Raw genomic sequence first — 132,835 nt, 5'->3', positions numbered from 1 at the left:
AGACGCCGCCCCCTCCCGGTGAAAAGCGCAAGGGAGCTGAGACAGAGAGAGAGGGAGAGGGAATATGTGAGCAGGGACTGCATGGTTCCCTTTGCTCCAGCGAGGAGGGACGGGGCTCTTAGCCCGGGAATCTGGAGGGAAGGTCCGGAATGGGGACGGAGTTCAGGCAGATCCCGCTCGAACATTCTCTCTTAAAAGCTTTTAGCAAACTGGAAGGGCAGGGTGGGTCGTACCGCGGGCCTAGCGGGCGATTCACTTTTTAGGGTGTGTTTAATGTTCGCGTGTATTTATGTATGATATGTGTATACACCCACACGCCTGCCTGCTGTCCGTAGTAGTCAAGCCTGCTTAGCAGGATGGGCAAACAGACAGAAACGCAAAAGGTTTTTGTAGGCATGTGCCGAGTATGGCAATAATGCTAAGGAATCTCAATTAGAGACTACAGGTGGTCCTCGACTTACAAGAGTTCATTTAGGGACCATTCAAAGTTACAACGGCACTAAAAAAAGTGGCTCATCACCGGTTTTCACAGTTACCACCTTTGCAGCTTTCCCATGATCATGTGATCAAAATTAAGATATTTGGCAATTGGTTCACACTTATGACCGTTGCTGTGTCCCAAGGTCATGTGATCACCTTATGTGGACCTTCTGACAAGCAAAGTCAATGGGGAAGCCAGATTCACCTAACAAGTGGGTTGCTAATCAACTGCAGTGATTCACTTAACAACTGTTGCAAGAAAGGTTGTAAAATGGGGCAAAACTCACTTAACAAATGTCTCACTTAACAACAGAAATGTTGGGCTCAATTGTGGTCATAAGTCGAGGACTACCTGTAAGGAAGTATGATTTATAGTATCACAAGACTTTTTCTGATGCTTCAGCCGGGAAATAGGCCATGAGTGGATGCCCCAACCAAGTTTCCTAACAATGTTCAAATTCACACATCTTAAATCCTAATGTAGATTGCGGACTTGGAATTTAGCATGATGTGTTATTTCAACTGACTTTCCTCCACAGGCTGAAAAGTGATTGGTTAAATTGCGGTTCAGTTTCATGCAAACCTATCCATTCTAGTATGTCACTGATTCCAATAAGTTATGGTTCATTCTATAAAGGCTCATTCTATAAAGCCTGGTGGTTGTGTGAACATTGTCATTGTGGCTCAGGATTAAATGTGAATTAAGAGCCTTCAAGAAATCAATTAAGAATTCTGGCTACAAGTGGTGTGTGAATTGCCCTACTAAGGTCGTGTTTAGTAGTATAATATCAATTTTAATTACAAATTACTGCAGAGACTTCTTAAATATCTGCTGCCTTATTAAGGGATAATTTTTTTAACTGATCATGATTGTCACTTGACTAAACTTAGCAAATGTTTAAATATTGCAGGATACATTATTTGTATTGTTGTTACTAACATCATCTAAATGCTTTACTCTTTCTCTACATAGACAAATGTAGATCCAGCTACCAATTTATAATCTATACCAGGGATGTCATTCACCTTCTGATACTAAACAACTCCCAGCAGCCCTGCCAAAATGCTCAATGATAAAATGATAAGTGCTTGGTGTTGTATTCAGCAACATATGGAAAACAGCAGGTTCCCTAGTCTAAATATAAAGAGTGAAGAAAAGTGGAAAAGATGAGGTAAATGGATATGTAAAATTACAATTATTTGGTATAACTACCTAAATGAATTTTCAGGACGTCAACTTTTTAAAAGTCTCTTTAAAATTAAAAATAAAAATAGCCTCTTCCTAATGCAGAGAAGAGTAAGGTTTACCATGAGACTGTAAATATATCCTATTCTTGCCTTCTCTTTAGTTGGAGAGATCTCTGATAATAGATGGCAGCAAAAAGCAGGGTTTTTTTTCCCTCCAGCTATTGCTGCCATCTACTGGTCTTCTGGGTACATGCAATCAAGATACTAAAAACCTTCAGCTGCCTATAAACAAGCACCCTGTCGCTTTACACTTTCTCCCTCATCAACCATCAGTTGATAGGAGAGGACTGATGATGAACAAAATAGGAATATTGTCTGCATTTATAGTGTAAGCTAAGCCATAATACTGTTTCTCTGTGGCTTTTTGTGTTCTGTGAATTCAGCTGTTGGTGTTTAATGTATTGCATTGGCTGAACTGTAATTTTTAAATAAATCATGGTTAAACTAAATGTTTGTGTAACACAGCTTATTGCTTTCTTATAGTTTTCCTTACCAGTTTAACTAATCAATCTTGGGATTTCTAGATCATCTCCCATCCAAGTACTAACTAGGTCTCACCCTGTTTAATTTCTTTCTCTTTTCGTTTACTTAAAAATATTAATGGTTCTGCTTAGTTTCCAAGCCCAGAGAGAGTCAGCCAGATGCCACTAAACAATTACTAGCTTGAGTCAGGGCAGCTAGTAGCAAATCAGTGTCTGAGCCTTGGATCCAGGCTGATTAAAAAATTTGTTGGATGTAAAATTGCTCCTGAAGTTGCATATCATTTAGTTAGAGCAGTTACAGAATACCTACAGTACAGGGGTGAAATCTAAAAAGTTTTGCTACTGGTTCTGAGGGCATGGCTTAATTAGTGGGCAGGGCTTGATGGTAAGGTGACTGGGAGGGTGTGGCTTGTTGGTCAGGTGGGCGTGGCCAAGTCAATGTCACTTCTTTGCCCTTTTTTAACCTACAAAACACAACACAACACAACTGGCTCACCCACAATGTAAAAGCAGCTGTGCTAGACCCAAAATGGCCCCTGCAAGAAGCAGGAACCTCACACAGCCACAAAAAGCCCAAAAAACCAACTTTCACACTTTACACACACAAAATTCCACATACAGCTTTGTGAGATTTTGTGTGTTTGTGTAGTTAGAGTGAAACACTACAGAAACACACTAAATCTCAGAAAGCTGCACAAATATTATTTTATTTTAATTTATTTTTATTTTTATATAAAAGCAGCTAAATTTAAAACTTCCTAAACTTTAAATGGCTAGGTCTAAAAAAAGAAAAACTAAAAAAAAACCCAATTAACTATTTTTTTAAAGTTCCCAAAGGGGAAAAAAACTTACCCAATAAAACAGGGGTCTCCAACCTTGGCAATTTGAAGACTTGTGGACTTCAACTCCCAGAATTCCTCAGCCAGCTTTGTTGCTGGCTGAGGAATTCTGGGAGTTGAAGTCCACAACTCCCTGCCTGCTTGATTGCAGGCAGGGAGATTCAATTGCTTGCTGATGCAATGGATTTGCAATGGGATTACAGCAAGGCGTTGCGACCAGCAGCTAAGGTAAGCAAGCTGAGGGGGGGAGTGGGAGGGATTTTTGCTACGAGCCATTTTAAAGGAAAAAAGTTTTTTTCTTTTACATGGCTCTGGCGATCCAAGCTGAGTTGCCTGATTAGCAAGCAACTCAGCTGGGATCGTCAGAGCTTGGCTCGTCAGAGCCATTTAAAAGAAAAAAAGGCTCTGATGATCGCGCGGCTCAGCTGGGCATGGCGGGCGGGGGCAGGGATTTTTGCTACCGGTTCTCTGAACTGCCCGCCGCCATCGCTACCTACTTGCCCGAGCCGGTCCGAACCGGGAGCATTTCACCCCTGCTACAGTATATATAACCATTGCATACACACACACACACACATACACATACACATATCTGCTTATCATTTTATATATATAGTCAATTGTAGCTGCTCTGACTAATAGATTTCTATCCACATGGATTAAGCAAACTGCATTATTCCATATGCTGCAGCTGTGTGAATGCCAATCCATCAATTGCTATGGAAAATAGGTTCTATACAATGCTCCTTCCCTGTCTCTGATTTAAAAATATTTCACATTTGGAGGAGAAAACGGGCAAGTGTCTTATTTCCAATAAATTAAAAGCTATCCAAAATTCTGATTGAGTTGATCTTGTGATAATTGGGAAGTCACCGCCTCTCACCTCTCCAATGAAGTAAAGGAAGAAGAATTGAATATTTCTGTAAAAAAGTTATTATAAATACATAATTGCATTAGCATTTTAGGTATCTCATACGTTTGTAATTAAATGTTTGCATGGGACAGTCATGGTATTAGAGGTCATCTACTCCATCTACAATTGTGGGGAAAGAGGGAATCTGTGGCTACTAAGAAGCTAAACTTTCCCAAAGCTGTTTGTTTCAAGAAGCAAGTGAACTTTCTGGTCTTTCTTTGAAGTTGATGCACCAAGTAACACTTCTATGATGATGATTCAGAGCTCAAGAAGCTTCTTAGATGAGAAGCGAAACGTCTTCAAAGAAAGACCAGAAAGTCCAGTTGCCTCTTGAAAACAAGCATCTTTGGGACAACCATGACCTGGATGACTGAGAATCTCCGTAGACATCAAGCTGAACTTTCATTCAGCTTTTTAGAACATATAACCAAAACATCACAGTATCTTATTCCCCAACATAGCATGCACTAATGAGCATCAGTGTGCCTAATAGGACCTTCTTTGATGCATGCCAGCTAACTGCCTGGCCTGATGTTACCAGTTTGCCCTGCCTCCCCCCACCCCACCTTCCAGTACATGGCGGGGAAAAAAAGACCTCCCCCAAAATAAGACCTGTTGCCTTTTTTGGTAGCCCAAAAAATATAAGACCCTGTCTTATTTTCGGGGAAACGTGGTATATTATTCTTAAATAATAATCCTCGACTCATGACTGGTTGCTTAGAGACCTTTTGAAGTCACAACAGGTCCCCTCAAATCTACTTGTGATCCATTCCAGAAGTTATGATAGCCACATGATTATGGAGTTATGGAGTCACATGATCGTATTTTGAGTGCTTGGCAACCAGCTCACCTTTATGGCCGTTGACATCATCCCATGGTCACGTGACTGCCATTTGCAATGTTTTTTGCCAGTTCTGGTGTTTATTTTCAGCGTCTGACAAAATATGCCCATTGGGGAAAATGGATTTGCCTAATGACTATGGTGTTCACTTTAATGACCGACATAAAAAATGTCAAAGAACCGGGTCTGGTCATGTGATGCTTCAACTTACAATTACAATTCTGTAGGAAGGGTGGAGGGAAATCTCACTGTACATACACTTAGACATTCTAGTTCGACAATTAAAATCTTGTGAAGTCCTCGGCAAGAATGGAGGAGTTGTGATCCTCCAGGTTATATCTCCGGGGAGGGCAAGGAGGAAAGCAGATTGAAGCAGAAACAGAGATGGAAAAACAGATCAAAAAGTGGAGGCCCATTAATGTTAGGAGAGCATGAGAACCTGTAAAGACCATCAGTTGGAGATGAAACTAAAGTTAGGGTGTTTTGCAAAAGAGCCTGACACATCAATAAGGTGCATAGGTTAAATCCCTGAGGTTGGTATTTCATGCCTCAGGTAGTCAAAGGGCACACAGAACGATGCTGCATTTACAGCACAGAAAACCCCAGCAGTCATTTTGGGCTTCAGTAAAGGAAAATATTCATAACTCAGGGTTGAAATGAGGCATCCTTGGTGCTCTCTGAGCTTGATTGTTTTCTTACAGACATTTCATTACCCAAACTAGGTAACATCAGTGACTAGCACTGGTGATGTTACCTAGTTTGGGTAATGAAATGTCTGGAAGAAAATAACTAAGTTCAGTGAGCACCAAGGACACCTCATTTTGGGTTTTACTGGACAAAAGGACACGATCTTCCAGCAGCTCTTAAATTACCCCAAGCTAAATCTTTCGCCCAACTTATGCATGGAGCTCAATCAAAATGCGCCCAGCTGAAATTCCTCAGGGTGGTGTATCAGGTACCTTCTGTTTCTAATGCAACCTTGTACCTTGAATAGGTTGAATGAAAGTAGAGAACAGGATTTGGTGGTTAATTTTCACCTGTTGGCTGAAAATAGTCTCTATTTGAGATCCTGGCCCCCTTGATTACATCAGAAAATTATGTCTTTTTGGATGAGCTCTCCTGAAAGCCAACTAGGGTCATTAGGTATTGCTGTACAAGTGGCATGATAGGGGTTATAATAACCAAGCAATATTGCTTATTAAACATTATGGACTATCAAGCCAACCTAGACAAAGCCCATAAACTACAGATAGACCAAATCCCTATAGTACAGGGGTGTCAAACTTGTGGTGTCACATGATGTATCGCAACTTTTTTCTCCACTAAACCAAGCGTGGGTGTGGCCAGTGTGTGACACATCTGGCCAATGGGAACTATAGTACATCCTAAAACCTGCCTCATATCTCACATAATAATAATTGGCTTCTTCAAGGGACAGAAAAGTTTTTTACCTTGGCAAGGTGAAGTTATTTTAGATTTATTTATACCGTACCTATGTTATTTTCATTTAGATCTGGTTTGTCTATTATAAATCTTTATAGTCTTAGTTCTTCTGTTATCTTGGTTTTTCTATCAAAGATGGTGATCCTAACTTGACAACGATGGCAATGTTGATAGGAATGTTTGCTTCTCCTCGTGCTATTTTTCCTTTGTTTTAATATTGTATTGCTCTCTGCTGGCCTTCAGACGTATTAAAGTTTAAGGAAATACATAAAATGTGGAGGTACACTAGGAAAGCAGAGTGTGAGAATCTCATCCAGAGAAAGAGATCTTGTTGCTTTACAGCAGGAGTGTCAAAGTTGTGGTGTCACATTGTCGTCACGTGACATATTGCAACTTCCCCCCTTTGCTAAACTGGGAGGTGAGCATGGCCAGTGCGTGACGCATCCGGGCCATGGGCCATGAGTTTACCAACAATCACCATTTACAGTGGAGCTGCTAACACTTTTCTGCCATTTAGTGACCATGAAGATTTTTGCAGTTCAGATAAAATAGCCCTAGGAATGTCAACTGGATTCCAACATTTGTACACTAGAAAAGATATTTTATTCTTAGGATTCTTCCTCATGTCCCTCTAACTTTTGTATGCACATTCCATGGTAGCCACTTCTTTATGCCACATCATCATGATACTGCCTTAGTCTTATCACCAGCTCACACCCAAAACAGCTTTAGTCCTCTTTAACTCTTTCAGTTTTAAAGTAACATTTCCCTCTCCTCACCACACAACTTTTGCCATGGATAAAATCTGGCATGCTTCACCAATGGGATAGTTGATGTTGTAATCAGGAATTGGGATCTGCTCAGTTCCTACTAGGAAGTATAGGGTGATATGGAGAAGCCCCATCTCTTCTGGTCTCCAAGAACCAGATGCTCTAGGCCTCTAGTAGTTTTGCAGAGGTATTTCCCTATGTACTAGTGTCTCACCAGTATGTTCTGTTGGGTGGTTAAATCATACAAGGGGTCCTACAAAACATGGATTTAGCACTCTTTGGAAAGAGCAATGGACCTGTGCAGCACAGATAATGGAAGGCTCTAGGACTGTGTCCAGCATATCTCTGGTCCTGATCCAGAGCAGTTTGGGAGACTGCCTGCTTGCTGTCCCAGCAACAGTTGCGTCCCCCAGAAGCTCCTGGTCAGTCCATTTATTTACTTACTTAAAATTTTTGTATGTCTAACACAACTCTAGGTGGCCCACAGCAGTAGTAAAACCCAATAACTGTACAAGTATAACCATAAAACAATCAAATAAACAAAAAACCCAGCATTTAGGTTGCTGCCATTTCAAATCCTATTCTATTCTATTCTATTCTATTCTATTCTATTCTATTCTATTCTATTCTATTCTATTCTATTCTATTCTATTCCATTCCATTCCATTCCATTCCATTCCATTCCCAGTGCTCTGCTAAAAGGCCAGGTTCTGATGGCCTTCTGAAAGGCTAAAGGGAGGGGGGAGGGCTGCCAGATCACTGGCAGGAGGGTGTTTCATAAGGTAGGGGCAGCCACAGAAAAGGCGCACTTCCGAGGTCCCACTAGTTGGTGGGAAGGGATGTGGAGCTTTCCTACTCTATCTAGTCTAGTAGGACGAGCAGATATTCTTAAGGAGAAATGGTCCTACAAATAACCAGATCCTCACTGCCATGTAGGGCCATGACAGTGGCAAGCAATCCTCACTGCTATAGGTAAATTGAGGCAGTGGGCTTGCACAATACTCCCCACAAGTCATGAATTGGTGCCTGAATTTATTATTATAACTTGGAGAAACTTAATTTGGGGTGTGCTCAATGTTTTGCTGTATGCATGGTTTGATGACTAGTGTGCGTGCCCACATGTGCACAAACACAGGTGAGGCCTCATATCTGACAGCCATCTAAATCCAGATAGCCACTAGATTTAAAACATTTTCTGAAGGTCTGTTGTTGTGTAGTGGAGGGGTCCCCAACCCCAGTTCTGTGGTATGCCAGGAACTGGCTGCTCACACAAGTGAAGCCCATCCATGGGATGCAGGCAGCATGCAACCTCCACCCCACTCCAGTCCACAGAAAAACCTTTCTCCATGGAACCAGTCCCTGGTGCCAAGAAGGTTGCAGCGCATTGGTCCAGTGGTTGTCCAGCTCAGAAATAGTAGCCCTACAGTAGTAAATCATGGTTCATGACATATATTGTTGTGCAGGCCCAGCCAGTTGTGATTTGGAAAGAAACACTGCACATCCGATATTAATTGAAAATGTCAGTACATTTATGTTTTTTTTTCTTAAAAAATCTCAATAAAGTTTTTCTAAAAAAAAAAGAAAAAAAAAGAAACAATGACCATTGCATAAACTCAAGGACAACACTGTCAATTAGAAATTTTGTTTCTGTCAAGAGTCTAAGAAGAAAAAAAGTATCAGGGGCTGAGAAAATATTTAATGCAAAGTTGTTTCCTGTTCATTTGTTATTTACTGGAACAATTACAAATATTTAACAGAGGAGGCTTCTGTTTCGGCATCTTTTGGTTCAAATTCAAGATAACATTTGTAAAGCAGAAATAAGATCTGGTATATTGTGCAAAAGATTGCTCAAGAATTACCCAATCCATAATCCCCGTCATGATTTTATACATCCTTTTTTTACAGTTTGAAGTCCACTCTTTTATTTTAATGCACACCCTGTGATTTCTCTGTTGCCAATATTATGGAAATTCTTCAGCTATATACAATATTATTTCTGACCTGTACAAATCAGATGGGTAATTAAGGAATCGTATAGAAATAATCCTCATTTAGCACTGCCTTGTTTAGCAACTGTTCAGTTGCAATAGTGAAGAAAAGGTAACTTTGCGACTAATCCTTACATTTACAACCTTTGCAGGTCTGCAAAGCAAAGGAAAAGTGAAGTAAGATCAGAACCACAGCCGCAGTTTCACTCAGTGACCATTTTGCTTAATAACTGAATTGCTGAAATAAGGACTACCTTTACACATTCACTTACGATCTTCTCCAGACTGGCGTATTTAGGATGTACATTGGATTGCAAGGCATAAATATATAACACAAAATATATGTATAAAAATAAAGGCTTTTAAAGTGAAACTTGACTCCAATGATTACATGAGCACAACCTTTAATTTTCATTACAATAAAAAAAAAAAACTATACAAAAATGATTCCTAGATGGTGTGCATACACTTACAATAATATACAGCACAATGCAGTGTGTGTCTCTACTAGAAATAATCCTCATTAAGTACAGAGATAAATAAAACCTAATAAAACCAATTGGCCCAACACCTGGGAAGCATCAGATTGTCTAATCCAGCATGTAAAATGGATTACTTCAGTACTGAAATAATAACTCTGGGCCATCCACAGCTAGGAGAATTTACCACCAGGCTCCACCAGGGGACAAATTCGGTACTGTATACCAGGAGTGTCAAACTCAAGGCCCGAGGCTGCTTAGATCTGGCCCATGGCACAGTCCTGGAAACAGTGAAGGACCGGCCTGCAGTGCCTCTGCTAGCAAAAATGGAGCTCATGAGGGCTGCATGCGGCCCTCCCGAGCTCCATTTTCACTGGCAAAGAGTTGCAGGAGGCCATCTCAGCTGAAAATGGAGCTCTGGAACCTGTTTTTGCTGACAGAGCGCTCGGGCCACAGGCGCCCCCGACACAAGTGATGTCAAGCTGGCCATGCCCACACTGGCCACGTCCACCCCAGCCCCCCAAGGTCAAAAAAACCCTGATGCGGCCCTCAATGAAATTGAGTTTGACACCCCTGCTGTATACCATACAACTGCTACATATAATGCTGCTGAGGGAGGTGGATGAGAGACAGTATTTTAAATTTTGAGCTATCCAGGGAGCCTGGATAGCTCAACAGACAGAAGCACTGTAATTAAACACCAGCTGTCTACAATTAAAGTAAGATTGAATCTCGCCAGGCTCAAGGTTGACTCAGCCTTCCATCCTTTCTAAGGTAGGTAAATTGAGGACCCAGTTTGTGGGGGCAATAAGCTGACTTTGTATAAATATACAAAAGTATGAAGGCTATTGCTTAACGCACTGTAAGCCGCCCTGAGTCTCTGGGGAAGGGCAGCATATAAATAAAAAAATAAATAAATAAAAATAAAAAATAAAAAATAAATAAATCATTGTGGAAGGATACTAAGAGAGCCAGTCTGCTCTAATGGTTAAGGCTCCAGGCTAGAAACCAGTTGCCTGTGAGTTCTAGTCCTGCCTTAGGCATGAAAACTAGCTGGGTGACTTTGGGCTGATCATTCTCTCTCCAAACACAACATCTGGCTTGGATTAGTCAATTCCTTTTGCAACCAATGGATCTTCTGTTGAGCTGAAAAAAGCAGATCCTGCACTTGTGGGAAAAATGCTAGGAAGAAAAAAAAATTGGGAGGATGCTGTACTGCAAAAGAAAAATTAGAATGATTTGTTTGAACAAATTGTTATTATTTCAAGTTGCTTTTTCTTTTTTTCTTTTCTTGTCTCCATTTTTGAATCCAGTAGGTGATTTAAACTCATATCATTTGCTTTCCCTGAAAGCACCTTTGTTCTCTCTTGTTGTGTACCCAGGTGTTCATGTGAGTATTCTTTGCCACAGGCATGTTTCTTTTATTATCTGCTGCTGCTGGACCCTTTGTCTTTCTCGGTGCAACTGTCACTCAAGAGGCCACATCAATCAGACCACGTGGGTTGTCCCCCACAATACTGGAAAACATCTGCATTTCCCCAGAAGCAAGCAGCTGGTGGCCTAGAACATGTGGGTGTTTGCTGAATTAATTTCTCTTTTCAGTCTTTGAATGAGCCTACCTGTCATTTGTAAGCTGCCGAGATACCAAGAATGTTCTTTTGTGAAGCAGATATATTGAAGACAACACATCTCTAATTCCTTTTCCTCCATTGTTCTGCCATTTGCTGTCTTTTAGCTTCGAAATCAAGCTTTCTTCCTTTGTTTGTACATGTCAAGCCATCTGCTGCTGTCATTTCTGCTTTCTGTGGAGCCTGCTAAGTCACCTGGCTCTCCCTTTTCTGCCATGCAATCCACTGCAATACCTTCAATTTCAGATTCATAACAGAATATAAATCCTTGGAGGGTTTTTTTTTTTTTAATTTGATTTATATGCCGCCCTTCTCCGGAGACTCAGAGCGGCTTACAATGTGTTAAGCAATAGCCTTCATACTTTTTTATATTTATACAAAGTCAGCTTATTGCCCCCACAAACTGGGTCCTCAGTTTACCTACCTTAGAAAGGATGGAAGGCTGAGTCAACCTTGAGCCTGGAGAGATACGAACTTACAGTAATTGCAGACAGCTGGTGTTAATCACAATGCTATCAGTCTGCTGAGCCACCAGGCCCTTCGTAGATTTAACCTTTGCAGATTTTTAGCTGATGCTGTTTACTGACTCCATTTTGGGGCAAACAAGTTTAATTATACCTATTTTTCAGCCTTTTTTTTTCACCCATTCTTTTTTAATAAGCTTTGGACCAATCGAGTATGAACAATGAGCTGCTTATGTGGTTCAGTGAGTTGAAAGCTGAACTTTGTTGAATGAAAATCCTAACTGTACTACCAGTAAAAATGTATCAGCTCTCAATCTGAATCCTCCATGAAGGATTGCAGTGTTTGCAGTGTTTCTCAATCTTAGCAACTTTATGAGGTGTGGACTTCAATTCCCAGAATTCCCCACCCACTATGGCTGGCTGGGAAATTCTGGGAATTGAAGTCCATACCTCTTAGAGTTGCCAAGATTGAGAAGCAATGTTAAGGTACATTAAGTCATAACCATGGTTCATTGAAGAAGGTGGAAAGAAAGAGAAAAAGAAGATGACTCAGGAAGGTGGATAGGATGAATGCACTGTTGGGAGAACAAAAAGACTAGCTTAGGGATAAGTCATCATGGAAAAAATGTATCTAAGATGTCCCTAGGAGTTAAAAAGGACTTGAGGCCACATAATCAATTTTTAAAAATAATTGAATGAATGACTGGCTTGCACAACATACTGGTACTTAGCCAAAATTAAGCATATACAATAAAACAAAAACATAACTACAGTTTTAGTAGCAACTTTGTACCAAAAATGGCTAAAAGTTTTGTGTCATACAGAAACAGCACGAAGCAAAACATCCAATAGTTGGCAAGCTTGAGAAATACCGGTCTAAATGATGCCAGCAGCATTTGTGGTTTACAGTTTTGTATGCTCGCTATAGAATATATAGCTTTATGCTTCCTTTTAAGGAGATGATAAATCTGATAAGGGGAAGAGGATCAGCTTCCTGCAAGATAATTGATTTGCTGTTGAGAGCTTGATCTAAGCCTGGGCTCAAGTCAGCCAAGGTTAAGAAACACTGATTTAGATCATGAAAACACCTGGCAAAGCCTCAAGGCTCTTTGAATGACTGATCCTGAATGAGAAGATGACACAGAAAGCAGCCCTTCCTCTCTTAGTAAGAGCTGATGGGGTGGTTTTGCCCTGAAAGCCCAGCTTTTGAAGGACATTCTGGCACAGCCTTGAGAAACATCAGTAGCTATGAAGAACACGACAAATACTGTGGTATAAATTCAATTCCATCCACAGCTTATTGTGCCCGAAACCTTTGACAATGTCATCACGTCATGGAATATCACTGGTATTTGCTAAAAGAAAAAAGAACAAAGAAAAGAACAAATATTAAAAAAAGACTATTCCTTGAGTTATATGCACTTAAATCTGCAATATTATGATACCTTTATTTATCAAGTTGGGAAAGAAGCCTCTTAATTTGTCAAAGTTAATTTGATTTAGTTTTCAGACCCACCACATTCTGGTAGGTTTTATCATTTCTACTACTTGTGCCATCCAGTTTTTTTTTTAAAAAGAAAAACTCACTTTGACCAACACACAGGAGTGTAAACTCTGGTCAAACAACACACAAGGTTAATTATATGATTTCTTCTTGAATTCCCTATTTTCCTGTTTTTAGTAGTAGGTTCAAATCTGGGATCTCTGCTCCTTTCAGGCTGTTCCAATTTTCCAACGGGAGATACACCATTCTGCTCTTCCAATAGGAAGCCCTAATTTAGGATCCAAAAACATTCCGCTAAGTTAAAGGTAAAGATTTCTCCTGTCCAGTTGTGTCTGACCTAGAGGGGTGGTGCTCATCTCCATTTCCTAGCTGAGGGAGCCAGCATTGTCCAAAGACACTTCCGTGTTCATGTGGCCAGCTTGACTATATGCCAAAGCAGTGGTGAAATGTAAAATTTGTTGCTACTGGTTCTGTGGGCGTGGCTTGGGGGGGGTAATGTGACTGGGTGTGTGTTTTTTCTACAACCTGTTCGGCTGAAGAGGTTGTAAAAAAAATGCTTTTAAAAGGCTCTGACGATCCCAGCTGAGTTGCCTGAGGCCATCCCCAAATTGCATCCAATTGGGGCAGAGACAGGAAGCCCTGCCAAGCCCGGCAAGAGGGGGAGAAGAGATGGTAAGAAGAATGAGCCCTGTCTCGCTCCATGCCTCTCGCTTCTCCCCTGCCCTACCTGCCATTTCCCTCGACAAAGAGATGGCGGGAAAGGGCAGAAGCCAGGCTGCTGTTACCATTGGGGTACGTGGAGCCGTCTTACCTGCCTTGCAGCTCCGTCGCATGTCTCACCGTTGTCTGCAGGCAAACACGTAGGGTAAAAAAAACCCTCAAGAGTTCAATCAAACTTCTCAAACTCGCGAGAAGTTTGGCTTTACCCTACATGTTTGCCTGCAGACAACAGCGAGACACGCAACAGAGCTGCAAGGCAGGTAATATGCGCATCTTGCATCTCCCCGGTCCCTGGCGAGGGCGCAGGCTTTGGGTGTCTGGGGCTGCCAGGGGTTGCCCGGCAGAGAGGTGGGAGCGGGGCAGGAGTTTGCAGGCGAGGGGGATGGATGGATGGATGGATGGATGGGAGGCAGGCAAGTGTCCAGCGAACAGCTGACGAGTGGCTGTGTTGCGCTGCCACACCAGCGTAACACAGCAGAAGTGTGTCAAGGACCTGGTGGCTCAGCAGACTGATAGCATTGTGATTAACACCAGCTATCTGCAATTACTGTAAGTTCGAATCTCACCAGGCTCAAGGTTGACTCAGCCTTCCACCCTTTCTAAGGTAGATAAATTGAGGACCCAGTTTGTGGGGACAATAAGCTGACTTTGTATAAATATACAAAAGTATGAAGGCTATTGCTTAACGCATTGTAAGCCGCCCTGAGTCTCCAGAGAAGGGCGGCATAAAAAAAAGTCATGAGGTGGCCATGCTCACTGTCTCCTGCACCCCCATAATAATAAGACATCCCCGATAATAACGCCAAGCCCTTATTTCAGGGTTCAAAAAAATATAAGACAGGGTCTTATTTTCGGGGAAACACGGTAGGTGGGCAGGAGGTGGGGCAATTAATGGGAGCTTACCTCATTGTTTTCAGAGCCTTGCACAAGCTTCCAGGCTGGTCCTATGTAGAATTATAAGCCTTGGTTTGTTGGCATTCTTTTTTATTATCTGACTTGCTACTCCCCCTAATTTTTACCATTTGTCCAGCCTTAGTATAATGGTTAAACCAAGAGGTAAAAATGGTAATTGCAGGGCAAATTTCCCTTCTGCAGTAAATGTATACCTTATAGGCTAAGTAAGCCAGAATTTGTGACCTACCACTTTGTGCAAACAATATGGTTCAGAGTCTCTTGAGAATAAAGCAGAGAGCTGCTTTGGTTTATCTGCCCTTTTCGTATCTATCCAGAAAACCAAGGATTGCTAATATCTCATTTTATTTATTAAATTTACACTGTTTCCTTCAGTAATGCAACATATGCATAGCTTTGTAGAAGGACAGCCATGTTACTTTGTAATGTTAATAAATCAAGAACCTTGTTGCACCTTTTCCAAGTAACACGTTTTATTCAAATAGATAAGCTTTTGTGAGATGGAACTGTCTTCATCAGATGCATAGGGTGGCTAGATAAATGTAGGATTTAAATTCTACAGTTATAGATAGAGTGAAACAGTGGCTATCATCCAGTGAACCTCTGTGGACAGGTAGAGATGAATCAGGTGACTACCGTATTTTTCGGAGTATAAGACGCACCTTAGTTTTTGCGGAGGAAAATAAGAAAAAAGCTGATTGGTGGGTGGATCGGCCTCCCGGAATACCCCCAATCAGCTATTTCCAGAGGTGAATTTTAGCAACAGTTTGTTGGTTGTGAGCAATGTGCCTTACTTTTTTTTCTGCCTCTGAAAGTCTCTGAAATAGAGCTTCAGAAAAAAAGGCTTTTTTTTCTGAAGCTTCTTTCAGAGGCTTTTATTCTGAAGGACTATCTGTACTCTGTTCAATCTCCTTTCTTTAGTGTTGGTATGTAGATTAACCTCTTCCGATCTGCTGGTTATTGTGTCATTCTCCAGATTTGTTAACATAGTTTGGTTAGAACCTTTACTGATTCTTCTTTTGTTGCTTGTTATATTATTTTAGATAAAAGCCTTTCAGAGGCTTTTTTTCTGAAGCTTCCTTTCTGAGGCTTTTTTTTTTCTGAAGCTTCTTTCAGGGGCTTCTTTCAGCCTCTGAAATCTCCGTTTGCGGGGCTAGGCAGGGCTACATTCGGAGTATAAGTCACACCCAGATTTTCACCTTCTTTTTGGGGGGAAAAAGGTGTGTCTTATACGCCAAAAAATACAGCGTATAATGGTAATTGTTTCCTAACGTTTATGTGTATAGATTAGTTTATACAAGATATTTGTTAGTAGATTACCACTGATTGTGTTGATATGAAAGTTGAGTAACTTTTGTGTTGCCGTTTCAAGGAAAGTTGACCAAGACTTTTTTAGTTCCCCTGTGCGCGCACACACACACACACCTCCGTTGTTTTTTGATTAATGTTGGGAGTGCCAATGTTTTTGACCCAGTCAGGAAATGTAAATTTTGTCAGTAGGACCCAGCTGCTCCTGTAAAGGTTACAGATGAATGCAGCAGAGAGAAACTGTACTTCCCAGCATTTGTATAAAGGTCATTTCAATAATAAATGCATTTTTGAAGCTTTGTAATACAAAACCACACAACAGCCTGCGAGGAATTCAGTTTATGGCATTTGAGTAATGCAGGTTTATCATTTTGGTTGTGAATGTATTTAGTTCTTTGTCTTAAAAGGGATGGCCTTCCTATTGACAATCTCCTAATACCTGTTTCTACTATATAATTAACAACGACTTCATCGAGGGCACCTTATTGTTAAATGTGTTTTAAACATGTTTACTTTAGAATAAAGGTTACTGATTGAGTTATAAGCTAGGGAACTATTGGATTGGCATTTTTTTCTTCTCATGTTGCAAGTACTAAAACAGATAAATTAACAGAGTCCTGGGTGGAAACAACTAAATAAAGATTCTGTGCTAGTTTGAAACCAATTCTGGACTCAGCCTCACTTAGATGGCATTAAGATCACAATTTTTTCACTGGTTCTGCTGCAATTTATTTGAAAAGCTGCTATTTTAGTCACAAGGCTGTGGCTCTGCAGTGTTTGTAGACAGTTTTAATTTCCCCATTGTTAGAAATGTCATCCTCGGAAAAACGCATCTTCTTCTCTTCCCCAGAGTTTTAGTATCGTGTTCATTTCAAACACACCTCCCTTTCTCTCCCACTTCAGCCGCTGTAAGTAACATGCAACCATAGTTACAGAGATTGGGGAAAGCACAAGAGTCAATGTTTCATATTTTCATGGTCGCAACTCACAGAGGTTGTGAAATGCACTAGATGTTTTGGTGGGTTTTAGCTCTTTGTTAAAAGTGACTGGGTGAGAGAGTCCTAAGCTAGCACACTCGTTTTTGTTTTTGTTTTTGTTTATCATGTCTGTGGGCTTGCACTTTCTAACCTACCAGTGGTATCTCAGTACTCATTGTTAATTGATTCCGGGAGGTATGATGAGTACCCGGAATGGTAAGTACCAAACAAATTATTCCCACAAGGAATAATGTAGCAAGTCACAAGGCAGCCAACATTGACATGTTCTAGCTTGTGTGTTGAGTACCAAACAAACAATGAATACTGGGACAAAATTTTCATGTCAAAATGCACTGAGTGCCAAATTGGATGTTTCAAAGCAGTTGGGTAGCAAAGTACCACTATATACTGTAACCCCTCAAATTATAGGCATTTTTTAAAGTTCTGGGCAAAGTAATCTTGGCTTAGAGAAAATAGGGAGTTTTGCTGAACGGAAAGAGCTCTGAGGGAACCAGTATTTTAGCTCTTAACAGCTGGTTTTAAAGGTGCTGTTGCTGAAGTGGAAATTTCTTGGCAGAGACGGACTGCTTTTGAACAGCAAAGAAACCTCTCCAGTTCATCTGATAAAGAGGGGGCATGCATTGCTGCCAGCAGGGCCGGATTTTCCTATAGGCTAACTAGGCTTCAGCCTAGGGCCTCAAGATCAAGAGGGGCCTCAAGATCAAGAGGGGCCTACATTCAAATTGTTAGCAAAATTAAAATTACACTTTCACTATAGATGAAAGGGCCTCATAAGTGGAATAGCCTAGGGCCTCTTTTCATCTAAATCCGGCCCTGGCTGCCAGCAATCCGAAAAATTAAGAGGCAGCTTTTCTTGACTGGTTGAGCCCTACGAAATTTGCAGGTCTCTTATCTGTTGCATAAAATGCTGTGTTCTCTTATTACAATTATCTAGCAGTAGCAAGGTTTCTTTTTCAAATTTCATTCCCACAGACCAGTGGTGGGTTGCCCCCGGTTCAGACCAGTTCTATAGAACTGGTAGTAAACCTGGCAGGAGGTTCCACCCACCGACCCCGATGTCATCAGGAAGCTTCTGTGCATGCGCATATGCAGAAGCGCACACGTGCATGCACATGAGCAAAACAAGCATGTGCGTGGTCCCGTTGCAAATCGGTAGTAAAGGAAAGTAGAACCCACCCCTGCCACAGACCCTGGAACCTATAATGTTGCAGAGATTGTTCCTACATGGGATTGTTCCTACATGGGATTGTTCCTACATGGGATTGGCTGGAATACTGGGCAGAGATGCTACCTTTGGTCTCATTTCTAGAACACTCTGTTGCAAACAGTAACTCATCATTTGTAAATACAGGGAACATTGACTGGAAGATGCAAAACAAAAAAGGGCAAACAGTTTCCAAGCATGCCCACGACAGCTAGCTTTCTGCAGCTGAAAAATGAAAGAATTAAATGGGGGGGGGACATTGCCATTTTGTGTTGTCAATCACTTGTCTATTTAGAGATACTTAATTCAGGCTGTGAATCAATAGGGCTAGATGCCAACAGACTTTTGCCAATTATTTGAATTTGCAATTATAGAAAGGAGAGGGAGGGAAGTAACTGTAAAAACAAATTAGGCAAATATTAAACATATTTTGCAGTCCTAAAATTCAGAATGAAACAAACCACATGATGGCCAATATATGGGTGCAAAAGATTATGGATTAGGTTAACAAATGTACCTGTGTTACTTTGCATTGACACAAGGGGCAGTTAAGGCATTCTGAATGTAGCAATTGTTCTCTGAGTCTTTAAAGACACAAAGGCAATTTTAAAAACTCCATTGCTGTTTAGAGATTAATTCACAAAGCATTTAACATATAACTGCAGAAATTAGAAGAAGGACTCGGCATCATTGATGTGATGTCTCGCTGCCTGGAGGCCGTGCAGGTCTGGATGGGGAGGAACAGGCTCAGACTCAACCCCTCCAAGACCGAGTGGCTGTGGCTTCCGGCGCCCCGATATAGTCAGCAGGTGCCATCGCTGACTATTGGGGGTGAATCTTTGCCCCCCACAGAGAGGGCTCGCAATCTGGGTGTCCTCCTGGACGCACGGCTGTCTTTAGAAGAGCACATGACGGCCGTGGCCAGGGGGGCCTTTTATCAGGTTCGCCTGATTCGCCAGTTGCAGCCCTTTCTGGACCGGGACGCCTTGCGCACGGTCACTCATGCCCTTGTCACCTCCCGGTTGGACTATTGTAATTCTCTCTACATGGGGCTCCCCTTGAAGAGCACTCGGAGGCTCCAACTGGTCCAGAATGCAGCCACACGGGTGGTTATGGGCGCAACCCGTTGTGCCCATGTGACACCCCTCCTGCGCGAGCTGCACTGGTTCCCAGTGGTCTTCCGGGTGCGATTCAAGGTGTTGGTTACCACCTTTAAAGCGCTCCATGGCATAGGACCCGGGTACCTTCGAGACCGTCTTCTGCCACCAATAGCCTCCCACCGACCAGTCCGTTCCCACAGAGAGGGTCTCCTCAGGGTGCCATCAGCCAAGTTATGTCGGCTGGCGACGCCCAGGGGGAGGGCCTTCTCTGTGGGAGCCCCAGCCCTGTGGAACGAACTGCCCCCGGAAATTCGTAAGATCTCCGACCTCCGGGTGTTTCGCTGCGCATTGAAGACCCTGTTGTTCCGCCAGGCCCGACTATCAACACAATAGTTTTAAATTGGGGTATTTAAATTTATTGGGGTTTTAAATTTGAGCCACTTTATTTAATTATTTTAAATTTTATATTGTTGTTTTGTCTGTGTTTTTAAATAGGCTGTACACCGCCCTGAGTCCTTCGGGAGAAGGGTGGTATAGAAATAAAATTATTATTATTATTATTATTATTATTATTATTATTATTATTATTATTATTATTATTATTATTATTATTATTATTATTATACTGTTGACTGCCTTAACCATTAGACCTTGTGATGGGGAAAGCATCACAAAAGGAACAGTTGGACTATCCTAGATTACTCTCTAAAAATCAAACAAAATATTTAGTTTCTTCATTAATTCCATTTAGTAATTTGATAATTGGGATTATATCTGAACTGACTATTTTACAGAGGAGGACAGATTTTCATTCAGATTTGTGAATATAATTCTTTAAATCACTAGCTGAATTAACAATATTGGCCCTCTTAGACTTGATTAATCTTTTACATTCAGATAAGGAATTAATTCTTTAACGCCCAGACAATTACAGGTAGTCCTCTACTTACAACAATTCATTTAATGACTGTTTGAAGTTAAAATGGCACTGAAAATAGTGATATGACCATTTTTCCCACTTATGACCATTGCAGCATCCCCATGGTCATGTGATTTATGTTTGGATACTTGACAACTGACTTATATTTATGACGGTTGCAGTGTTAGAGAGCCACATGATCCCCTTTTGCGACTTTCTGACAAGCAAAATCAAGGGGGAAGCCAGATTCACTTAACAATGGTGGCAAGAAAAGTTGTAAAACAGGGCAAAACTCACTTAACAAATTTCTCACTTAGCAACAGAATTTTGGGCTCAGTTGTGGTCATAAATTGAAAACTACCTATAGTGCATCTCTCCCTTTTGAAGATTGTCACAACAGAACTTGGAAACCGAACCAATTATTAACCAAGTATTAAAACCAATTGCCTAGTTTGGAAAGCAGATGTAGGAAATTCTGAATGATTATATTTCCAGGAGAAGCTGCCTAGAAAATGAACAAACTTAATGACAGTGAAATGCAATCTAAACATCCTTGTAAACTCCCACCAAGTTTTGCTGATTCTATTGTTGATGGTGGTTAATTTAGAAGGCAGGTGAGAAAATGAAATAGCATTCAGAAAATTTTGCAACACCATACCAGATCATCAAGCTGGTGAATTAGCAAACGGGTAAGAGAGAAATCATGAGGCAAATATAGCAAATACAAACATATGTTTGACTATGGGAAGGAAATAGATTTCCCAAGCTCATGACAAGTGTGAAAAATTGTAAAACCTGCATGTGGAAATTCAGTCGGCTAAGTCTCTTATTAAAGTCAGATCATCATCGGTGCAGTTTTCTAAAAGGCTTCATGAAGAATGGATTTGCATTTCTCAGGGGATTAGCCCTTTAGTTGAACTTGTATTAACCATTCTAGATAGTACAGCAACAATTGAATGTTGTCTTTCTCATTTAATAACAAACTTATGCCCATACAGATTGCCTCATAAACTTTAAATTGACCTTGTTTTTCTAACTTACAATGAAGACATAGACATTACTAAAGCATAGTGTGTCATGAACTTGTTTTGAATTTTGTAGTAACAAAACCTGACCTTTCGTAAGGGTCTAAAGGCCTGGCTCTGCCAGTGAGCTTGGGGCCTTAATGGAGGAGCATCACAGTTGGAGGGGGTTGTTCGATTAACAACAGATCCCACCTCCCCCCCCCCATCCTGATCCTGACCTCTCCATCTTTTAATAGGGCTGTGGTGTTCTGGGTTTTATATTACTTTTATATTACTTTATATTCATGTTATTAATTTATATAGTTTTTATTTTTTATGACTGTAAGCTACCCAGTTACCCTGAGGCAAGATGGATGGCCTATAAATTTTAGAATACATAAATAAATAATAAAATCAAAGTCCAGATGTTATGACCTACACAATGCAGCCACCTATATAGCCAAAAGGCCAACTTTAGCTAGAACAATAATTACAAAGGACTTGGAAGAAGCAGATGAGCTGGATCTGTGGCAGTCAGTCAGGCCTTGGGCCTGAGAGTGGGACATAATATGGCAAAACTGGGATGGAGAGAGCACAGTTATCCTATTGGACCTGTCACTAGCCTACAATATGGCAACCACAATACAACCACCTGCAAAAGCTGGGAAATGCTGGTGCTGTGTGGTGGTTCTGCTCCTTTTTCAGTAGGCAGACCCACTTAGTGGTAATCTGACCCTTAGACAGTCAATTATGGGGTAGCTAGATTGGAGTCCGTCATTTTCCCCATTTTGTTTAACATCTGAAGGATGCTACTGGGAGAGGCCATCAGTTAGATGAGGATAAGATATCAGTAAGTTTAATGGTAGGTAGGGATGACCTTGGGAGAGAGGAGGAAGAGATGCTGCCTAAGGAATGGTCAGATAAGAGGGAGCATAGCCCACAGTTGTACAATGGACAGAACAAGACGCTCGGGAAGGAGCATCTCTTAGGTTATCAGGTGGTAAAGGTGATGGGGGACAGAGTAGAATTGTATTTTCAGATTTGCAAGATTCTATTAATGTAGCTTTATAATAAATTGGAATTAGCACATTTAGTCAGGTTTCCTGTCCGTTCTACTTGGGAAGGCTGACAAGTTAGCAATTTTAAACTGTAGGTCTCCAGTCCAGGCTGAATGGGGGAATATGGAAGATACGATGTATGAAGGCAGTCAGAATCTGAATGCAGAAGAACTGATTCAACCTAAGCAAGAATGAATGGCTATTTATTCAGAAGACTACTGATTCTGGGATTGCACCAATTTTGGCTCTCAAGAAGTAGCCTTTACCCTGAAATTAGGGAGTCTTCCTGGCTACTCAGATCCTGATGGAAAGCAGGTGTAGGCCATGCCCAAAGGACCTTCTCCCAGCTATGGCTTAGTGCACCCATTCCGGCCTTACCTACAAAAACAGACATTAAATATGGTCTTACCTTCCTACACCCTTTCATTTTGCATCTGGATTACTGTAGTTTGTGTTACGTAAAGCTGCCCTTGAAGACAACTCAGAAACTTCAGCTGGTGTAAAATGTAGCAGCCCATAAAATCACCATTCTATTACCATGTAACAGCACTGTTGGGAGAGCTGCATTGGCTAGTGGTATAATTCCAAGTGCAATTCAAGATGCAGAGTATTACTTATAAATCTGCATGTAGCTCTGGCCCTGGCTGTTCACAAGAATACCTAGCCCAGAGAGATTTTGCCTGCCCAATCCAAGTGAATAGAGAAGGCCTGCTGAAGGTGCCCGCCTATCAAGAAGTAAAATTGAAGGTCACTTTCTAAAGTGTTCCCTTCCACTGGAAATGACTTGCCCTTAGGTGGTGCTCGGAGGGGCGATGCGGCCGTTGACCGAGAATGAGACCCGCGTCCTCTTCGAGAAGCTCGCCCGATACATTGGCGAGAACATCCAGCTGCTGGTGGACCGGCCGGATGGCACATACTGCTTCAGCCTGCACAAGGACCGTGTCTACTACCTCAGCGAGAGACTTCTGAAACTAGCTACCGATATCCCACAGGACAGCCTGGTGTCCCTAGGCACCTGTTTTGGAAAATTCACCAAGACCCAGAAATTCCGGCTCCATATCACTGCCCTGGATTACCGCGCCCCTTATGCCAAGTACAAAGTCTGGGTGAAGCCTGGGGCAGAGCAATCTTTCCTTTATGGGAACCACCTCTTGAAGTCCGGTCTGGGGCACATCACTGAGAGCACTGTTCAGTACCAAGAAGTGGTGGTGTATTCTATGGCTGATGTTCCTCTGGGATTTGGGGTGGCAGCGAAAACCACCTAGGAGTGTTAAAAAGTGGATCCCATGGCAATTGTAGTATTTCACCAAGCAGACATAGGCGAGTACATATGGCACGAGGAGACACTGACTTAATAAATTGGGCTGAATTCCTTCCAGTGCTCTCTGGCAGCTGTACACCTTAAAAATTGCTGTGCCTTGGATTATTTGATGCCCTTTTTGTGTAACCCGGAAGGACTGCTGATAGATGAAATGCAATCATTTCCCAGTCAGAAACTTTTAACATGTGACCAGTATCTGTGCTTCCTAGTTGGACAACTTGTAAAACTTTGGGATGAAGCTATAACTCTTAAGTCAAATTATTTGATGTTGTTATTCACATTGTTTTACTCATGTTGAGCTCTGAGAACTAATAAAGATGCCATTTCTGGTTTTTTTTTAAAAAAAGGAAATGACTTGCCCTTCAAAATAATGATAGCTCGCCCTCTGTGGTGGAATGTAGTCTGGAGTCCCAGGAGGGAAGGGCTGCTTCCCACAAGGCAAACAGACAGCAGAGTTTGGAAGTCCCTAGGCAGGAAGAAGGCAAGCACAGACCCTCCCTAGCACTTCACAGGATATACAGGAAGTCCTCAACTTTGGACCACAATTGAGCCCAAAATTTCTGTTGCTAAGCAAGACTGTTGTTAAGTGAGTTTTGTCTCATTTCACGACCTTCCTTGCTATAGTTAAGTGAATCACTGTAGTTATTAGTAACACGGTTGTTAAGTAAATCTGGCTTCCCCATTTACTTTTCTTGTCAGAAGTTCACAAAAGGTGCTCACGTGACACCAGGACACTGCAACCGTCATAAATATGAATCAATTGACAAGCTTCCGAATTTTGATTACCTGACCACGAGGATGCTGCAACAGTCATAAGTGAGAAAAACAGTCATAAGTCACTTTTTCAGCACCTTTGTAACTTCTAATGGTCACTAAATGAATGGCTGTATGTCAAGGACTACCTGTATCTATAGTTATGCAGATGGTTGCTTTAGTCTGGCAAGATTTCTGTTTGTAGTTGAACATCAATACTCAGTACTCAGAAGTAATTCCACATGTTGCTCTTGGTTCTTGTGGCCTGATGTCAGTCTTGCCAGACTAAAGTAACTATCTCTCTAAACTGTAGATGACCAATGACCGATTCTTGCCTTTATGACCTTTGCATGTCTGAAACCCAGAGTCTGTGAGTTCTAATCCTGCTTTAGGCATGAAAGCTGGCTGGGTCAGAGTTAGGGACGATAAGGTGCTGGACTAGAAACCAGGAGATAGTGAGTTCTAGTCCCACTTTAAACATGAAAGCCAGCGAGGTGACTTTGGGCCAGTCACTCTATCTCAGCCCAACCCACCTCACAGTGTTATTATTGTGGGGAAAATAGGAGGAAGAAGAAATATCCAGTATGTTCGCCACCTTAAATTATTTATAAAAATAATAAAGATGTGATGTAAAATAATTACAATAAATATACAGTATTAGCAAACTATTAGGAACATTTCTAAGTGAGCCATGAAATTAGCTTCAGCTATTCCATCTTAATCATTTTGTGCTTTTTCCAGATCTAGACATAGTTAGATCTGTTTAGTAAGAGATAAAGCAGTTCAGTAACACCTGCTTTAACGCTTGCCAGTAGAAGCTAAAGGACTTGACCACAAAAAGGCTTCCTACGTAAGAAGTGTCGGTTTAGCTAATGAGTTGTGGTCTTGTAATCTTGCTAAGAAACTCTGCAAGCGGGCCTGTTACTAGAACAAAGGAAAGTAGTGTGACATTTTTCTTAGTTGTGGTTAAGAATATCTAGACAGAGGCCTGGAGGTAAAAAATATCATTAGTATATTAGAAAACACATCCGGAGGCAGAGAACGAAACTAATTAAGCACGTTATGGGTTACCATTGGGGTGGGCTGCTGGGGGTTCGCGGGGGTTCGGGAGAACCTCTAGCTATGATTCTGTGCAGTTCGGAGAACCCCCAAATCCCACTCCTGGCTGGCCCCACCCACCCCTCCCCTCCCAGGAGTCCCCATGCAGCCCGTTTTGGATGCATGTTATGTGCAGGGCATGCTGCCTCCAGAGCCTGGGGAGGCCATTTTCGCCCTCCCAGAGGCTCAAGGAAATCCTCCGGAGCTCAGGGAGGGCAAACATGCCCCCCCTCCGTGGTGCAGGAGGCCGAATAGGCCACATCCACCATGGCCACGCCCACCCCGCAACTGGGCAGAGAACCCCTTGCTAAAATTTTTGCAGCCCACCCTGGTTAGCATATTGTACTGCAGGTGCTTAGGTAGAAGCAGGAACTAATGATGTACTAACTGACATGATCAATGTTCTTATCATCAAAAATGCTGTTTTTCTTGATTTGGGACTTTTGATTTGCACTTGGGTCCCAAGCATGCCTCTTTACTTCTGGGCAGAAATAAGGTGTTGAGTTCCATTTCCTCAACTTGGCACGATCACAGGTAGCCCTTGACTTGGAACAATTCATCTAGTGACTGTTCAAAGTTTCAACGGTACTGAAAAAAGTGACTTATGACCATTGTTCACACTTACGACCATTGCAGCAGCATGATCAAAATCACATGATTTTGATTTGATCGCACAATAAGAATTCAGCTTGGCAACTGAGTCGTATTTATGACCGTTGCAGTGTCTTGGGGTCATGTGATCTCCTTTTGTAACCTTGTGACAGGCAAGGTCAATGGGGAAGCCAGATATATTTAACAACCATGTTACTAACTTAACACGGTTAACTTAACACTTAGCAAAGATTCACTTATCAACTGGGGCAAAAAAAGTCAAACAATGGGGCAAAGTCACTTAACAAATGTTTCACTTGGCAACATACATTTTGGGCTCCACTGTGGTCGTAATTCGAGGACTACTTGTAGTGGGCTTCTGAGTTGTAGCAGGCTTCTTTTTCCAGTTGTTTTTTCTAACCAGGGTGCTCCAGATATGCACTTCCTGTGCGTTTACCATTCTGTCATAAAAGTAGATTCTGAGCTTTCTGTTTACCAAGCCGATTATATATTAGGCAAGCTGACAGCCATGTTGTTACTGCTTCAAGTGTCTGAGTTGTTTATGAGATCAGACTTTTGCTCAATACCATAGTTTTCCCTCTGAAACATTATTTGACAAAGGAAGACTGACTCAGCCAGTCAATGCTATACACAACTGTACTCTGAGAAAATGACAAGCTATAGATGCTGACAATCATTGGCTGATTTTGTATGCTTTGCAGGGGAGACATCTCACTGAGCATACACAGTGGTGTTTACTTTAGAGTAAACATGCACAGGATTATTCCCCTAAAGGTTTGGCCAAGTTGGGGCCCATATTAATAAATGTTGAGCAGGAAATAACGATGAGCTTTGTTATATAAAACTGGAGCGCTGACTAATGTTTAGCGGTTATTATTATATATGAAAATACTACTGTGTAGGCTGTTTCTGTATAGTAGAAAAAGGCAATAATTGTGTAACGACTGAAATTATATGTTATTACCCTTCTCTTTAGAAAGGACATTTAATCAAGTCTGTTTTGCTGTGTTTGATTATAGGAATTAATCCATAACACAAAAACCGGAATAAGGATCAACATCTAAAAACAACTTGATGGAAAAAAAAATAATCCTAGCTTTTAATACCTCCCAACATAACTACTGAAAAGTGTGGGTTTCAAAAATTTCCACTCCAAAAGGTCTTTGCAGCATGTATATATATTGGGCTCTTTTTGTCCTCATTTAGCAACTGCCTCATTTAGCAAATGTTTGCAGTTACAATGGCGATGAAGAAGTAATTTTACAACCCATCCTCGCATTTACAATCTTCACAGGTCTGTAAAAGCAAAGAAAAGCTGAAACAAGGTCATAAGAACAGTTGCAGTTTTACTTAGTACCTGTTTTATTGAATGACAGCATTGTCGCTCCCGATTGTGGTCAATAAATGAGGACCACCTGTAGATGAGATGAGCTAATACCCATCAGCTGCTACAATTTACAGGGCCTTGGTCGTGTGCAAAGCCTGTGTACGTACAACTTGTAGAGGCAGCCACACTACTCCCAAATAAGCAGATGCTGAAAGGAAGGATGTTTCTCCTTTCAACATGTGCATTGAATATAACTTCTGTACAACTGAAAAGAATCTATATATATAACAGTGAAATCCACTCACTCATCACGAAATCTCCAGAATGGTAAAGCCTACAAACTTGAAATTTGGCACATATGTTCCTCTTGGCCTCTAGGTGCTCGCTAACAAAGGTTTTTTCAAAATGACCATCAGATCATTAGTATTTCATATACAGTATATTCATATACAGTATATTAACATGTTCTGATGCGAAGGATTTAGACGTTCTCCTCCTCCTCCCCCACTGAAAAGTTCCAACTGCCACTTGCCTCACATTCCGTTACCTCAGGTCAAACTGGCAGACGTTCCACTCCTTCACTCAGGAGCAGTCTGGGGCTCCTTACAGTACTAAACGTCGCTACCTCACCAATGAAACTGCTTCCGAACTCAAAGCGGTGGGAGAGATATTCCCTTATGAGTTTCCGTCACTGACCACCACTGAGCCAACGGATTGTGAACTGATTTTCTCCTCCAATAGTGTCCCAGCCCCACCTCACTTCTTACACTGACCTCCTCAGTTCAGACAAATCTGTTCCTTCTACTGTAACACCAGTTAAAGGGAAAAGACTGTCTTTCTGCTGCCTGGAAGTACAACGGATGCTTCCAAATGACGTTTTTTGGAGCCAGAGAGGTGAAGAGAGAAATTTTATGCCAACATTCAAAGTGCAGGGGCAGGTCTACCACAGGATAGGGAGTATCATGGCAGGGCCTCAGCAGCAGCCTTCATTTCTCAGGATATACTTTGTTGGTGATGATGACAATGAGAGTCTGTCAAGACCATGGGGATGCTACAATGGTCATAAGTGTGAAAAATGGTCATAAGTAGCGAAGCACGGGTATCCAGCTAGTTCTATATATTCTGAAACTATTGATTGCACAGAATTGGTAACAAGTGGCTTCCATTTCCATTTTTAGTCCATTCCATTCCATTCCGAAGGAGTTTTCCTCAGGCCACAGGCCACTTGCTAAAGAGGGTTGCCCTGCCTGAAGAGTGGAGCAGCTGGATCTGGGCCATGAAGGTTTCAGCAACTCCTGCTTCTCAGAAGGCATGCAGCAAAGCTTTATTTACTAGTCTGCCCCACATTTGCCTGAGAGGCATTTTTAGATAAGGATGATTTTGAAAAGGATGAATGGCTGCAGCCCATTTCTTTGTTTGAAATACAGGTAGTCCTTTACGTATAACCATTCATTTAATGACTGTTCAAAGTTACAATGGCTCTCCAATATATCTCAAGTCAAAAAACACCATTGAAAACTGTTATTTCCTGTGATGTTTGTTTCAGATCATTTTTGGATATATTGAAAACATGTTTGGAAAAAATTCTGCACTTCTTTGATAAACTTTTCCGTTATGCCCGGATTTGATTCCTCTAAGTATGACTAATTTATTTTTATAACTAAAGGAAGAAATTTTTCTTCAAATTGAGTTTTATATTGAAGGATAAAGTCATTCAAAATAAGACTAACTTCTGTAGTTGAAATGTCTTCACCTTCAATCTTTTGAATTGCTTTGTGAAAAATAGATGCTTGATTATATTTATTTATTTATTTATTTATTTATTTATTTATTTATTTATTTATTTATTTTGTATACCGCCCTTCTCCAACAGGACTCAGGGCGGTGAACAGCCATGGTAAAAATACAACATATAAAATTTAAAAACAATTTAAAAAACATTAAATACTTTTGGCTGTCAATTTAAAATAACCCAATTAAAACCAATTATAAATTTAAAACTGTAAGGATGGGGTCAAGCCAGCCTGGCTAGATGGAATAGATGTGTTTTCAGGGCCCGACGAAAAGTCCGGAGGTCTGGTAACGTGCGTATCTCTGGGGGTAGGTTGTTCCAGAGGGCAGGTGCCGCCACAGAGAAGGCTCTCCCCCTGGGGGTTGCCAGCTGACATTGTCTGGCCGACGGCACCCTGAGGAGGCCCTCTCTGTGTGAGCGAACTGGCCGGTGGGAGGCTATTGGCGGCAGAAGGCGGTCTCGTAAATACCCCGGCCCTAAGCCATGGAGCACTTTAAAGGTGGTCACCAACACCTTGAAGCGCACCCGGAAGACCACAGGAAGCCAGTGCAGCTCACGCAGGAGAGGTGTCACATGGGAGCGCCCCGTCGCTCCCATAATCCCCCGCGCGGCCGCATTCTGGACCAACTGGAGCCTCCGGGTGCACTCCAAGGGGAGCCCCATGTAGAGAGCATTGCAGTAGTCCAGGCGGGAAGTGACTAGTGCCTGAGTGACCGTGCGTAGGGAGTCCCGATCTAGAAAGGGACGCAACTGGCGTATCAGGCGGACCTGATAAAAAGCCCCCCTGGCCATGGCCGTCATATGCTCTTATTATGTACAAAATACATTAATATCTCAGATATTTCATTATTGAAAAATGATTCCAGGATTTTAGGACATTTGTCTAAACTTAAAAAATATGAATGGAGAGGCTCAAATAACACCCTCTATAGCAGGTGTTAGAGCAAGCCATCTAACTTTTGAATATCCTAGAAGTTTTTTGTATTGAACATTCGTTTCTTCACAAAATTGTTTTAAAGTAGCCACACAAACGGTAAAATGACTAAAATACAGTAATTATTATTACTTCTACATCAATTGGCATGGCACATGATGCCATATTGATTGCATTTGACAAAATATGTGCATTACAATCTATTCCTAATATTTTCTTTTGGAGTAAATTTTGTAATTTTACATACACATTATTCACCCCTTTGCGTCTTCACCCACCAAAATTTGTGTTCGTATTATCAGTTGTTAGTGCAACAACTTTGGATTTCAAATTGTTTTCATTTATTACTCTGCATAGATGGTTTGACAAAATTTCAGCAGTTTCGCCCTCAATGGATTCTAAATTTAAAATTTTTACTTGAATGCCCTTGGTAACATTAAAATATCTTATTAGTATTGGATACAATTTAGTTTCATTATTATTGGATGCATCAGATAAAACCGTTACAAATGCTGCAGTTTCCAAGTCTTCTGTAAGTATTTTGTCACAGTAATTTTAAAATTCTGATTTAAAAATAGCCTCACATTTTGTCCTGGCGCATGAAAATTTAGCATCGTGAAACTTTTTCAATAATTTAGTTGTACAATCCATACTACGAAAACTTTGATTATGAATTATGGTATGAAATGCAAATGTTCCCTCCATTGCAGCTAACTGTTTTTCATCTTCAGAATAATTTGAAGTTTTTTAAAAAAAACTTGTTACTTTACAACTGGAAGTAGATGCATCTAATGATTGCTTATGGTGGTCAAGTGTTTTGTAATAGCTGCTCTGCCCCCAACGGCAATACAAAATTCTCCGCTGCAAATATTGCAGAAAACAAAGTTATCCTTCTTTGATATGAGGAATGGAAATTCCTTATTCAATTTATCGCTGAAATGGCATTTCCTCTTTTTTAATTTTTTCATCCCTAAATGAAATTTAAAATTAAAAATAAAATATAGAGCTACATGAACGATGCAAGCACATTCATTATGAATAAATAAAATTAATTATTAAAACTGAAACAATAACATAAGCAAATAAACTTGTAAATAAAATTATACATATTTGGAAATTATTAAATAGATAATGAATTAATAAAACATGAATTATTGTGCTCACCTGTGTATGATTGAATATTCACTGAGAAAGAAGTGAGTCTAATCCGTGCATGTGTGCCGTGTCATGTTTTGGTAAGAAGTAAAGAAAGCCACTTGCACGTGGCGCATTCTTGCGCGTGGTGCACTCTCTCAAAACAATTCTCCTGTGTGAAGCACATGCGTCTCATAATCGCGTCTCGCTGCACTGTACCAAGCCTTGACGAATCATCATCAAATACAAATACATCACATCACATGCAACGGACCGGATAGGCATCGATCGAATACAGAGATTTACAAATTAGTCTTCAAATATCGAAAAGGAGGACATGTAGCAGGACACTTTTCGAGAGAGGACAGAACTTACAAAAGAAAGACTGTCCTCCCTAAAAGAGGACAATTGGTCACCTTACCATTGGGGACCTAAGCCAACTGGCAAAGCCAAGTTTTAGGCCCCTACAAAAGGATATACTTACGACCTTTGTGGCATCCCAATAGTCATGTGATCAGACTTTGGGTGCTTGGAGCTTCTGACAAGCAAAGTCAATGGGGGTGGGGTGGAGCCAAGATTCACTTAATGACTGCATGATTCATTTAACTGTAGGGTTTCAGTTAACAACCATGGCCAAAAAAATTGGGCAAGACTCACTTAACAACTGTCTTGCTTAGCAGTGGAAATTTTGGGCTCAATTGTAGTTGTAAATTGAAGACTACCTGTAAGCCCTTCTGCCCAGGTGGGGAAAAAAAGTACCGGGAAAGAAGAAAGGCAGGAAGAAAAGTCTACATTTGTGCCTTTGCCTTCTAGGAAATGGGTATATTGTTGTAACTGGCTGTATTCAGCATCACAGCTGTAAGGAGATTAGGTAGGTCTGGCCTACCCTCATAGTAACCATTTTGGGATCAAACCCATAATATAGTTTAATATTTCCATGGGGCCCTAACACCAGCCCCCAAAATGTGGTTATCTTGAGTTGCCAGAAAAAAAGGTGAAGCCTCTGATCCATTGGTGGAAACTGAAGTGATCCTGACCCACTGATAACTCTGCACTTTCATGTTTAGAAGGATTATTTAGGGGAATTATTTCTCCCTTGCATCATTTCATGATTCCAGATACAGGTAGACCTCAATTTACAACAGTTCATCTAGTGACAGTTCAAAGTTACAATGCCACTGAAAAAACATGACATGGCCATTTTTCACACTTACGATTTATGAAACATTTCCATGGTCACGTGATTTCCATTTGGATGCTTGACAATTGACTCATATTGATGGCCATTGCAGTGTCTCTGGGTCATGTGATCCCCTTTTGCAACCTTCTGACAAGCAAAGTCAATGGGGAAGCCAGATTCCTTTAACAACCGTGTTACTAATTTAACAACTGCAGTGATTCACTTAAGAAATGTGGAAAGAAAGGTAGAAAAATAGGGCAAAACTCACCTAACAAATTTCTCACTTAGCAACATAAATTCTGGGCTCAATTGTGGTTCTAAGTCGAGGACTACCTGCATAAAGCTGGAGCTAACTTAGTTATCACTGTGCAAATGTGTAGACATTGCAGGATCTTTAAAGCACAATTGTTTTTGGTGTTGTGTCTTGTGAATAAATCAAGGAAGATTATACTTGCATTCACTTTGTAAGCATTGCATCACACTTGGATTATGCAGCCCAATTAAGAAGAGCAGATTGCTTTGACTTGGGCACCTGTTCCCAATGGGCACAATTACTAGTGATTTATTAGACCAACAGGAACCTGTTGCAAGTTTCATGAGTTATCGCTCTAACTACCATAATAATAATGGGCAACAGTGGGCTGCTGCTGGTTATAACAACCGGTTCTCCCGGAACCGAAAATGTGAGCATGCACGCAAGCGGATAAACTTTTGTCCTGACTGTTACTTCATTTTAATGTCCAATGTAACATACAATCCAACAGTCCTTGAGTCAGAAGAAAACTATGAGGATATAAATTATATTTTACATTTATATTAAATATAAATATAAAAGCCAACACAGTTCTAGACTGGATAAACAGAGGGATAGAATCAAGATCACTCAAAGTGTTAATACCACTTTATAATGTCTTGGTAAGGCCACACTTGGAATACTTCATTCAGTTTTGGTCACTACGATGTAAAAAAGATGTTGAGACTCTAGAAAGAGTGCAGAGAAGAGCAACAAAGATGATTAGGGGACTGGAGGCTAAGACATATGAAGAACAGTTGCAGGAACTGGGAATGTCTAGTTTAATGAAAAGAAGGACTAGGGGAGACATAATAGCAATGTTCCAATATTTCAGGGGCTGCCACAAAGAAGAGGGAGTCAAGCTAGTCTCCAAAGCACCTGAGAATAGGACAAGAAGCAATGGGTGGAAACTAATCAAGGAGAAAAGCAACTTAAAACTAAGAAGAAATTTCCTGACAATTAGAACAATTAATCAGTGGAACAATTTGCCTCCAGAAGTTGTGAATGCTCCAACACTGGAAGTTTTCAAGAAGATGTTGGATAACCATTTGTCTGAATTAGTGTAGGGTTTCCTGCCTAAGCAGGGGGTTGGACTAGAAGACCTCCAAGGTTCCTTCCAACTCTGTTATTCTATTCTATTCTAAATTGTGCTGCCTCAAGGACTGAGTCCATCTTACCTCAGGGATGGGCCTGGTGAGCAATTCTACTCTTACAGTTGTAATGCAGGAGAATTTAAGGGCCACAGTTACTGGATTCCCCTGGTTTCATTTCTCTTCTCTTCCAACATAATTTGCTGGTAGAAAAGAACAACAAACATGGGTTGTAGTCATGTCATTGTCAGCATTGTCAACAATTACGTTTTGGGGATGATTCATAGAATAAAACTTGATTTGGGCAATGATAGGACGCAATGGGCTTGGAAAGAGGCAAAGGCAACATTATGGAGACATGACCTTTGAAAATAGTGGGGCAACTTCAGAAAGAGATGAGCAAACAATCATCAAAATGATTGAGCTACATACAGTATATCCAAAGTCTATTCAAAATTATTTAAAAGTGGTCGCAAAACCTAATTTGCCACTAGGGGTCAGAAGTGGTTTAGCACTCATATAGCTGGAAATTTCCCAGTTCTAAACTAAGAAATGTCTCTTTCAGAAATTCTTGATAAATAAAAGAATAAGCATAATTAATCAAGGAAAGGAAAGGAAATTGGTTTATGGGGATCAAACAGCAAAAGCCACAGTATACTGTATATAAGCCAGTAGTATGAATGAATGTTTACGGCATTCTCAGTTTTTAAAATCACACCAAAAGCATGTAAAGTTAACATTTGGGAGCAAGATTTATATATATGTGCACACTTGCGCACCTGCATATACACATTCCTCAAATTAATGGTTATTCTCCTAAGTGAAAACCTGTCTTTATTTTGTTACACAACCGCTAGCGTCAAACTGATTGTACACACAACGAGGCACACAAAGAGGAACAAGTGACAAAATCTACACCTTAATATTGCAATGCCAGCTCCATCCCTTACCTACTTGTATGATGTGCCACAATCATAAAAAGTACAAGAATTCAGAGCTTGTGTTATGATATCTCAACACTGACACTGACATTATCGTAGTAAGAACAAGACAATATGAATACATTACACTTAGATGGAGAAGGAGGGAATGGACTTGTATGTCTTTAATAACAGAGAATCAGGAAAGTTGTACGTTTGGTTTGTAATTCAGTTGAATCTATTGACAGCACCTACCTCTTTACAAAATATATTCTAATTGCAGATAGCAATTAATAGAATTGGCTTAGTACATTTTCTCAACAAATCTTGCCATGTCTAGAAACAATGTCTAAATCTACAGTAAGTGTAATTTGAAAAACACTTCTGATATGATTTCATGTTTCAACTGGAACATCTCTGTAATTGGTGTCAGTTGACTTGAATATGGTTGATGGTTCCCTTTTATATACTTAAGCCTATTTCATGCATCAGAGTTCTAACCCCTGTGATATTTTCAACAATATCTTCATGCTGAGAATAACATATATACGGCTGACTCCATCATCTTAGATCAAAGTTAGGGGGTATCTTTTGAATTAGATAACTGATTCTCAATGGGTCATCCATTTATAATTGCACACTCTTTGTTCTTAGTAACTTTATCAAGTATTCTGGAAAAATTGTAATAAGCATTATATTAACTTGGAAGGAAAGTCCCTTTTAACTTAAGATAATCTCCCTTCAAAAAGAAAGATTGGATAGAGGAAAAGCCTTCTTGTCTGCCTTTTTCACTGTATTGAAGTCACATCTAAAAGTACTTCCAGGTGGCCACCTACTTCAACCTTTTTACCATCTGCCGCAAATTTGCACCATTGCAGGAATGTTCTCACTGCTGAGCTGTAGTTTCCTCTGTATCCTGCCAGTATCCCTTCCAGCTCGCTACTGGGAAGGCACAGTGCCAGGATCCAACTGCCACTCCACCCATTCTTCCCTTGTTCTGCTTCAGAACAAAACAACATCTCCAACTGCCTATTGTGCAGTGAAAGAAATCAAGATAACTCTTAAGGCAACCATAGAGAAAGGAGTAGATGGTAGAAGGCACCATAACACTTTGACTGCAAAAAGAAGGAAAATCTTAGGAACCACTAAGTGGGCAGCAAGCAATTGTCCATAGCTGCGGAGGAAATTTTTTGGGATTGTCTTCCCTCTGGAGAGGGAGAAAGTTGTCGGTTAATTGGTTTGGCCCCATGAGATTATGGAGATACACTGGTAGCCCTCGATTTTTTGTCACAATTGAACCCAAAATTTATGTTGCTGAGTTTTGCCCCATTTTCTTGCATCTGAATTTTGATCATGTGACCACGAGGATGCTGCAACATTCATAAGTGTACAAAACAGTCATACATCACTTTTTTAGTTGTAACTTTGGACTAAACAAATGGTTGTAAATTAAGAACTACCTGTGTAATTCTTGCAAGGAAAGGGGTCCATGATGATCCTCCTAGTTGAAAAATAAATTAGGGGGGGGGAAACTTTTCAGGAAAATCCTACATTACAGAGATAGGACTCTGTCCTATCTGTCCTGTCCTAACTATATACATTTATTTATTTTTTCACTGTTTTTTTATTGAATTCCCATGCAGACAGTAGGTCAAGATATGGGTTGTCTGTTAATCACTGGTTTGTAGAGACCATAAGAACAGAGCAGTGCCTTGTCTTCTCCAGGCAAAATGGATCAACTCAACCAATTCTTAATGATTGAAACAAATTCTTACTGCTACATTTAGTTTCCTTTGGGGATGAAAAAGATGCTGTTGCCTTTTTGTTCATTTTTGAGAAGAGATATTTGTGGGAGTTTTCTGCTATCTCTAGTTGACATGTATCATGTGCAAAAGCCTTCCCCATCAGAAATGTTCCTATTATAGCCCATTCTTCCTAAGGATTTACAATGACTCAAGATGCATTATGAACCACACAATGTATGAATCCAGATTACAACACTTTCCCAAGAGTATTAATTCAGTATAAATTTGATAACTGTCAAGTGAGAATCCAGAGTGTGATGTAGGGAATGGTTTGGAAGATAATGTCACATAATCTTCTTTTGCAGCACCCCACATTCTAATGGCTCAGTATTTGGAATTATCAGATGGATATCTATTTATTTAGTTATTTATTTATCATATTTTTTGGAACACCCATCTCCCTCAGAGAGATACTCTGGGTGCTTTAAAATATTAAAATATAAATGCAGTGTACAAACATTAAAAAAATTAGAAGGAAGCAAAAATTATTGATTTTTTAATATTCATTTAAAAGGTGAAGCGAGGGCTCTCAGGGCACCAACCAGCCCCATGGTTGTATGCACCTCTGGGGTCCCCACAAAATTCACAGAGGCATGTCTTAACTCCTTTTCAAAAGACCAGAAGAATGGTGGCCTGCCTTATAAGACTGTCTTTCTGGATACCACCATTCAGAGTTCATTGACTGATGGGGTCTGTGGCACAACTTCCCTGCCTAACCAGGTGAGAATGCTTTCCCTTCAAAGAAAAACAAATTAAATTATCATCTGAAAAACTGTTTCATGTTCAGGCTTTCATCACATAACAGATCATTGATTTTAATAGATTTAATTTGACATTTAAATACACAGGAAAAAAAGTATATTGACATGACTAAATGACATGAGGAGAAAGCCGGGAGAGTGGGCCTTCTGGAATCTTCTAAAGATTCCAGAAGGCCCACTTGCCAATCAATGATGCATCCCCCAAAGATTACTAACATCAGGAAGCTCCATTAATTTCAAAGGGGATATAATTTATAAATCACATTTATGGAGAAATGGTTATATGATATTGAGTTATTGTTATGATTGATTGATTAAAAGTGCCTGTGATTACTCAGTTACTTTGGATTGCTTGTATGACTTTTGGGATTCACAGTTCTTTTAAAAATTTCTGTACCTCAAATAATGGGGGGAAACTACTCCTAGTTTGATTGTGTGGATCACAACAAATTGTGGCAAGTTCTTAAAGAGATGGGAGTATCAGACCATCTTATTTGTCTCTTGAGAAACCTATATGCGGGTCAAGAAGCAACAGTGAGAACTGGACACAGAACCACTGATTGGTTCAAAATTGGGAAAGGAGTCCGGCAAGGCTGTATACTGTCGCCCTGCCTATTTAACTTATATGCAGAGCACATCATGAGAAAGGCAGGGCTAGATGAATTAAAAATTAGAATTAAGATTAAGAAAAATATCAACAACTTCAGATATGCAGATGATACCACTCTAATGGCAGAAAGTGAAGAGGAACTAAAGAGCCTCTTGATGCGGGTGAAGAACGAGAGTGCAAAAGTTGGCTTGAAACTCAACATTAAGAAAACTAAGATCATGGCATCCGGCCCTCTCAATTCCTGGCAAATAGATGGGGAAGAAATGGAAGTAGTGACAGATTTTATTTTCCGGGGCTCCAAGATCACCGCAGATAGGGACTGCAGCCAAGAAATTAAAAGACGCTTGCTCCTGGGGAGGAAAACTATGGCAAATCAAGACAGCATACTGAAAAGCAGAGACATCACCCTGCCAACAAAAGTGCATATAGTCAAGGCTATAGTTTTCCCAGTTGCAATGTATGGCTGTGAAAGTTGGACCATAAGAAAGGCTGAGCACCAAAGAATTGAGGCCTTTGAACTATATGGTGCTGGAGAAGACTCCTGCGAGTCCCTTGGCCTGCAAGGCAATCAAACTGGTCAGTCCTAGAGGAGATCAACCCTGACTGCTCTTTAGAAGGCCAGATCCTGAAGATGAAACTCAAATACTTTTACCACCTAATGAGAAGGAAGGACTCACTGGAGAAGAGCCTAATGCTGGGAAAGATTGAGGGCAAAAGAAGAAGGGGACGACAGAGAACGAGGTGGCTGGATGGAGTCACTGAAGCAGTAGGCGTGAACTTAAATGGACTCCAGAGGATGGTAGAGGACCTGGAGGAACGTTGTCCATGGGGTCGCAATGGGTTGGACACGACTTCGCAACTAACAACAACATTTTTTTTTAAATTTGATCACTAGAACAGAAACACAATTGTGACAAAGCTAACTCTGCTACATTGTGTACACACAAATGTGCACAAGATTCAAAATGCTTTTGCAGAGAAGCATTCTCTGCAGCAATCTGGATCCAGATTCTGGAGCAATCACAAGATGTTGTGTAGCTCTTTGATTGTTGTTATATGGATAGATGGATGGATGGATTTTTGGTGGAGGAAAAGAAGATGGATGAAAAACTGTGGGAAGATACCATAAAGTGACAAAATAAACACAATGCCATTGCATGGTAAAGCCATTAATGTATCAGGAAGATCCTTGATAATCTCTAGTATTTCTGGAGCATGAAATCAACTGCTGAGACTTTCTGAAATGATTGCAGAGATATCCAAAAGTGAAACTAGACTTCAGAAAGTTGTGTCTCTATATTAATTCACGTACTATATAATAGGCAGGAAGCTAAGGTTATGATCCTCATTTTTGGAGTCTCATTCCGCTAATTTCTTAGAAAAGAACATTTTGGCAGGTTGAGATTTTCCCTAATACATTGCTGAGGGAGGGAAGGGAGGGGAGGATGCATCTAATGTTGTTTCTGCGGTTCATACATTTCAATGTATGAAATGCCACTGCACAGTTTACTATGAGGTAACCCTAGGAGTACACTATGCATTTATATCAGAGAAGAGAGAGCTTTTTTTTTCTTTTGCAGTCTGTACTTTACAAAAAAAAAAAAAAAGAAGAAGAAGAAGAAGAAGAACAAGAACAAGAGCTCTACAGGAAGTGATCTCATTAGAAGATCTTGGAGGCTGAGTCTATTTTTATTCTGTTTTTCTTTTTGGGGATTTATATAGCCCCTTTACACATATCTGCAGACTAAGAAAAACCACATTGCCAAATATCAGCAATTTCCCACCTGATTTTGGTCGTGCAATCTTGAAGGAGACAGGGAAGGTGCTAAGATGTACAAAAACAAGGCTGGGTATCACATGTTCCCATGGGCTCTGAATTGCCCAGCCCTGGTTTATGTTATCAGTGTGTGCCTACTTTTTTTGTTATTTGGATGGAAAATTAAGATTCCTGCAATGTGAGAGGTGTGAAACAATAACACTATGAGGTGGATTTCTTTCTATGTGTTGCAATTTGAGGGGATGTTTTGGTAACAGGCTCTTGACTATTATTTTTTCAAGTGGAAAAAAATGGAACAAGCCAGCAATTTCACTTTGCTAAGATGTTCCTGGAAAACTCTGGACATTGTTTAATGTGTTCCAAAGAAGTTTCTGACCTTGATTTCACTGAACTCATTGCTGCTTTTCCCTGACTTTAGATCGGTTTCTGAGAAGCCTTAGGAGTCTTAAAATAACATTATTTTTATTTTAGTCTCCTTTTTATGATACTGGTGGTTGTTTACTAATGTAATCTACTGGTTTTATCTTATTGCTTTACTGCTTTTAATTACTTTGAATACCCTTTGCACTTTTTCCAGAGAAACCCTAATGATTGGGCAGTAAATATATTTTAATCCAGCGATTCTGAAGCAAATCCCACTGAGTTCAATAGATCTTACCGTCAAGTAACTATAGGATTTCAGCTGTAAGTATTTTCTCTGCCAGGTTTCATAAATTGGATCTGAGTTTCTTTCAAATTATAATATTTTAATTCAGTAATAGAGAATTTTAGAGAATATATCCATGTTTTGTAATTGTTTGCTTCTAAAACATGTTCAGAAGTGGTCATAAATTAATGACAGCTCTGCCTGTTAGCACAATCTTTCATGAACTACAATCCAATGTATCTGATGCATGAGTATTATCTTTAGATGATAGCTAGATATGCATAGCCACAGCGAGCAAAACAAACTAAAAGATTAAAATGTAAAGCCGCAAAGAAACATAGTGGGCTAATATGATTCTTTTCAGAGAAAAGAATGTAGCTTTCCTCCCAGATAGGATGAATCTGATCCCATTAGAGATTCTTGACAACTATCATGTCTGGAATCTTTCTAATGGAGCTGAACTATAATTTCCTGTGCTACACATCTTGTTCTTTTTAACCACACTTTGTTCTACGGTTGTTGACCCAGACATGGATCCACAGCAGAAACATGGAGAATTTAAACATTCAGATTTTTAATGGCCCATTGTTTGAGTGCTATTGAAACTGAGCCCAGATTCAATTAAGAGGCTGCACAAAAATCCTTTCAAAGTGCTACCTTAGTTGCCCAATGGACAAATTTGGCATCTGGGATTTTTATCTGAATCAGAGAACCTGATTCTCGGCAGTGGGATTTATTTCCTTAAGGGATTACGCCCACGCTCATTTCACTACTTGTACTACATGTGCCTAAGCATTAAGATAAGGCAATGTTGATTGATAGGGCACAGCTACACCAGAGCTTAAAGTTGATTTAAGAATCAAGATTCTGAAAATGATAGTGCTGAAAAGGAGGGTGTTTTCAGCCCCTCTACTTGCTGTATAAAATGAGCATTAAGTAGTCATAATTGCTGCAATCCGTACTTAAATACATACCTACCGCATCATTTTTAACAGGGTGGGCAACCTGTGATCCCAGAACGGCCTAGAATTCTCAGAGACTCTAACCACAGTGTTGAACAACCACAGCTGGAAACAAATGTAGTCTACCCTAAAATAGGTGTTTCACTTTTTCCCAAATAAAAACAGTCATGTACAGCTCTGCCCAGCTCACATGAGTGATAATGGATCTACCGTATTTACTTTAGCCCCTCTAACCAGGGGTAAAATTCAGCAGGTTCTGGAGAACTGGTAGCAGAAATTTTGAGTAGTTCAGAGAACCGGCAAATACCAACTCTGGCTGACTCCAGGGTGGGGTGGGAGTGGGGATTTTGCAGTATCCTTCCCCTGCCATGCCCACCAAGCCACACTACGCCCACCAAGCCACACCCACAGAACCGGTAGTAAAAAAATTTGGATTTCACCACTGCCTCAGACCTCTCCTCAGGTATTGTGTGGCCTCTGACCATCCTACTTTACTCATTCCCATGTTGGATTATGTTTAGGTAGCTTTTCAGTTCTACTTTAAGAACTTTAAATTCCATGTTTGTGTTGAATCACGCTGGGAATCTTAAAATATTGTATATTTTTCAGCTAGATAATAGGGCTGACTGGCAAACCTTCACAGCTGCTGCATTTTGTGGAGAGATGGTATAGAGGTAATTTAGTGTATTGATAAGATGCTGGACTAGAAAGCAGAAGACTAGTTTCCAGGCCTTTTTGGGCATAAAAGCTGGCTGGGTGACTTTGGGCCAGTAACGCTCTCTCAGCCCAACCCTTTTCACAGGTTGGTTGTTGTGGGGAAAATAAGTGGTGGCAGCATTATGTATGCTGCCTAGGGATTTACAAAATAAAGGAAGGATATAAATCTAACAAGAATGACTTGTATATATAAAAAACATTTATATTGCCTAATTTCCAAATGGCAACCAAAAGATACTTCTTCCTCCCAGAAGACCAGCAAAGTGAGAAATGGTGAGCAAGCAGCATGTAAGGCATAATATATGCAGATAAATTATATCTGATTCTTTTTCAGGGTTCTTCCCCTTGCCCCTGCCTCAACTCTGGCTAATAATAATGGACTGTGGGAATAACCTTGGGAGACAGGAGGAAGAGCCACAGCCAAGATAACAGTCTGATAAGAGAAATCTGAGTCCAAAAGTGGGACAGGGTGGAGAAAATATCTCAGAAGGGACCCGTTAGCCTTGCGAGGTAGACCAAACAGGAAACATGGCCAGATTAGCTAATTCTACTTTATTGTAAGGCTACATTAACAGAACCATGGAAGTCTGAAAGTACATTTCTAACCCACAGCCCCAACCCAAGTCTTCTTTATAACTCAGGAAACTAGGGAGGATCCCTTCTGAGCCACTTGGCCTACCTCATTCCTTCTGTGGATTAAACTGCCTTTTATCTGATCATTCCCTTGGCTGTGTCTCTGTGCCTTGTTTTCTAAGGTCATTCCCACATACCATGACATCACCCTCCCTAGTACTCTGGAAAGTAAAAGCAGGGGAGCGGGAAGTGGTTCCAGACCTGCAAGATTCTGTTATTGTAAGTTACAAAAAAAAGTAGTATTAGTATTCATGATTTTGGCTTCCTAGGTTGGATTACGGAATAGAATGGAATGGAATAGACCTTGGAGGCCTTCTAATCCAACTGCCTGGTCAAGCAGGAGATCGTATTCCCGGGATGGCAACCTATGGCATGCGTGCCACAGGTGGCACACGGAGCCATATCTGTGGGCACGTGAGCATTGCCCGAGCTCAGCTGTACATGCAGACGCTGGCTAGCTGATTTTCGGGCCTTCCAAAATTGGGAAATGGGCTGTTTCTGGCCTCCCCAGGGTAGGTGGGGAAGGCCGTTTTTGCCCTCCCCAGGCTCCAAGAAAGCCTCTGGGGAGAGCAAAAAATAGGGCTTCCGGGCCCACTGGAAGTCAGGAACCGGGCTGTTTCCGGCCTCCAGAGGGCTTCCGGGGGGTGGGGAAGGCTGTTTTCGCCCTCCCCACACTACAAGAAAGCCTCTGGAGCCTGAGGAGGGCAAAAATGGGCCTTCCGGAGCCCCCAGAAGTCGGGAAACGGGCCATTTCCAGACTCCGGAGGGCCTCGGGGGGGGAGGGAAGGCTGTTTTTGCCCTCCCCGGGCTCCAAGAAAGCCTCTGGAGCCTGGGGAGGGAGAAAAAAGGGTCTACTGGGCCCAACAGTAACCTTTTTGTCATTGTGTGCCAAAAGCGGTGGGAGCATGGTGAGCACTTGGGGGGGGCATTGAATGATGGGTGTAGGCACGCATGTGCATGACACCCCCCCCCCCGCACTCCCTCTGCTTTTGGCACATGACGGTAAAAAGGTTAGCCATCACTGTCGTATTCCATTTTAGACAAATGATTGTCTGATCTCTTTGTAAAAGCCTCCAGTGATGGAGCAAGCGGTTGGATTAACTTCTGAAGGCAAGCCGTTTCACCAATTAATTGTTCTCGCTGTCAGGAAATTTCTCCTTAGTTCTAAGTTAGATCTCTCCTTCAAAAATTTTCATCGGTTGCTTCTTGTCCTGCCTTCAAGTGCTTTGGAAAATAAGTTGACCCACTAGTCTTTGTGGAAGCCCCTTAGATATTGAAAGACTACTATCATGTTACCCCTAGTTCTTCTCTTCATTAGACTACACATATCCGGTTCCTGCAACCCTTCTTCACATGTTTTAGTCTCTAGTCTCCTAATCAGGTAATAATAAACTGGATAATAATAATCAGATAATAAGACCTGCAGAGTTTCTACAAAGCCCACCTCTGTCTCCATTTTAGTATTTCCAAGATCACACCCATATAATTAATAGGAAAGAAAATGATTCTTCACCAATGGCATTCAAATTATTTCTTTAATAAAATACCACATCAAATTACATAGAATAACATCTGAATAGGAAAGCATGGTCTGGATTTTGTATGCACATCAAGAGGGATGTTGCAAAGATTCTGCAGCATGATTTCATGTTGTGCTTAAAAGCTGGGGTACAGCATTTTAATATTTTGCTAATGAAGACCTAAATAGACTCACTCTTTCTATGAGTCACAATAAAGTTTCTTGAAACATGGATACTGTTCTTCATGTTAGAAGTGATGTCACGAATCTAGACCATGAGAATAATCACAATGTTTGTTTACAGACCATTTAACAGAAAAAAAAGTTTAACACTTGACTTTATGGTACATTAGGATTTATTCGTGTTTTACCAATAGTAATGTTTTTTTGTTTGTTATGTTGGATTCTGTGTATGTGCTTGTTCCTAAACACCAATGAAATATGAATTGATCAGGGATTTTGCAAAGATTCTGCAGCATGATTTCATCAGAGATATCATAAAAACAAAAGCTCTTGTAGACCATGAGGTCCAACCTTCTGCTGCGTTCAGGAGATCTAGAGCTACAGCATCCTTAAGTGTTGGGCCAGCATCTGCTTGAATAAAGGAGAAGCTACTATCTGTCTCCATAAGAGATTTAATTTTGAACTGCTTTTACCACTGAGGCATTTATCTTGATTTTTAAGCAAAGCTTACTTTCTTAAAGAATTATCTTTGAGGATTTGTTCACTAGCTTCTTTCAATACGGCTAATCCTGCATTTGTACTGGCACAGTAGATTATGCCAAAATCTTTCTTGCCTTTAACTCAATACAATGCACTTAAATGAAAGCCATGTGGAATACATATTATAAATTAACATCGGAGTTCATTCTACCCATCAGTTAACACTGAGGTAAACTTGAACGACAAAACTTCACTCAGACTCGAATGTGGATAATTTATTCCAGTGGCAAATTGCTCTCCAGAGATTTGCTCCTCAGAAGAAGCAATGGCAAAAACAGCAGTTTATAGGCAAATATGGTCCAAGGATTGTTTCAAGAAAGTAAGACAATGTTGGAAAACCTGTGGTTCTTCAATCAGGATAAACAGCCATTCCCACAGGCCCAGCCAACATGGCAGAGAATCAAGAATGCTGCAATTGTCCTAGAGCAAGGGTGTCAAACTAACATTGTCACATCTTGTCACGTGACATATTGGGACTTTTTCCCCCTTCGTTAAACTGGGGGTGGGCATGGCCAGCATGTGACGCATCTGGCCGTGAGTTTGACACCTCTATCCTAGAGCCTCTGATTTATGCAAAAGCTACATTAGAATAGACTGAATGGACACCACAGATACCATGGGGTCATGCCAACTAGCTATTCCTCCATTTATTTTTTTGTAACTTTTGAAATAACAATACATACACATAGTCATTGCATCAAGATCCTATGAACACTGATTATGTTGAATGTGCATTGGGGAAACAGATAGGAAACAGGCTCCTGATACTGTTTTGTCCCCATATTTGTTTAGTCTAATATCTGTGCACTGTGTCAGTATTATATACAGTATGTATCACTTAACCTTGGCTTATTGAATACTTCATCATAGGCTGGGGGTGATGGCTTAGCATATTGTGGGAATCAAATCCCACAATTTTGAGCCTGGTTTAGCTCAACAGACAGAAGCACTGTAATTTAACACCAGCTGTCTGCAATTAAAGTAAGATCGAATCTTGCCAGGCTCAAGGTTGACTCAGCCTTCCATCCTTTCTAAGATAGGTAAATTGAGGACCCAGTTTGTGGGGGCAATAAGCTGACTTTGTATAAATATACAGAAGTATGAAGGCTATTGCTTAACGCACTGTAAGCTACCCTGAGTCTCCGGAGAAGGGCAGCATATAAATCAAATTAAAAAAAAAAAACATTGTAACTTAGGAAACCATGATTAAGTAAATCATGCCTTAGAGTGATGTGTACATTTAATATTACTATCATGATTATTGTCAGGCCTTGATTTTCTAGGCATAACCAAGCAGCTCACCAGCCAAGAGAATTTTAGAGTTCAAAGAAGTTATTTGAGATTATTTGACAAGCAGCAATTAAAATTCAAGGCTGCACCGCAATTGATTAGTCTCTTGGAGGGGGGGGGGATCAAACACTTTGCACAGATGTACTTATTTAAAAGCTATTGTCAGAATGGCATTTGGTTCTTATGGGACATGTCCAGCTCTGAGGAGTCAGATGTAATGGGAGAGCTATTTGTTAGAGCAAGTAATAGCTCTTTCTAATTGCACATTTCAAATAGCAGCTCCTTTAAGGGCATTTTTATGGTCCATTGCGAACGGATATTTGTGACAGGAGACAGGCACATGATTAAATATTTCTTACCACTTATCTGGCCAAGGAGAACTGACACATTTCATCGATGGTGCAAAAGTGACATGAAATGTTAGACAATGTTTTGCTTTCCCATGTGAAAGACATTTTTGCGTAGACCACATTTCAATCTGGAAGCCACTGTTTTGAAATTTGAAACACCAGCAGTGTTTGTGCCTGCAACTTCATTGCCAGACTGCTTGCATGGTTTTCTAGGACAGGGAAGTCACTACCAGATAATGTATCTGGCAGGTTTATTTTCTGGCTTGAAAGATTCAGAACAACCAACCAAGATGGCAAATACGTCTTGTAAATACATGCTTCCATTTAAAAATGGCATTAAAAAAAATATGGAACAAACATTTGGAAAGTGTGCCTCACTAGGTTATGGGATGGCAATGGCAAACAGCAAAAGTACTGTATACTGTAGATGCTCGGTTCACCCCACAGGGGTTACCAACCGCTCAAGCAAAGTGCGACTTCTGAAAGCACCTAAATGCTGCAGAATAACTGGAACTGGTAGGACATCCTCCATCTTGTTTTCACGGATTTCCTCTGCCATCTTTTCCTAAGTCCCATCAGGAGAAGGTTCTATTCTCTGCAAGCAATGAGATTATAATGTTAGAAGAACTAATGAAACACGTGCTATGTGCTATGCACAATAAATACAGTACTGTACTCTAACCACTGCGCCACCTCGGATCTATATAACATAAGGTAGGTTCTTGGTATATGAAGTTTAGCCTTTTTTATAACGTCCTTATCATCTACAAGTTGGCTTCATAAATTGATCGAGGGTTTGACAGAAAGGAAAACTTGGCTCTAGATTTTTTCCATGTCATGCAAGATTTCAGAAATCACTACCATGTCCATCCTCTTAGATATTTGTTTTCTGTTATAAAAATTCCCAGTTTTACTCATAGTGTAAGTTCAAGTGTAAGGTAAAGAAGTGCTTTTTTATTATATATCTTTGATTTATACGGCCACCCATCTTGCTGCAGCAACTTAACACCACATAAAATACAATATCAAATAAGAACTACCATAGTAAACAACAGTATATAAAGACCATAATGGCAATTGAGGGCAAAACCCAATCAACACACAATTTCACGCAAGAAATACGCATTTCTAAGACATATATCCAATTACTATTCTAGAATAGTAGTGTTTGTTTATTTCCTAAGTATCTCACATTACCATTTTTAACATTTTCTTTGAAATGGACACTGTAAAGTAAGTTTACATCTTTATCATTTTACCACTTAAAACATATTATATATATTGTACTAAAATCTCAATAAAACAAACAAATGTATCTGTACAAGGAGGTAAAAGGATTGAAGGAGCATAGTCTACGAAATCAAGTTGTACTTCTGAGGCAAACCAAACAATACTAAATTAGTGTTTTATGAAGTAGTTCCCTTATTGTTAAGATATTTCCTTTTAATATGTTTTCAGAAAGTGGTGGTAATATTAAACAGTGCAGAAAGATTGCCAGTTCTGATTCCAGGAAGGAAACCCACACCCAGTTCCTTTCTGAGTAACTCAAAATTTGCCCGTGAAACTTTCAAAACTAGCTTGGGATAGCTTACATTATGAGTAGCATGCCTCAGGGTGAAATTCAGTCATCCAGGATTTGAAGTGGACAATGACAAACAGTACTTCTATGAGCTTCTATTTTATGTCCACTGGAAAGTAGGATGACATCTTCTAAAATAACTCCAAATATCTACATAGTTTACATTTGCTTCAAGTTTCATTATACTTTGAAACTCTCCTAGTTAGTTTGATTTCAAATAACAGAAATAACGGAAGTTTAACAGGGAATCCGTTAAACTATACAGAAGGCTATTGGTCAGCTATGCTGATTTCAGTTCCTTTCAGAGCATCTTCTAAACAGGTGAGTTTAATTCGTATAAATCGCAACATTTGTTTGTAGCCACTTTTAATTACACAATTAATTTCATTTTGCATTTTTCTCAAACAAACAAAAACTGCTGGGAATTGGTAAACATGCAGTGAAGCAATTGTATCATGTATCCATCTTAGAACTCATAAATATCAGATGGATAATGATGTTAGTTTGTTGCTGCTAACATCTTAAAGAATTAAACCAATAATGGTATAAATTCTTATTAATTATAATCCATTTCATCAGGTGTACACAAAACCTTCAATGTTTAAACCGCTTTCTTGCTTGTCATGAGGAAAGGCATGTTTCATATTTGCAAGTCAAGGAAAAACACTAGCCAATGAGGCTTGTCCTCTCAGGACAGTACAAAATATCTCTAGAAAACTGATTGGCTGACAGATGACTGTCAACCAATCAGAACTTGCTTGCTAGTCAATAATTATAAGTCTTATTCTGCCTTCTCAGGTCTGGGTCTAAACTCACAGATCTCTTCCTGATCTTAAAAAAAAGAGAGAGAAAAGTAAAGTATCTTTTCTCAGTGTTTCTGTAAACACTATGGTGGCAAAGCTCACAATGACTCATCAGAATTCTATACTCTGCCTCCTTTTTATACTCATGCCAGCAGACTGTTGTAACAGATTCACATCAAGTTGGAAGGTGAAGCAAGCTGAAAAGGCATCATAAACAAACCCCAAACTGCAAGATTCATAATATGCATTCACTGCATGGAAACAACATCTTCCCATCTAATACAAAAATATAGTGAAATTCCTTACAACTGTATCCCTCCAGTTACGGTAACTGGGAGTTCTGCACAGCACTCATCTCACACAAGTACCTGCCTTGTTCCTTTGTTAGAAATACCTCAACAGAATTTAACAGGCCACAGGAGTTATACGACCATTCTCAACAAGGTTACTGTGTGATGACATAATTGTTCAAATGATCAGCTGAATCTTGAATTTTGAAGAAAGGATCCTGAGCAGAGGTGGGTTTCAGCAGCTTCTGACCAGTTCTGGAGAACCGGTAGCGGAAATTTTGAGTAGTTTGGAGAACCGGTAAATACCACCTCTGACTGGCCCTGCCCCCATCTATTCTCTGCCTCCCGAGTCGCAGCTGATTGGGAGGAAATGGGGATTTTGCAGTAACCTTTCCCTGGAGTGGGGTGGGAATGGAGATTTTACAGTATCCTACCCCTGCCATGCCCACCAAGCCATGCCATGCCCGCCAAACCACACCCACAGAACCAGTAGTAAAAATCTTTGAAACCCACCACTGATCCTGAGGTATAAAGCTTTAGATAAAAGGGCAGGCTCGAGTTTAGATTATCCTTGAAAGCTTTCAGGAAAGGAGACTCCAGAGCGGTTGATTGCATGACTGAATTTGTGCTTAGGAAGTGTTCACAACGTTCGACCTAAATATATGTTGGCTTGAGTTCAGAGATTACAGGATGCTGAAGGAGGAGAGGGATAATGTTTGCAAATTCCTTTGTTCCCTTGAAAAATTGCTCTGGAGGGTTGAAGGACCCTCTAGAATAGTTCAGAAAGGGACACGAAGAGCTCAAGGACAAGAGGATAAATTTAAATCATCTTATTTTCCAGTGGAAGCTAGTTCCTGATCCCTCAGGGTTCTTTCTCATGGCCACATCTTTGTGCTTTCCTCCCTGTGCTTGAATTGGAAAATATATTAGCATTAATAGCACTGACCCCACACAGCCTATCATTACGGCATATCCACTCTGAGGCCAGGCTAGGCAGCTTCCGGATAGTGATTGTAGATTCCATGATGTCCTTTACTTTCCCATTCAGTGCCATTTACACTGGGAAATCCAACACCTACTGCTCTGTGAACATGCAACATACTGTAGGAATAGAATACAGAATAACAGAGTTGGAAAGGACCATGGAGGTCTTCTAGTTCAACCCCCTGCTCAAGCAGGAGATCCTATGCCCGTGATGGCGAACCTATGGCAAACGTGCCACAGGTGGCATGCAGAGCCATATTAGTGGGCACGCCAGCTCAGCTCTGGGGCACATGCGCACGCCGGCCAGCTGATTTTCGGGCCTTCTGGGCCCACCAGAAGTAGGGAAACAGGCTGTTTCCTGCCTCTAGAGCAGTGGTGGGTTCCTCCCGGTTCGGTCCGGTTCGGCCGAGCCGGTAGCGGTGACGATATGACATCACCGAACTGGTTCCCCTCCCCCCGCCCTCCCACCCCCTCACCCCCCATGTTATTCTTACCTTTTATTTATTTTATTTATTATTTATTTATTTATTAGATTTTTATACCGCCCCCTCTCCCGAAGGACTCGGGGCGGTGAACAGCCAAAGTTAAAAACATACAATATAAACAATTAAAATACGTTTAAAACAGAATTAAATCTACAATGGCTCCCCAATTTAAAACGCCTTACCCATACCCCTATAAATAAGACGAATTTAAAATTTAAAAATTTAAAATTTCCACATTTAAAAAGGGGGAAGATTTAGGCCAGGCCAGCTTGATAAAATAGAAAAGTCTTAAGCGCGCGGCGGAAGGTGCGCAGATCCGGGATCCTATGTATCTCCGGGGGGAGCTCGTTCCAAATCGTAGGTGCCCCCACAGAGAAGGCTCTCCCCCTAGGGGCCGACAGCCGACATTGTTTGGCCGACGGCACCCGGAGGAGCCCCTCTCTATGGGAGCGTACTGGCCGGTGGGAGGCTATTGGTGGTAGCAGGCGGTCCCGTAAATATTTCTGGTGCTTTGGAGAATAGGTTGACTCTCTCCTCTCTGTGGCAGCCCCTCAAATATTGGAAGACTGCTATCATGTCATCCTTAGTCCTTTTCTTCGTTAGACTAGACATATCAAATTCCTGCAATCGTTCATCACTCTTTCTAGAGTCTCAATCTTTTTTTGTATGTGCACTTAGTTAGCCTCATTTTTTTACTATTATTTATTGCATGCTTCTTCTAACAGGTTTATCAAATGTTTTTTAGAGGGTTCTTTTTTTCCTGTGGTCTCCAGCACTGTAGACAAAGAAATAGTAGTAATGTGGCATTAGACAGCCAAGAGCAGCAGACATCCTCAGTATAGCCAGGATCAACAAGGTTTGCAATGGGTTGGCAATGTACATACAAGTTGACTAATACCCAGTTTGTATGTATATTGCATTGTGGATGAGGACAATCTGTTATCACACATTGTCCTAATTCACAATACAATATACAGTACATACAAGTTGGGTATTAGTCAACCTGCATGCTCCTAATCCAGGACAATGTAATCCTTGAAACTATTTCAGGCATTAAATTTATTACATCTTTCTGTTTATTTATGACATACAGCCGATAGATTCAGAATACACCTAATGAAGTGCAATAGACTCTAAAAAATATTTATTTATGAATCAAATCCAGACAACTTGGCTTCTGCTTTGACAACTGAAATATTAAATACTTCTCCCAATATGTACCAGTCAAATGAAAAATATACTTACAGAATGTCTGTTCTCCTCAGCATCTGAAAATAATAAGATATAGATTAAAAATTACCACTTTAGTAGACAAATGTACACTCGATCACTCTAACATTTTCCTTTAAATAGCTCATTATTTACATGTATCTCACCTTTCAAGGTGAGGTTTCCACAGTCTTTGCTTAAATAAACCTAACCCTTTCATTTTTTCAGATAAAGAAAAGTCAAGTCTGAGGGTCCTTGGTGCTCTTTGAGCTTGGTTGTTTTCTTGCAGACATTTCATTACCCAAACTAGGTGACATCTTCAGTAAGGTTTAATTGTTTCTGACAATAGCATAGCATTCATTTATTGGGAGCATACCAATGGGAGCTAGAATATTTTTGATGAATCCACTCTTTACATCAATTTCAGAAATCAAGAAAAAAAAATGTTCAAAGCATTCTGATTTGATGGCTATTATATTCCTTTTCCCAAATTCCTGCATAAACCTGAGCAATTTACCCATTGAACAAAGTAGGATTTACTTTCAAATCAATATGCATGAGGCTAAAAAAAGCAAAATTTGTTAGAGTAATTCATAAACATGCCCAGTTTGTATTATCTGCAGAGAAAACAAAAAAGAAAATGGTCCCCAAACTGGTGAATGTTTCAAGGGTGACCCTGAAGCAACAGTTATTCCAGCTACCTCCCTGTAGCATTAATACTAATGGCCATACTTGAGAAATGCTAATTAATATAATTTGTCAAAAGAGGCATATGACAGATCTGATGCATGAACTAGATGCGATGCTTATGATGATAGAAGTCTCCAGGAGACCAGAGAAGTATACTTTAGTAATGTGGAATAATATGGAAAAACATTCTGAGAAAAGCAAGCAACATCCAACCAGAGAGTCTGTCTTTATCTCTAAAACTAAAAATGTTAACCCATGCCATGCAGTCCTCTTCCTTCCCACAAAGCTTATCTCCATTATTTACACAAAACTGACTCACTGGAAATTTACCTACTTCTCTGTGACATAATCACATAGAATGGCTAAAATTTGTTGATCAGGCCAAGAAAGACACATGGAGTTATTTCTGAGTAGATTCCTTTATTGTTCCTCACCTATGGACAGAGATCTTGCCAGAAAGCAGCTATGTGACCACAATAGATATACTCTAGAAATCATTAGTGAGGGCCCGTTTTAACTCTCTTCCTCCCAACCAAACTTTCCATGCATCCCTGCCTCCTTTCCCTCTGGAATGCAGCCCCTCCCTCCTGGGAATCCAGACTACATTCCACTACACTCATCCAACTATAGTCCACAAGATAATTAGAAAAACAGAACAACAGTACTGTAACAGTTATGGCAACAGAGAAGTCTGAATGTGCGTCCCCTTCTCTCACCTTGTGGGAACTAGAGAGAGTCCTATCTGAGATGTTGTCTCAAGGTATTTTCTTGACAAGGGCTCAAGCCCCTCTTATCTGACTGTTGCCTTTATAATGGGTCTTCCTTTGGTTCTTCAAGGCTAGTCCTGATACCCTCTATGCAACTCTCTCACAAAACACATGCTCCAAATAAGTTTGCTGGTTGGCCATGGAAACTCAGGGAATGGCTTTTGATTAGTCACTTTTTGTCAGCCCAAAAGATCACAGAAAATGGTACTTGTGGGAAAAGAGAAAAAATGAAATGTGTCAGCCCTTTGAGTAGACTAAGCAAACATACTTCACAAGAATTCTGGAACTCTATTCTATTGAATTTGTCTATATTAACATAGTGAAAACATGATTGAATTTTCATTATCTCCAGAGAATCAAGGCAGAATACATCTGAGTTTTTTTCTACAGGTCGTCCTTGATTTATAACCATTCATTTAAAGGCTGCTTGAAGTTACAAAGGCACTGAAAAAAGTGGCTTAGGACCATTTTTCACACTTATGACAGTTGCAGCATTCCCATGGTCTGTAATCATAAGTCAAGGACTATCTGTAGTGTTTTCTTCCTTTCCCTTATAACATACAATATATAGTAACTATCATCACCTAGTTTCTCCCAGATCTTCTCTGTGGCTTTCCACAGAGCCTTAAGCTTTTGAGAAAAGGTGGGATATAAGCCTAAAAAATAAGCAAGCAAATATTTCCACTCCCCTGCAGCACCTTCTAAAGTTAGAAATCCCCTATTTCATATTGATCCCAGGCTCTTCTCCAATTGCTTATTCAGAAAAATAGAGGTTTCTCGCACAGATATATACTTGGCAAGAAAAAATAGATACGAGGATGTGGCTCAACCTTTTGTTCAGCCTTTTCCAATTTGATGAGTTTTACTTCACCTTCCATGACCCCCAGCCAGCATGGTCTTCACTAACAAGGCAAGCATAAGATATGGAAAGCAATTGTGATTTTTGTAAAGAAGATAAACTCCAGAACAATAATCCCCTTCAACCAGTTAAGATCAAAGAGTCATTTGAAATGACATATCTGAAATAAATTACCCAAGACTTTTGTAGCGTGCTAACTATTGTCTTGCCAGGAAGGAGGAAATTATAAATTTTGTATATTTCTAGAGCTCCAAATGAAAGGTTGTCCGTTAATTTTCTGGGAGATGGAAAATTGAAAAAAAAAAAAAATCAATGGATAGCCCATGTTTTACTCACCCTATATCAGTCTGGTGGCCAGCAATATTTTATGATGAAGTCTAACCTAATTGCTGCATAACCTATGTTAATACTAAAACAGCTAAATTATTTTATCTCCCAATGCGGCTTTAGATCACTTTAAATCAGCTTTCCTCAATAAAGTACTCTCCAGATGTGATGGGGCTGCATTTACTGTTATTATCATATCCCGTAAGCTGGTTATCTTCATTACTACTGCATTAGATCCTTAGAAGATAATGCTGATCCTTCATTCAGGTACTCACTCAGTGTTCATGAAAAATTTGAACACTGCCTGCTTACAGGTAATCCTTGATTTACAACTATTTGTTTAGTGACCATTTGAAATTATAGCAGTGCTGAAAAAAATGACTTATGACCACTTTTCACACTTATGACTGTTACGGCATAACAATAAATGCTTCAGATATCAGTGCTGTCATGATTCTAGAGATGCTTATATCTTCTCCGCAAGTCTTTCTTGATTGTGTGTACAGGTAGTCCTCGATTTACAATAGACCATTTAGTGACCTTTCGAAGTTACAAGGGCACTGAAAAAAGTGACTTATGACTGTTTTTCACACTTATGACCATTACAGCATCCCCATGGTCATGTGATTGAAATTTGGGTGCTTAGCAACTGGCATGTATTTATGACGGTTGCAGTATCCTGGGGTCATGGGATAACTTTTTGTGACATTCTGACCAGCAAAGTCAATGGGGAAATTAGATTCATTTAACAACCATGTTACTAACGTAACAACTGTAGTAATTACTTAACAAATGTGACAAGAAAGATTGTAAAACGGGGAAATTTCCTTTAACAGCTGTCTTGCTTAGCAACAGAAATTTTGGACTCCATTGTGATCATTAGTTGAAGCCTATCTGTATTATATTTCCAAATATTTATTTCATAAGGAAATAATGTAGGAGTTCCAAAGAAAGGAATTTAGTTTAGACTTGCACTTTTAACAAAAGTACTGTAGAATAGCCAACTGTTCGGCAAATGCATTTCAGTTTTAAAGATTGAGTCAACATAAAAGCACTATAAAGGTTCTTGCCCAAATGCAAATCCAAACATATATAAGGAAATGAGCAAAGTACATATGAAGTTTATGAATACTATGATGCTATGTCCATCTACTCTTCCAGTTCCGGACAAAATATCCAATCCTAGTATTTTTAGCAATACCAATAGCACGTAGACTTATATACAGCTTCACAGTGCTTTACAGCCCTCTCTAAGCGGTTTACAGAGTCAGCCTATTGTCCCCCAACAATCTGGGTCCTCATTTTACCCATCTCGGAAGGATGGAAGGCTGAGTCAACCTTGAGCCTGATGAGATTCGAACTGCCAAACTGCAGCCAGCAGTCAGCAGAAGTAGCCTACAGTACTGTATTCTAATCACTGCGCCACCACATCTCATTTTAAAATGATGTTTAGCACTTTCATGGGATTCTAAACAAGGCTGGTATTTGCTAGGAAGAATCTCAACTCATATAAGAGCATCCTTATATGAGTCTGGAATTTGGAAGCAGGAAATTGGCACAAGTTTTTAGAGCTCTGCAAAATACAACAAGGTTTTCTCATGCCTGGTGCTGCTGAGAATATTTGTTTTTCCACAGAATGTTGTGGGTGGCACAATGTTATGCTGAGCTCTTCCTGACTCGACACAAAACCTAACGCCTAAAACCTGAGTCATTTTTCCAGCGCATAGCACAAATGTGTAGTTTGTTGATTAAAACAACTTGGGGCAGGGTAGAGTTATAGCAATTTTTTAAAAAGATAATTAATTTAAAGATAAAACCCCTGTTGCATAAATTTGAGGATCAGACTCAATAAATGATTCAGGAACGAAGTGTTCAAACAAAGTACTATTTATTTACAGTAGGCATTCTATATTCACTGAATGATCGTAGATAGAAGCAAGTAGGAGGTGCGTACGTCCCCTTTTATATCAATGAGGCGGAGTAATGGATGGGAGTGGTTACATATGAATACATTAAGAAAGAAGAATAAATTAACCCCTGATACCCTGTGAATATACATTTTCCCCATTTGAGAATAAGGCATTTACTCGTGACAACCCCCCCCGGCCACGGCCGTCATATGCTCTTCTAAAGAAAGCCGTGCATCCAGGAGGACGCCCAAGTTGTGAGCCCTCTCCGTGGGGGCCAGTGATTCGCCCCCAATAACCAGCGATGGCACCAGCTGGTTATATCGGGACGCTGGAAGCCACAGCCACTCGGTCTTGGAAGGGTTGAGTCGGAGCCTGTTTCTACCCATCCAGGTCCGCATGGTCTCCAGGAACTGGGACATCACTTCAAGGGGATCGTTGGGGTGACCTGGGGTGGAGATGTACAGCTGGGAGTCATCAGCGTACTGATGGAACTCCACCCCGAAGCCACGGATGATCTCACTCAACGGCTTTACATAAATGTTGAACAGAAGGGGCGAGAGGACCGACCCTTGCGGTACCCCACAAACAAGGCACCTCGGGGTCGACCGCTGCCCTCCTGTCAACACAGATTGCGACCGATCAGAGAGGTAGGAGGAGAACCACCGCAAAACGGTGCCCCCCACCCCCAACCCCTCCAATCGGCGCAACATGATACCATGGTCGATGGTATCAAAAGCCGCTGAGAGATCTAATAGGACCAGGATAGAGGAGCAACCCCTATCCCGAGCCCTCCAGAGATCATCCACCAACGCGACCAATGCCGTTTCCGTGCTGTGCCCAGGCCTGAAGCCGGACTGGAGTGGATTTAGATAGACAGCTTCATCCAGGTACTGTGGCAGCTGCCGCGCCACAAATATATCATTGTTCCCTTCAATCTGATGCTGTTGGGACCATGCCCAGAGTAGTGTGTGTGTGATTCTGGGCACATTTCCAAAAGGATATTGACAAGTTGGACAGGTTTCAGAGGACAGTAATATGGATGATAGAAATTCTTGAGGACAAGCCCTAGGAAGACAGAAGGCGCTTGGGATGAGCAGTTTGAAGAAAAGACTTAGGAGATATAGTAGCCATGTTCATGGCATTGAACTATTTTCCATGGCCAATGGAAAACTAGGAGCAGAAATAAAAGGTATAAGTTGCAGCAAACTAAATTTTATTTAAATATCAGGAGAAACTTTCTGGATAAGACCTGTATAACAGTGGAACCACCTCTAGAGGCTTTTAAGAAGTTAGTGCATAGCCACCTCTCAAGGAGGGTTTCGTTGGGGTTTCCTGAACATTGAACATTGCAGTTCCTTGTGGCTATCTCCAAGTCTACAATTCTAAGGAAAAGAATCATAGTTCAAACCATGGATTTCATTCTGATTTTTTTCCTTCAAATTCTCATCAGTTGGTATCATTGATTTGCTTATTTTTTTCTCCTTTTGGCTTCTAGGTACTGTTACTCAATTACCATATCAACACCCAGAAGGTTTTGTGGCTATTAAATAGCAAGACATAAACAGTATAATCCTCATTCTAGATGTGCATATTTAAAAAGAACTGGGAGAGACGTAAGCAGTGCTTTTCTTCATTATAATATGAAGAGCCCATCAAGTTTATAAAATAATGAGTACCCTGATTTTTTAAATACAGGAATATGTCCAAGGTAGTATGCAGCTTTAAAGTATAACCATCAACTAAATAGAATAGAACGGGAAATAAAATAAGTGTCTTCAAACAGCAAGTCAAGAGAGAATGAAAGATAGATCGTACTTGGATAATGCCTAAACAAACTAACGTTCACAGTCAATTATATCCTTCCATGATAACAAATGTTCAAATACAAGTGGGCAATATTCAAGGCACAACAAAAGAGCGCGTACATGACAGACTCATCTCTATCACACTGTTGAGGGAAAGAAAAGTTCCATAAATAGAGTGAAGTGCACAACAGAGGAAATTTAGTGAGCTGTATTATCTGGGCTGTAGATGTCAAATGGGCAAAACAAAAATGAAAATAAATGTAGTGGCAGCTTAATTAAAACAAAAAATTCCTCAATGATTCCCCATGCATTTTATAATTCCCCACTTCCATTACATTAAAAATTAAAATTCAATGGCAACATTTGGGGAATGCACCCTGGCACTATGTTTGTGCCTGAGAAAAGAATGTAAAGAAAGCTATTGGATAGAGAAAATTATTTAACACAATAGATAATATTGTAACAGCATGACATTTTCTCTGGTCATGGTGTTCCTATAGGAACCAACTCTCTTCTCACTTAGCTCCATAAAGCTATTGTCAGTGTAGTGTTGAGAGTTTGTTTGGTGCAGTAGATGCAGTATTGAATTAGTACTAGGAGACCCTAGTTCAAATCCAATCTGAACCATGGAAATTCATTGGGGGGGGGACTTCAGATGAATCACCATCTCTCAAACCAAATGAGCCCACCTTATGGTTGTGGTAGGTACTGAAGGAGAGCTACACCTACAATTGATCACCAGACTTCTTGGAGGAAAGGCACAATTCTCTTCTATGGAAAGGCCTAATTGAAATTAGCAAATAACATAAGTACATTTTCCAATTATCCGTGAAATGGAAATGGAATGCTTCCAGATGTCACTGTTGACACTGGCATTGAGCATGCTGCTTGAAAATTGTGAATTCTCTGGAAATTGTTACTTCAGAAGATTTGTTAGTCCAGAAGGCCACACTTTTTTCCCCTTTATTATTTTTACAAATAACTCAAGGCAGTGAACATACCTGGAGAGAGTGACTGTCCCAAAGTCATCCCTCCAGCTTTCATGCTTAAGGAAGGACTAGAAGTCACAGTCTCTGTTTCTTAGAATCTCAGAAGCTAGTGGAGCTTTTAAATGGAGTTCATAGGCCAAGATATTTCCCCACCTCTTTATTTTGTTGATTCTCCTGTATGGGCGGAATGTGTGTTTTTATATAAATACCATTATGAGCTATCTCCATAATTAAAGTCAACATAGTTATGTTTCAATAAGTAACATAATAAACTTCCAAACTGCTTTTAATGTTGTGTGATGTCCTGCTTATCTGTTTGAAACACTTTTCCTGTGTATCTCACAGGAAAAACAGATGTAATTAGAACAATACATTCTTACTACGTTTCCAAAAATAACTGAAGTTGCAGCCGGATATGTGCAAGAGAGAAGGTGGAATATAAAATGAAGGGGTGCTTCTCGCCAATCAAATCCAGATCACATTTTTAATCAAGTGACATTGATTAAACAAATTTTCTTCCTTACAACAAATGAAATACTGATTTTAAAAGTTTTGAAGCAAGACATGCCCTTTACAAGCTCATTTAGGTTGATGAAGTAGTGAAATTTGTTTTGGCATAAATTTTCCCGAAAGAGAATCGTTGCATAAAATATAGCAACCTATACCTCACCCTAGGTGATGATGCAAAAAGGAAATGTAGAATTTTATCAGGCCCCTGTCAGGAGGCGGGAAGCGAAAGAAAAATCCTCCTACCGATAATTCTTTAAAGTTAAACAAAGCCAAGTTGAGGCAAATCAAATTTTGCATTCTAAGAAATGTCTGTTGAGATTCTCAATCAGCCAAGTCATAGTTCCTCCAAAGGTGCTTTTTTTTCCAAAAGGCAACTGGACTTCTTTGGTTTCAACAAGAAAGCCCAGCTGCCTTTTGGACAAAGCACCTTTGGGGCATAGAAACATTATAGGCACTCCTCATTTAATGACCAGGCATTTCACAACAGTTCAAAGTTACCCTGGCAGTGGTGGGTTGCCCCTGATTTGGACTGGTTTGCAAGAACCGGTAGTAAAACCGGTGGGAGGCTCCGCCCACTGCCCCAGATGTCATCATAGGTGATCTGCGCATGCGCAGAAGCTTGGCACGTGCAATCCCATTGCGAACCGGTAGTAAAGGTAAATAGAACCCACCCCTGCACCCTGGCTGTCGTAAATGGTCATGATGTGCCCCTCCTGCAGTCACATGCTCCCATGTTGGGTAGGTCAACTTAATTCTGGGCTCAATTATGGTGGTAAATTGAGGACTGATTTTATTGATGTTACCTCCTAGCTGATACCACTCTACTTCCAAGTTAGGCATGTTTATATGTTTATAGATTGAAAAGGCCTTTACTTTCACAGTACACCAAATATCAGCTCTTTGATCTATTCCCCCTCTCTCCCACCAACATTGGTAGCCCATAAGAGTTACAAATACCTCTCCTAGGAGCTAGGAAGATAACATCTTCCCTGGAGTATTATTCCAAGACCTTTAGGACTGAAGCATAAATACAAGTATAGAAAACAGCAGTCAGCAAGAGATCCACATATTCCTTAAAACCTTCTATATTTTCATTTCTATATTTAAGGATTTTTCTTTTTTAGTATATGTATTTTTTCCAAATCAGTTTTTCCAAAATTATAAAAGATAAAGTTCAGTAAAACATAACATCCCCAAAAGTTTAAACTTAAATCTGGTTAAAAAGCTTTCACATGAAAAAAGAAAAGAAAACACTCTGAATAAAATTATTGATTATAAGATTAACCTAGAGGTAGAGATTACCACCCCATATTTGGGAAGATAAAAAGTTGTACATTTGCCAAAGATGTACAAATTGACATGCACTGTTTCCTGTGCAAATTAATGAAAGGTTGTCATTCATCCCTAGATAAAAATAAGCTGTGTACCTGAACAATCATGAGAAAACAATTAAAGTATCAAAGAAATCAACTCAGATTTCTTGTTTGGGGCACAAATGACCAGGCTCAAATTATCTTACTTTGGACTATGCAAAGACCTAGCTCTCTGGAAAAGGAACTAATGCTGGGAAAGGTGGAAGGAAAGAGAAGAAGAGGACAACCAGCAGAAAGGATGGATAGATTTATTTACAGTGGTGATGGATGCGCTGCTGGAAGATTTGAAGGACCTATCTGTCCCTAATTGTCATGCAGAAAAACTATCTGTATGGTTGTTAAGAGCTGACACCTATCTATTGCACATAATCACTTGGGTGGCCCAGCCTTCACAAGACTCTGAAAAGACAAGATTCATGGCATTCTGGAGTAGAATGGGACAACTCGCTGCGGCCAATTCTCCACTGCCAACTCTCCACAACCAGCTCACCACAGGACAACTCGCCACAGCCAACTCGCCACAGGACAATTTACAATCATTTAAAAAGGGAAGAAAAATAAGGAATAGAAAGCAATAATCAGGCGTTTCGTTTGGGTGACAAGCAACGACAGTTTTAAAACCACAATTTATGATGACATCAAGCTTAAACGACTGCGTACAAGGAACTTCAGAGAGATGTATTCAGATCAAAATAATTGTAACAGGAATAACACCAGGTATGTCTTAAAGGACAAACTGAGATGTACCATCAGCATGATGTTGATGAGTAGTTTAATAACTGCCTGCACAATAATTCTTGACTTTATAACTACTCAGAAGTAAATCCTATTAATAGGATTTAATCTCAGGAAAATTATAAGCCTTAGTTGCTCTCCTATAATCCTAAGTAGATATGTATTCAGAACTTAAATTCCACAGAATTTCATGAGACTTCTTTCCAAGAATATTCATTATGTCTGGTATGAGTTTGCAATCTATGAATTTATTATTTTTGTTTTCTTCTTTCTTTAAAAAAATAGGTGTAAAAGTACCAGGCAGAGATAGTACTTAACTTTTATATCTAATGTTTTCCATTTGTTTACTTACCATTAATAGTTTTTCTGATTTCAGTATAAACTGTCTCATTATTCGTTACAGGAGCTAGAAAATAAAACCAGTGTAGAATCAGTGTAGAAACTATCTTCAAATGGGTCAAAATAAACTATAAAGGTGGTGGCTAGGAAGCTGACCAATGTAGCTGCTTCCAATATAGCTGAGGGAGGCCATAATTTCTCTATTTTGTTTAGACCCTAACCAGATGGGTAAGGCACTGAACCATGGTTCAATCTGCAGAGGTCATTTCTGCATCAGTGACTTCATTGGCTTCTAGCATCTTCATAGCATCACTCAGTCCCTGATGAAGTAATATACAGCCTGTTCTCATTGCAGTTATTTTGGCAGAATAAAGATCAGATGACTCCAGAAAATGCTATAAACCACTTGTGTGGAAATGATATGTCAGTTATCTCTTGCAAATGTGAACAGAATTTATTTCTATACCTTCCTATTTTTTTCTGTCCCCCTGAAAAATTGTTATGAATGTGTCTAATAAACAACATCTTTAATTCAGGCAATTAATTCTCTGGCAAATTATTCTTCTGATCAAAATACAAAATAGGTGACCCAGATGGCTCCTTCTGTATCTTCCTCCCCATTACAAATCTTTCATAAAACGATTGGCTAACGATTTTTTATCCAGGAAAGCATATCCATCACTCATTCATCATTTTTTTATGAGAGGATCCTACGCTTTCAATAATGCCATATACAAAGATACATTTTTAATAACAACCAAGATGCCGTTATTAAGTGCCTGCACCAAACTGATTGCACGTAGGAAAGGAAAAAAAATTGGAACCTTATGCAAACCTGGAAGTGAGACATTCAGTCTTGTTTTGTAGAAGAAAGGAAATGTGCTGGCATGACGGCTTGGGAGGTTTTTTTAACCTTTTAAGGATTTCTGTTTAAAATATCAAATGAGATCATCCCTGCTTATGAGGCCCTAAAAGCTCCGTTAAGGTGTGGCCCGCTTTCTAAGTTCATACATATACAAGCACTCAAAAACTAACATGAACTAATCACAATCTTTCCTAGGTTGCTAATACCTAAGACTCTGGATTCAAGGCATTACCAGATGTGTCTTCAAATCTGCTGGGAGAAATGACAAGGCATTTGGTTGACTAATTGGGGTGGGGCATTTTTGCTCCAAATAAATTGGTCCTTAGCACCCTTACGCTACTCCCCATTCGCCAGGGCATGGGGCATGTTCCCGCTCAAACAAATCCATTTGTTTGTCTACTGGGGGACATCACACAAGCCTTTTGGAGCCTCCGTGATTGAACGAATGGCAGGATGCAAATACTCCAATAAAGGCTTCAGGAGGACAGGAGATATAGGCCCTGAAGGATAGTTTTGCATGAACTGGGGATATGTATTGCTCTCTAAGCTAGCCAATAGGGGGAAATAATTCCATAGACAGACATCATGCCATAGATGAGCAGAACTCAAGCCCTGGAAGACTGATATAGTGAAGTGATCCACAGACATACTAGGCAGCCTTGATGGCTAGAATGTTGGATCCCTAAGGGGCACCAGGCTGGGGAGACATATTCAAGCCTCAGTTGCCCATAGTCATCTTCTGGTGAGGTAACTTTTATACAACTAGTTTTCTGAAGTCAACCTAAAACGGATTTGTTGCATCAAGAGAAAAATTATGAAGTTGTTTCTCATGCTGGTGCCCCATAGTCTGATTTCTTTTCCCTCCTCCCCCCAAAACCCCTCTGCTCTGGAAGAAAAAGGAAGTTTTCAGACCCAATTGTGAGGCAGCCATTGGAAGGAAAGAGCAGGAAATTAAAAGGATCCATTTGTTCAAGGTTTGATTTAATCTGCTCTTCAGAAAGCTGAAGGCAGAACTGAACTTTGATAGCTTTTTCAGGCTAACGATTCAGTGCAGGTGGCCCATCTTGTCACAATGAACAGGATAAAAGGCCAGTTTGTTAATTAATAAACAAGCTAGAAGGAAGAGAGCTGCTGGCTCTTGAAGCAGGGGCTGTATTTCTTCCTGTTTATCCAGACCTAATTGTTGCTGCTTCTGAAAAAAAATGATTCCGGGAACTACCCATCAATCTCACAGCTGTTCTGGACACACTATGTCCCAAGACGTCCTCCTTACCTCGGTAAGGGTCAGGCACTGATACTTGTACTTCTGTATATTCCACTTCAGGATCCTCAATGTCAGATCCTGCCAAAGCAGAATAAGAAAACTTTTGTTTCTGTTGCACTCCAAAACAACTGAGAAGTTGCACATTAATGCCTGCCTTTGGTTCAAGTTGATCTTATTCCACTGACTTTATAAAAACAATGCTGGCATTTGTTTAAATGACTAAATATGTGCATTTTCCTCCAGCAAACACCTTATGGCTTGGTATGATGTATAAACCAGCAGAGTAAGATACGGTGTTTTCATGCAACACATTAAGCCATGGATTGATGGAAAGAAAGAAAAAAACATATCAGCACAACCTTTGTGTGTTCACTTCCTTTTGTATATTTTTTTTTGGAGAAATATAACTAACCAACAAACCAACACATCAAAAATATTAATATAGTAATAATGCAGGAAAAACCTACCTATATTACAATGATTAAGGGGGTGATCTAAATGCTTATTTTGTATTTATATCATACATATCTTTTTTTTCCTAGTTTTATCCTTTATTTCTTCATTTCAATCCTGTAAATCTTTCTTTTTCCCCTTGATTAATTGCCTGCCTGATTATAGGCTTTATTGACTATATTATAATGATTATAAATTATTAATTGATGGACTGATTATAGGTTGCGTTAACAGAGGGATAGAATCAAGAACATGGGAAGTATTAGTACCACTTTATAAAGCCATAGTAAGACCACATTTGGAATACTGCATCCAGTTTTGGTCACCACAATATTAAAAAGATATTGAGACTCTAGAAAGAGTGCAGAAAAGAGCAACAAAGATGGTTAGGGGGCTGAAAGCTAAAATATAGGAAGAACAGTTGAAGGAATTGGGTATGTCTAATTTAGTGAAAAGAACTAGAGGAGACATGATAGCAGTGTTCCAGTATTTGAGTGGCTGCCACAAGGGAGAGAGGGTTAACCTGTTTTCCAAAGCACCAGAAGGCAGGACAAAAAACAATGGATGGAAACTAATCAAGGAGAGAAGCAACCTAGAACTAAGGAGAAATTTCATGACAGGTAGAACAATTAATCAGTGGAATGGGTTGCCTTCAGAAGTTGTGGGTGGTCCAACACTGGAATTTTTTAAGAAGAGACAGGACAACCACTTGTCTGAAATGGTATACAGCAGGAGTGTCAAACTCAAGGCCCACAGGCTGAATCCGGCCCTCGGAGTCCTTAGATCTGGCTTGCAGGGCCACCCTAGAAACAGTGAAGGACCAGCCAGCAGTGCCTCTTCCAGAGAAAATGGCTGTCTGTGACCCTCCCGAGCTCTGTTTCCCTGGCCGAAGGTTTCAGGAGGCCATCGCAACTGAAAACGGAGTTTGGGAGCCCGTTTTTGCTGGCAGAGCACGCACGCCGCCACAGGAGTCCCTGACATGAGTGATGTCAAGCTGGCCACACCCACTCTGGCCACAGCCACGCCCCCCCAATCAAACACCACCCTGGTGTGGCCCTCAATGTAATCGAATATGACACCCCAGTATAGAGTCTCCTGTTTGAGAGAGGGTTGGACTAGAAGACCTCCAAGGTCCCTTCCAACTCTGTTATTCTGAATTTATATGCTATTAAGCTGGTGTCAATTCTGGTGACCACAAAGAAAGACTTCCTCTAGGATGATTTCCCCCTTAATGTTTAGTTTATTTTACCTGACCGCACTGCAAAAGGATGGTTAGCCAGGCTTGGCTCATTTTACACATCTCTAAACTGCTCTAGGTGGCCTTGGCTTAAGGAAGGAAGTGTGGCTTTAGCAAAATTACAGCTAAAGGCAATTCAAGAATGTACTGTGCATGGGTTGAGTGTAAAATAAAGGTAACATCAAAAAACAAACAAACAAACAAACAACCTGTTGCCAAGGGTTGTATCCCATAGGTGAATACAAGCAGAAAAAGACACTAGGCTAAAAAGTTAAAATTTGATGTGGAAACCCAAAGATATTACCTCTATTATCCTCTTTTGCACTGATGTGATTTTTTTCGCCATCTTCATTATACCCTGAACCTAAATGGCAAAAATGAAGATAGAAAGACAAAAAGGCGCATCAGGGAGAGAATGAGTGTTTTTACCCATTTCAGATTCTGATCATTCTCATTCTTTATTTTAAGCTATAACTATCAATTAGTCTCTAAGGAATTACCCCTGAAAAAAATACATCCCTCAGTAATTCCCCATCACTGTCACATGTTTGGTTACATTAACACAACTATTACACTGAGCCAAAGGGGTTAATGATCTTAGGACTAGACTGGACCATTATCAATGTCATTGTCATCTTGGCAATGTTGCCATTACATTGCCATTACAAAAGAAAGGATTCTCCCGCAGGATCTGCTAATTGCAGATTGGAGAGGACCCGCCAAGTGAATTTAGAGGAGAGGCACCAACAACATTTTCAACATTGAATACCAAGAAAGAGAGTTCATCTGCTCCAGTTGTGTTTATCAGCTTCTTCCAGCACAAGCTGTGGTATCTGGTCAATCTAAAGTGGACCAAGCCCTGGGGTGATAGCCATCAGTGGTGGCTGCTGTGGGCATGTCCCCCTTTCTGGTCCTTGGCCAATGATTTTCAGGGCTGCAGGAGTGTCACAGTTCTCTGTGCCAAAATGCTATTGCTCTCATTTTTCTATCAACCCATGGCTAGCATGAGACGAAATGGAAGCAAATTATTTGGTAAAACCATGGGCAGCTTTACTAAAAGGATGTGACTTCCAGAAAAAAGTGGGGGAGGAGAGCAGCTTTGATGCCAGTTCTCTTGAGTCTGTTCCTCTTTCCCCACTTTGCTTGATCACTCATAGGACAGGAAGCCTAACCACAGAAGTCCTGCAGGTCTTCTACCAGGAGCTGGCATGAAAGGAGATGTTCTCTGGTGCAGACCAAATCGCTATTCTGCTTTGTCGCCAGGGCAGATTACGTTAGAAAGGCCAATTTCCACAATGGATGACAGCATTTCATAGCTTCTGTGAAGATGTGCCGAAATCTATAACGGGCATTAAGAAAGTAAATAATCTTACCATAATAGAATTCTCCTTCATTATTATGTCCTGTTGTCAGTTTCCCATCCACTGAATTTGTTGCTCTTTTGGATCTAAAATGAAAGAGAAGAAGGGAAATAAAGAGGCACTTGCATTACAAATTACACACAGGATTATCCAAGGTCTCAGAAATATAGTTGTGTACCCTTCTGATGCCATAGAGCAGCCGTCCCCAACCTTTCCGGCAGCAAAGACATCAGTGGCAGTGGAAGCTTCATGCGCATGCTCACTGCTTCCGCAGCCCAGTTCCCAACAGGCCGTGGACCAGTACTGATCCACAGCCTGGGACTTGGGGATTCCTGCCATATAAGCAACCTTTCTGAACTAGTGAATCTATTCGGGAGCATTACAATCATGTTATAGGCTCTTCCACAAAATGGCTGACATGCCCCCTCACAAAACACCCATTTAGCAGAAGGCAACTATTGAGGTTTCTTCCTCATACTTTTCTAGCCGTCTGTGATATTCCTCACCTCTTCACCTTTTTCCTGGGGAGGAATACCTATACAATTAATTGGGAAAATGTCTGACTCTGTTTTTCCTTTTTTACCAAATATTCTTAATTCTATATTTCTACTTCTCCCACTCTTCCATAGTAGAAACTTTCCTAATGCTCTCAAAACATTAATATAATTTAACTAATCAATTAAATTATTTGTTGCATCCATTTGGGCAGATCAATGAGAGCGTTCCTACAGAACAGCATTAGGAATTTATTTATTGCTACCTGTAGATATATGTGCAGAAAGCAATTATGTTTGGAAGAGTTAGCGGTAAAAGGAAACCAGGCCGCCAAAGAACACAATTGCTGGACACTATCAAAGCTGACACCAGAAGCACAGAAAAACTCAAAGAAGTAGTGCAAGAGGTGGAGAGACCTGGCCCATAGAATTGCCAAAAATCTGACACGACTGAATGGATGATATCCTCCTCCCACCCCCTCCTCCTCTTCCTCCTCCTCATCATCATTGATATACATATATCATCAATAACAATTTGAATTCCAACTTACACAGCTAACTCCGTAGAAATGTTTTCTGCTTGATAAGGGGGGGAAAAACAATAAATTACTATGTTGCAGTACATAAACAGAAAGGCAGTTGTATAAACAAATGAACATGGAGGAAAAGTACTTCCCATATTGTTACTGTTACTCTAACACTCCACAAAGAACTCTGGAAGCATATGGTTCTCAGTTTAAACCCATGTTAGTTTTTTCTAATTTCTTAAGGAATAATTTGTCATCGTAGCTATCAAAAAATACAATAGAGTTTGTAAAGTAGGGCCATGTAAAATGGTAAATGAGACAGGTATGAAAAAATCTTACAAGACAACATTTGTAAAAATATGCTGGAGGATCAAAACAAAAGAATTCTCTATAACCAGTAGGGAACCAATTATCAGAAATTAGTTTTACAAACAGCAACATACATATCCTTTCCACTGACAATCAAAAATCCCCTTAATCATATAGTTTTAAATAGGCAATTTCTACAAAACTGCACTACTGCAGGACAAACGAAGCACAAACTTAGTTTGGAGAAAGAAAGAGTATTAATTAAAGTCGGTGGAAGTGGTCTTCTTTTATTCCTTTTGTTAAGGTTAATAAGGGAAATGCAGCATGAATTCTAATAACCAAAAAGGTTCAGAAGAAGATTTCTGTACTATTCACTAATCAAGTAAGAACTAAAGATTTTTAAGATAGGTTTTACCCTTTGCTTTCAAACGACAATTCAACCAAATGATTGTAATTATAGCGGCAAGAAAAATCAGGAGGATTGTGGTTACAATAAGTCCTTTCTTCCATGAAGCCATGACAACTAAAAATTAAGAGAAAAATAGGTCACAATTCAGGCATATAATATCATAAGAATCTCTTCTTACCGTGTCAACTCTTCACTGTGTCTGGGTCAGTTATGGCACTAAGTTAGAGTTTACTTTAACTGTTCTGCTAACCTTGTGCACAAAGGTAAACCATAAAGTAGGGGTAGAAAAAGGTTGGCCCTCTACCCCCCCTTTCATGGTTTCCATAGTCCTCTCCTTCAAAACAAGGTAACCAGAAATGGTGCTACTGAACCACAATCCTCTCCAGCTATGTTAAAAGGAGGAAGATCCCTGGGGTTTCCAATAGAGGAATATCTAGAGGGGGGAAATGTTACAGGTAGTCTTCAATTTATTACCACAATTGAACCCAAAATTTTTGTTGCTAAGTGAGACATGTATTAAGTGAGTTTTGCTCCATTTTATAACCTTTCTTGCCATTGCAGTTGTTAAGTTAGTAATCCAGTCGTTAAGTGAATCTGGCTTCCTCAATTGACTTTGTTTGTCAGAAGTTCGCAAAAGGTGATCACATGACCCTAGGACACTGCACCGGTCATAAATATGAGTCAGTTGCCAAGCGTCTGAATTTTGGTCACGTGACCATAGGGAGGCTGCAACGGTCATAAGTGTGAAAAACAGTCATAAGTCACTTTTTTCAGTACCTTTGTACATTTAAACAGTCACTAAATGAACTGTTGTAAGTTGAGGACAGTTTGACAGTTAGAAAAATTAATCAGCAGAACGAATTGCCTCCAGAAGTTTTGGGTGCTCTAGCACTGTAGGTTTTTACGAAGAGATTGGTCAACCAGTTGTCTGAAATGGTGTAGAGTCTCCTGCCTGAGCAGGGACTAGAAGTTGGACTAGAGGAGCCTGTAGTACAATGGACTGAGGAACCTGTAGTACAGTGGACTAAAGCACTGTTATTAACAACTGCTGTCACAGGAGGCTGTCACAGCTGAAAACGGATCCTGGGCGGGCCGTGTGCGGCCTCCCCGAGTTCTGTTTTTGCTGGCAAAAGAATACCGGAGGATGTCGCAGCTGAAAACAGAGCCTGGGAGGGCCATGCGCAGCCCTCTCGAGCTCTGTTTTCACTGGCAGAGGCACCATGGGCTGATCCTTCATTGTTTCCAGGGCGGCCTCATGGGCCAGATCTAAGCACCCTTGAGTTTGACACCCCTGCTCTAATAGAATTTGACAAAATATAGAGGAAAGGCCACAGAATAAAGGCTAGATATAATGGAATTCTCTTTGCACTTTTGCTTGGTATGAAAGAACACGAACTTCTTTCCATTGGCACATTACATTCCTAGATGTACACATTTTTGTACTCATGTACATAGGCATCAGCTTCTAACATCAAAGTGAGAAAATGTGCATCAGGATGCAAATTCTCCCCTTTTTGTCTATAGAGGACAGTGTTTATGTGGCAACACTGAGGTACATGTGGTTCCATCACTTATCCCATATCTACGTCACTGATGAGCTATTACAGGTAGTCCTTGACTTACAACCATCCACTTAGTGGCCATTCGAAGTGGCGATACTGAAAAATGTGATTTACGACCATTTTTCACACTTAGGACCTTTGCAGCATCCTCATGGTCATGTGATTAAAATTCAAACTCTTGGCAACTGGAACATATTTATGACAATTGCACTATCCCGAGATCATGTGACCAGCTTTTGCAACCTTCCTGGTCGTCATCCGACAAGCAAAGTCAATGGGGGAGAGGGGTGAGCCAGATTCACTTAACAACCATGTGATTCACTTAATAACTGCAGTGATGCATTTAACATCTGGCAAAAATGGCCGCAAAATGATTCAAAACTCAATTGCTTGGCAATGGAAATTTTGGGCTCAGTTGTGCTTGTACCCGTGCATTCGTTTGAAATCTGGGATAATTCATGTTTCCTGTCAGATCCTATCTAAGTTTTATCCTGGCATTTGAAATATTTTACATGTAATCCTCAATTTATGTCCACAATTGAGCCCAAACTTTCTGTTGTTAAGTGAGACATTTGTTAAGTGGGGTTTGCCTCATTTTATGACCTTTCTTGCCAAAGTTGTTCAGTGAATCACTGCAGCCGATAAGTTAGCAACCCGGTTGTTAAGTGAATCTGGCTTTCTCATTGACTCTGCTTGTCAGAAGGTCACAAAAGGGGATCACATGATCTTTGGGACACAACCAACGGTCATAAATATGAACCAGTTGCCAAGCGTCTGAATTTTGATCACATGATCATGGGGATGCTGCAATGGTCGTAACTGTGAAAAACAGTCATAAATCACTTTTTTCAGTGCTGTTGTAACTTTGAACAGTCACTAAAATGAACTGTGGTAAATCAATGACCGCCTGTGCAGAACAGAATCTGAGAGATTGTTCTAAGAAAATGTTTTCAGAAATGCAGAAAAATTGTCCCTTATCCTCTTGTGGTGCACAATACACACTTTAATTCTTTCTTTTGTACCCTTGTACTAACCAAGCGGTTCTTAGCACTTCTTGGAGGTATTATGTAGTGAAATTTAACCTCATCAAGTGCAATATCTACACCTTGTATCATGATGACACAACGCGTGTTCAGTGATGAACAACAGAAGGCAGGGCTGATAGACTTTGTCTTCTGTGCTCAGGAGCAGGACATACCCTTGACTAGGATCTTCTGGCTTTCCACAAAAGATTTTGCTTGGTTGTCAGCTCTGCAGAAGTAACTCCCTTCATCCTGGCTTGTGAAGCGTCTCTTTTCCCAAAAAACTGACAGTTTTTCCTTTTCTATGACCTGATATAAGGATTTGCCATCATTTTCTTTAAAAAAGTGGAACTCAATAGGGAAGGATCCTGAGTCAACCGAGCAGAAAAATACGAGTTCGCTGCCATCTTCTATGTTCTCCTGTGGTTTCCTTTCAAAAGTTATGTTAACAACTGGAGCTGTGGATGAAAGTACATGGGCAAAAGTCAGCAGCAGATTAAACTGGGTTAACAAAGGTCCCAATCCTTCCCAACTGTGTTTTGTTTTTTATTTGTTTGTTTTCCTGCTTTTATAATTTGTACAAACAACTCAAGGCAGCAAATATATCCAACATATTTTCCTCCTCCTATTTTCCCCACAACAACAACCCCTGTGAGGTAGCTTGGGCTAAGAGAAAGGGATTGGCCCAAAATCACCCAGATGGCTTTCATGCCTAAAGTGGGATACTCTGGTGCTTTCACCACTAGACTAAACTGGCTGGGAATTGGGTTTATGTGTAAAAATGAATGGAGTTGCTGTAGGTCAGGGGTGTCAAACCCACGGGCTGTGGGCTGGATGCGTCACACGCTGGCCATGCCCACCCCTGGTTCAGTGAAGCGGAAAAAAGTTGTGATACGTCATGTGACGACAACGTGTCATTGCAAGTTTGACACCCCTGCTGTAGGTAAACATGAAGCTGTGTCATCTCTAACGGAATCCATTTCCAGACAGCATGCAAAGGCAAAGAATTCCTGTCTATATTAGGATCTTTTTTTAAAAAAAAGCAAAGTAAGAATGCTAAGATTTTTGAAAGGAACCTTAGGAAATCAGTAATTTCCACAAATCAGATTTCCCAACCTAGCAGCCTCCAGATATATTCAAATTCAGACAATTCTCGCCAACCTTTCCAAAAAAAATAATAATAAAAGCATACCAAATAGTTACCTATTATTGTGACATTTAGCCCTTTGCTTTGTTGAGAAAAAGAATGGCCGTTCTTAGCATGGCAGCTGTATTGTCCAGACTCTTGGATGCTAGAGGCTTTGACCGTAAAATTTACTGATTTGTTTTCTTTTGTCTTAATCTGGCTGATGTGTGTATTCCCTCTGTAAAGGGTGTATGTGATAGGCAAAGTCCCAAACTTTGAGTAGCATTGTAAGACAAAGAACTTCTCCAGTACAGCTACATGGGAAAATGGTTGAGAAAGGACAGGCAGAGAAACTGGAGCTGGAAAGAAACAGAGTATTATTAATTAATTAACTAACTAACTAACTAACTAACTAACTAACTAACTAACTAACTAAATTTATTTGCTGCCTATTTCACACATTGGGAGATTAGTGGCAGTTGAAATAATAAAATAAGCTTAACTCTTTCATTACAAGGCAATTAGTTCCTAAAATGGGAAATGAAAGTGCCGAAAGAAAGTCAGACACAATGGTGAGAGGAAAGGCAGTCTGTACTTGTCCAGAAATACAGGTAGTCCTCAACTTGCAACAGTTCATTTAATGACCATTCAAAGTTACAACGGCACTGAAAAAAGTGACTTATGATTGTTTTTCAGAGTATACGACATTTGCAGCATCCCCGTGATCATGTGATCAAAATTCAGATGCTTGGCAACTGGTTCATACTTATGACCATTGCAGCATCCCGGCATCATGTGATCACTTTTTGTGTCCTTCTGACAAGCAAAATCAACGGGGAAGTCCAATTCACTTTAACAACCGAGTTACAAGCTGATCAACTGCAGTGATTCACTCAACAACTGTGGCAAGGAAGGTCGTAACATGGGGCAAAATTCATTCAACAAATGTCTCACTTCACAACAGACATTTTGGGCTCAATTGTGGCCGAAAAGTCGATTACTGTATTATTTATGAAGGTGGCACGTGACAAAAATTCACTACCACAGGACACAGATGAACTGATTCATTTAATGAAGCATGAGTAACTGCACATAGTTGTAAAGCTTGGGCACGTGACCATGGTGCACCGCAAACAACTGTAAATGTGGGGTAGTTGAAGAATGGGTCAAAAGAGGTCATGTGACTGCTGGGGGGGCAGCTGTTGGAGCTTCGGAACCAGGTCCTAAATAGCTTTTGAGGGTTCATCATAACTTTGAACAGTCGCTAAGCAACTGATCATAAATTGAGGATTACCTGTACCATAAAGTTGCAGAAAGGCTTGCATTCAGCATATAAATATTTCCAATTTATCAGATAAGAAAGCCTTCCTTAATCTTGGCTTTTCCAAACGCATTAGACATGCCAGCTAAAATTTCCAAGATTAGTTGTCCCGACTCTCAGCATATCAAAAGACGAGTCCTTGGTGCTCTCTGAGCTTGCTTATTTTCTTGCAGACGTTTCATTACCCAAACTAGGCAACATCATGATATTTAAACATTTAAAAATGATTAAAAGTTAGAATAAGAGATAGAAATAAGAGAAAGGGGGAATATTAGTGTATACACTTTTACATAATAAAACAAAAGCAATAACAAGAGAAAACATGAAATAATTAAATAATGATAGATGATAACTTAATATAAATGTGTATTATTATTATTAGAAATAATTGAATGTAATAACTATGATTAATTCTACTAGTTTTATTTGTATTAGAATGTATGACATCCAGATGGCACATTGTTCACGCATTGATACATATATGTAAAACAAAATAAAGAACTTAAAACAAAAAAGAAAAAGAAAAGAAAAGAAGCAAGCTCAGAGAGCACCAAGGAACCCTCATTTCAACCCTGAGCTACAAATATTCTCCTTTATTGGTATCTAGAAGAGCTCCAGGCTAGGGAAGGCAAAAGGAAAAACAGAGGGATTCACATCTTTAAATCAACCTACCATAAACGTAGATAAACACTGGGTCGCTTTCCTTGGAAATGTTGTTTATCTCTGCTCTACACATATAAACTCCACTGTCAGATACACGGAATTTAGCCCTGTAATTGCTGGAGTTTACCAATATTTTGTTGTCCTTTATGAGCGAGAAACTGATCGGCATTGAACTGTTCACTTGACACTGAATTTGTACGATGCTGTTTTCATCCCACTTTGTTTTATTAACCACTAACATCGGTTTGGAAAACAGTTCTGTAAAATAATGAGAGAACATAAATTACTGATTTGGAAAGGAAAGGGGAGCCTGAAGGTATTTGTTTATTTAGAAAATGTATACAGTTACCCATTGTAGGATATGAGAAAATTCAAAAATAAAATAGTATGTAGGTATATAGGTTAGAAATGCATATAAATGAAGATTGAATTTTGCTCAGGCAGGGGGTTGGACTGGATGACCTGCAGGGTCCCTTCCAACTCTGCTACTCTGTTAAATTTGTTAGACATGATTCTGCTTTAAGATAGTTGGAGAACATGCTGAAAGCATACCAATATGTAACAATGTTGTGTTAGAATAGATCTTCTTTTGTTTGAGGCCCGTTAGAAAGAGGCCCACTCTTTAATGCCAAGGCAATAGGGATAAGAAAGAGCCATGCTTGCAAAATATTTGATGGGTAGTTATAGGGAGGTGTTGATGAACATGTAATTAGAGAAAGAGATGATGTTCTCTCTAAACTAAGGTGACCAGATTTTAACATTGGTAAAGAGGGACATTGTGGGCGTGGCTTATTTTGTGGGCGTGGCTAGCTGGTCATGAGACTGGGTGGGCGTGGCTAGCTGGTCATGTGACCGGGTGGCCATGGCTATGTGTATAGGGTAAGGTGAACAGATTTTAACATTGGTAAGAACGACACCATTGTGGGCGTGGCTTATTGTGTGGGCGTGGCTTGGAGGCCATGTGACTGGGTGGGCGTGGCTAGCTGGTCATGTGACCGGGTGGCCATGGCTATGTGTATAGAGACTACTCAGAGGGCTGAAAAGTCATTTCTGACAGGGCCTCACACTTTTCCTCTTTGTCTCTTTACATTAAAATATTTCTAATACATTATTCTCAAATAAAAGCTATTTGATACTTTCTAGTTTGGTATTTGTTCGAGGGCCTCACACTTTTGACTGGTCCTCACACTTATGACCATCCTCACATTTATGCCCGTGCAGCATTCTTAACAACCATGTCACTCATTTCACAACTGCTTCTCTTCACCATGGTGACAAGATAGGGCAAAAACGTAAAATGTGAGGACAGTCGTAAGTTCGAGGACTGGTCAAAAGTGTGAGGACCAGTCAAAAATAACTTTTTCAGCCCTCTGAGTAGTCCATATGCATAAAAGGATACAGTAATAGAGAGGGATGAAGGAAGGGAAGGGAAATTAGAGTAGGAGTGACGGTAAGAGAGGGAGGAAGAGAGGAGGAGAAGGAGAAAGGAAGAGGAAATAGGGAGGAGAAGAAGAGGGTGGGGGGAAGAGAAAGTAAGAAGGAAAGAAAAGAGAGGTGGTAGGTTTGAGGAGAAAGATTGCTGTACAATAAAAAAGATGAAAGGGAAGAAAGCCAACCCCAAACAAATATAAAGATATTAAGATAAAGAATGAATTGTTAAACTTTAAAGAATAAAAGAGAACAAATATGAATAAATAGCAATAATTAGAAACACACATACAAACATACAATGTATTTTCTTTGAACAGAATATTTGGCTGGTTCACAAATTTAAACAGTGTTTAGTCATTTCAATTTAATTTACAATTTCTATATTTCCTTTTTGCCATATTTATTCCTCATCTATTTTTTTAAAAAAACAATATTACCCTTCATCCTCATCTCTAATCTTAATCAAATTCAATTTTTCCCTTCTATTCTATATTATACCCCTTCCCATTGTCATCTATTTTTATATCCATCCTCACATTGGTTAATTATGTAATATGAGTTGTTTAATACAAATTCAACATTTTAATATAAATCAATTAGTTATATAACTATCTTTTTTGTATATTAATCAATATGAACATGAATATTCCAATTATTTCCATGCAATCCAATTTCTTACAAATCAATTAATTATATTTACCAATAATAATAAACCAAATAATTTCCCCCATATATTCCTCCAAACCACAACTTAACCATTTCTGCTTTCAACACAGTATACAATTAATAGAATCTCAATTATTACAATTCCCTAGTTAAAAAGAGCTTTTTTTTCTTTTGTGTTTTAAAATCTTGAACTCTCCTAATTTCCCATTGTTTGCACCTACCTTTTTTGGTGAGGAAAAGGAAAATAAATCTGCTGCCTAATTTTCCAACGTTGCAAGCAAACAGCAAAGCCAACAGCCTGTTTTACTTTCAGTTTCGTTTTGAGCTTGGTTTGCACAAAGAGAAAAAAAACTGCTGAGCAATTTAGCAAGAGCAGAGCCCTGCGCAAATCAGCTGAGAGGGGGAAGCCGAGCTAATCAACGTAGGGCGGCCCTTTGAAGCCCCGCGGCAAGAGTTTAAACAGGTTTTTTCCCTCTAGCCATCAGCGGGGACTCAGGAGGCAGCCGGGACTCAGGAGGCAGAATGAAAAATCGGGACTTTTTTAAAACGCCGCGGGACGCGGGACAAATTGCTCAAAAGCGGGACTGTCCCGCCAAAAGCGGGACGTCTGGTCACCTTACTCTAAACGGCGCTTCGGATTAGCCGTGATAGGTCATTGGATGCGATGTAGGAGGGGCATGGGGGGGCGTCGGGATAGGGAACTATAAAATGTAATGCTTTTGAAACTTTGGTTGTGGCTTCCTGGCTCAAACTCCTTGTTGAGATCTGCTGGGATACCACCCTATTTTGCAAAATTGTTTTTATTATTTTCTTTTAATAAAGTCTCTTTGTTTTCATCGACCCATGCTTGTTGGTTGAATTCATTCCCAACACCATCTTAAGCAAATAACCAGTATAAAGCAGTAATCAAAGCACTTCACAAATACAGTCTCAAAAGCATGGATACTGGCCTCTGCTAACAACCTGGTTCTCATGATGGAGGGGTAACCAGGTTTTCATAAACTTCTGAAAGGCCAAGAGGGTCAGAACCATTTAGATCTGGGGCAGGGGTGGGAAATACTGTTTCTTAAAACGGGCACTGTCACAGAGACAGTGTGACTCCTAGACTCCTGCAAAATGGCTCTATATCAGTGAGGAGACCTGAAGTATATGTGCCCTGACGGGACAGGCAGAAATGACTCGGGTGAGGCAGTTCTCGCCCTGTACTATATATCAGGGGTCACCAAACTTTCGGACCTCAGGGACCACTAACTTCATGATTTTAAATCCTGCGAACCACTAATATGATCTGCCTAATGACCGGCTGGGTGGGCGTGGCTAGGTGGTCATGTGACTGAGTGGGTGTGGCTAATTCAATGTCACTCATGTTGAGGGGCACTTCGCCAGCCTCTACTCGCCCCTCCCCTACCAGCCACTCCACGCTTCCCTACCCGGGCTCCTTAGGGCCCCAACAGGAAGCAGTTGTTGGAGCTAAGCAGCCACCACAAGAAAGAGTTGGCAACTCTTCAAATTGGATCTGACTGAGAAGGAGGCTCAGTAGAAGCACCTCACTGGGGACTAAAAGCATAGGTTTTCCAAGCAGAGAGAAGACCTGCAGGAGTGCAAGGCCAGGTACCGGTGCCTGGAGGCTCAGCGAGCTGAGATGGTCAGCCAGTTCCAGGCCATGATACAGTCCCACTGGAACAAGGCCCTCCGGCTCTTTGCCACCAGCGGCGCTTCCCTCCAGCCTTCGCCCAAAGCCCCACACCAGGAGGCTGAAGCAGACCCCAAATTGGAATTTCTGTCCCCCTCTAACCCACACAAAAAGACCCTGAAGGGGGAGACTCTCTGCAGCAACACAAATATTCATTGCACATATCCAGCCCAGGGGCCATAGTTTAAGGACCCCTGATTTAGTGAAATATAAAAAATGCAAATAATTTTTCTGCGGACCACCAAAATTTTCTCGCGGACCACCAGTGGTCCACAGACCACCAGTTGGTGACCGCTGCTATATGTGACCTTAAAAATTATAGCCGGCACCTTACACCCAGTGGAGTTGCATAGACGTGATTTAGACTCCTGCATCAATACAGTCAAAGAACGTATGCGTCTGTTATTCGGAGACAGTGGCATAGCTATTGCATTATACTCCTGTAAATGTTAACTTGTTGGCTAGTGGGTGCTCAAACAACAATGTGACTTGCTTTCCACCTGCCTCCCAACAGGAATCAACCAATCAGCATGCAGGACACGCAGCTCCACACAATACATAGTTGAGATTTGGGAGGTATGCACGTCAACCTGCCTGCAACTATCTGCAACCTACATTTATTCATCAATCTCTTCATCGTGTAGATATGCGTTGACACCTACAGTGTGTCAAATCAAAGCTTGATTTGTGTTGTGGACAAATCAAGCTTGAGGTGTACTCAATACTATGCATGCCAATTGTTTCCTTGACCAGTTGAATGGTTCAAATGCTTTTCAAGACAAGGTGTTGCAGCAATTCAATCTGGAAGTGACTAAGGCATGAAAGACTACCAGCACATCCAAGAAAAGGCACAACTGGTACATAAGATGGATTTGTGCAAATGTCCTGTCCACCTAGCAGTTCAAAAGCATGCAAATGCGAGTAGATTATTAAGTACCACTTCAGTGGGACAGTGGGACAGTAGTACCATTCCATGCACCTTTGGCATATAGCCTTGCTGGCCACATGAACATGGGAAATGTCTTCGGACAACATTGGTTCCCTTGGCTAAGAAATAGAGATGAGCACTGCTCCCTAGAGTCAGACATAACTGGGCAGGGAAACCTTTATCTTTCTACCTTTAGGCATAGCTACCAACTATTCCTTGATTAGAACTCATTAGTACAGGAGGATCCCCAGATTGTACACCAACTTTGCCTGGGGGAATTACTAGCCCTTCTAGAGTTATCAATGGCACAACTCCAGCACTAGCTTCACCCCCAAATCCAGAGACACTCATGCGTGCTTGCATGAGTTGCAATCCAGTAAAGATACCTACCATTTTCAGGGACTAGATACACACTAAGGTATGTCACCAAATGTTAATTTTACAGAGTGTGAACCACCCTTTCAGAACAAACAAACAAAAAATCATTAAAATAATTAGTGGGAGCATATGCTCAAAATTCTTGAATAATGGTTCCAAACACAGATTTTTTTTTTCCTCTCTGTCAACAAACAGGGAATGTTAAGTTAATAGCACTGGAATTATCACCATCAAAGTTGACACCAGCCAGAGCACAGAACAACCCAAAGAAGTTGTGCAAGATCAGAAGACGTGGAGAGACGTGGCCCATAGAATCGCCAAGAATCGGACATGACTGAATGCATAACATCATCATCAGCATTGAAATTATAGTGAGGAGGAAATTGTATGGTGATTGTAGAGATGAAAGAGAGGAGGAAGAGGTTAACTATAATAACTTCAACGTACAAAGCCCCCTCCTTATCAGTACATAATGCATGTACTGGTCTTAGGACCCCAGGCGCAAACTGCACATTTATCTATGAAATGTGCGACCAGCCACAATTCAGTGATTCTGGGCAGCTTACAAAACCGAGCTGCCTTTTTCTGTTTTTAATAGCCAAAACAGAAGCTTTATTGCCCAACAGAAATTTGCCATTCTCAAGTTTGCAGAAATAATGGGGGAACAACAATCTATTGAAAGGAGCTATTGAGTCCATGGGTTTCCTGCTATGTAAAAGGGCCTATTTATGTCAGTATTCTCTGTGCATCACTCAAGTAGCCATGCAGCCCCCAGGCAAAGCTTCAAATCCTTGACATGGTAAAGATAGCAGGTCTCTCTATTATTGGCTTAAGTTCAGAATTTTAACAGATTTGTTTTTCGGAATCTGGAAATATAAATGTTATTACATTATAATGCATCACTGCCTTTTAACTGAGATAACTGGCACTTTTTACAAAGCATACATAATTATTGTTTAAATTTCATGCATGGGCGAAACTGGCCCCAAAGCCACCCTTTCAGCGTTTTTCTCTGGGTCTAATTTTCCCTGTCACTGTCAGGAAACTCTGGATGATTCACTTTTGCTCTAAGAACGCTAAATGCACTTGTTTGTTCACTTGCTTGCTGCCAAATGACTGGAAGGTGGCTTTCGCTTCTTCCAGGAAATTTGGATTAATGTTTATGTACTCTTCTAAAAAGACATCCACAGTACAATGGAAACATAAAAATAATAGCACATTACTGAAAAAGATATAAACTTAAATATTAAAATACGTTAAACTACAAGCATTACAATACTCATTCACTTTTTAAAGTAGAGTACAAGTAGTCCTCAACATATGACCACAAGTGAGCCCAAAATTTCCATTGTTAAGCAAGGCAGTTGTTCAGGTAGTTTTGCCCTATTTTTCAACTTTTTTGCCATGGTTGTTAAGCGAATCATGCAGTTGTTAATTGGATCCCGTAGTCATTAAGCAAATCTGGTTTCCTCCATTGACTTGGCTAATCAGTTGGGAACAGTGGTGGGTTGCTCCTGGTTCACCCCGGTTCGGGTGAACCGGTGGCAGCGGTGGCGGCAGCAGCTCTGCCCACTCGCCCAGACATCATCAAGAACGCTCTCGCCCGCACGCTACCAATAGCGAACCGGTAGGGCCGGGATTTGAAACCCATTACTGGCTGGGAAGGTTACAAATGGTGATCACATAACCCCAGGACAATTATGATAGTAGGACAATCCTACTATCATAAATACATGGCCAGTTGCCAAGAGTCCAAATTTTGATTATGTGACCGTGGGAATGCTGGTGTGACAATGATGAAGTTTGAAAACTGGTCATAAGTCACTTTTTTTGCTACCGTTGTGTGAGAAACAGACTCACCACTCAGAGATTTGACAAAGTCATTGAATGAAGCAGCAAGCAGTTTATTGAAAATACGTTCTTGCATGAGAGGGTGGCTAGCAAAGTAGGCACACCCAAAGATAGATTCCAGCAGCATTTCATTCCCTCAGCCCGAAGCGCAAGTTCCTCCTTTGTTTTCCCTATTTGACAAGGGCCATAAGGTTCACAACCATTCCAGAATGCCTCTATCACCCTCTACTTACAGTAGTTCCCCTTTTCCCTTGTTTGCTTTAGCAGGGAGTGTGTACAATTCCACCCACCAATAGCCCACAGGTCCTGCTTTCTTGGAACCTATTTGCATCAGCACAAGAAACTGAAATAAGCAGTTAGTTTCTTTACCCTTTGCTTCTCTGTAACCTCTTGTGATTAAACTATCAGCTGCCATGTTTCTATCAGCTAGCTTTTCTTTCTAAGACCGCAGACATTTCCTCTTCTTCTAACTTTTACTCACTCTTGTTATTCTAAGGCACATTATTTTTCTAAGTACATGTTCTTTAAAATGTTAAATTATGTCCGATGCAAAAACAACCCTTTGTTATTTTCCACAGTTGTAACTTCGAAGGATCCCTAAACAAATTGTAAGTTGTAAGTCCAGGACTATCTGTAGTGTAATGCTACCCTATCGTAGAAGGAAGGCCCTGTGTTTAGCTGAAGCAAATCTAAGGCAGGGGTGAAATCTAACAATTTTTGCTACCGGTTCTGTGGGCGTGGCTTAATTAGTGGGCTTGGCTTGGTGGTAAGGTGATTGGGAGGGCGTGGCTTGTTGGTCAGGTGGGTGTGGCCAAATCAATGTCACTTCTTTGCCCTTTTTTAACCTACAAAACACAACACAACGCAATTGGCTCACCCACAATGTAAAAGCAGCTGTGCTAGACCCAAAATGGCCCCTGCAACAACCAGGAACCTCACACAGCCACAAAAAGCCCAAAAAACCAACTTTCACACTTTACACACACAAAATTCCACATACAGCTTTGTGAGATTTTGTGTGTTTGTGTAGTTAGAGTGAAACACTACAGAAACACACTAAATCTCAGAAAGCTGCACAAATATTATTTTATTTTAATTTATTTTTATTTTTATATAAAAGCAGCTAAATTTAAAACTTCCTAAACTTTAAATGGCTAGGTCTAAAAAAAGAACAACTAAAAAAACCCCCCAATTAACTATTTTTTTAAAGCTCCCAAAGGGGAAAAAAACTTACCCAATAGAACAGGGGTCTCCAACCTTGGCAACTTTAAGACTTGTAGACTTCAACTCCCAGAATTCCTCAGCCAGCTTTGCTTTGCTGGCTGAGGAATTCTGGGAGTTGAAGTCCACAATTCCCCGCCTGCTTGATTGCAGGCAGGGAGATTCAGTTCCTTGCTGATGCAATGGATTGCAGGGATTACAGGAAGGCATTGCGACCAGCAGCTAAGGTAAGCAAGCTGAGGGGGGGAGGGGGAGGGATTTTTGCTACCAATTAGCAGGCAACTCAGCTGGGGTCGTCAGAGCTTGGATCGTCAGAGCCATTTAAAAGGGAAAAAAAATTCTTTTACATGGCTCTGGCGATCCAAGCTGAGTTGCCTGATTAGCAGGCAACTCAGCTGGGATCATCAGAGCTTGGCTCATCAGAGCCATTTTAAAGAAAAAAAAGGCTCTGATGATCACGCTCAGCTGGGCATGGGGGGTGGAGGCAGGGATTTTTGCTACCGGTTCTCCGAACTGCCCGCCACCATCGCTACCTACTCGCCCGAGCCGGTCCGAACCGGGAGCATTTCACCCCTGGTCTAAGGTATGCACTACATTAATATTTGCCCACAGACTCCATGAGATGGCTCAAAAGCATCCTGAATGCTATTTCTGAGTTTGAAAAGTGCTCCTGATAAATGTTATTGTCTACTGTGCCCTTCCCAAGTTTTCAGGTAGATTCATGGTAGGTTGAAGGACTCAACTTCCTTATTCTTAGGCAAGGCAACATTGTCTTCATATTCTACAGCTTCCCTAAAAACCAAGCAACATCTTCTGTGTTTATTTCCAGAACTGTGGTATATGAATGCCCAATCCTGCTGCACTTAAAACTTGAGGAAAGGGAAGTCAGGTGTGTTTAGATACTTCCTTATTTTCTGCTAGGTTCACCTGATACAGCTCCACAAGGTGTGAAGGACATCATAGGACATCATAGGACATCATGAGGCCGCTCTGACTAGAACTCAGCCATACGATAAATTCATATCTTGAAAAAGTAGATTCCATAATTTGTGAAAACATAGACTAAGATCAGGCTGTGAATTATTAAAGCAAGATGGAGAAATCTCTTACCAGCCACCACAAGTTCTTTTTTGTCGATTTTAGATACACTTCCATGCTCTACTTTGCAAATATAATTGCCATTGTCTTCCATCTTGACTACCTTGCAATATGTTAGGGTCTCTCTGCCCTTCGTGCTATTCAGAATTGTTTTATTTTTCTGCAAGATAATTTCAGTTTGATCCTGGCGAAGTAGGACAGTTGAACATGTTATGCAGATCTTATCCCCTTCGGTAATATTCTGTGGTGGGTCGATGGCTATTTTGGGAACAGAAAATGGTTCTGCAAAAAAAAAAAAAAAAGAAGAAGAAGAAGCAAATCTATCATAATTTTAAAAAACACAAAATAACAGCATATGGAAAGGTTCTAGAGAGGTGACTACGTTACTCCGCTAAAGCAAAAACATGAGTCTGAACCTTGTGGGCTGCATAAGAATAAATAAAAATGAGATCCAGACAGATGTGAGGAAAGAAGAAATATTTATTCCTAAAAGAAAAACAGTTTGCATTTAAGTGCAAGCTGCAGAGAAATGGGGTACAGCAGCAGATTTTTTAAATAGGGGGAGCTTGTCTGGGTGTCATGTGCTAATTCTAGGATGACACTTGAGGGGCGTGTGTACTAGGTATATTTATTCTTGTGAATATGGAGCTCCTCTGGGAGACCCAATTTAATTAACTCTATTGTGTTTGCAGACCTTATCCTTTGATATGTGGATTAGGTCTAGGTAACTTTTTTTTTTTTTATTATTTGATTTATATGCCGCCCTTCTCCGGAGACTCAGGGCAGCTTACAGTGCGTTAAGCAATAGCCTTCATACTTTTGTATATTTATACAAAGTCAGCTTATTGCCCCCACAAACTGGGTCCTCAATTTACCTACCTTAGAAAGGATGGAAGGCTGAGTCAACCTTGAGCCTGGCGAGATTCGATCTTACTTTAATTGCAGACAGCTGGTGTTAAATTGCAGTGCTTCTGTCTGTTGAGCTATCCAGGCTCTATTTGAGGAAGTTTGCTAATTTTAGTTGATTAACTTAATTTCAGTTTGACTCTTAATTATCTAGTGGAGACGCTGATTCTCACCCTCCCCTTTGCTGCTCTTTTAGTGGAATTGAAGAGCAACATAGTAGCTCCCTGGAATAGTAGTCACTCCCATAACTTAGGAATCACTAGAAAAACAAGGAAAAGGTGAAACAATTGGGGGGGGTTCGGTTCTGCCCATTGGTCAACTTGAGGGCAAACCCATGAGCTCATGGGATGCTTTCAAGCCTCACATCAGTAACAAAAAAGAGAGCAATTGTGCAATGGTTGAAAACAGTTGTTGGAATGAAAACTGTGGTTATGTGCAATGTCCTTTATTTTCCCTGGGTTAAAAATGGTGACGTTCTTATCTTAGCATGTATTAATCAGCTGATCCGTGCGAAAAACATCAACTGCAGAAGGATACAAAGATGCATATATAGTATTACTTTCTCAGGGCAAAACAGTAGACATCTGACAAAGTTGTACAAATGTAGTGGTAACTCTTTTAAGATGTCACAAGACTAATGGTTATTTTATTTTCTGTAATGATCTTTGAGGACTCAGATACTTTGACATTTAGTTCTGTTCAAAATGCTTCTATGAACAGTGAAAGAATTTGACAAAAACCTTTAATTGATTTTAAAATATACGACTGTCAGCATCAGGGATAGTGTAGAACCAGTGATTTCGGCAGTTCTTGTATTTTGAATCATGAGTCAGCTAAAATGCTTGGAATATCTCTGACATTTTGAAAACCGCCTTGTTGATTCAAAGATCCATCTGTCATAGCAATTATTTATCAATATGTTAGGATATTGAATTTAGTAGGTGGAACAGTAAAGTGTACAATAGACCAGAACCAGGGGTGAAATCCAGCAGGTTCTGACAGATTCTAGAGAACCGGTAGCGAAATTTTGAGCAGTTCGGAGAACCGGTAGCAGAAATTTTGAGTAGTTTGGAGAACCAGCAAATACCACCTCTGGCTAGCCCCTGAGTGGGGCGGGAATGGAGATTTTGCAGTATCCTTCCCCTGACATGCCCACCAAGCCATGCCCACAGAACCAATAGTAAAAAAATTTGGATTTCACCACTGGCCAGAACACACAGTTGTAATTAATTAGAGAGTGCTGACTCATGCATGAGGCAATCTACGCTATGATTGGTTGCTGTAAGTATAAAGGGGGAGTTTCCCTTTTCCCCCTTTTTCTTCTGTGTGCTCTGTATACTGTTTAATTTACCCCGTGATGTTTCTGTGTTCCTGACCTTTTAGGAATATTTCATTGATTTTAGGAGTATTTCATTTATTTAACTTTTAGAAACATTTAAGGATATTTCATTGATTTGACGTTTAGGAATATTTCATCAATTTAACTTTCGAGTTGGCTCCTAAAAGCCAAGTTAACATGACATATGAGATGTAGAAAGAAGTATTACTAAGTGATTCCTTAAAGTGTAAAAAAAATGTAGGAGAGAATATATTTAGGCTGGTTGGGCTTACCATGAGAATGTATTTATCTGGGATTTGACCGGAAGTGTCGCAGCGAGACAGTCGGGGAATTAGAGGGCTCTGATGAGGTCCGCGAAAACCTGGACTGACGAACTGCTGCCGAGTGGTCTTTGGACCAGAACCATCCTGTAGGGACGGGGAAGAAGGAGAGGCACCTCGGAAGACCAAGAGGAACAGGCAAGTTCCTTGAAGGTCAGAGGAATCTCTCTCTGATTCGGCGGTGGGGGTGGCAGCCATTGCGGCTGTCAAGAAGCTGGGGCAACCGGACTAAGTATTGAGCAGGAGTGGTGAATACAACAGAGTTTTTGAAGCCGGGTGAGTGACAGGCAACCTACAGGTGAAATAACAAAATATATATATATATATATTTAAACCTGAAGCCCCCAGCCTAAAAATAGCAACTAACTGACATGGGGGGAGAAAAAGAGGCAGCAAGCGGAATTTAAAGGGACAAAAAGCCAAAAAGAAAATTGACTTTTGAATAAAATTATCTGGAAAATTTTAAGAATTAGAAGAAGTAACCCCAAAATTGACTAAAGGATTGGAAAGAAAATAAATAGATCCTTTCCTTTTGAAGGCTAAGAAAAATAAAAGACAATTGGATATTAAGCCCTGCAATAGAAGTGCTGTATCCTAAAGAAAAAATAAAGGAGGAAAAAAAAAAGGGAGGGGGAAGTATTGTTTAATTTGGACTGGACTATAAAATTGATTTGGTATTTTCAAAGTTGAAAAGAAGAAAAAAGAAGCTAGATTGTGAACGAGGACTGATACAAAATGGGCACTTTGTTAAACAATTAAGAGAATTGTGGATTGTAGAGAGACATCTTCAGGAGAAAAAAGAGCATTGCAATTTGGAATCTTTGTTTTGGAAAATTTTGAACTACATCAGTGATAATAATTGTGAGAACTTTTGGGGAAGATTGCTTTGTCTGGAAGCGGCTTGACTTTAGAAAAAAAGGAAAACAACGGAACTTTTAAAACTGGAACAATATAAACACAGAAAGAACAAAATGGCGCAGGAAATTAGAGAAATGATGGAAATAATGTACTTGTCATGGAAAGCAGAAATAAGAGGAATAATTACAATGTTACATGGAGAATCGAAACCTGAGGATCCAAAAATTGAGATAGAGCACGCTCAAGGTAACAAGGAAACAAAGACAGAGAAGCAAGACACAGAGATTGAATATAAAAAAAAAGATAAAGACAATGAGATTAATTTTGGAAAAATAATTGAATATGTAAATAATAATAATAAAAAGGTTTTTAGAGATTACATTGGGATTAACAATGGAAAAAATAGAAAGGGCAGAAAGAGACAAAGAAGGAATGAAGGGTGGCATAGAAAGAATATTAAAAATTTAAATGATTACACTGGGATTAACAGTGAAAAGAAAAAAAAGAGAGGAAAAGGATGGAAAACAACAGGAAATGCAGGGCAAAACAGAAGAGTCCAGATTTGTGAAATACAGAATGATTACACTGGAATAAACAGTGGGATAAATAGTGAGGATATAAGAAAAGGAGAAAAGAGATCGGAAACAAGGAGAAACTTAGGGCAAAAAAGGAGAGTTCAAGATTTTAAAACACAAAAGAAAAAAAGGAGAAAGAAAAAGGCAAAAATAAAAATGGGAAGGGAGTAAAAGAAATGAAAGAGAAAGATGTTATATATATTTAGAATTGAAATATGAAAAGTAGTAACAGCTAGAACATTGTTAAATTTAATTAGGGAAATTGTAATGATTGAAATATTTTTTTTTTTATTGTAAAAGTTTTACCATTACATTTTCACCCCATTTTCACCCCCCTAACCCACCCCAACCTCCCAAACCCCCCCTCCCTAGCCCCCCCTAACCCTCCCCTCCCCCCCGGACTTCCATAGAATGTACCCCATCATTATCCCCTTTATATAAAAAAAAACCTTGAGCTCTAAACCCCCCCCCAACCCCCATATCATTTTTCATCTTCAGATAGTTCAAATATTTCTATCTTAATATAATATAATATAATACTATCTTAATATAATACTACTTTCAGTGAAAAGCTATTTGATACTTCCTAGTTTGATATTTGTTCTGCACATAATCTATCCACTTTTTCCATTCACATTCATAAGTCTCTTGCGAGCGGTCTTTTAAATATGCTGAAATCTTCGCCATCTCAGCAAAACTGGCCATCTTCAAAGTCCATTCTTGAACAGTAGGCAAAGCTTCATTTTTCCAATATTTACCTATCAACAATCTCGCTGCTGTAATCATATACAAAATCAAATTTGTTTCATCCACTGTAAAACCCTTAACTATACCCAAAAGAAACAATTGTGGAGAAAATTGAATTTTTTTCTTCAAAACATTCTGCATGACCCACCAAATTTTTATCCAAAAAGCCTTAACTTTCTTACAGGTCCACCAAATATGATAATATGTAGCATCTGTACAATCACACCTCCAACATTTTGGCTGAACATTAGGGTACATACACGACAATTTCTTAGGATCTAAATGCCATCTATAAAACATTTTGTAAAAATTTTCCCATGATTGAAATATTTTTAATTGTATATTGTGATGAAAGTAAAAATGATTAAGTTGTGATTTGGAGGATTATATAGGCAAAACTATCTGGTTTATTGGGAGAGTTTAATGAGTAACATAAGGGGGGGAAATTATTTGGTTTATTATTATTGGTAAATATAACTAATTGACTTGTAAGAAATTGGATTGCATGAAAATAATTGGAAGATTTATGTTCATACTGATTAATATACTCAAAAAAAGATATATAATTAACTGATTTATACTAAAATGTTGGATTTATATTAAACAATTGTAATGTTTAGTTTAGTTTAGTTTTAGTTTATTGCGATTTATATGCCACCCTATCTCCAATGGACTCAGGGCGGCTCACAACAGTAAAATACACAATAACATTAATACAATATAAAATTAAAAAGTCCGAATTAACAATTTAAAATCAATTTAAAAACTATTAAAAAATGTTACATAACTAACCAATGTGAGGATAGATATAAAAATAGATGGCAATGGGAAGGGGTATAATATAGATAGAAGAGAAAAATTGAATTTGATTATGATTAAGATTAGAGGTGAGAAGGAAGGGTAATATTGGTTTTTTTAAAAAAAAAATAGATAAGGAATACATATGGCAAAAAGGAAATATAGAAATTGTAAACTTAATTGAAATGACTAAACATAGTTTAACTTTATGAACTGGCCAAATACTCTGTTCAAAGAAAATACATTGTATGTTTGTATGTGTGTTTGTCCAAAAAAAATTAAAAAAAACTTTTATATAAAAAAAAAAGAGAATGTGTTTATCTGGGATAATGGGAATCTACAACTCAGTTTGCAGCACTTTTTAAACAAAATCAAAAAGCATAATTTTACTTATTAGTTTTGTTGCAATATTTTCAGGATCAGACTCAATAAAGATAATAGAAGTTATAGGTTTAAATATAATTCTCTTTAATCATAATAGGCATTCTATATTCGCTGAATATTCAAGATAGAAGCAAGGAAAATGGGGAGGATGGCTCCTTTTATATACAAGGGGCGGAGCCAGGAATGGGAGTGGTAAAATATGAATACATTAAAGCTCAAGTAATAAGTTAACCCCTGATGTTCCATATATACATTATTTACACATTAGAGAATAAGGCATTTACATCTGACAAATCCCCCTCTAAATGCCGGTTCGTTATACAACACCAGTTACATTCAGATTCAGGACAATATAATACATATAATTTAGAAGTTAAATATTTGTGTTGTTTAGAAGGTAAGGGTTTTGTTAATATGTCAGCTAATTGTTCAGAAGTATCACAATGTATTGCTTTGATGAATCCGTCTTGAGATAGTTGTCTCACGTGCTTAAATTTTATATCAATATGCCTGGACCTTTGTCCAATTGCATCGGATCTAGAAATTTCAATGGCCGCTTTATTATCTTCATGCATAATAAATGGTAAAGTAGGTTTCTTCCAAACATCTGTGATCAAATCATTGAACCATACAAGGTTATTTGCAGCTTTAGACAAGCAAACATATTCTGCTTCTGTGGTAGAGGTGGCTACCAGTTCTTGTTTACCAGTATACCAGTAAACTGGACAATCGTTCAATAGAAAAACATAACCAGAGGTACTCTTCCTGCATGATGTATCACCAGCCCAATCTGCATCAGCATAACAAGTAATTTTTGGTTCTTTGTCATTATTGGGTTCCAATATTAAACAAAAATCTAATGTACTTTTCAGATATCTTAAAATTCTTTTGACAGCTTCCCAATGATACAAGGTTGGTTTGCTAACATATCTTGACAATAAATTGAGAGGTAATGCTATATCTGGCCTAGTCCAATTAGATATATAAAGGAGTGAACCTATAACTGATCTGTAAAATGTGTTGTCTTTAAACTCAGGGGAAGATTCATCATTGTTTCTAAGAAAATCAGTTTGCATAGGTGTGTCACATGTTTTGGCATTATTTAAGTTACATTTGTTTAGGAGTTCAATGATTTTATCTTTTTGAGTAAGTTTGAATCCCCTTTTTGTTTTGTTAATTTGTACACCAAGGTATTTATTCACTTTACCTAGTGATTTCAATGAGAAGTGTTCGTTTAACTTATTTACAAAGATTTCCCTGCTCTCTTTATGCTTTCCAATATATAAAATATCATCCACATAAATTAATACAAATTCAATATGATCATTACTTTTTTTTTTTACAAAGAAACAGTTATCAGCAGTGGTGGCGTTGAAATCCATGGTCTTTAGTACTTTTACCAAACAATCGTACCATCTTTTGCCAGATTGCTTCAATCCGTACAGACTCTTATTTAGTAACCAAATTTCGTTCTTATTAGTGTATTGACTGTGTGGTGCTCTTACATATATTTCCTTATCTAATTTTGCATGTAAGTATGCAGTCTGTATGTCATATTGAAACACGTCTAGATTGAGTGCAGATGCTACTACAAGAGCTGTTTTGACACTCTCTGTTCTCACTGTGGGTGAATATGTGTCAGTATAGTCTTCTGGATATTTTTGTGCATAACCTTGTGCAACTAGTCTGGCCTTGTATAAGGTATTACCTCCTTCTAAATTCTTAATTTTATAAATCCACCTGGTACCTATAATTGTTTTATCCTTAGGTGCGATCGCAGGTGTGAATACATTTAATCCTTGTAAACTTTTCATTTCTTTTTCCATAGCTAGTTCCCATTTTTCTCTTTCTTCACGGGGAAGTTTCAATACTTCCTCATATGTATTAGGTGTTATTTGTTCTCCATCCATATGCATAATATAATCTTTGTATTTATTTGGTATTTGGTTTCTATTATTTCTAATATTTCTTTCAGGTTTGCTATGGTTGTCATGCAAATATCTGGCTTCCTTTTTTGTTAATGTGTCTGTCTTTATTTTATGCTGACTATTTGTCCAAGTTTTGGTTTTGTTCTTACTTTTGTTAATATTTTGATTTTCTGTTGTTCCTTCCTCGCAAGATATATTATCTTTGCTTTTATTAGGAAAAATTTCATTAAGGTGCAACTTAGACCAATTGGCCTGCTCATGAAACACAGCTGTTCTGGATACTATAAATTTGTTATTATTATCGATGAATCTGTACCCTTTGGTTCCAGTTTCGTATCCCATGAATCTTAATCTCCTGGATACGTTTTCTCCCTTTCTCCTCAATTGTTTAGGTATGTGCACGTCTGCAGTAACTCCAAATATGTGCATGTGTGCTAATTTAGGTTTTCTATTGTACATCACCTCATATGGTGTCTTATTCACAATACTGGACCATGTTCTATTTTGAGTGTAATTTGAATAATGTAAGGCTTCTGACCAAAATTGTTTGCCTAAACCAGCATCCTCTAATGTGCATCTAATCATGGTTTGTAGTGTGGAGTTCTTTCTCTCTGCAATCCCATTTTGAAAGGCAGAAAATGGATTGGACGTGAAATGTAGCATCCCTCTATCCTTTAACCATTGGGAGAATTCTTTAGACATGAATTCACATCCCCTATCTGTCATAATTTGTTTTATTCTGATATTATGTTGTGTTTCTATGCGTTTGTAGAATTCCTTAAATTTCTGAAAAGTTTCATCCTTGTGCTTTAATGTGTAAACAAAACCATAGCGACTGTAATCATCCACTATTGTTAGGAAGTAACGTTTTCTATAGGTAATTGATGGAGTTAATGGACCAACTAAGTCCATATGTACCAAATCAAAAATATTGTTAGTTGATCTGTTAGATTTTTTTGGTCTAGGACTGGTTTTTAGTTTGGTGGATTTACATACTGAGCATTCTAAATAATTTTCACAATTTTTTATTTTTACACCTTCTGCGTGTTCAGTCATTTTTTGTACTACAGGAAAGCTAGCATGTCCTAACTTCCTATGTAAGATATGAGCACACTCATCATGAATTGGTTTACCTATTTTTGGTTTCTTCTCATTGTGTGTATTTTTGTTATCATGAGTTAATTTACATTCATCATTGTCACTGTTACTGACATTTTCATCATCTGCTTCAATACAATCTTCCATATTTGAATCAATGTTATGTAACCATCTTTCTTTGATTATCAGATAGGGTAGACCCCCTTTTATCATCACAGTGCCTACATTTGTTTTGTTCTTTTCTATAGTTGCTTTCCCCTTTGAGAAAACTATATTGATGTCAGATTCTCTGCTTAGTTTTATAGCACTTAGTATGTTGTGAGGTATTTCTGGGATTAATAATACCCCCTCTATTTTCCCTAAACCAGGCAAGGTCACATTTCCTCTGCCTAATACTTGAACCTTTTCTTGATTAGCTACCTTTATCACAAACTTATCTTCTGTAAATGAAGATAATATACTTTTGTTATTAGTGGTGTGATTTGTTGCACCAGAATCAATAAGCCAATTATTGTTCTCATCTTGTTGTGTTTTGGTGCTGTCTTGTTTATTTAGCCCATTTAGTGACCCAGATTTTCTCTCTTTTGAATTTTCTCTACCCCCTCTACTTTCTCTGTAGTTTGGTGGACTTCTATATTTGTGTCTATCTGTGGAAGATTGTCTGTAATTGTATTTGCTCCTATATTCTGGCCTATGTCTCTCCCTTGAGACTTTGGGACAGTCTCTTCTACTGTGTTCCCTGGATCCACAATTGTGGCATCTAAAGGCTTCATTATATTTATCTTGAAAGACTACTTTCCTAAAAGATTTGTGTTCTGTTTGGTTACTGGAACGATTTTTTCTTGAATTGTCTTCTGCTATCAATTTGTTAGATAGACTTTCTATTGATAAATATCCCAAATTAATGGTATCTAAGTGTGACATAAAGCTATCCCATGATGGATCAAGTGAATTGATAATAACACTTTTCATAGTTTGATCTGAAATCACTTCCCCCCTCAATTGCAGCTCAGCTCTTATTTTGTTTAGACTTATCAAATGTTCACTTATAGAAACCCCTGGTTTCACTCTAGAAGAAAAGAAATCCTTAGACATTCTTGTGGTTGTGGCTACGCTATCGCTGTGAAATAGATTAAACATGCATTGAATTATTTCTGATACAGTTAGGTTTGGTTTGATGCTATGATACATTGCAGGAGACACGCTAGAAATTATTATGAAAAATGCTCTATGATGTAAACAGTCTATTTTTAAAGTCCAAGGTCTTCTTGGAGGACTAGTTATAAAGAATAGTAAATTTTCTTTCATAAAAATAACCTGAAGCTGTTGGTACCACTCTTGTAAATTAATGCCATCAACTCTAAGTTTTGGGAAGTCACTGGGTAAGTTCCCCACATTATTTTGTCCATTACTTACAACCTGAGGCAGTCCGTGGTCTCTCAAGTGCAGGAAATTACAGAACGGCATTGGGATGCTTGTAACGAGTCTGCGCGGTTCTCTGGCTAATTCAAGTCTTTCGGGGCCGTCTACGTAGTTTTGCACATGCGCGTTGCTCATTTCTTCTTTGGCGCCGTTGTGGAAGGTTCTCTCCATTTCAGCTCTCTCGATCCGCTCCTCTTCAGATGAGTCGGTCTCTGGCTCGGTTTTTGGGGCTTTGGTGATGGCGGCGGTTCTTCTCTTTCTCTTGTGTGTGCTGGCACTCGATTCTGTCTGCGGTGTAGGGCGGAATCGGCATGGCTCTCTGGGCTCGGGTGTCGTCGTTTTCGAAGTCAGGATGGGAGCGTGCAGGTCTTGAGTTGTCGGTTTGATTTCTTGCTTCTTCGTCGATGTCTTGGAGATTTTCAATCTTGGCCCAAAAGCAGCAAAAAGCGTTTTCATTGCTGACTTTACTTGAGACTTTGTTAAATCGTCTTCACTTTCTGATTTTGGTTCATCTGAAGAGTTTGAGACTTCTTTTTCACTTTCTTCGTCTGATAGTGTTTTTCGCGCCAGAAATTTTGAACTGAGCGTTTTGATTGGCTCTGCTTCACTCTCTTTTGAAGTTCGTTGAAACCAAGATGGCTGCCGTTCAAAATTTCGCGCGGGGTCACATCTTTTCTTTTTTACAACTATTTTCTCAGTAGTCATTTCACTCACAGTTTTTTGATCTTTGGGTTTTTCTTTAATGACGCTTTTCTCTCTCGCTGCTCCGCTGTTCCTCAGCATCTCCTGGAGGTCCGCGATGAGGCTTTCATCATTCTTTTGGCTTTTTAGTATTTTTAATATTTCTGACCTGAGTTCGTTATTTTCTATCTCGATTTCTTCCTGGTCGTTATTTTCACTCATCAGTTCTTCTTCTTCAGTGGTGTATTCTTCGGATTCTCTCGAAATCGCATTAGTGGATTCGTTGATCATCTCTTGATCAGTTTCTATTTCTTTGCTGTAGGCCCTGGTGTTGGGCCTATCTTTCTTGGACATTTTTAATTACTTATTGAGTCAATTAACCATCCTCTGCTACCAGCTTGTTGCAATATTTTCAGGATCAGACTCAATAAAGATAATAGAAGTTATAGGTTTAAATATAATTCTCTTTAATCATAATAGGCATTCTATATTCGCTGAATATTCAAGATAGAAGCAAGGAAAATGGGGAGGATGGCTCCTTTTATATACAAGGGGCGGAGCCAGGAATGGGAGTGGTAAAATATGAATACATTAAAGCTCAAGTAATAAGTTAACCCCTGATGTTCCATATATACATTATTTACACATTAGAGAATAAGGCATTTACATCTGACAAGTTTTGAAAGTAAAAGGCTAACTAACTTACCAGTAACTGTGACAATGGTTCGGTTACTGCGCTTGGAGGTTTGAGGTCCTTCCATTGAATTCATCTGGACAGCACATTCAAAATATAAAATATTGTCTCCGGCATCGATGGGAAATTCTAACTCAACAAAATTTTCATGTTGCGATGCTCGTTTCCTCTCATGTACAACTCCATTTGCAGACTGTGCAGTTTTATAAAATGTGAAATACAAAGGTGGCTTTTCTTCTGGCACTTCACAGCGTAAAAGTACATTTTCACCTTCCATCACTGCAGTTCTCTGGACACTCAATATCGGCTTCATTATGCCTTCAAAATAAAGAAGCATTCATGAATTAAAAGATATATTTGCAAGTGACAAGCTGGAAGTCATTTAAATAGCCTGATTTTGGGATACATGAAAAATCTTGAGCTCAAGCTGTTTTTTCAAGCTCTGAAAAAAGGAAGCCTAGGATCTTGCATCTTTTCTTCCTAAGGATCTTCTTCTAAAGTTCTTCTTTTTTTTCTTGAAGTTATTATAACAAGTTAAAAGTTATGACAAGTTGTAACAAACCGGAGAACCATGTTGGTTAAGGTACAGGGCTAGATATCAAGGAACCGTGAGTTCTAGTGCCACGTTGGACATGGAAAGCCAGCTGGATGACTTTGGGACAGTCAGTCAGCCCAACTAGCCTCACAGGCAGGGGTGAAATCCAGCAGTTTCTGACAGGTTCTGGAGAACCGGTAGCAGAAATTTTGAATAATTCGGAGAACTGGCAAATGCCACCTCTGGCTGGCTGCAGAGTGGGGTGGGAATGGAATTTTGCAATATCCTTCCCCCAGGAGTGGGGAGGGAATGGGAATTTTGCAGCATCCTTCCCCTGGAGTGGAATGGGAATGGAGATTTTGTGGTATCCTTCCCCTGCCACACCCAGCAAGCCATGCTCACCAAGCCACACCCACAGAACCGGTAGTAAAAAAGTTTGAATTTCACCACTGCTCACAGGCTTCTTGTTGTGAGGAAAATAGGAGGAGGAAGGAGCATTAGGTATGCGTTATTTATAAAAATAATAAAGGCAGGAGAAAAAAAAATAGCCCAAAGACTGACGGAGAGATATTTTTGATAAAGTGAAAAAAGTGCCACTTTCTTTGGGAAAAGGATCACTAAAGAAAGCCATTTTATATATCATGGTTTTTTAATGGATTAGAGCCAAATGCCATTGAAGTGTTGCAAAACCTCTTTGGATTTCTTCCTTGTAATGCAGACTTGGAAAATGCTGTTTTGTTGCTTTGGAGATTTGTAACACTAAATGGTAGAATAAAAGGATTTTCAAAAAACAACTGAATAAAAATCTGCAGTCCAGATAGAATTTTACACAAGAGAAGCTACATTCACAGAAAAATACCAGGAAGATGTGTCTATGAAAAACATGGGACACAAGTGAAAAGGCTGGGTGCTTTCCAGGAAAAAGTCTAAAATATGTTAAGTAAAGAAAATGAAAAATAACACAAAAAGATTTTCTGCAATAAGTAGAAAGAAAAGAAAAGAGAAAGAGAAAGAGAGAAAGAAAGAAAGAGGAAGGAAGGAAGGGAGAAAGGAGGAAAGAAAAAAGACAAAGAAAGAAAGAAAGAAAAGAAAAGTAAAGAAAGGAGGAAAAGTTAGAAAAAAGCACTGTGGTAAAAATACAATGAAAATTTGTGTTTAATCTTTCCTATCTATAAAGAACAATTTTAATATCTGAGTTGTTCCTTCAAAATATAAAGAGACACCTACCTTCAACTTTAACCAGCAAAGGATCACTGGATTTTTTTTTCTCCTCAACATTTAATGAACATTCATAGTCTCCTGAAGAAGAAAATCTAGCCTGTGAGATTGTATACTGGGCGCTATCTTGTTCAACTGTGTTAGTGGACAGAAGCTCACCATCCTTGAAAAATGAAAATGTGTAATTCAGTCGGAAATGTTCATTCTTGCTAATGTCCACAGAACAGTTGAGGATGAGTGATTCTCCATTGCGCACTTCATTTTGTGGAAAAGCCTGGAGTGAAACTTTATTGATAGTGAACACTGGAAAAGAAGAGAAATGTTCATGATATTAGTTTCAGGAATCATCCATAATCTGTCCCCATCCCCCGAAACAATTACATTGGATCCATACATCCAATGCATTTGAATAGGATGTTAGCCTCTAAAGAAATCTGATTGGATTTCTTATGAATTTTTTGATTAATCAAATCAAGAATAGGCTTGATTTGATTAATAAAAAATTTACATGATTGTATGCTTTGATTTGCATTTATTTGATATGTTCTTAAACTGAGTAAAGATGATAGACTTGAAGTCCAAAGCATACTAGATTGCAAAAGACTGTACTAGGTCGTTGTGTAAGGTATTAGTCATCTTTTCACTTGATGTTTCTAAATATCCAGCCTTATTTTTTCCACAGAAGGATTGTTGCAGCTGATGGAACAACTTCCTTGAGACAGTGGTGGGATTCAGCCAGTTCGCACCACTTCGGGAGAACCGGTTGTTAACTTTTTGAGCAGTTTGGCAAACTGGTTGTTGGAAGAAATCATTAGGGCAGAGAACCGGTTGTTAAATTACTTGAATCCCACCACTGCCTTGAGAGCAAAACTGAAGGGTTAACAAGCAATCCAAGGGGGCTGTCTCTCAACAATGAGGAATGACAGTGAACCAAGTGTAAATTAAATAGGAGGTTGGTGTGGTATGGAAATTGATGGATGCAATACTTTTTGACTGATATATTCTATTGTATTTGAATTTGCTAACTAGAGATCCATCATAAGCTTTTCTCCTCATCCTATTCCTTTCCTCTTCTGCTGCAGCATTGTAGGATCGCCCCCCCACCCCAAATCTGCCCAGGTGGTCTGTGGAAACTGCATGGGAGAAGTCTTATTCCCCCCAATCATCCTTCTTCTTCATGTTATTTGTCTTTCATTTATTTCTTAACTTTAGTGTATATGATCACCCACTCGTACCTGACAGAAACAATAAAATAGTCTGTGATCAAACAACAAGAACACTTTGAGAGCAATTAAAAAGAGCTCATTTGGTATAGTGGTTAAGGCACTAGGCTAGAAACCGGGAGACAGTGACTTCTAGTTCTACATTAGGCATAAAGACAATAGGGTGACCTCAGTGGTGAAATCTTCCCCAGTTTGTCACCGGTTCGCTGCCTGGGCATGTGCAGCGCATGCATGCGCAGTGCATGCCAAAAACACGCTGTGCACACATGCATGTGCAGTGCATGCCAAACACATGCTGCGTGCACATGCAGAGTCCACACCAAATGAATGCTGCATGTGTGCGCATGCACAGTATGTGCCAAACTTGCGCTGCATGCGGAAAAAGGAGGCTTGGGAAGGTAAGTAGAACAGCAAGGGGGGGGGAAACAGCTGTGCCGCGTGATTTAGATTCACTAGAAAGCAACAATTTTAAATTGTGCGGCACAGCTGATCGTCAGAAACCAACCGGTAACTTTTTTTTTACTACCGGTTCACCGAACAAGTAGCTTTATCACTACTGGTTCGCCCGAACCAGTGCAAACCGGTATGATTTCACCACTGGGTGACCTTGAGCCAGACATACTCTCCCAACTCTCAAAAGAAGGCAATGACAAATCACTTCTAAAATCTTACCCAAAAAAATTCAGGAAAACAACCCAGCCAGTCACTCATTCCTACTGAATGCTCAAATCTCTCTCCCTCCCTCCCTCCCTCATATGGTCAACATGACCATATGTTGAGACGCATGGAACACTGTTGCCTTCCCACCGAAGTGGTACCTATTTATCTACTTGCATTTGCATGCTTTCAAATTGCTAGGTGGGCAGAAGCTGGGGCAGGAATGGGAGCTCACCCCTTTGCGCAGCATCTTTAACTGCTAAAAATATTATTTATAAACTTGGTTGTTTGGATTGAGGTAAAACATACATTTCATAAAAGGAAGGAAGGAAGGAAGGAAGGAAGGAAGGAAGGAAGGAAGGAAGGAAAGAAAGAAAGAAAGATAAAGCTGCCAATCTTGCGTCTCATTCCCTAAACCACTGATTCACCAAAGCCTCACCATGTTCATTGCCAGTCAACTAGCCACATCAGAACCAGCTCACTGCCTTAGTGCGCCTCTCATTTTCTGAACTTTGCAGATGCTTTGTGGCAATGGATCAGTATCTATAAACTGAACTTGCAGTGTGGGAGTGATAATACAAGCAGCAACAGGAATTCGGAAAACTGACAATGGTCACAGTTATTAACTGTGAGTCCAAATGAAACAGATTTGGCACAAGTGACCCCAAAAGAAAATGCAAACAGCAAATGCACTTATTAAGATTTAGTGAACTTGGGGATCCATTCTCCCTAAGATGATTTCTCCTGAGGAACATTATTGAGTAACAGAAATTTGTGCTAAGAGTTGCTGTTATTGGATGCATTATATTATTCAACTGTTACTAAATACTTTTACACTGAATGTTTGATGAAAAATTTGGCTGAGAAAGGTCTGGGAAATGCAAAGGAATAGTAAGGTATCTACAAATACAACTATCCTATCACCAAATAGTGAATTACTCTACATTAAATATGAAACTAAAGGAAGGGGGCTTTGTTTAAGTGAGAAGTCCCCACATCTTTTAAAAAAATATTTATTTAGTGATCCATGATGGCAGAAAATTCAAGAAACACTGTCCTAACTAATCCTGCCCATAATGCTTATCCCCCAAGCTTTCAATCAAGCTGAAGTCTCCCACTCACTGCCCGATTCTCTCTCTCTGTCTTCCGTACAAAATCCCTCTGGAATACGGCTACAAGTATTAATTTTGTTATTTTGTTCATGAGAGGAATGTACGTTGATGAATTAGTTATAGGTCATTTCCACACTTGTGACTCATAGCAGCCTCCAACAATTGTAAAGTGATATACAGCCTGTCCTCACTATATTATTTTGTCCTCGCTACTATTATTTTGGCACAATAATGATTGGGTGATTCTAGAAGATACTATAAACTACTGGTGTGGAAATGACTTCAGTATCTTTCTAAGGGAAGCTTTCCAGATGTGTGCTATCAAAGCTTTTTTGTTTTTTAAATAATTTTTGGAGCAATCTGTCTGTACCATCCTTATATACTGAGGTGGATCCAGTGGTGATATTCAGCTGGTAGGAGCGGCTGTGGGAGGCTCCGCCCACTCACCTAGACATCATCACATCCTGTTTTTGACGCTCTGCGCCTGAGCAGAAGATCCTGCACATGCGCAGAGGTGTCACACGCACCCTCACATTTGCGAACCGGTAACGAAGGTAAGTCAATACCACCCCTGGATGGATCTGCTTCCTTGATCTAAACTAGTGAGCAGATGTCAGGAAAATGTGGGTCTTGATTGATCCTAAACTGACCAATCCATAGAACATGTCATGATAGGGAGTGCAGCAATTTGATCAATCAATAAGCAATAAAATGTTGCAGGCCTTTGTCCCTGCTATTAGGGCATTGTGAGAACTACAACTGATTGCAAACAAAACCCCTTGAAAAAGTATTGGGAAGTTTTCAGAAGACAATGTATTCCTCTCCACAGAATGAAAATTAAAGTGGGTTGTTTCCTTGCGTTCTTATCCATTTGTCAATTATGAACATAGCACATAATTTTCATAATCCGACCAACCTACTGAGGGGAGAGCAGAGGAACCCTAACTTTTGGAAGTTTTTACAGCTGATCTTTCAAAGCAGTGAGTTGGGGAGGGGGCAGGGAAAAGAAAGATTGTCCTGGAAGAGCCAGTTGTAGAAACAGCTGGAAGATCAAGAGAAACACCAAGTCTTTAGATGTCATTGACAGTAGCTGCTATTGGGAAAAGACATTAGAGACTTTCGGATCTTTGAAAACTGCTATAGATAGATTGCTTTCCTGCGGGGAAAACTGTGGAAAGCTTTCCTAAGACACAAGGAAAATTTAAGCATGAATTAGGCATGATTTAGGAGTTGAATCAGGTACATTTGAGGTTAATTCAGGCTACCAGGACAGCTTGTTTACATTAAAAAGGCCAAATGCAGAAATAGCCATCACTTAGGTTGAGTTTTTGCCCTATATTATTGAGAGTATTTCTGTTGTTCATTAACAGTTGGGTTGGGTTGATATTGGATACTGTTGGCAAAGCAACTTAAGGACAAAGGCCTTGGAGTAGTGTCTGGGTTTGTCGGAAAAAGACAAAATTGTGTGGCCTGTTGTTTTACAGGTGACACTGCTGCAGCTAGATAATTTTAGGCTTTGAAAGTGATCTCTGGAGCCAGTCTAAAAGGCTACACTGTGTATGTTCTTCATGTAAAGTGGACCAACACAATTTTCCTTCTCCCCTACTAAGCTGCTGTTCCATTGGAATAGCAATTAGTGATGCTTCATTCCTGATAAAAGACAACAGACCAAAGGTAGTTTTGCCAGTCCTGACTGAAACAAAAATAAGACCTTTAGCATATGAAATCTCATGTTTTAAATAGACCAAAAACAAGGTCGGCTTCCATACAGGGGACAGGATTTGGAGATGACATTTGCAATCATCCATTTCTATTCAGGAAGCCTAAACGTGATTGCCATTCCTAATTCACAAAAAGGAGTTTTGCTCAGAAATGATGTCTAACCAAACGAAATGTGCACTATGGCTGATTGCAGGACAGGATATTATAATATGCCAGGGAATTTTCAGGGAAGGTTCTGGTAGAAATTTCTTGATCTTACGGATTGGTGCCTATTCCTGAACAGGCGCCATGTCCCTCTGAGCCTATTACTGCCACCATTGGATCAAGCACCCGATTTGCTTCCAACTTAGCTGTAGCTCATCTGTTGTTTTCCTTTTCCTTGGGCTGCAAAACTGGAGCTTCCTGGAGCTTAAAGACAGAACATTTTCCCCATTAGTGGGAATGTTTGCCTCATAGCACCCCTTAGCTCCTTGGCTGCCTTCCTTCCACACAATTATGTAGCCATGGCGACTAGCAGCTATTTTTTTTATCTGAAAACAAACATGATGAAGCAGAAATGGGAATGGAGGGTGGGGTGCAAACTGGCATGCCAATTCTGGCATTGCCCCATGGAGATAGTGCTGGTCAGACAAATGTGGATCATTGCCAGAAGGCTTCTGAGATTTTGGTGAAGAACATTTGGGGAGACATCTGGTGGCTGAATGGAAAAGTCCCAAGGTTATATAATTTCAAATAGAAATAGAGAAAATGTTGGAGGCACTAGAAATTCTAAGGGAATGTCTGTATTTGAAAGATGGAGTATGAAGCTGAATCCAGCACGGAGTTAAAATATGAGGAAAAGCCAGACTTGCTATTCTTGATGGATTCTACAGAAGGACCTCATAGACTGACATAGCTGCTGGAGGCAGGGGAATCCTGCTTGTTTTTCTTCCCTGTATGATGCCTACAGTCTTTGGAGGAACCCAACGATCTTCACAATGATCTACTGTATGTAATCAAATTTTAAAGGGGGTGGAGAATTTGCTTGTATCTACTGTAATGAAGATCGGTAGTCGTTTCTTTAAACATTCCTTCTTTTTTCTTTTCTGCACTTCTATTCACTTTTTCCCTATCTTTTCTTCTTTTTTGTTTTAATTTGTATTTTATAAATGTTATAATCTCTAATAAAAAGTATTGCAAAGAAAAAGCTTTACCCAAATTACATGCTAGTTTGAAATGTACCGCATCACATGACGAAAAATGGGGCTTTAATATTAAATTAAGCTGAAAAAGGTAGTGAACAATCAGAGACTAAGGATTGGCACCCCATACAATTTCCAAACGTGTGTTTGGACTTTGGCAGGTCTTTGATTTTCTGGGTTCAGTCTTAGAATTCCTACTGTAAATATTGTCGGTTCTGAGCAAGAATTATGTTCTCCTGTCACATAACCTTGGCACCAACATCTTTCTAACACATTCTTGTGTTGTGTCCTCATGAAGTTGCCTTCCTCTTGTTCCCAGCCAAAGAAGAGACAAGGATACTACATCCTTGTTGTACTAGTAATGCTATCCACGGGCAGTCTCAAAGTTGATAAAATCTGTTAGGCGTTGTCTCCCATTACTTGGAAGAAGTCAACGGCTGCAATGACTAGGAACAAAGGAAATGGAGACAGGATAGGGATTGGCAGTGGGAACTACAAAGAAAATGCTGGTATGGTTTCTGCAGATCTGAGGAAGGGCGGAGGACACTCTAATTTAGTTATGGAGAAAGGCTCAAGAAATAAATGGCACCTGTAAGCTTTTAAGCAAAGGGCTGTATTGAAACAGAGTGAATAAAAACAATCAAAATCTGCCTCTACAAAATTCTAAGAAAAATCATGTGCCCATTATAATGTGATTAGCAGTAGGAAATCAATGATTTGGCCATTCTTCTCCCTCCTCCAATCAGTTAATTGGCTTAGCAAATGATGGCTTGATTGCTGACATCTAATAATGGCAGCAAGGAACTAGCAGTCTGTTTCCCACATGATATCTACTGCTGGCTGTACACTATAGATTTGTAAGACTTACCCTTCCTACAGCTGAGAACTATATGGAGCCCATCTGCCCATCCATCCATCTCCCGAACCCATTCAGTTATGTGAATTTTGATTCCTGAACTTCTTAGAAGAAACTCAATTGGAAGTCCACACATCTAGAAAATGCCAAGTTTGAGAAAGATTGCCCTAAACAAGTAGTCCTTGATTTATGACCATAATTTAGTCCAAAATGTTTATTACTAAGCAAGATGTTTCTTAAGGGACTTTTGCCCCATTTTACAACCTTTCTTGCCACAGTTGTTAAGTGAATCACTGCAGTTGTTAATAACAGGGTTGTTAAGTGAATCTGGCTTCCCCCTTGACTTTGCTTGTCAGAAGGTTGTAAAAGGGGAACACATGACCCCCAGGACACTGCAACCGTCATAAATATGAAACAGCATCTGAATTTTGATCACATGACCATGAGGATGCTATAGTGATTGTAAGTGTGAAAGATGGTCATAAGTCACTTTTTTCAGTGCCCTTGTAACTTCAAAAGGTCACTAAATGAACTGTTGTAAATCAAGGACTACCTGTACACACAATCAAGACAGACTGGCAGAGAAGATATAAACATCTCTTGAATCATGACACTGACACTGATGTCTGAAGCATTTATTTCCAAAGTGGGAATGATAAATGCCTTGTAATCTGTTTACATGCATATGTGAAAATTGAAGATTTCAAAATAAACATCAATCATCTCACTACATAACTGACTGATGGTTACCACCAAGAGTTCTATCTGATAATTCAACCAGCAAAGTTAAACGTTCCATTAGAATGGCTCCCAAGCCTGCCTTTTTCAAAACATTTTGTTCCTTCACAAATAAGATGTTTTTAATGCTATGCCTATGAAATGACATTTGAAGAGCCCATTTTCAAAAAGCCACTGTTATTTTTTATCAGATCATCAGTGATTTAAATCACTCCAGCTTAGCCTCCAGATGAAGTCAGGAAATCTGTGATCTTTGTTAGTTTACCACAACTCAAGAGTTTTTTTTCTGCTTTAGATCATGGGTTGGAATGATCTTATTAATTATAAAATAACACCAAGGTCAACATGTAAGTGTTAGGTATCCATGCATTCAATAACTGTACGTTTTCACATTTTTTCAGGCGATAGAACATGTTAGGTGATTCCCTGCTAGACAGGTAAAACAATATTCTCTGAACCCCAGATCCAGAGTTTAAAAACCCTAATAAAAGAAAAATGGACGTGTTCAAATAAACTTTTTACATTTTCTTTTCCTTTTGTTGTTGTTGGTTGGTCTTGGAGTCTCATGAAATCCCATCGAATTCTCATGGAATCTTGAGATCTTTGGAACACAATTTGACAAACCCAGAACCATTTTCCACTATTGTGGAAAATTTGGAACATGCTGAATAAAATATTTTGAAAAACAAGGCAGCCATTGTGGTCATTTCTACCAACTAGCAGAGTTGAAAATGATTTTGGATCATTTACCCAACGGGTCATTCATTTCCTCATATTTAGGGAAACATTCAGTGGTCCCAAGTCAGGCAAAAATGCCAAAAAATGGGAAGATACAGTATATTCCTCTGATATTGAGTCAAAAATTACGGTACCTTATTTCTAGGAAATGGTTCTTTGATCCTTTTTCTCCTAAATTCATACTATAAAGTAATCTAGATCTCGGAAAGAGAACCAGTTTGGTATAATGGTTAAAGCCGCAGGCTATAAACTAGGAGACATGAGTTCTAGTTCCACCTTAGGCCCAAAGACAGCTAGGTGACTTTGGGCTAATCACTCCCCCTCTGCCCTCCCACTTTCAAGATCTTGCTAGGAAAACTTCAGGGATTTGTCCAGGCAATTGCCAGGAGTCAACATTGACTTGAAAGCACTAAATACATATATTCTTATCATCAAAACAGTGGTGGGTTTCTACCGGTTCTCTCCGGTTTGGGCGAACCAGTAGTAGCTGCGGCGGCTGGCTCCGCCCACCCACCCAGGCATCATCATGGATGCTCTGTGCATGTGCAGAAGCACCACGCACAATTGTGCGCTCCCAATTCCAAAGCAGTAGTGAAGGTAAGTGGAAACCACTACTGCATCAAAGGTATATTTTTATCCTTTTCTATTTTAAAGCACAAATATAATTTGCCTAGTATGTATTACTTTGTCAGTACAGACAATTATAACATCTACTGACATCCTCATTTAGATCTGGGACAGTTTTAGCCCCCAAAACATTAACGTACCGCAAGCAATTATTAATGTGATTCGGACACCCTGAAATTGCGCTTCATAAATTTAAGTTAGTGATTAATCAATTTGATATGCAAGCTTTAATGTTTGAATGGAATAAAGAATTAGAGATTTTCTACTTTGTCCAGACAATAGGAAGAGGTATTAATGCCAAACATTTCAGTAGATCTTATGTCTTATTCAACAAAAATATATATTTTAGACACGTTTCGCTTAAATAGAAAAGGCCTGGAAAATCTTAATGCAGTTGGAGATATAATGAGATTAACACTTCATTTAAACTTGTTTTTGTTCCTTTTAAGGAAAAAGTTATTACATGGATTAATTCATCTGTGAGAATATCCTTAGAAGTTTCTATTATTTCTATCAACTGCAAATTGACTTCTGGGCAAAGAAAATTGATTCCCTGTGTCTTATATTATAGCTATTAAAAAAATGTTATTTTCTCAATACTGAAAGAAAACCATAAGGCTCCAGCTACTTAATGGCTTTCAGAAGTGATGTTAGCAACATATGAATAAATTGCCTACAAAGCTAAATTAGTGATTATAATGAAATATGACTATTATTTATTGAAATGTTTATGTAAAAATTTCATATATGTTGTGTGTGAATGAATGAATGTTTCCAGAACAAAAATAATGCAAAAGGAAATAATAAGCACAAGATAAGAAAAAAGAAGAGAAAACCTAGTTCATATGTTTAACATTCATTACACTTATATTTTTTCTGCTCTTCCAAAACATTATTGATTCCATCACATCTAGACACAACTCTCACTTTCCAGTTAACAAAGCGGGAAGAAAGACACTCCTGTACAAAGCTGTTTTTACTTCTTCCAGAAATATTAAATCCTTAAAATCAGACCTCATACTGAGTGTCACAGCTAATATGTAAAAAAGAGAAGGCATCAATCAGACACATCACACTTAGAATAAAAACCTATAAACCCCATTAAAACTTGGTATACTGTGTGAATTGAACAACTGTAGTTTGTAACCCATAGCTTCTGATTGTTCTGGCTTGTCAACAAACAATGATTGAGCAAAACTACCGCTTGGTGAAATAATTCTCAAAGTTTATAATATTGCAACTTCCACAAATAATAACTGAATTAGTATCTAACCCTTCTCTCCAATAATAACCTACATTCTTTCAGCAATGAGGCTCTTTTGAATACTTCAAAATTCAAAAAGTTAGTCTTTTTGGGTAGTCTTGCCTCACATAATCTGATATGATCTATTCCTATATGAATACAAGCAAATTTTTCAAATTTCTACAATTTAGCAAAAATTGCTACTTGTTCTTCGCTTCCAAACTAGGACCACAGTTCTTAAGAAGTTATCCTCTGAATAGGGTTTGTGGCATTAAAGTTATCGTTTGAACTTAATATGATGTGACTTGTCCAATCCTGTCTTAAGGAATTTCTTTAAGCAGTCAATGACATTGGTGATGATGGGGAATCTGATCATGAATGATAGCTTCAGGGGTCCCCCACTGGGTGCCAAAAGTGAGCGAACATTTCGGCCAACCATATTCTAAAAGGAGAAAACCTCCATGTAATATTCCAAAAATGACAAATACTTTCTGAAAGTTCTCTTTTGCTTTGAAGGGCAATGAAAATCAGTGCCTTTATAATATCCACAGTTAATTTTTGTCCCAGATACCTCCCTCCCTCCCTCCCTCCCTCTCTTTCTCTCACACACAAGAAGAGAAGAGAAGAGAAGAGAAGAGAAGAGAAGAGAAGAGAAGAGAAGAGAAGAGAAGAGAAGAGAAGAGAAGAGAATTCCCCCCCCCGACCTTGCATTAGGGTTTCAACCTGAATTGGCAATGAAGGCACAACGGCTATTGACACTTTTGAAAAATAGGAGACCTACTTTTAAGCTATTGTAAATAATTTGAAACAGGTATACAGTGAAGAATGTAAGATTTAGTATTGATTATGATTAAGGTTGATAATTATAATGATGACTTGAGTCTATGAGGAAACCCAATCAATACCTTCTGTGATTTCTATATTAGAAGAACAACTAACAGCCTTATGCTCTTTTTAAAGTCTAATCAATATTTTATGGATCAAGCCTTAGCGAATTGCAGTCCACTTATTTGAGTTCATGGGATATTATGCTTACTGAAATACAATAGGAATAGCTTCTACAGTACATACTCACATAGTAATAAGATTTCAGAATATTCCATGATTATTATGAAAAAATTGTGGTTCAGAATGCTTCTTCTCTGATAAATTTGTTAGACATTAAAGGTGCCATAAGGGAATTATAGAGTTGACTATATTAGAATAACTTAGCCCATAACATAACCACTGTAGAAGCTGAAGATGGGAATAAAGAACATTCTGTGTTTACACTTTAAACATATTGTGACTTTTAAATTTTCACCCGGGCCAAATACTTGTCTCACATAGCAGATCTAGAGCAATAAATATGTGTATACCTTCCAATTTATTCGGAGTAGAATGGTATATATATTTTAAACCATGCAAACTCACCATTATCTTGACTTTTCACCTTGTCGCCTAAGAGGAAGGAGAAGAAGAGCATTAAACAACGGGTAGGAGGAAACATGTATTAATTTGTTTCTACTGCTCGTGTCCCATCCAGAACTTACAAAATAAGAGGATCAACAGCAAAAGGCAATACATCTCGTAATCGGAAAGCGAACATGAAACTCCAGGATAAAGAAATGATCATGAGTTCCAATAGTTCTCTCCTTTAAGGATTTTATCTTTTCTAAAAAACGAAACTCCGGCAGCACAAACGTCCCAATGGAAGATAATGGGGCAGATGTGTTTTCAGCAACCAAGTACTACAAACTGGCAAGATATTGTTCAAGCGTTCATTCCCATTATTGGAACTGGAAGTGGCAAACAATACAGATCAGTCTCCAGCAAACAGACAGGAAATGACTGGCCTTTCCGTAAAGCTTTTGTTAACACATTTGCTTTGTCCAATTTTCTTAAAGTACACTGAAAACCAGAAGTCCCAATGATATTTTTTCAGTGTGTTTTAAAATAATTTTGAATGGCTACTTTAAAGCGTATGAAAGTCATTCTTTAAGTGTGCTTTTACAGAGCCAGACATACAGACTTATGGTTGGTTTTACAAAGGTAGCAAGTTTTTACTCATGAACGTTTTTCTCTCTCTCCTCTCTCTCTCTCTCTCTCTCTCTCTCTCTCTCTCTCTCTTTCCTTCCTTCCTTCCTTTCCTTCCTTCCTTCCTTCCTTCTTTCTTTCTTTTCCTTCCTTCCTTCTTTCTTTTTCTTTCCTTCCTTTCCTTCCTTCCTTCTTTCTTTCTTTTTCTTTTTTTTTTCTTTCTTTCTTTCTTTTCCTTCCTTCTTTCCTTCCTTTCTTTCTTTAGTTCTTTCTTTCTTCTTTTCCCTCCTTTCTTTCCTTCTTTCCTTCCTTTTCTTTCTTTCTTTCTTTCTTTCTTTCTTTCTTTCTTTCTTTCTTTCTTTCTTTCTATGGCGAAGCTATTGAGCAAGTGTACACTGTCTTGAACACAGCATCCATTTTTCGTACAAATAATCATTTCTAGATGTTGGTGCCTATTCAGGAAAATCTGTATTGGCTGCAAGGATGACTGTGGATAATTGGTTTAAATGAGGATCTGTTGCTCTGGTTGTGGTTGTAGTTCTGGTACTAACTATGAAAGCTGGAAATGGTTAGGTCTTGCCACTCTAGCTATGAAACCCTCCAGGGGCACATTTGCAGTAGAGTCAAAATCTCATTTTGCTACCCTTATTGAGTCACCCGGAGGACTGAAAAATGAGAATAAAGTAAAACAAAATAACAGACTCTTAGCAAGCAGAAGGATGTTGGAATAGCACATTCTTTACTACCAACATCGATTTACTGCATAAAGGATTATAAAGCATCTCAGCTCTTTTCCATCTGAGATTAGCACATGAGCTATTTCGAAGATCTCAGGCATATAGTATAGATGCCTAGCCACATTACATTTAATGTGGCATTGCACACTTAAGGAGGATTTAAACCTGGGATAGGTTTATTCATTGTTTCATTCCAATGATAATTTACATATCAACGGAGGTTTTACAAACGAAACAGACCGTCCCTAAGTGGCTAGAGCCTTCTAAACCTGTTCATTTTCAACCTTCATGGTTTCTGCTGCCTGTGCTGATGAGAACTGCGGAGATTGTGTTAAGTCCAAAACAACATGTAGACTCTGGTTTGGGCAAGGTTGCCGTTAAATGAACTCTCCCTTTCCCATCCTCAGCGCACACTTGTGAACTGGGCTAATGACCGTGGAACATTTAAATGAGGATCCATATCAGTGGAAAGGAAAATAGATTTGGCTTTTGAGGTCCGTGGCAAAAGAATTCATAGGATTTTAAACTTTTTAAGCAAGCGCAATCCCAGGAACTTTCCTTTGTGAGCATTTCCCTTCGGCCTCTCCCACACCCAGTCCATGGCCTGAATCAGAATCTGTTTGTTTTAGCTGAAGTCACTTTTTCCACAGGCTCTCCCTGCCAATGAGGGTCTGTGTGCTGTCATTCCTTAGCTATTCAACTGTCACTTGTGAGCGCTTGCGGTCCAAAACTTATTTTAATTTGAAGAAATAAAAAAGAGCAGCATTTTTAAAAATGAAAGGGAAATACATGTTCAAAGAAAATGCAGAGAAGAAGAAAAATTAAATGCCTGCACACCAATATTTTGTTTCTGGTGCATGTACACACACACCCCTGACACCCCCCCCCCCCATTGCCCATAAAACTGATATACTTGAATTTTTGTTGGTTTTGTTCTGGATTCATAAGTTAAAGAATTTAAAGTAATGTTGATGAAGATTCATTATGTAAAGTAATGGAAATTACCCACCCTTTATAATTCAACGTTCAAAAGACGGAAATACTTTAACCAGAAGAACTGAAAGTTTACAAAATGTCAGCTTTAGCTCTTTGGAAAGTAGCCAATAAAGAAGTCTGAAGATTTGGTTGAAAGGTTTGGAGCAGCTGCAAATGGAAGAATCCCAGAAAGTTAACTGTACAGGGCCTTCTCAGTGGTGGCACCCACCCTGTTGAAAGATATCCTCCCAGAAATTCATACTGGTCCCACCCTTTTTCACTTGCATCAAACTTTTTATTTAACATACTTTGTTTTCCTTTGATATATTTTTTTTTAAATCTCTACACCATCCAGAGTTGCTATGGAGTTGGGTGGCCTCAAATCTGAATAAGTGCACAAATAAACAAACAACATTTTGGAAGTTGACACTGCTTGTTTCCAGCATAATCTGGTACTCTGAGGTTTGGAAAATGGAGCATCAAAGAATCAGGCTTGACATTCATATGGAAAAAAAAGCTTTAGCATACTTCAAGGGGGATAAAATAGGGAGCCAGTTTGGTATAACGGATAAGGCACCGGGCTAGAAACTGGGAGAGCATGAATTCTAGTTCCACTTTAGCTGCAAAGCCAGTTGGTGATTCTGAGCCAATCTTTCTCTCTCAGCCTCATGAAGAAGGCAAATTACTTCTAAAACGTTCCCAATAAAACTGCATACTTGTCTATGTAGCTGGATTTAAGATGCCACAAAAGCTAAAAAGAAAAAGGTGAGGGAGGGATAATTTAGTGAAATGTATGAGGATTTTTTTTAACTTTTTGCAAGAGAAAGGGATATTATTAAGTGTAAAAGTCAGTAAATACTCCCTTACATCAAGCTCAAAGCTTGGTGACTTTATGACCATGGCTCTGCTATTTTCTTGGCAACCATGTGAAAATAGTTGGCTCCTGCTTTTCCTTAAAATGTTTTTTCAACTTCCTAGATTAAGGCCAGAGTCCTAAAATTTCCTGGGATCTCCTATCTCACTCAGAGGTGGTATTCAGCAGGTTCTGACCAGTTCTGGAGAACCGGTAGCGGAAATTTTGACTAGTTCAGAGAACTGGTAAATACCACCTCTGACTGGCCCTGCCCCCATCTATTCTCTGCCTCCCGAGTTCCAGCTGATCGGGAGGAAATGGAGATTTTGCAGTAAACTTCCCCTGGAATGGGGAGGGAATGGAGATTTTACGGTATCCTTCCCCTGCCACGCCCACTAAGCCATGCCATGCCCACGATGTCATGCCCACAGAACCGGTAGTAAAAATTTTTGAATCCCACCACAAATCTCGATAATAACCCATCTGATTCTACTTACCCTTTTGAGATCAGCCAAGGCTGTCTTCAAGTATAATGAGTATTGCATGCCTTATCTCATTATATTGTAGTTGCTGTTATTTTACTGTCACCCTTACTTCCCCTCCCCTGCTTTGTGAGTCATCTTATACTGGGATAAATTACTTTGGATAAGATGGGAATGGGAAGCTGGGGGTAGCCTTCTCGGAATACAGTTGCCAGTTTCTGGATTCTTCCAGAGGTTTTGGACTGCCTCTCCCACATAATCCACTGCAGCTGGCCATGCAGACATATTTGAAAGCCCCAAGTTGCCTACTTCAAACAAATGGATAGAAAATAATTTAAACCCATCAGCAATTGTGGAGCACTATGGCCTGTTCCCCTCCCCTGTTCCCCTTGTATATTTCAAAGCAAACATGTATTAGAGAATACTGTACTGTAGCTCCACAATAACTTCTTGACAACCAAACTGACCCTATAACTTTCTCTGAACATTCCTACTAATTTGGGGCAGAGGTGGGTTTCAGCAGCTTCTGACCAGTTCTGGAGAACCGGTAGTGGAAATTTTGAGTAGTTCGGAGGACTGGTAGTAAAAATTCTGACTGGCCCTGCCCCCATCTATTCTCTGTCTCCCAAATCCCAGCTGATTGGGAGGAAATGGGGATTTTGCAGTAACCTTCCCCTGGATTGGGAAGGGAATGGAGATTTTAGTTTCCTTCCCCTGGAATGGGATGGGAATGGAGATTTTACAGTATCCTTCTTCTGCCACGCCCACCAAGCCATGCCATGCCCACCAAGCCACACCCACAGAACCGGTAGTAAAAAATTTTGAAACCCACCACTGAAGTGGGGGAAATGAAAAACATCAAAACATGTTTGCATGCATCTGCAGGTGACTTAATTTATTTATTTCTGCAATACTTTCTCAATTTCTGAGGAAAAGCAGACATCATGGAAGTAAATCTATCATTTATATTCATCTAGTTTTTTATTTATACCTTCTATTATATGTGCCGCCTATAAAGAATAAATTATCTGGGAAGTAGAAAAAATAAAAATAAAAAGAGGCCAAAGCACAATCGGAACAAGAATGGAATTGTAAGGCTATAGATCCCTCAGCCGAGTGGGGTGACCCTGTTCTCCATGATCCCCTCCCTAATGGTTATGCTTTTCTTGCATTTCTGCACTAGAAGAAGCCCAATTAATTTTTAGCACGGTGGAGAAATTTATACTCCAAAGGATGAGAAGAATTGAGTTTTGGAGAAGGACACAAGCTTGGTTTACAAACTCAGAAGTGCTTTTTATAGTTAGTTTTATATATGTCCGTGTATGTGGTGCGTGTGTGTGTGTGTGTGTGTGTGTGTGTGTGTTTGTGTATAGTAAAAAGTATCTATCCGGAGTAAGCCACAGTGTACATTAGACTTTGTTGGTATAAATCAAGGAAGTTGAAGAAGGCACAATCTTTTGTTCTCCCAGCTTTCCGTATTTATATAAGGACTCCTTTGTTTTCTTCTACTCAATGGGAAGCATTTTTCCCAAGCTTATAACTTCAGGTGTAATCTCTGCTGCAGGCTTTATGTTATATTCATTCCCGTGGCAGGAAGCAGGAAGGAAATATTCTTCTGTGTAACAAGACCCAGCAAGTATTAAACCCACCCTTTTATTAATGGGAAGGGGGAACAAATACAGTTGCCGTAGCAACAAATGACCAGGAAGTAACTGGCAAATTTATGAGTAAGTTCCTCATGTTGTTTCTTATCGAATATACATTCTTGTGGCAAAGCTTTGAACAGTGGCCAGGTTACATTGTTCTGACACAGAAGAAAAGAGGCATATTTATTTCATTTCATATTTATTACTTAATTTCATTTAGTAGATTTTTATCCCACCTTTATTACTTTATAAGTAATTCATATCCAGATTACATGTGAGAAACACAGAGCAGGCCAAGGATGGATTTAAGGATGCTTCCAAAAGGGCTATTTGCACAGATGTAGAAGTACTTCTGCCTGGTATCGCTCATTCTGTGAATTTCTTAACTGAGAAGCACTGAAAATAACCAAAACAGCAATCACTTCTTTTGCAGCTATGAACTTCTGTAGGATGGTTTTAGGGTCAGTTTTTTTTAGTGTATTCTAAAATCTTGTCTCAGATTCAAAGGTCCTGAAAGGAGAAAGGTAGCACAAGGGCTTTGCAGTTGTCCTTTCATAGCAACTGTTTGAATGTTGTGTTACAAATGCACCACTTGATCACGCAATGGGAATTAATTAGAGCCACTTTGACTTTTTTTTTTTTTAACATCCTTGTAACTGCTATCTGGGAGTGAGTGAGAAGGGATGAAACTAACCAAGCTCTCTCTCTTTCTCCCTTGTAACTTTGCAGGAAAAAGCCAGTTGCAAAGTGTATGGCTGCTGGCTGATTTTTCTCTGCCTAAAAGGAGGGGAATAAGATGCAGGGACTTTGCTGCACCAGGGTCAAATTTCCCCACACACCCTTTGTTCCTGAGGCCCAACTGTGTGCATTGTCTATACAGATAGTTCTCGACTTAGGACAGATTGTTTAGTGACCATTCAAAATTACAATGGCACTGAAAAATGTAACTTATGACCATTTTTCATAGTTACAACAGTTGCAACATCCACATGATAATGTGATCAAAATTCAGATACTTGGCAACTAGTTCATATTTATGACAGTTGCCGTGTCCTGGAGTCATGTAATCATCTTTTGCGACCTTCTGACAAGCAAAGTCAATGGGGAAGCCAGATTCACTTAACAACCATGTTACTAACTTATCAACTGCAGTGATTCACTTAACTGTGGTAAGAAAAGTCGTAAAATGGGGCAAAACTCATATAACAAGTGTCTCACTCAACAACAGAAATGTCAGGCTCAGTTGTGGTTGTAAGTCAAGGATTACCTATAACAGGGTTTCCCATCTTTGACCACTTTAAGCATGTGGACTTCAACTCCATGGGAAGTGGGTGGCTGAGGAATTCTGGGAGTTGAAGTCCACATGTCTTAATTTCCAAATTTGAAACAACTTTGTTTTAGAGAAATATCTCAGATTGTGTTAGAAAGGCACATAATATGTTCTCAAAACTTAGATAGGAGTGCGCCACCAGTAATTTATTTCTGCTTTCTTCCTTGTACAGTGAAATGTGGGAATGGATTTTTATGAATCCAGAATCCGCAGAAGCTTCAAGAAGGTGACTAATAAACTTTCACATTCTCCTATTGTTCAGGTATCTCCTACCTGTTCTCTGGGCTCCAAGATCTGTTAAGCTAAAGATGGTTGCAAAAATACAGCTTCAGGGTTACATGTAGTCCTCAATATTTGACCACAATTGGCCCCAGAATTTCTGATGCTAAACAAGGTGGACATTAAATGAGTTGCATTCAAGGTTATGAGCTTTCTTGCAGCAATTTTAGGCAAATCACTTCAATTAAGTGAATCACATGATTTTTAAGCAAATCTGGCATCGCCATCAACTTTGCTTCTCAAAAGCCATCTAGGAAGGTCGCAAATGACGATCTTCTGACCCCAAGATGCTGCAACTATCATAAATAAATGCTGGTTGCTAAATTTTGATCTCATGACTGTGAGGCGGTTGCAACAATCATAAGAGTGAGGGTTGATTGTAAGTCACTTTTTTTAGTGCTGTTGTAACTTCAAACAGTCACTAAACAAATAATTATCAGTTGAGGACTACCTATAGTCCAGTTATGAAGTTTGGTTCAGGTTTCTTTGGATACATATTAGGCCTAAGGAACCAAGAATGACACATGGCGTTATTTCTGAGCAGTTTTTGATAGAAATATGGCAGAAATCTTGCCAGACTAAATCAATTATCTGCATAACTATTAAGATATAGTCTGTGAATTGCCAGGGAGGATCCAACTTCACCCTTTTCCTGCATACCAAAGAGTTCTAGTTCTGTTATCTCTTTTCTCTCTGGGAAAGGGCCCCTCCCTCCTGCACCTCTGGATTACATTCCACCATAATACTGTTGTGGTAGAACAGTATTGTGATAAAAAGATCTATCAATCCAAGTCCCTGCTCAAATAGGAGACCCTATACCATTTCAGATAAATGGCTGTCCAGTCTTTTCTTAAAAACCACCACTGATGAAACACCTACAACTTCTGAAGGCCAGCTGTTCCACTGGTTAATTGTCCTCACTGTTAGGAAGTTTCTCCTTAATTCCAGGTTGCTTCTCTCTTTGGTCAGTTTCCAACTATTGTTTTTGTCCTGCCTTCTGGTGCCTTGGGGAATAATTTGACCCCCTCTTCTTTGTAGCAGCCCCTCAAATATTGGAATACTGCTATCATGTCACCCCTCGTCCTTCTTTTCTCTAGATTGGCCACACCCAATTCCTGCAACCGTTCTTCATATGTTCATGTGTTCAAAAAGATGTTCAGCTACATCTTTTTTTAAAAAAGATGCCATGCTGCTATTGGAATACATAATTGCTGAAATTTAGACTTCTGTTGTATATTTGTTCTCATGTTTATAATAACTACACATAATTTTGTAATTTAAAGACATGAATAGATTATTAACATTGTGTTTCCCTGTTTTGAGGTCTCTTTATGAGGTTCAAAAAACAGTACATAAATATCTGATTGAATATACAGTATTCATAATGGGAAAACTGAGAAAATATTAAATTGTTCCAGGGAAGCAGAAGAAAGCATATGGAGAGCAAAATTTACCTTTGCAAACAGTGGTCTGCCCATACTTCTTCCTAGCAGTAACAAATTTAAGAACTGCAATTTCCCTCTCACGTACATGTCACTAGTCATTGTGAGTAAATGAGATATAGAACAAGATGTCTCACAAATAAAGCCCTGATACTTTCTGACAAGATCCTCAAGGGAGAATTCACATCCTGTTAAAGCAGATGGAACGGAAGGAATTCGTAGGGAAGGCAAGTAAACTAAAGAACTATATATGATCCAAGCTGAATCCAAGAAAGGCAGGACAAAATTAAGATTGAGCTTTAATCTGAATTGGAAAATTTTAGTGTTCTTCAGTCTACAGTACTATTAAATAAATAAATAAATAAATAAATAATTTTATTTCTATACCGCCCTTCTCCCGAAGAACTCAGGGCGGTGTACATCCTATTTAAAAACACAAAAAACATGACAACAATTTAAAATTTAAAATCATTAAATAATTAGGCTCCAATTAAAATCCCAGAAATTTAAAATACCCCAATTTAAAACGTTATGTTAATAGCCCTGCCTGGCGGAACAACAGGGTCTTCAGAGCGCAGCGAAACACCCGGAGGTCGTTAAATATATGATGTTGCTTTGCCCAAAAATTAAGAAATATTGGATAAAAATAAAAATTTGGATATCAGAAATAATTGTGGAGGATATTGAGTTAGAACCAGAAATTTTTTTGTTAGGAATGATTAAACAAAACATTAGAAAGGAAAAAAAGTACTTAATATTACATATAATTACGGCAGCTAGGTTAGCCCTAGCACAAGTTTGGAAAACAGATCAATTGCCATCGGAGCAGCAAATAATTCAAAACATTTACACATGTGCAGAAATGGATAGACTAACATTGAAATTGAAAGATAAGGAAGACTCAAAGTATTTTAAGATATGGGACAGTTGGTATGAGTGGATAAACCAATGGAAAAGAAAGTAAAGTCAAAATTTAGTATGGAATTAAAAGTAATAATTATACACCATCATTAAAGGGAAAAAAAAGGGAAAATTAGGTTTGTATATATGTGTACTTATATACATTATATATACTTTGTTGTTTGTTGATATTGTTGTTTGTATTTTAAGGTTGTGAATGTTTTATATAATTTTATTCTTTTTTAAATTTAATAAAGTTTGTTTTTAAAACGAAAAATAAATAAATAAATAAATAAACAAATAAATAAATAAACAAACAAACAAATAAATAAATAAATAAATGATGTTATAGCAGTTCTGTTTGAAGGTAATATAAAATGACCCTATGCAAAGGGCTGTTAGCTCCCATTTTGTAGGGCAGTCTACAAAGTCTTGGTTGAATGAAAACTTCCCAGAGACCTAAATAAGCAAAGCAGACATCTATAGGGGCTGCTGAATTGTAATTTTGGCCAATCATACTAAATGTTGCTGTAGTTGAGGTTTTACCTCCCTCTCCTCCTGTAGTCTGTAACCTAGAAACAAACCAAAATTTTGGACTGATGCCCTTGTGCATTTCCACTGAGCTCTAACCAGGGGTGAAATCCAGCAGGTTCTGACAGGTTCTGGAGAACCAGTAGCAGAAATTGTGAGTAGTTCAGAGAACTGGCAAATACTACCTCTGGCTGGCCCCAGAGTGGGGTGGGAACGGAGATTTTGCAATATATTTTCCCCAGGAGTGGAGAGGGAATGGGGATTTTGCAGTATCCTTCCCCTGGAGTGGGGTGGGAATGAAGATTTGCAATATCTTTCCCCTGCCACACCCACCAAGCCACGCCCACCAAGCCACGCCCACAGAACAGGTAGTAAAAAAAATGGATTTCACCACTGGCTCTAACTCTACAGAAAACTTCCTTATGCCTGAGCTGTATAGATGGTATTATCCCAAACAAGGTGTTGGTTATCACCTTTAAATGCATGGCATGGGTCCAGGTTACTTGAGGAACCATCTCATCCCAATGGGACTGGTTCACCCCACCTGTGCCGGCAGAAAGGGCGTGCTGTGAGAGAATTTCAACTGGCAGGATCCAGGAGAAGGGCCTTCTCTGCCATGGCTCCTAAATATTTTACTCCCTGAGATCTTTGCTGATAGGAGGATTGAAGTTCGCACAGTGTCTCTATCAGTGCTGCCATCATTTCTGGCTATTTGCTGAGGTCCAGAGAAGCTGTTTGCATAATTTTTGCCCCCCAAAAAAGAGAATATTTATTCAGATGTTCTTGCTCACCCCCTATAATGGGAAGTAGGAATAACCCCAAGGAACAGGAGGAACAACTGCAATGAGACATCGGTCAGATAAAAGAAATTTGGGTCTGAGGTGGAAATAAAATTTGAGAAGGCATCTTAGACTTAACCCTCCCTAGTAGTTTTCACCAAGATAAAGAGGAGGAGGGAAGCATATTCAGACATGCAAGATTCTTTTACTTATGCTGTAACCTTATAATAAAAGTAGTACTAGTATTCACAACTTTGCTTTCTTAGTCTGCTCTACATCAAAGAGTTAAGTAACCGTCCTGAATAAAATAAAAGTTGCAGAATTGCCGTTTATAAACTTTTATGTATCTACTAAAGCCTGAACCAATGCCCAAGTCTCCATCGTTGTCCTAAATTCTCTACAGATAGTCTTCGGGTTACAACTACTTGTTCAGCAAATATTCAAAATTAGAAACAGACCAGGAGATAATTCAAAAAATTTATGTATGTGCAGAAATGGATAAATTATCCTTAAAATTAAAAGATAAGGAAGACTCAAAATATTTTGAAGTATGGAATAGATGGTATAAGTGGATAAATCAAAAGAAAAAAGGGTAAAGACTAAATTTAGGAAAAATCAAATGTAACAAATAAGGTAGATAGAATAAGAAATAAATCACTGTTTATATATGTATGTACACACAGTTATATATATTTAGTTTGTTTGTGGGGTTGTGTATTGTATATGTAATTTTATGATTGAGAAAAATTTGTATATTTTTGTGTTTTAAAATTTTTAAATTCAATAAAGTTTGTTTTTAAATTTAAAAAAAAAGAGAGAAAGGAAGGGAGGTTGTGAGGCACAATCGCAGCTGAATTTGGGGTGGGGTGCAGTGGGGGCGATGTATTTTGGCGGGGAGGGGGAGGGCACTCAAAGGGGTTTTGCTCTGGTGGAAAGACAATAAAATTTATGTTTATTATTAAAAAAAAAATTAGAAAGGTGCTGAATAAGGGGGATTTCCACGCTACCTTGTGGCTTCCCTGTGTGTCCGCAAAGTCACATGATCACAATTTGGGTACTTGGCAACCAGCTCACAATTACTGTGGCTTCCCACCGTCATGTTATCACTATTTGCAACCTTCTTTGCTGGCTTCTCACAAGCAAAGTCAATGAGGAAGCTGGCAGGAAGTTGCAAGGCATTCCTGCTCCTGTCAGTTTTTTTGTCTGCCTGCCTGCGTGCCTGCACTCTGTAAAGCCCATCTGTGGCACCCTCCTGCCTGCACTCCATAGGGCCTGCCCACAGCACCTGTCTGCCCCTGTGTGCCATAGCACTCACCTGTGGCACCCACCCACCTGCTGGCCCATTGTTTTCGCTTGCCAGCCGGCTTGCCCATAATTCTTGTTTTTTCCCATATTATGGTCATGTGACCTGCTTAACAACCGGTGCAGTCTTGTGGTTATGACGGCAACCAGGTCTGCCAGGATTGTTGTTGCTAAGTGATGTGGTCATATGACTTTGAGCTTTCTGACCACATTGCTTAGTGATGGGAAATCCAGTCCCAATTGCCATCATAGCCTGAAGATTACCTATCTTATCTCTTTAACCCTGCTCATCACGCCATGCTCAGCAGAAATCCATACATAATGCTCAAGAGCACCTCTGGGATTTCAGCAGCAAGAATCTCCTCTCTCCATACTACCAGGAGAAAAAGGAAATAACATAACTACCGTTTGGTCCCTTTCCCTGGGCTCTGGCACCTGGCCTGGTGCCATGCAGGAAGAGGAATGAACAGCCTTGGCAATTTCGCTCTTGCTCTTTTCTTCTGCTGAAAGGAAACAGCAAAACCATCAATGCATCATTTTCCTTGCAGGAGTCAGGAGGAAGGGTCAGGCAAGCATTTCCTCCAATGGGAATTAAAGCTACAGCATCTCAACAGCATTCTTCTCCCAGACAATTTAGCTTTGAATTGGTTTCAACTTGATGACAATTTTACTACAGTAGAAATAAATCAGCTCAGCTCACCAATGCAGCTGACTTTGGCCCTCTATGTAACATTTGCACTCTGAAGCATCAGCATAGGCTTACTACATTCTCATAATATTCCTTCTCAAGCAGTCAAATCCATTTTCTTCCAGGTAAACTGTGGTGTAGCTCAAGTTAAAATTCACAGTTAAAATTCATTCCTCAGATTTACCATGCTGGAGTTACACCAGTTCACAGGAACAATCGCCTCACCCCTTCGTTCCAGCATCTGAACACAGAACTCTCTGCAGATTTCACAGGTAACCTCATCAACAAATTTGGGCTTATTATTTGCAGGTATGTATTAAAGTTATATCCCACCTTTCTACCAGGAGGTCAAGGCACTTTTATGAAGTTCCCACTTCATTTTGTTCTCGTAACTATTGATTTTATTCATTTATTTATTTTGTTGAGCATATATAAGATAACAGATATAAGTATAAACATGATTATGAATACAGGAAATGGGTACAAATAAATGGGGACAGTAGGACAGGGACAGTAGGCATGTCGATGCACTCATGCACCAGTGCTGGGATTCAAAAATTTTTACTACCAGTTCTGTGGGTGTGGCTTAGTGGGCGTGGCATGGCTTGGTGGGCGTGGCTTGGTGGGCATGACAGGGGAAGGATACTGTAAAATCTCCATTCCCTCCCCACTCCTGGGGGAAGGTTACGGCAGGCAGCTGAATTAATAACAACAGCTCGGGCTTTATGCTTTGCAATAGAATAGAATTCTTTATTGGCTAAATGTGATTGGACACACAAGGAATTTGTCTTTGGTGCATATGCTCTCAGTGTACATAAAAAGACAAGATACAGCAAGGCAAATGCAAATTTGTTACTCCAGTTCAGGATCAGGAACTAATTATGATTTGTGCAACTTACTGGTTGGCAGAAAGAAGCACCAAGTGGCTTAATATTCTGAGATTATCAGGAATGAAGATAATCACACCCATTTCCAAATGTTTTGGAGATATTTGGACAGCAGTCATGGTGCTGGTTTACACACCAGTTGTAACGACACCAAAGGCCACAACTGATTTCAAGCTCACATGCAGTCCTCATGTGGAAATGGTCCGTGATGTTATTTTGGTCTACAGTCGGCCTAGGCTGCCTGATTCATGCTGGCTGTGTAGAGCAGGAGTTCTTGGTGTTAATTTCCATTTCATTCTTTCAAGTGATTCTCTTTTGCAGAACAAAATCCAGGCTTTGCCTGGTGCTGCTCACATTTGGACCTCTCTAGGAGGAAACAAAAACCGGTATCTCCTATTTCCCACTGAGCTTCTAGCCAGCATCACAGGGCTGTCTCTTGTGAGCTTGCTTCAGCAGTCCAGAGGTTTCCTTATCAAACTGGCTTTCAGCCAGAATGCTTATTCCCCTCGCACCAGTCCCAACACAAACATGTTGACTGCACATTTCCCAGCATTGTGTGGCTGGAAATCTTGATCTCACAGCAAAACTAAATTCCTTCTTCTTGGAAGCTTGTGCACCACTAACAGAGATTTCCCTGCAGGCTTCCTTCCAAGACTGAAGTAGCAGAACGTCGTTCTTTCCCACCCCCTGGCTTTGATTTCCCCTGCCAAAAGAAGACACAAGAACACAGATCTTAACTACACATTGCGCTGTCTTGGGGCTAATTGTTGCTGAAGAATAGTTTAATTTTTTTTATATTATACACATTAGTTGCTGGCCTTCCTGACCACCAAGTCATGCATACATAATTAATAGAATTAGATATTACCAGCTGGCTTTTAGCTTAGGTGGCTTTCAAAAATTATTCTGTGCATTATGTTATGGATGGCTACAAGAGAGAGACCATCATGCCCAAGGAAATTATGAGATCTGAGACACATGTACTCTTTAAGAAATCCTAAGGAAGCCCACCCTTTGAAAAACTGTTAGATCAGGGGTCTCCAACCTTGGCAACTTTAAGCCTGGAGGACTTCAACTTCCAGAATTCTGGGAGTTGAAGTCCTCCAGGCTTAAAGTTGCCAGAGTTGGAGAGTGTTAGGATATGGTTTGAGCCTAACAGTTGTCCAGGTAATATAAGTGTACTGTAACTTTAATCTGTAAATGTATTATGTGACTTTAATGCTGAATCATGCTGTAATTACATAATTACTGGTTGTGAGAATATTTAAGCAAGGTACTGTAACGTATTCAGTTTGCTGTTGATGATGAAGCTGCTATGCTATGCTGCCATTGTGTATGAAGATGATGAGATGATGAAGCTGCTATGATAAGCTACCATTGAGAGGAGTTATTATCTGCTAATCATCGTTCGATGGATCTGCAACCATCGTGGTTTGTGAACCAGAGTGAGTTTGTTATTCTAACCAACTACTGTTTGTTGGGTAAGAAGATTCTGTAACTACTGGACTGATTTACTGGCAAAGACTTGGAATTTGTTTAAAGACTATGAGACTGTTTTTCTACTATAAAGTAAGCTTTTGATAAACCAGTTTGCATAACTCTTATTCATCGCTCTCAGCAACATTTCCTTGTGCATTTACTCTGCTGGTTGGTAACACAACACCAATATCCTTAACAGAGAGTCCTGTGTGAGATGACTCTGAACTTCCTCAGCAACCACAAAGTGCCTGCAGCAACATCTTCTCACTTCCTCAGATGTCCAATATAAGGATATGGTGTGATAGATAGGATAGCTGTGACTCGTGTATTTGGCATGTAGAAACTTCCTCAATTCGTATCTAACATCGTGAGAAGGTCTAAGGAAAAAATCTTATCAGAAATCCTAGAGAGATTCAGGCAATCAGTGTGGTTGCTACTGAGTTAGCTGGACCGATGATCTGATTTATATCATTGGTCAGGATAAGTGAGGTTTTTATGTTTGTGTTCCTTGCTACCCATTGGTAGAACATCAATACAGCTAAAGCTCTCTTACTTAAATGTTCTGGGTAGGAGATGGACAGTGTCGCAGGGATAGAAATAAGTTGCCAGGGCATCATTTGCACCATGTTTACATGCAAGTCAATAAAAGTAAACCAAAGTCGTCTTGCAAATACAGGTAGTTCTTGATTTAACAACAATTCATTTAGCAACTATTCAAAGTTACAACGGCACTGAAAAAAGTGACTTATGACAATTTTTCACACTTATGACTATTGCAGCATCCCCATGGTCGCGTGATTTACATTTGGATTTGACTATTGAGTCATATTCATGATGGTCACAGCATCCCAGGGTCATGTGATCATCTTTTGCGACTTTCTGACAAGCAAAGTCAATGGGGAAGCCAGATTCACTTAACAACCGCATGACTAATTTAACAACTGCACTGATTCACTTAACAAATGTGGCAAGAAAAGTTGTAAAATGAGACAAAACTCACTTAACAAATTTCTTAGTTAATCACATAAATTTTGGGCTCAAGTGTAGTTGTTAACTTGAGGACTACCTGTATTTTGCATCATAAATCCTATCACTGTATGTGAATCTAATGGAAGATGCAATTCAAAGTATTTGGGAGGCACCTTCCTGCCTAAATCTGAACAGGATCAAGCTAACATTCAAAAAATAAAATAAATGTAAGTGAATTTGCCAACACACAAACCAAATAACCAGAATCTCTGTTCACTCCAAAGCAGGCAGCCGCTCGAGGGAGCCCCTGTTTTCCCCCATAACCGTAGCCCAGACCTGTGTAGTATCCAAGGAACACACACACACACACACGGGCATCTCACTTAGCAACATAAATTCTGGGCCCAATTGTGGTCCTATGTCAAGGACTACCTGTAACCTGGTGTATTTTTTTTCTTCTTCTTCTCAGCATTTTTCCAAGTAGTGAAAACCCTTTTTTTTTCTCCTTTGAAATTCACAATGTTACAGGCATTGTTACAAAGTCTGCAACCTCCACCCATAAGAGATCTACAGCACATAGCAACAGCCTGGTTTTCCTATTCCCTTCCCCCATTGTGCTCTTGTGCTGACCTTCCAGATGTCATTTCCGTTTGGAAACAGAGCAGTGCAGCATCTGCAGAGAAGTTTTATATACTGCGAGATGGGTGGGTATCTGCAAGTGGGGACTCGGCAGTGAGTTATTTCATTTTATTTTTGTGAAGGTGGGGGCCTAAAGGAACTTTTTGTTAACATACAAAGGAAGGGCCCTCAAACAGGCACGCTAAACTACTGGATAGCCTAGAAGAAATTAGGGCAATGACTGATTGGTTAATGATTATCAGGAACTGTCCATGATTGTAGCACAGGAATCTAACACGGATTGTTTAAAAAAGATAACGATAACTTGGAAATACCAATAAAGGAGAATATTTGTAGCTCAGGGTTGAAATGAGGGGTCCTTGGTGCTCTCTGAGTTTGCTTGTTTTCTTGCAGACGTTTCATTATCCTATCTAGTCAGTGGTGGGTTTCAAAATTGTTTACTACCCATTCTGTGGGTGTGGCTTGGTGGGTGTGGCAGGGGAACGATACTGTTAAATCTCCATTCCCTCCCCAATCTAGGAGAAGTTACTGCAAAATCCCCATTTCCTCCCAATCAGCTGGGACTTGGGAGGCAGAGAATAAATGGGGGCAGGGCCAGTCAGAATTTTTACTACCGGTTCTCCAAACTACTCAAAATTTCCGCTACCGGTTCTCCAGAATTGGTCAGAACCTGCTGAAACCCACCTCTGTATCTAGTTAACATCATCAGTGTTAGATTTAGTACTAGTACTGATACTAGCACTGAAACAATATTAGCACTGATTATGTTACCTAGTTTGGGTTATGAAACGTCTGCATGAAAACAACTAAGGTCACAGAGTACCTAGGACCCCGATAATTCGGATGTATTCCGAAACCATTAAGTCTATATGAGGTAGCATCAGAGTAGAAGAGGGAAAACCTAGGTTTTGAGCCATAGAAGCCCACTGGGTGACTTCGAGTCAGACCTTCTCGCTCAGCCCAGTCTGCTTCATAGGGTTGTTGTGAGAAAGACAGAAAGGAGTGTTAGGTATGCTGCTTTGAGCTCCCGAAGCAACAACAAGAAGAAGAACGCACAGATCCAGAGTAATTTTACTCCACTGTGCTTATTGGCTGGATCAGTAGCCATTAGGATATATTCCTCCTCATCCCTTAGATCTCATTTTAATGTGGATTTTTTTTTAAAAAAACAGTATCTTGTGATTCAAAGTCACAAGCCAACTTTAAATTTATTACATTCAATTAGTAAGTTTTAAATAAAGAGAAGGGAATAATTTGTTTAGCAGGACAAATCATGCGCACACACCAGCTTTTTTAAACAGGCTGACTAAAAACAGGTTACAATCTTAGTCTTTAAGTTTTGTAAAAAATGTTGAGATTTAGCAAAAAAACCGATGAAACGTTTGTATCTTTGTTTTAGCTTTTGGAAAAAAAGTTATTTTTGTAAACTCACTTTTTTCCTTTGGGTGGGTTCATGGAGAGGTAACATAATTTTGTGTTTAGCCAGCCTGCCTTACTATAGTCAATTTCATGACATATGAAATGTTTGTGCATTTGTGTGTGAGAGAGTGCAGGTGATCGTGGTGGGGAAGAAAAAACCAGATAATTCTTGCATTTCAGGCTTATCAAACGGGCCTGAGACAGGGCCAGTTTCATGACGTGAGGAAACCCTCAAAAGCTTGCCAGCTGTTCCTTGAGAATAACAATGAACAGGAAAGGAACAAAAGTAGCTGGTAACAATGGATACCCTTAATTTCAGAACCCTGGAAGTCTAGACATCATGGCTGTGACCATGTAGTTATCATCATTCTCTTTAGCAGTGAGTTTGGAAGGGTGAGGGCCTAGTATGGACATAAAAGACAAAACAAAGGCAATTTCCCCACTACTCAGAAAATGTGCTAACCCTCCATCTTTGAGCTGGCATAAAAAAATGCCAGCAGAAAAACTACCCATCCAATTCAGCCCCTGCTGCATCTTTCTGAGTCACAGCTGATGTGTGAAAGTGCCAGTCATTAAAGAATTTTAGGAGATTAGTCAGCAGCAAAACATCCATCATTAGGGCACCATAACAAGAATGGGAAGGGTCTTGCTTCAGGACTCCACCAGAGTGCTTAGACTATTTGGGTCTGGCCCTCCTTCTCCTTCTCCTCTTCCTCCTCCTCCTCCTCCTCCTCCACTCCATTTAGACCTTTATCAAGGCAAAACAAAATGTGAAATCAAAAAACATGGGAAGGCAACAGGGTAGAAGAACTAATTCACTAGATCTTGTAGACCAGGAGAACTGGAACTGGACAGCTGTAAACCAGCCTCTCTTTCTTCTTTGAATTAGAGGAAGTGCAGTGTTTCTCAATTTCGACTAATTTAAGATGTGTGGACTCCAGTTCCCAGCTGTCCAGCCAGGAAATTCAAGTCCACCATCTTAAAGTTGCTGAAGTTGTGTTAGGCTCAAAACCAAGAATGATACATATGGTGATTCTTCCAAGCTGAGTTCTTCATTGTTTCACACCTATAGACAAAATCTTGCCAGATTGAGGACTCTATTATCTACATCTACAATACATTCTGCGAACTATTAGGGAGGTGCTGTTTCACTCTCTTTCTCTCACACACAACGTCTAGACTGAGTTGCCTCTTACTCCTCTGGAATTCAGCCCCTCCCTCCTGGGATCCAGCTCCTCACTACATCCATCACACATTGAGAAACTCTGGCCTAACTTGCCTCTTCTCCAGCTGTGCTTGGACTGCAATCCTCAAAACTGAAGGAGAGCCGGTTATGAGAGTGAAAATGGCTAAGAAAATATATCACTTTCCCCCTTTCTTTACTCTGAACTCTCCCAGAAATCCTGAACATTGTACGTTGCTTAAGAATTGCCATATTTGCATGCCTTCTAATTTTCCTGAGAATTATGAAAAATAGCTTTCAGAGAAAAAATATATCAGATATGAAACCAGTTTATGACAGCATATTTATTAGCATTTTTCGGAGCTGCATTTTACTTTCTAAATAAATCAATGAGCTTCAGTAGTTGTGATGTTTAGAACTCTATAAACTTTTTAGTGTATTTATTACTGTTCGTGATAACAAATCCTAGGAAACCAGTCTTTGCTTTCATTTTTCCTTCTCCTGCTGCCTTGCGGGAGCAGAATATCTATAATAGCCACCTGATGTTTTTGTAAGAAGGTGGCCATGCTTAAAAACATAAGCAAGAAACATCATTCTGGGATGCCAAGATACAGTCGGACAACTGTGCACTGCATAATGGCACCATCTAGTGGAGACAGCCACCACAGAACTGGCTGATCGTGTCTGGGCCAGGCCTTCTACTGCTTTTAGGAATGAAAACTCAGGAATTAACTTTTGCTTTTTGTCTTACAGAGAGGGTTCCACCTCCATCCCCGTCACTTGCCACATCCCCCCCATCGTCCCCATTAGGCTCACATGGCTGACCACACAAGCAATACAAGGAATAGCTAACCTCAAAGATCACAGAAGCTATGAGTTGTCCTCTGAAGAGATTAGAATGATGTAGTAAAATCTGGAGACGTTCTCTATTCTGGAAATAGAAACTAAGCAAAACAGTTCCTCTTTTTACATCTTGGAAACTCCATTTCTCTTAATCCCAATTTTCAGGAATATTCAAAAATGTGTCTGTCAGATTCTACTATGGCCTTCTTGTAAGCCAGGGGCATCAAATAACCTAACTTTCAACATCCCTTTCCTCAGACATTTCCTTAAAGGGAATAGTACCTTGCCACACTCCTGGACTGAGAATTCTGGGATCTGACTTTCCCAGACAGGCTTTTTTTTTAGCAGCATTGTGATATTTTTTTCAAACTATTGAAAGTTGAGTTATGGGTATGTAGTAACATGTTATAAAATAAAATAACAAAATACCCTATGCCACCAGACTTGAAATTCTGGGCTTAGAAAACTTAGAACTATGCCGCCTTCAATATGACCTAAGCATAGTTCATATAATTATCTGCTACAATGTCCTACCTGTCAATGACTACTTCAGCTTCAACCACAACAATACACGAGCACACAATAGATACAAACTTATGGTAAACCGCACCAAACTCGATTGTAGAAAATATGTCTTCAGCAACAGAGTGGTCAATGCCTGGAATACACTACCTGACTCTGTGGTTTCATCCCAAAACCCCCAAACTTTTAACCTAAGACTGCCTACTGTTGATCTCACCCCATTCCTAAGAGGTCTGTAAGGGGTGTGCATAAGAGCACCAGTGCGCCTACTGTCCCTGTCCTAATGTTTCTTCTATTTGTACCTATTTTATTTATCCAATCCACGCTTATACTGTACTTATTACCAAATATGGTCTTGACAAATAAAATAAATAAAATAAAATAAAATAAAATAAATGTTGCTTCATTGCAGTGTTTATCAACATTTAAAACATTCGCCATTTAAACTTGTCTGTGCATATGGCTGGAGATGCCAATATCCTTTTCTGGCACAATCTCCTCACCTGAGCTTTTCTTGCTCCCAAGATGCTGAGCAGACAATTCTTTGCCCCATAAAGACAGGAAAATGTAGTCTCAGTTTTCCCATTCCTTACTTCTTCTCTGAATATTCATTAGAAGCAATTTTCTTTCCTGGCTGTTGCTACATTAAGATAATTGTTCGTATTTTATTGAACATAAGATCTTCAAGGAATGAAGACAAAGTTTGCTTTCCAGCTGCTTTTGGGGGGGATTGGTGGGGGGAAATTCTGATTGTGTGGATGTGCCCCATCTTTAGTGTTTTGTAAAAGTGTTTTCTGGGGAAGAATTATGCAACATTCCCTATTTACCGTGAAAACAGCTTTGCAAAATGAAATAATGCTTGTGTTATGCTGGTTTTAAGACTTTTTCTCAACTGTACTGGAATAGTCATTTCTAAGTCTATACCACAAAATCTAACCACAGGTTTTAGAGTGGATTGGTGATTTACTTACAAAATCAAATTTGTGCTGGATATTTACTAACTAGTAGCAACTGAAGATTTATTCATATCTCTGAAATCACACAGAGCTTTTTTGGTTAATTATTATATGGAATAACAAGAGAGTCAGCTTCCCATGAAAAGCTTACCTGAAAACACCCAGCACACCCACTCAGTCACATGACCAACCAGTCACATGACCATCAAGCCAGGCCCACCAAACAAGCCATGCCCACAGAACCGGTAGTAAAAAATTTTGAAACCTACTACTGATCTGCCTGGTCAGTTCAATTTTCCTGGGTTGGTGTTCTTTGGATTCCTTCGATTAAACATCATCTCTTGGGACTCTGGAAGCACATCTTCTCTGTAGCAGTGCCTTCCCTCTGAAATGAAGTTCCCTCAAAGAAATGGGTCATCCCCATTTTGCTCTTGTTTGGAAGACTCATGAAGACCTGGCTTTTCATCCAGGCCTCTGAAGAGTGAGACTTTTATCTTTTATTGATGTTTATTCTAATTGCTTTGTTTGTTGTAAGCCACCCAGAGTTGTTAGGCATCTGACAGCATACAAGTTTAGTAAATAACAACAGCAACACAGTAGAATTCTCTGCTCAGTCAAGTATTTGCTGTTATAGTCACTTTATTATATGTTGTCCTGTGCCTGATGTGTTATTTTTTTCTCAGAGTGGAGAGATTGCGTAAGTAAGCTACTGTACCTCTTAGGCAATCTGTCTGTGACCAGTTTATTTTTTTCCTTCCGTTACATAGCAATGGGAATAATTACTATTCTATTTATATTTATGATTATGATCATGGAGCTAGTTTGTTGCAGCGGTTAAGATGTTGATATCAGCGTTCCAAGTAACATCCCCAACAAAATCAAACTCCGAGGCTTGAATTTCCTCAAAGTTAACTTTTATTAGCGATGTCATATTGACACATCTGGGAAAACCCGAAGGTGAGAGCTTCCAGGTTTTCCTCACCCAAAAGAAAGTTCAAGTCCTTGCCCTTCACCCACATGACCATCACAAGAAACAATCAGGTACCCTCTAGAACAGATACTCTCCTCATTCTTCTCAGCACAGCTGCAGGGCACAATGGCCTTGGCTTTCTGGAAAGAATGTTATTTTGACTACATATCATCTACATTCCATACAATCCTCCCTCCCATTGTCCCACAGTACAATTTGTGGTAGACCTGAAGGCTCAAAGGTAAAAGATGGTTTCCAGGTCTGACAGTTGGCCTAGAAACAAGGAGATTATGAATTCGAATCCCGCTTCAGCCATAAAAATCATTTGGGTGACTTTGGGCCAATCACTTTCTCTCAGCCCACTCCACCTCACTCCTTCCCCACAGTTGTTGTGGGGAAATTAGGGGATAAGAAGCATTGGATGTGGCTGCTGCTTTGAGATGAATAAAAAGAAGGGTGATATTAAAATTGAATAAATGTTATTACTACAATTGGCCCTTAGGTTTGGATCCCCATTTTACACTTAGGAATCTGTTCCTCCACTTCTCTGTTCTTTTTCTTCTAGATCAATGTGTCATTTTCACTTTTCAGCTCAGTGTTCTTTTTCCTCCAGACATGCAAACAGTTTTGTAATGGAGTTTTTCTGGTGATTTTGTCAATGTTTGATTTGCAATAATGACATGAACCCACTCCAGACTTGCTTTCTAATTACAATTTCCCCCCTAAGAATAGCTTAAATTAAGCAGAAACAGAAACTAGCATAGAGAAGCATCATCACATTTTTTAAAACAAATTTTTGCAATTTTTCATTCTCTTGATTCCCACCCATTTATTTGCATAAACTTCCTCTTCAGACAAAACTTCATTGGCATAGCCAGTGTTTTGCACAAAAGAGGAAACAGCTTCTTCATTCTTATTTAAAGATGACCGAAAGACTAGGATTTCTGTATCTCTTGTTAACATTGTGTAAGGACTGCTTTATTTTTAATAATAGTTCAATTTCTTTAATGTCACTCAATATTAAATGTTTCAGTTTGTTTAATGTCACTCAACATTAATTATTCTTAATTTCAAACCATTTAGGGGTGCGAAATACGAAGGAGAATGGTGGTATTAAGGATAATAGAGCTAACCCTGGTAAGTTTCTCCCTGAAATTACAGAAGTACATTTATTATATGTTATATTTGTATTTTCTACTATTAATATAATATTTTTCCATTAAGACCATTGCTTCATAGTCTTGGTTGTGATGTGTGCTAAAGCATGTTCAAACATAATTTAAAATATGTATCAAATTTTAAAAGAAAAATGTAACTTATAAAAAA

At 39.6% G+C, this 132,835-nt stretch overlaps 2 protein-coding genes across 3 annotated transcripts; one reads left to right on the top strand and one right to left on the bottom strand.

Annotated features, from left to right (window-relative positions):
- The first annotated feature begins 23,114 nt into the window (after positions 1-23,114).
- On the top strand, positions 23,115-23,621 carry LOC139310578 (60S ribosome subunit biogenesis protein NIP7 homolog). The gene has a single exon (XM_070934758.1). The coding sequence runs from the start codon at positions 23,115-23,117 to the stop codon at positions 23,565-23,567; it is 453 nt and encodes a 150-aa protein (XP_070790859.1). The 3' UTR covers positions 23,568-23,621.
- Positions 23,622-44,198: 20,577 nt separating this feature from the next.
- On the bottom strand, positions 44,199-109,279 carry PECAM1 (platelet and endothelial cell adhesion molecule 1). 2 transcript variants are annotated; one of them, XM_070937738.1, is made up of 16 exons: positions 109,215-109,279; positions 109,096-109,122; positions 97,595-97,888; positions 95,845-96,150; positions 84,095-84,364; positions 74,826-75,074; positions 72,910-73,191; positions 71,883-72,164; positions 69,129-69,236; positions 68,429-68,456; positions 67,396-67,469; positions 66,327-66,386; positions 64,342-64,410; positions 62,217-62,270; positions 51,936-51,958; positions 44,199-47,144 (listed from the first exon to the last, which is right to left on the bottom strand). In XM_070937738.1, exons 1-16 carry the CDS (start codon positions 109,246-109,248, stop codon positions 47,115-47,117), a joined length of 2,190 nt encoding a protein of 729 aa, XP_070793839.1. In that variant the 5' UTR covers positions 109,249-109,279; the 3' UTR covers positions 44,199-47,114. The 2 variants fall into 2 exon arrangements, with proteins under 2 accessions (XP_070793839.1, XP_070793840.1); XM_070937739.1 differs by having other exon boundaries at positions 68,429-68,453.
- Positions 109,280-132,835: the final 23,556 nt, after the last annotated feature.

Source organism: Pituophis catenifer, unplaced genomic scaffold (genome assembly GCF_029215685.1).
Source record: "Pituophis catenifer annectens isolate HBS135680 unplaced genomic scaffold, rPitCat1.0.hap2 SCAF_2, whole genome shotgun sequence".
Taxonomy (NCBI): domain Eukaryota; kingdom Metazoa; phylum Chordata; class Lepidosauria; order Squamata; family Colubridae; genus Pituophis; species Pituophis catenifer.
This window is presented reverse-complemented; position numbering and strand designations above follow the sequence as displayed.

Excerpts from the sequence above, each read along its gene's own strand:
- LOC139310578 (XM_070934758.1), top strand. The coding sequence starts at position 23,115 with ATGCGGCCGTTGACCGAGAATGAGACCCGCGTCCTCTTCGAGAAGCTC.
- PECAM1 (XM_070937738.1), bottom strand. The coding sequence starts at position 109,248 with ATGTATTGCCTTTTGCTGTTGATCCTCTTATTTT. Across the intron at positions 109,123-109,214 it reads GCTGTTGATCCTCTTATTTT|GCGACAAGGTGAAAAGTCAA; the intron begins GTAAGTTCTGGA and ends CCTTCCTCTTAG. Across the intron at positions 66,387-67,395 it reads TGAAGGAGAATTCTATTATG|GTTCAGGGTATAATGAAGAT; the intron begins GTAAGATTATTT and ends TTTGCCATTTAG.